The sequence below is a fragment of the Mizuhopecten yessoensis genome, unplaced genomic scaffold (assembly GCF_002113885.1).
Source record: "Mizuhopecten yessoensis strain PY_sf001 unplaced genomic scaffold, ASM211388v2 scaffold10115, whole genome shotgun sequence".
NCBI classification, from domain to species: domain Eukaryota; kingdom Metazoa; phylum Mollusca; class Bivalvia; order Pectinida; family Pectinidae; genus Mizuhopecten; species Mizuhopecten yessoensis.
Genome location: NW_018408386.1, coordinates 175559 through 304656, shown reverse-complemented (window position 1 = coordinate 304656; position 129098 = coordinate 175559). Strand labels below are relative to the sequence as shown.

The 129098-nt window shown below is 36.5% G+C and overlaps 5 protein-coding genes across 7 annotated transcripts; 2 read left to right on the top strand and 3 right to left on the bottom strand.

Moving 5' to 3' along the window:
- Positions 1 to 13062: 13062 nt before the first annotated feature.
- LOC110459571 lies at positions 13063 to 24533 on the bottom strand. The gene is made up of 4 exons (XM_021511898.1): positions 24465 to 24533; positions 20668 to 22018; positions 20038 to 20189; positions 13063 to 17435 (listed from the first exon to the last, which is right to left on the bottom strand). The coding sequence occupies exons 2-4, from the start codon at positions 21932 to 21934 to the stop codon at positions 17181 to 17183; spliced, it is 1674 nt and encodes a 557-aa protein (XP_021367573.1). The 5' UTR covers positions 21935 to 22018; positions 24465 to 24533; the 3' UTR covers positions 13063 to 17180.
- Positions 24534 to 24762: 229 nt separating this feature from the next.
- LOC110459573 (riboflavin biosynthesis protein PYRR, chloroplastic-like) lies at positions 24763 to 32712 on the top strand. Its single transcript, XM_021511903.1, has 4 exons — positions 24763 to 24935; positions 26954 to 27190; positions 29229 to 29380; positions 30051 to 32712. Exons 1-4 carry the CDS (start codon positions 24854 to 24856, stop codon positions 30327 to 30329), a joined length of 750 nt encoding a protein of 249 aa, XP_021367578.1. The 5' UTR covers positions 24763 to 24853; the 3' UTR covers positions 30330 to 32712.
- A 5914-nt stretch (positions 32713 to 38626) lies between these two features.
- Positions 38627 to 64361, top strand: LOC110459575 (mutS protein homolog 4-like). Its single transcript, XM_021511905.1, has 26 exons — positions 38627 to 38660; positions 39501 to 39560; positions 39947 to 40118; positions 40872 to 41029; positions 41986 to 42134; positions 42968 to 43091; positions 44340 to 44406; positions 44861 to 44982; positions 45608 to 45751; positions 46543 to 46814; positions 50157 to 50276; positions 50657 to 50669; positions 52531 to 52584; positions 53188 to 53372; positions 54059 to 54071; positions 54736 to 54781; positions 55625 to 55749; positions 57517 to 57611; positions 58230 to 58277; positions 58560 to 58727; positions 59425 to 59497; positions 59666 to 59730; positions 60810 to 60880; positions 61308 to 61411; positions 62791 to 62879; positions 63986 to 64361. Exons 2-26 carry the CDS (start codon positions 39536 to 39538, stop codon positions 64145 to 64147), a joined length of 2664 nt encoding a protein of 887 aa, XP_021367580.1. The 5' UTR covers positions 38627 to 38660; positions 39501 to 39535; the 3' UTR covers positions 64148 to 64361.
- Positions 64362 to 65416: 1055 nt separating this feature from the next.
- Positions 65417 to 76352, bottom strand: LOC110459574 (bone morphogenetic protein 10-like). Its single transcript, XM_021511904.1, has 3 exons — positions 75834 to 76352; positions 68691 to 68840; positions 65417 to 66292 (listed from the first exon to the last, which is right to left on the bottom strand). The coding sequence occupies exons 1-3, from the start codon at positions 76129 to 76131 to the stop codon at positions 65601 to 65603; spliced, it is 1140 nt and encodes a 379-aa protein (XP_021367579.1). The 5' UTR covers positions 76132 to 76352; the 3' UTR covers positions 65417 to 65600.
- Positions 76353 to 82238: 5886 nt separating this feature from the next.
- LOC110459572 (protein patched homolog 1-like) lies at positions 82239 to 120120 on the bottom strand. 3 transcript variants are annotated; one of them, XM_021511899.1, is made up of 20 exons: positions 119698 to 120120; positions 115826 to 116072; positions 114910 to 114983; positions 114217 to 114333; positions 113287 to 113410; positions 112030 to 112130; positions 111581 to 111701; positions 110949 to 111072; positions 110096 to 110268; positions 108573 to 108824; positions 107899 to 108073; positions 105203 to 105367; positions 104235 to 104362; positions 103636 to 103788; positions 103004 to 103129; positions 102076 to 102220; positions 101489 to 101610; positions 99097 to 99306; positions 85722 to 85836; positions 82239 to 83301 (listed from the first exon to the last, which is right to left on the bottom strand). In XM_021511899.1, the coding sequence occupies exons 1-20, from the start codon at positions 119832 to 119834 to the stop codon at positions 83090 to 83092; spliced, it is 3021 nt and encodes a 1006-aa protein (XP_021367574.1). In that variant the 5' UTR covers positions 119835 to 120120; the 3' UTR covers positions 82239 to 83089. The 3 variants fall into 3 exon arrangements, with proteins under 3 accessions (XP_021367574.1, XP_021367576.1, XP_021367577.1); XM_021511901.1 differs by lacking the exon at positions 82239 to 83301 and adding an exon at positions 97823 to 97868 and having other exon boundaries at positions 85756 to 85836; XM_021511902.1 differs by lacking the exons at positions 82239 to 83301; positions 85722 to 85836; positions 99097 to 99306 and adding an exon at positions 99582 to 99671.
- Between the last annotated feature and the right edge of the window lie 8978 nt (positions 120121 to 129098).

Here is a 129098-nt window from a genome sequence, read left to right as displayed (position 1 = left end):
ACATGTTGTAACAATGACTTGTTTACATGTTGTAACAATGATTTGACTGGTTGAAATACTATGCTGTGTGTCTTTGGTATGGTGTTTCAGTAAAGCATTACTCTCAAGTCGGCATTAGGTCCGTAATATCGCAAGGAGGCAAATATATCAATATATCGCACATAGACTACACACGAATGTATTGCACATACGGTTGCATGTCCGTTGATGTCATTAGCTGTTGATAGGACTTTAACGCAAACCAATTCTGCCCTTGTCTAGACATTGGGTTTAGATTTTGCCTTGTGTATTGACAATGTGGTACATTTTCGTATTGACTTTTGATATCACAGATCTTGTTTGTTGACTAGGTAGGTTGGCGGTGATACAGCAAAGTAATGAAGAGAGTGTGCTGATAATAGTCGGGCGTAGATAAGGGGTAGAAGTGTAGTGATGAAACAGTAACAGTTGTTTTACACAGTTTATATTGATATTATGCAGGAGTTACTTCCCTTGCGACATATTGTGTATCATAAGGTAGCGCCACGTGAAGACTTGACCCCGTCTCTAGAAAATTGAATTATTTAGAAAGAAAATCAACTCTGATAATTTTTGATCACTTGGATATCTGATTCTAGAGGGATCTCAAACTAGGTGGAGATAAGTAAGTAGCTATAAATGCAGCTGGAAAATTCTTCATAAAAACTCAGAGACTGGTAGCCAGTCTACGCCATGTGATAAAACAGTAACAATGGTTCAATGTCATCAAAACAAATAATTCGTCGGAAATTCAACTTAGTATATTCTGAAAAAATGTCGACTTAAATATATTCTGAAAAGCAAATGAACCGTTACCATGTGGTTACCTCGGCACATGTCTCGTGTTGTAATGTAGGCCATGTCGTGATACTTAGACCCGTCAGTGTGGCAGGAGACATTGTAATACAGACGGCAGAATAACTCGACATCATTGATCATGGATGAGACCATGTTTTATGTTATATAGCTGATGTCAAATCTATGTTTGCGACTGTAATAGACATTGTAAGGTAACAACATAGAATTACCCACCAGCGTATTCCGTCTTTGCGTATTGCAAAGTTATCTTCTCTTGGGAGCAGGTATTGATTGTTACGTCACTTGTTTGTGAGAGTAACGTCATCAATTTTTGAGAAAACGACGTAATTTTCTCACACAAACCAATGACGTAACAATCAATACCTCCTCCCAAGAGAAGATAACTCTGCAATACGCAAAGACGGAATATGCTGACTGTCATTTCTTATGAAAGATTATATGATTATTTTTATATAAATATACATTATATTTGCTGAACAATGACAAAAGACACCACAAGCCTGTGATTCATGTTTAAAAGCTATAAAGTACGAGCATAAGACCGGTTCGATTTCCTATTTCGTGAAGAGATAAATTGATTTTTTTTTTTATATATGAACAATAACTTCTTACCAAATAGATCTTGTTGGAGTGTGTCTGTATATGTAAACCTTTTATCTGGGTAATTTCCGTTGGAGGGTCACTTACATGAAATGATTACCTGCCTGTGATATTGATGGAAATATTATACATATCTCTTTTGATAACATCTAAACATCTCACCGCTTCATTTTGATCTTAAACAAAGACGTGATATGACCCGTTCTTTAAGAAATAGTTTGGAATATTTTGCTTGTACAGCAAACAGAAAATAGAAAACAAGTGTTATAATCCTTGGTAGTATAGACTCGCTCTATTAAAATCCAAAGTCGTTTTGTACATATATGTATATACTAAAATATACTTTTTTGTCTAGTTATCTATTCAATCAGGTGTTTATGTAATATATAGTCAACAGGTGTACATTTATAACGTCATGTACATGTATTAAACACAAAACATTACACGTCTGTTTACATTTTGAAAGGAAAAAGCAAAGGAATTTATTAAATGCAAATAGCAATAATGCTTCGAATGTCAAATGCTGGCAAATATATTAAAGCATTATTATGAAGAATTTATTCAATTTACGATCATACCATACCGGTTTTACTTTATTTGATTTTTGTTATTTTTGTGGGAACAATTTACACCCATCAGGACGCTTCAGAACATGTACTGTTTCTATAAACCTTCCATTGTTGACACCTCCTCCTCCTCCTCTTCCCTCCTCCTCCTCCTCCTCCTCCTCCTCTTCCTCCTCCTCCTCCCTCCTCTTCCTGCCTCCTCTTCCTCCTCCTCCTCCTCCTCCTCCTCCTTCCTCCTCATCCCTCCTCTTCTTCCTCCTCCCTCCTTTTCCTCCCTCCTCCTCCTTCCTCCTCCCTCCTCCTCCTCCTTCCTCTTCCTCCTCCTCCTCCCTCCTCCTCCTCCTCCTTCCTCCTCCTCCCTCCTCTTCTTCCTCCTCCCTCCTTTTCCTCCCTCCTCCTCCTTCCTCCTCCCTCCTCCTCCTCCTTCCTCCTCCTCCTCCTCCTCTCCTTCTACCTGCTCGATATGTATCATCACCTGCACTTTTTAATAAGAGATTATATCTGCTGAAACCATTTTGTCATCAGTTTCACATCAATAAGGAAAACCATTACTAAATTGCATCAAACATCTGCAGGAACCAAATTTATCATGAACTAAATATTTTTAATATTGAATCATATAACAATACTTTTACTTGTAACTATACATCAAGCGAAAAAATAACAATCACTCACACAAAGTACGATATTAATACACCATTGCTATCACTTGTATGTACACATCAGGAGAAACATTTTTTTCTATCACCGACACATCAATAGAGAGTGAATACAGCAGTGCTGTTACTTGTATACTGTATATATTTATTATCATGTGTCCGTTTTGGTCCGGATCATCCATCACAACATCACATAGCGATAACTAACATTGTATTGTCTTCATGTACAATGGTATCAGCTAGCAAGCCACTGACCTCTCCCAATTGCTTGGCTCTAAGCTCTTCCTGCCGGAGTATCTGAGGATAGAAGTTTTTTTCGACCACTGTTTGTGTAACTCTCTCGCCTTCTGAACTAAACTCTGAAGGACACTGAGCTTTTGGTAGCAGGTAATACAAGCCTATACAGTATATGTGTCACGTTGCTCCAATCACTGTGAAACTTGTATGAAACGTTCAAAAATAAGAATGTGGTGGGTTTTTTTGTTTTTTTTATAAAATTGAACATATTGTAGCATCATGGATGCCTTGTTCATTTTAAAGAATGCCCTAAAATCATAATTACATTTAAATCGCATAAAACATTTATTGATCGGCAATGGTGAACCTTACCGTTTTTTGTCTATCCTGTAGAATGAGCATGCTAAGATACCGCGTCAGTTTATTTCGTTAGCGCGTTGCTGACGCTAATATTTAAAATATTCATTTGGAAGTGATACAACTAGAAGTACTTGAACAGAACAGCTACCTAATCGATATTTAAATACTGTATACCAGGAATGTTCGGCCTGCCAAATATTCGCCCTCTATCGGTCGAATTCATATTCGCCCAATGTAAACAGGCCCCTCATATGTAACTCCTATATAGAGCAGGTTGTGTACTAATATCCACTGTCATGATAGAGTCGCTTTCAATGCGCAGGGCGAAAAAGGCGAAAACCAAACTGCGACGATTTGTTCCCCGTTATACAGTAACCAACGTGTATGGTAGGATAGGAAAAAAACACTATCGATGAATCTACGGAGTAGCTGGAACATTGGAAAATCCTGAATCGGAAAATAATTTGAAAGTGTCTATTTCTGGGAACAAATGTCTCCGAAAGTCTGCGAATTGTTCGATTTAAGGATTGTTGTCTTTACTGACGCAATGATCGTGTAATATAATCCATCATTTTAATAGAAAATAGAAATGCTCAATTGGATGATTAGAGATTAGGAGAAAGAATTGCCTGTCAGATTGATTGATTGGGAACAAAGAATGTGGGTGAGTTGGGCGAATGAGGACTTAAAGCAACATGTTAAGTTTCTTAAAAGATTTGGAAAGGTTGAAAAAGTCCGTGCATTTGTGTGTTACATTCCTGTGACCTTTCTCTCCGTCATAGTATTACACCAAACCACCTTCATAGTCGTATAACTATATTGGCATGTATCGATTACAAGCGAAACAGGGGAACAAAACAAAGAAAAAATGTCAACGTCCATAAACAAAAAGGGAAGACAACAACGGAAAAGTGTCCATGTTCAAGGCAGAGAAAAAATCTTAAATCAAGTGAAAAGATTCATGGAGGTTGGACCTATCCTTTCCTGAAAGAAGGGATTGAATATTAACTGTTTCCTCAACTGATTTATTTTCTTCTTACATATGCACTATACCATATTCCGTCTTTGCGTATTGCAGAGTTATCTTCTCTTGTGAGCAGGTATTGATTGTTACGTCATTGGTTTGTATGAGAAAATTACGTCGTTTACTCAAAAATTGATGACATACCTCTCACAAACAAATGTCGTAACAATCACGTGCTCACAAGACCAGATAACTCTGCAATACGAAAAGACGGAATAACAACGGTAAAGGTGACACATGTGCAGATGTTTTACTCACTGATTCTCACAGAAATAACGTTTGTTTATGTATACTATGTTTATGTATGACACCTGTATAGATAGATACGTTGTTTATTTATAAAATCTCAAAATTGAATTGTGTAACAGCTCTATCCCCATAAATTAACCTAGCTAACATATTTTGCATAACTTGGAGAGCGTGTGCTACTAAGGTATATCCGCCATGGCATCGAACAGTCAACCATACCACTTAACAGGGAGTCGACAATCAACATCTGCGTGACAACAAGAACGGCAAACTAAATTCAAAAGGATAACTTGAAGACGAGAACATTAACACACTTATTTAAAAATACGTATTTCGAAGTATTTCATAAATTTTGAGTGATTTAAAAAAAAATGGTAGTTAACAAGTATTTACTTTACACAAGTTTAAACAACTGAGCGCATAATCAAGGTGACTTAAGAATAAAATTATTTAACAAATCTACGTTATGCCATTGAACAGGTACTATCCATTGTGTATGTACCTTCCCTTTTGTTTCAAAAGTAGTCAAGACCAATTTGGATTTCCAGCCTTTTGACCCCTAACATCACCGATGGTTCCTGGAGGGACGAACCNGGGTAGGTGGGTGTGGGTGAGGGTGTGTGGGTGTGGGTGTATGTGTGTGTGTATGTGTGTGGGTGTGAGGGTGTGTGTGTTATGTTCATCTTCAAAGCACTGGGTCATCAATTAGCCAATCCGGTTGTCGGCCAGGTCCGTCAACTTTAATAGATTTGCTTATGAACCATACAAATAGAAAACCAAGAAGTCAACAAATTATGGATTCAAGTTGATGCTACGTCACACCAACTGCTGAAAACCAATTCACGTCAGCTGCTACTTTTTCGATCAGTACTCGGCTGTTTAGTGGAAAGTTATGGATACGGATTCCACGAATATGAAAATCGCCATGTTTTAGGATTTATGCGAGAAACGACGAGGCAGAGTAATGTATAATGTCTAGTACAGCGATATTAAATTTACTCTGTTGTACAATTAGAACTACCTTACCAAGGTCGTTTTCCGCCATATACAAATGTACATGTGTAATCCACTAAATCAACTGCAATTATGTCGTAAGAAAATGGTTTACCAGTAAATCACTAAAACGAATTTCGAATTGAAATGTCAGCTGTATTGGACTAATTTAAGTGTGACAGTTGCTAGTCTTGCTTATTCTATCTGCTGATGGAACAGGGACCACTAAACAAAACGGATAGCATTTTAAGACACGAGCTGATTGCACTAATTTCCCTGTAGTGGGTGCTTGCATTCTGTGTTCGGAATAAGTGCTTCAGTTGCAAATCGCTTTAATGTTCTTCCAAGTCGAGTTATGTTGGCTTTAAACAATACTGAGTATGTATACGTAAGTGTTTTCCTATTTCCGCCGTCAGATTAATAGGTTCATGAAACATGTCAATCTTCAAGAATTATAGCACAAACCAGAAAATGTCGACGTCCAAAACTCAAAACCTCCTACCAAAGTGGTAAAGTATTTCGAACAATGCACAATTTCTACCCAGAGTTGTCGTTCTTTACACTCACTTTAGTTGAAGGAACGACAACTCTGGATTTGTCGTTCTTTACACTCACTTTAGTTGAAGGAACGACAACTCTGGATAGATATTGAACAACCCATAGTCCTTTACCTCCGAACAAGCAATAACTATGAAAACACAGTAGGGCACATGACCTGATTTCATTACGCGACTATAGGTTTTCCCTAGAGGTACAGTTAAACGCATACAAAGGTTAGTAATTGTGACAAAGAATATGATATATGCCCTAGACAAATCGACACACAGATTGAAGGAGGGGGTTATAAACTTAATTAATGTTCCCTTCGGAAGTACCGGTCGGGGACTAATACAAATTTTGCCAAAAAAACGTAAGAATAATTACGCATCAAATAAAAAGTCATGTACAGGTTTTGGGAGAGAGTGGGCGAGATGAATGAATTTTTGGCTGGGTGATTTACTGGATGGGATATACTGAACAGTTTGTTAATAAGGTCATGAAAGGATGAGTTGCTATGGAGACACCGGAGCCAAAAAAAGCTTAGAAGTGAAAAAAGAAATTACATTAACTCCAACGGTTGCAATGGCCATAGAAGATTAGTTTCGCCAACGTTACCTAAACAAAAGACAAAAACCCGATAGCAAGCTAGCTATAGCGTTTCAAGTGATGCAGTATAACCTTAAGCCGTGCTTACTAGTTAAGCAACGCCGTGGATGGTCACAGTTAAAGCGATGACCTAAAACAATCTCTATACGCAGTGACCGTGACCTTGACCTCGGCACCCTAAAAAACACTTGTTCGAGGTTTTTTTCATTCTTGACCAATGTATGAACTTTGATCAAAATCCAGGCAGGAATGAGGTCATTAGACGATGACCAAAACAATTAGTTACAGTAACGTTGACCTTGAACTTGGCACCCTGAAACACAAAAAGGTTGAGATATTCTCTTGAAGCGCTAAAGCGATGACAAACTATCCAGGACCTCGTCGCGAGGGTATAATTAATTAAGGGTCGGTACTGCTGAATAAATTATGTAGAGATTGGGAGTCCCGTTGACTTAATTACGGATGATTAGCTCCGGTATTCAAATCACTTCTCGGTACATGCTTTTTTGCCAACAAGGACTGTTTCTGTTGCTCATATCGTGTTTTAAACAGTTGAAATAACAATAATGGATCCAGAACGTAATATCTAACGTTAATAGCGCAAATAAATAGTGAGTATACATAGGTATATATCAGTTAATACTAATATGTAGGTCTAAGTCAGGAAAACATGGGGCTCCTCGTAAGGATAAAGGAATGTCCGACTATCCGGTTATTGATTTTGGTAATCAGTTCTTCCGATCGAGTAACCGGTTAACCGGCTAACCGTTGACAACCCTATATATAAGCATTATTCGGTTTAAGATAAATCGAAATATTTGTGTTTCTTTGTATTGGTTTAATTTTCATTGTCACTTAAACTGTGCATTTAGAACAAAAAGATTAACGCTTTAACATTTATTTATGGCAGTCTTTAACTGAAGTGTATTGAATACTATTATATAGTTATATAACCTTTCCATCTTTCTTCCCAAAAGTACTACACATGTGTGATGATTTTGTTCATTGTTGTTTAACATTCGTTCATCAAAATCATCCACCAGGCAGTCATGTTAATCTACAAAGTGCCCATGTACCTTGTGTTATTTTGGTGTCAGTACTGATAAACAAGATAATGAATTAGTAGACTTCTTCTTCAATTATTAAATTATACAGGAAAGTTTTGATATATTTTTTTGGAGCGGAAACTGTGACGTAACACACACAACTGTAAAAGCATTAAACGTCACAGTGTGGCAGGGTCTAACTCGACAGTAGACATGTTTACATTATTTGAGAGGACTTTCCTCGGAACGAGAGTCCCCTGAGGTAACACTAAAATTGACCAGAGACCTAAATTTAGGTCTATGAATTGACTGACTGTCTACACTTTTTTTATTCAAATCTGAAATAATTGAAGCTTATGTTGAAACATAAACCTGCTCAATGAAAAAATCAGACCACTAAATGAAGGAGTATAGATGAGGAACCGCTTCACCTCATTGATTGCTTTATGAAAAGTAGAGGAGGGAAGAAAAACAAAACAAGATGCTCAGTCAAATAATACTATACAGAGGTTATCGCTAGTGGTTCCAAACGGTAACAGGTATGAACGAATTATCTTCAAAATGACATCAATAAAAGATATTCTGAATGTACATGCTGCGAAGATTCACAAATAGAATAAATCCGTGTTAACTGTACATGGTAGCCGTACTAGTTCGCATTAGTCCACCACACTCTTGCATTTGTGTGAGAAAACATGCTGAAGTTTTTAGTTTTATCCTATTTCCACACATTATGCAAAAAAATGTGATGCCACAAGCATCGTACCAACCACAAGAATCACTACGCTAAGGGACACATTCTTTAAAATTTAGCTTTTTTTTACCTATATTGCTACAGCCATTTTTTCTGGCATAGGGGAGGCGACTCCTAATTATTATTATGAAATACGTTTGATTCAACATCTGATCATAGTCTGATTAAATCATTTATATTTATTGATAACCTATCATGCATAACCTCCACGGGATACAGGCAATCAATAATATAACAACAGGGAAGGTAGTACCTGGTTACCGTGCTGGTTTATTCCCAAACTGATGAACAGTCATAGATCTTAAGTACTTATTAACAATCATAGACCGTTCTTCTAATTCACTTAAGTCTTATTTTTCCAAGCCAGGGAGTGTACATATGTATACGGCATGAAGTTGTATTCAATAGAAATGACTACAAGGGTCTCCATCAATGAAAACCAGTGCAAATTGAACACTAGATAATTATATAATATAGCCTACGTCACTGTTATGCATGGCTTCCTTGGCGAAGCAAGACAATAAACGTGCCAGACAAACGGCAAATGAGATAATTGTTTGTGGGATATTCGAAATGGACATTCGACATCAATAACCTGCGACAGATGTGAACTCAACTTCTGTTAAAAGTGTTCAAACCTTAATAATATACTATCTACACAATGGTGAAATGAGTGAATTCATTTTTATTTATAAAATGTGCAAAGCTACTATTCCCGCTTAACATATCAACGGTTAACTTTTTTCTTATTTTTCTTATTTCATTTTTTCTTTATTGATGAAAGTTGGTTACATGTTCAAAAATATGTCTATGTTTCATCATGCATTAAAAAAATCACAGAACAAATATCATTGAAGGGTTTACTGGCATGTGTAGTAACATTTAAAGGCAACGAAAAACTGATATCACCGATACTTAGCGCTGCCCGAACAGAGTGATGGAAAATTAAACCAACTACTGGAACATAATTATGACCCGAAATTTCATCATAAGAAAGATACATTCTTATCTTGGGAAATTTCAACTTGAAGGAAAAATAGATTAGGAATCCTATATAACTAGTATAACGACAAATTAACTATTGACAACACGTATTCTGAAAAAGTAAGACACATTGTTTCCAGGTATCTAATCGTTCGTCGGTGTAATAGACACGGGTATTGTGAAACCTCTTTTAATATGGGCCTTGCTTTTGTCAACGAGAAAGTAATGGTTTGTTCTTGGTAAAATAATGTGACTTTTAACAATTCATCTACCAAAATTAACCTTTAGATGCAACTAAAAGGAAATGACGGAGACTATTTATGAACGTTTGCTGCAAAAGTATTTATGTTATATAATACAAAATAGTGCAAAGTGTTAAGTGACGAAGCTTTTCATTGGAAACGAAGTATTGGCGTAGAGGTGACACAGGCTATCAGCAACAAAAACCGGAAGCGGATCAATCATCTCCGCTGTAAAACCAAAAGCCGATTACTTTTATGAATACAAGAAAGCTAGGAACAAAGCCACCACAAAAATTACAAGAAAGCTAGGAACAAAGCCACCACAAAAATTAGAAGTTTTCTTTACAACTACGGGAAGGATCTGACCATAATTATAAAAACAACATGAAGCGCTTTTTTGAAATGCGTCCGACTAAAACGAAGTACAAGTGTGAATAAAACTCTACTTTTTTTTGTCACTGAGGATTGACTCATTTTCTCAGGAAAAACTTCATGGATGAACTCACAAAAATATATATCAGTGAGGAAACAATCACACTGGGAACCATTTGGAAATTGAATCCGAGCAAATATCCAGGAACTGACACATTTCATCCAAAGCTACAAGCTGAAACGAAAAATATGATGTCCTGAACACTTAAACTTGATTTTTGAAAAGTAAATCTGAGAAGGCAAACAACCTGATGAATAGAGTCTGTTTTGTATCTCGACTTTTTAAGTGTAGAAAACAATACAATGCGGTAAATTACCGTCCTGTCAGTTTAACGTCAGTCTGAGGAAAAGAACTCCAAGGAATAATCCAGGACGCCAACATAATAGACATGGAAAACAACAGTCTATTTAGTAAGGAACAATGTTGTGGATTCATAATAACTTGTGTTGCCACTTCCATTGGGTACTAGCTATGTATAGAACACTGGTCAGAAGCTGTGGACAATGACGCATATGTTGACTTCATGTCCTTAGGTTTTGGTGAAGCTTTTGATCGAGTAAAACATAAACATTAGCCTCGTCTGTCTTTTATTATGACAGACGAGGCTATAGTACCCGAGCAAAAACGTTATCCATAAGCTGAAAAATTACAGCAAAAAAACATCATTGGGTATATTATGTAGATCATATTCAACAAAAGGTTGTCATTAATAGGAATAGGTTGACCAGGGTCAATTTTTTTTTAAAATGGGTCACTCATGATAGTGTCATAGCTATAGGGTCTTGCACCATTCCATGTAGCGGAAATAGACTCTGTTTAGAGTTAGGAGGGTACCGGGTTCGAAACCCGGTCTGGCCGTACAATTTTCTGCTCCTGTTTACATAAATGACTTACCTTACATAACAAATACCATCACCAATGAATTGTTTGCAGATGACTTGAGGCTTTTCAACAGTGGTGGAGACCTAAAGCATACGATACACCTTCTAACAGATCCTGACAATGTATAGTTTTGGTCTGTAATCAGCAACATCCTTTTTGGATATAACGTTAGTTGAACAATCGTCTGGTTAATGAAATTGAATACGAAAACATGTTAACACATGTCTAGCGGTACCGACCTAATTCCCTCCCTCCTCACCCTATCACGGAGGGTGACATACTTTGTACCAAGAATATGTTAAAGCAAATAGAATTTTAAGGTATATATTCAGGTCGTATTTCCGTCTCCAAAATGTGACTTCCAAGTTTGGTTACAGTACTCCAAAAAAGGTCTGCTAGCAAAAATAGAAAACATTTAACGTCTAGCTACGAAATGTGTTATTACCCAGAGGAACCTTGATATATATAGCTAACTTATTCTAGCAGACTCAAGAAACTAAGCCTTCAACGTTGTAATATAGAAAAACTATGGAATTCCATGGTCGAAAGCTTCAAATATTGAAAAGGCTCGATAAATTGGACAAAGATCTACTACAAGCGGCAACCTATTACAGAACTGCGGACTAGGGGTAAAGTAGAAAACTCTTCAACAAACAAAACGAAAAGAAACTAGAGCTCTTAAGGTCACCCGATTTAGAAGTATTGAAATCTCTGCTTGATTTGGTTATATGGTGAGTCGGCAGGTACACACCTAAAACTATCAAAAAGGTTTATTTATAGGGGGGAGGGAGAGATGTAATGTGGTTGTACATTGCGAACTTATGGTTATATATAGAGTTGGCTGGTATCAGTTGTCATAACTTATTGTCTGGTCCCTGCTACACAAATCAGTTGTCATAACTTGTTGTCTGGTCCCTGCTACACGTATCAGTTGTCACAACTTGTTGTCTGGTCCCTGCTACACATATCAGTAGTCATAACTTGTTGTCTGGTCCCTGCTACGTGTATCAGTTGTCATAACTTGTTGTCTGGACCCTGCTACATGTATCAGTTGTCATAACTCGTTGTCTGGTCCCTGCTACATGTATCAGTGTTGTCATAACTTATTGTCTGGTCCCTGCTACACAAAACAGTTGTCATAACTTGTTGTCTGGTCCCTTCTACATGTATCAGTTGTCATAACTTGTTGCCTGGTCCCTGCTACATGTATCAGTTGTCATAGCTTGTTGTCTGGTCCCTGTTACACATATCAGTTGTCATAACTTGTTGTCGGGTCCCTGCTACATGTATCAGTTGTCATAGCTTGTTGTCTGGTCCCTGCTACACATATCAGTTGTCATAACTTGTTGTCTGGTCCCTGTTACATGTAACAGTAGTCATAACTTGTTGTCTGGTCCCTGTTACACATATCAGTTGTCATAACTTGTTGTCTGGTCCCTGCTACATGTATCAGTAGTCATAACTTTTTGTCTGGTCCCTGCTACACGTATCATTTGTCATAACTTGTTGTCTGGTCCCTGCTACATGCATCAGTTGTCATAACTTTTAGTCTGGTCCCTGCTACATGTATCAGTTGTCATAACTTGTTGTCTGGTCCCTGCTACATGTATCAGTTGTCATAACTTGTTGTCTGGTCCCTGCTACATGTATCAGTTGTCATAACTTGTTGTCTGGTCCCTGCTACACAAATCAGTAGTCATAACTTGTTGTCGGGTCCCTGCTACACATATCAGTTGTCATAACTTGTTGTCTGGTCCCTGCTACATGTATCAGTAGTCATAACTTGTTGTCTGGTCCCTGCTACATGTATCAGTTGTCATAACTTGTTGTCTGGTCCCTGCTACACATATCAGTAGTCATAACTTGTTGTCTGGTCCTGCTACACATATCAGTTGTCATAACTTGTTGTCTGGTCCCTGCTACATGTATCAGTTGTCTGATCCCTGTTATCAGTTGTCTGATCCCTGTTATCAGTTGTCTGATCCCTGTTATCAGTTGTCTGATTTCTGTGAAGTTAGGAACGAGAGACAATGATGGTACAACACAGTTAGAAAATAAAACGCTTTATTTAAGATAAAATGTGTTGCGCAATAAAATGATCTAATTAATCAAATATATTTTTTGTAATAGAATCTTAATTAATATAACAATCATAAGATCAAATTAATTGTCACTTACACTGTATCACAATAAAGGTCTTATGACCATATGTTCACATTTTTTTTTATATTTTCATAATATATTAGCAAAAGAACACAAGTGCAGGCCCAGTAGAACGACCCAGGTAAATGGATAAGGGATAGATTAATATGAGTTGGAATCCAATTAAGCGTTTTAGTGGTGGACCTACAATAATGCAATCCAAAAAAATGGGAAATAGGAGCAAATTCAAAAAAGTGTAATTATGGGCAGAAGATAGTGTAATTAGGGGTGGGACCCAGATAGTGTAATTAGGCGTGGGACGGAGATAGTGTAATTAGGGGTGGGACCCAGATAGTGTAATTAGGGGTGGGACCCAGATCAGTATAATTAGGGGTGGGACCCAGATCAGTATAATTTGGGGCGGGACAGAGATCAGTATAATTTGGGGCGGGACAGAGATCAGTATAATTAGGGGTGGGACCCAGATCAGTATAATTAGGGGTGGGACCCAGATCAGTATAATTAAGGGTGGGACCTAGATCATTATAATTAGGGGAGGAACCAAGATCAGTATAAAATGAGTCTATCATCATACATTAAAGACAGTCCTCATGTGAGCTAACATCCAGGACAACAAGAGTTAATGGCATACTTCTATCATAATTGTTGTAAAGTAAATTAAGTTTATATTTTATATTATGTGGTATATAATATAACCTTCCTGCCAAATTCACCAAAGTAATACTTCTATCCCAGTCCCTTTCTGGATCCACATGATATCTTCATGTTCTTAAAATTAAGAGTCTATTGTAGCAGAACTGTTTTCATGATGTCCAAGTTGTTCTTACATTTAACAATTGGTTCTGAAAATACATTTGATAATTATACCTTGTTAACTTCACAGATGATGTATCGCTACTCCCTATAAAAATTCAAATTGATACATTATCACAATACAAAGTAAATATAAATAATTTGTATTTATCAATATATTGTCATTGACTGATCACAATTATAAAACTAAACAGTCATCAATTGATTGATTGATTGATTGATTGATAGGTTTTACGTCCGCTTCACTACCGCGTATTTCGGTTATCCAGCAGACCACACACACAGTCATCAATGCCATCAAAACAACTAAATATTTGTCATAAATATGTTTAAATCACACATATACACTTATATTATCTGTTACTATCAAACCTGCTACAATTGAATTTATAACTATTAAGGTAAAGGGTACCACTACATAAGTTATTACCACAAAGAAGATCCATCACTCAGAATTTCTTTTTACTTGGAGTACTCTCCCTTTTTTATAGAAGGTGAAGCAGCCAAATGAGTTTGTCTGGCTTAGAGATTATATATACTTCTCCCGTAAATTGAACAATGCCTGTATAGCAATATGGTAAAGTGTAGCTTTGCAATGTCAAGTTCACAAGTTTTACCCCGGCGTTTTATTTTATTTTTATTTATTTTTTATTTCTATTTCCAACCATTCAAATGTCAAACAAGTACAATGCTGTAAATTGCATGGCAACATGTGATTTTTATGGAATATTTCTTTTGAAAAGGAATTAAATATTTCACAGCAGTGACAATGGTAATAGCATAGTTAAAATTGTAGGTACCCTTTACCTCAAACGGGTTAAAAATGAAATAGTAACTTTTGAATATATATCACTTTTGAATACGTTACTATTGACATTGCATCTTATCAAAAATTCTTATTCAAAAATCTATATTTCAATCATAAACACAAACAGCGTGCTTATTTGTTTTTAAATCAAATTTAAATAACAAACACATGTAGCTAATTGGTAAGTTATGTCAACAAATGCATATATGCATGTGCATCTTTGTAAAACAAATCATGAAATTATATAAAACTGAATTTTGAAGACAGAAAAGGCATTGAAAACAAAGCAAAGCATTGCAAGGCAATCCATAGTCCCCCACTAGTTATGATATCTTTATTTACAGAGCTGTAAACACACCAATTTAAGGATATAAGCCCAGGCGACAAAATGTCACATACTCCAAACTCTGCCAGCCAAGATATAATACATACATAATCTGATTAATGCAGGTGAAATAGTAGAGAAGAAATGGCCTGGACAAATTTTTTCAAAGGATAATGTCAATTAAAGTTCAAAGCGTTGTACTTGAAACTTTGCCATCCCAAGATGTACTTGCATACCAAACCAGGTTACTCCAGGTGAAATAATACGAAGATACGTGTATATGCCCCATACAAACTTTTCAAAGGTTAGGTCAAAGGTCAGACCATAGGTCACAGTGACCTACTTTTGTACTTGACACTTTGCCACCCCAAGGTGGTTACTGCAGGTGAAAAAGTATAGAAGATATATCAGGGACAAACTCTTTTAACCGACAGAATTTGGACGGATAGAAGGATGACTGATGAGAACAGATTGGTGGGCGGTGTACAAACCCCCCAGAACACTAATATTGGATGATTTAGGTAAGCATTGCAAATAAAATTGTTTTCTTATATACATTTATCGTCAATATACAGTAACTTTTCTGGTTTTCTTCTTGTGTAAACTTACAGAAAATACACGACAATTTAAACTTGAAATCTACAGTACATATTGATTAAGAATCAAAAAGCATCATGAATCCTAATGAAATCAATTCCCTTGAAGACGAAACCCTACAAAACATTTACACACATCCTCGACCCGGTACAATTTTTGTTTAGGGCTTAAATCTCTCCAATATTGAAAAATATTTGATTTTCTTTTGAACAGGATAATTCATATAAAACACTTGCAACAGATTAGTGCATAATGAAAAACAAATTATGACATGCTTTTATTGGTCAATGTAAGTGACCTCTATGCAAATTTGTGACTTGGCAAAATATCCTGTCATACCTGGTCCAAGGTAGGCACTTATACATGTACATTGTAAATATATAGTAACCCAGGAGTCATGTTCAAGTTATGAAAATACTAAATAAGTGTTCACAATCATTACAATAACTTTCATTATTTCTCCTATAGGGAGCTATTCATTATTAGCTTTCTGATCGGAGAAGTTAAATATTTGCGTGTTTTGAACAGTAGAAAAGACATTTCTTTAAAAAAATTGTAATGGGGTAAATTTAATCCAACACCCAATTCATGAAATTTAACTATGATTATATATCTTATTCTAATGTATCAAATAAATCTACTCAAGTGAAACTTACAGATTGTACTTGTGATGACAAATAAAACACCCTACATGGATATACATCATAATTAATTTTAAGATATTTTCTGTATCTTTAGGTTAATGTGTACAGTATATCACTCAGCAAATTATCTGTTCGATGGTTTGTTTTTGATGACTTATAATAAGATATGTTCCATAAACTTTTCGTCCATACATGGCCATGAAAGACAGGAATTGACCCATGAAAAGATCGACCCGTCTTTCCCGAGGGAGAGACAACCTACACGCACTATGACGTCACTCTGACAGTAATTAACTGATGAATGTAAGTATTGCTGCCAGGCAAGTCCGCTAAATGACGTCGGCTTTTGAAATAGTTCCGTTGTTTTGACTGTTAAATTTTCATTAATTTCGTACTTATCATAAGATTTATTAACCGATATATTACAGTTGTTGGATTATTAAATGCAAACATTGTTAGCTTTGTGCTTTAAATGGATTTCTGGTTTCATGTTCAGGGTTCATCGAATCACGCCTATCCCTATAGAATTAACATAATTGTATTCATTGTCGTCATGGAACACAAACATATGAAGGTTGCAGAGTATTGACACTGACGCGTTTATTTTGAGTATGGGAGAACAAGAATCAAACATAGGTATATATGATTCCTGCACAATTACAAGCCTCGTTGGTCAATACACTTATATTATAGAGGTGTATTGACCGGCACGGCTAGTTTATGTGGTCTATGGACAGGAAAGCTTGACCCATCAGGTTTAGATTTCCCCGTCCACGGACTACACCCATGTCAGATTCTATTAATCCATGTCTGTCAAATCAACGCATCAACTCTTTTAACTGCCTGTCATGTTCTGCCTTGGTGATCAATTCTCCCTGCAGCATCAGTTTGATCCGGACTTTAGTCAGGACCTTTCCTAGTTTGTTTTCTCCAAGCCAGTAGGCTCTGTTCCAGGCTCGTGGATCATCTGAATAAAGACCTATCCCCCAGATCTTGTCCATCGGACTTGCCTCCACAAGGATTTTGGGATTACTTGCACAAATGATATTCAGCAAGTCGCTGTTCTGAGAAAACTGCAATAACAAGTGGGAATAAATACAGCATACATGTAATTGTTGAATATATCATATAACTGTGCATATATATATAGATAATTGATTAAATCATACCATATACATGTCATACATGTATGTATATAAATGTAATCATAAATTTAAATCTATATACATACATAAATACATGTCATCATAAAATATATGAAATTCAATAATTGAACAATCCAAAATCTAACTTAAACTATCATCATAATTTCAGGACTTTATGATAACCCCCTCAAAATTGCATAACTTGAGTAGCCCTGATCAATTATTCCTGAAATCCCAAGGGGAAAAAAAAAGGTAACAAATATTTTATAAAAATCTATGCATTTTGAGATCAAGCTGAAAGGGAGGTAATTCTGACTTTCTTATGCATAAAGATTTTTTTTTCAGAAAGGGAAAATCCACTCACTGATTTATTTCTATTTGCAATTCGGGCAGGAATAATACACTTCATAAATAACTTGTCAATAAAGGTATGTTTTTATCTGAAGGTGTCCTATAACTCTTCAATGTTTCCATTTCTGTTATTATATTTGCTGTGTTCAAGTGTTTATAGGTGAGTTACGTATACATCGCTATAAGGTATTCAGTATAGCGGTATATGATCTTACAAATGTGTTCTCCTGTACTGCCAGGTAAAACGACATAATACGCATACTGATGTGTTCCCAGTGAATTCTTGTGTAAACAAAAGGCTATAGATGATCGAACAGTCATTAAACCACACAACTATTGTAAGGGAATGGACTGATGGAGCAATAAATTACCATCGGATAAAGGTGGTTATCAAACTTGTTCGAGCTTTCATTGTAATTAACATTCTGATGAAGTTTGAAGCTAATTTGTTGAAAACACTGGCGATAATATACAGCGGACACTGTTTAGTCAATTTATAAAAAGCCATAGCTCCATGAGTTATGGTCAGATAATGGTGGTTATCGAATTTGACCAAGATTTTATGGTAACATACCTGTCTGTGAAGTTTGAAGTTAATCCGTCAAAAATACTCGTGGCATAAAGTGGACACTGTTTCAGCAATTAAAGAAAGGGCCATAACTCTGCAAAGTATTGTCAAACTCTGATGGTTATCTGATCTGTCAAAGTTTTTATGGTAATTAACCACCCTATGATATTTGAAGCTAAGATAACAAGCGGACAATGTGTGTGCCTAACTGCCCGACTGTCCACAATATACCTCAGTAGCCAGGGAGAAGATTTTTCAACTGTCCAAAATATCCCTCACTAGCCCGGACAGGAGATTGAATTGTCAACTGTTCAAAATATCCCCCACTAGTCCAGACAGGAGATTGAATTGTCAACTGTTCAAAATATCCCTCACTAGCCAGGGAAAAGATTTGTCAACTGTTCAAAATATCCCTCACTAGCCAGGGAAAAGATTTGTCACTGTCCAAAATATCCATCACTGGCCAGGGAGAAGATTTGTCAACTGTCAAAAATATCCCTCACTAGCTAGTAAGAGGATTTGTCAACTGCCCCTAATTAAACACACTATAGCCATTAACAGGATTTGTCAACTGTACACAATATCCCTCACTAGTCACTAACAAGATTTGTCAACTGTCCACAATATCCCTCACTAGCCACTAACAGGATTTGTCAACTGTCCACAACATCCCTCACTAGCCACCAACAGGATGTGTCAACTGTCCACAATATCCCACACTAGCTACTAACAGGGATTTGTCAACTGTCCACAATATCCCACACTAGCCCGGAAGAGGGTTTGTCAACTGTCCACAATATCCCACACCAGCCACGGACAGGATTTGTCAACTGTCCACACTACCCCACACCAGCCACTGACAGGATTTGTCAACTGTCCACAATACCCCCCCCCAGCCACTGACAGGATTTGTCAACTGTTCACACTATCCCACACCAGCCACTGACAGGATTTGTCAACTGTCCACACTATCCCACACTAGCCACTGACAGGATTTGTCAACTGTCCACAATACCCCACACTAGCCATTACCAGGATTTGTCAACTGTCCACAATATCCCTCACTAGCCCATTACAGGATTTGTCGACTGTCCACAATATCCCACACTAGCTACTAACAGGGATTTGTCAACTGTCCACAATATCCCTCACTAGCCATTAACAGGATTTGTCAACTGTCCACAACATCCCTCACTAGCCACCAACAGGATGTGTCAACTGTCCACAATATCCCACACTAGCCCGGAAGAGGGTTTGTCAACTGTCCACAATATCCCACACCAGCCACGGACAGGATTTGTCAACTGTCCACACTATCCCTCATTAGCCATTAACAGGATTTGTCAACTGTACACAATATCCCTCACTAGTCCCTAACAAGATTTGTCAACTGTCCACAATCCCCCTCCCTAGCCTCTAACAGGATTTGTCAACTGTCCACAAAATCCCTCACTAGCCACCAACAGGATTTGTCAACTGTCCACAATACCCCCCACTAGCCACTAACAGGATTTGTCAACTGTCCACACTATCCTTCACAAGCCACTAACAGGATTTGTCAACTGTCCACAACATCCCTCACTAGTTGCGGAGAAAATCCCTACCACCAACCTTAGCCATGTTGCCTTCCTCCACAATGGCTTCACAGCCCTCTTGCCATATCTCCTCTACAAAATTCTCCACCTGACGACCAAGCTTCTTCTGTTTCCTGGGATCCTTTGTCTCCATAATTTTCCTGGCAGTCTTGAAGTCCTCAAATAACGCTGCAAATAAATAAATAAATTATCAAGAATTCCTTAACACAGATATTTATCCTACAGTATATTCTTTTATATCTTACCTATTATGTTCTATTCTACGTAAGCAAATACCTCTCCAATTACCATAATTATAAGCCTCTCACCCTGAATTTCCTCAACCTTAGGATTGAAAATATAAATCAGCAATACATTATTGTTTAAATTCAGAAGTAGTAAAAGCTGCATATAATACCTTGTAGACTATTCAGTATTCATGGATTTGCATGTATGCTACCTTGTGCATAATGTACATATTAACTCATTCACCCCTGAAATTTCATTATGAACTATTCCTATTTTTGAATTTGAAGAGTTCAAATGTGTCTTCAGGGGTGAATGAGTTAATAATTTAAACAATATTTAAGATGAATTATGTTTTATTCTCCCTAATCTTCCATGTATAAGACCATGATGTGACCTGATTTTTATTTAACTGACTTACTTGCTTTCCTGTGCATCATGAACTGTTCTGCACACATGTAGGTTTTGCCATCCACTGTAAATTCTTTTTTATGCCACTGACTGTACACAGAATAACTCTGCCAGAAGTACTCAAACTTTGATTCGTCATCATCTTTGAACTTCTCTATAATTTCAGGATCAACTTCATAGACCTCCTCCCCACATGCCATCCCCTCTTCAAATCTACGCTCTCGAGGTCTGGCCCCTCCTTCAAAATTATGTCTTTTCTTTTCAGTGTGATGTGAAGGCCCACTCTTCTCTGTAGAAACCACTCTACACTCCTTGACCGTATTTCCTTCCTGGGCATTCTGATTTTGTTGGGAATTCCTTTGAGCATTTTCCTGATCTTCCCTGAAGCTCTGAGACCTGGTTTGGTTATGGAAGTTTTGTTTAGCAGGATTTTCTTGGGTTTGAGTGAGCTCTCCTCTGGAGCCTTTGGACCCGTTGCCGTGGTTTTTAGTATTACCTTGACCATGTGTATCATATCCTTTAGGGTCTTGGGATGGATTTCCTGCCTGGGGCGGTTCTCTGCCCTTCCAATCTATCTTAGATGTAGATTTACTGAGAGAATTATGTTGTTGAGTTTTGTCCTGAGCCTGAGGAGGCAAATTTCTGTCTTGTTGAATGGCCACATTGACAGATACAGAACTACCTTGCAAGTCAGCATTGTTATTTTCCACTGCATTATCGTGTTGGCTGGTAACATTTTGTTGACCAGCAGCAGCTTGTAAAGGGTGTGGATTGGGGCCTACATCTGTTTGTGTATCATGACCACTTGGTCCATAGTCAAAATCGTTCCTTCCTTGTCTTTTTTCACAGTCCTGTACTGGACCAGACTTCACCAGTGTGTCACCAATATTTTGTAAACCTGCAACTCTCTGTTCAGCACGATCTTGGATGTTATTTTGTTTCATCATGTTATGATTATCAAGTACTCTTTCTCCTGGTACTAGGTTTAAACCACTCCTCCTGTCACCCGTCTGGCCAGCATATCCACCATGCCCTATACCTGGTTCAGATGTATGATGTGAAGAAGCTGAGGCCTGATTAGTTGCTGGCCTATTTACTGCTACAGGTGTGGCATTGATGGGACCATGACTGTTGCTTGATAAAGGTGGGAAATCCTCTTCTGTAGGTGTTAATTTAGGATATATCCCAGTATGCCCTGTTCCTGGCACACTCCCATCCTTACTCTGCATTTTACTGTTTTTACTAATGCCCTTGGATACCGCATTTGAGTAACTCATGTTCAACCTGATTTTCGATATCTATCAGAAGTATAAAACACCTTTTTTTAACTTCTCTACATTATGTTGGATTCAACTGTCTCCCTGAAACCAAAAATTATGGTAAATTAATATTTCAACTTCAGGGAAAGGATACTATCAAGTTAACCCTTTCACCCCCTGTAGACCATCATGGACTAATCCATATGAATGTATGGTAGAGTCTACTCAAGTTACCTAGGGGTGAAAGGGTTAAACTGAATTATTGTGAAATAGGTTTAAATCTTTTGAAAGAAAGTATACCAAAACAATCCTTTAATTGTTACAATGCATTAAAAACAGTATGGTTGCTCGAAATTTTTATGTGTACATGCAGCAGTTTTCGTATAGTGGCAGGTGGGTTTTTTTCAAGATTCAAATCCCGGTCTGGCTGTACAATTTTCTGCTCATTATTTATAGCAAAATTTTGTGAACAGAATATAAAAAGAAAACAGCATATGAAAACTATTTTCCTTGTTGGGGTTGATGAATGGATAGGTTTAAACTCACTAGATATGCTTGAGTATCTGTGGTCTCCAGCAGTACTGAGGTTGGATAGCTATATAGTGTTGCATAATAGATAGATGTACTAATACCGTGCAGATCAAAAGCTACAGAGCTGTAGTTTGGCTGGTTGCAGATCAAGCAGTGCCAGCTAACCATATCATGCTGTCATTTAGTTCTTCATAGCTTGCAGTATGATTATTCTGGCATTCAGTATGAAACCATTGGTCACAGGTTTCACAAACAATCCCTCTGTGGTCCCAGGTAACTGTTTTATTACATGTACCACACAGGAGAACTTGCTACCATCATGACATATGGCCCTGGATTGGTTTCAATGCTGTTTGACACACTAATTATCAACAGTATAAGAGAGTACCAAGCTTGAGTATGCCTCAACTGTCTGAGATCCCCATCTTCAACAACAGAAGGACCAACTGGACAGAGTCCCGCGACAAGCTGCCAGATTCGCCACAGGGGACTACTTCAACAGGGAACCAGGATGTGTCACAAACATGCTGCGTCAACTAGCTTGGGAGCCACTAGAGCAACGAAGAGCCAGAAACAGGATGCTCATGTTCTACAAAATTATCAACAATCTGGTTGAGGTACCAATATATCAGGTCATTACCGTAACATCAGGAAGAACCAGAGGAGCTACTGCTAACAACATACGGCAAATTCCAACAAAGCTCGACACATACCGATACTCGTTTGTACCACGTACCATCATCACATGGAATGCAATCCCACCCGACATACGATCGTCTCCCACCCTGGACAGCTTCAGGCACGCCCTCGTACAGTACGAGGCAGTCGGCCACCAATACGCTATGTAGACCCCACTGTTTTTACCTCTTTTAAACTGTACATTCAGAAGTTTTAGCTGCGGTCGGCATAAGTCGCGCTGGAGAACTCAACACTCTAGATAGAGTATTCTCCATTAAAGGAAGAAGAAGAAAAAAGTCTTTCCTGGCTTCATTGTCTGATAAGAACTTTTAGACTTTTAAGGAATAAGCGGTACAAATTTTGAAACCCCATGAGGTGTTTTATGGGATTGGATGCGATAAAGACATGTACTTTACTAAACGGATGGTCATGTTCATGCAGTGCTAGGTACTGAGGATAGTGATGTTTCAACATAATTATAATTAGTTATGATGATGATTTTCGACACACATCATAACTAATTACCGGTATAATTATGTTGAAACATTACATCCTCATGGTAGACAACACTCTGGAGCCGTACAGAGTGACTGAAGCTACTTTGATAAGCAATATCAATATCATTGCGGCAACTGCACTCATATCTATGAGATCTGCTGCAGTAAATGGAAGAAGAAGAAGAAGAAGAAGAAGAAGAAATATCGCTTTTACAGTTTCCTGACACTGGTCACATACAATGTACATTAGCATAGCAATATTTACTGTGCGAATATGACGGTCCATGTTTCTCAAGTATGGGTACAACAGTATCTGTCAATTCTAGACAGGTGCTGACTAATCACGGATAATGGTTTAAAGACAAATGCAGAGTTATAGTATTCGTCCCCAGTGCGACCCTGGGACACATATGACAAACAAATGAGCAAATGTTAGTAAATGAGAGAGAGTAGGTTGTTTACATTGGGAACGGGTTTTCAAACCGGAAGTCACACATCGACATGTGAGGAACATGTGCTGGCGGTTGACTCGCTCAGTTTGTTCCCTGGTTATGGTAAATATTCCAAATTAAGAGTTAATATCGAAATAAATGCCACAGACACATTCAATAAGACACCAAAAGACCGAGGTCAAAGCAAATAACGAAGGCGTTCTCTGTTTTCTGGTCTTCTACTTTCGTTTTGACTGATTGAAACACCGAAATCTACCGCTGTCTGACCTCTAAACAAAACTATAACGTGTCCTAAACATGTCCGAGTTAGTGTTGAACATTGCTAATTAATTCAAAAATATTTATACTCAACATGTTAACAGCTATCTTAGTGTGCATAGACCTACTCACCCCAAAATCAAATACCAGGAATCAGAAGTTGCACAATTCAACGCAACGACAAGACTTCCGCTGCCAGGGATACGTTTGTAATTTGCTTTGGTTGGACGTAATTAGATCCGGATATATTTTTTGACCATAATTTGACATATTGTTTCCTGTATCAAATTAGGAATTACATTGTAAACTAATGTATCAATACAGTGATGATTTAAATATCGACAAAAACTTATAGTATATAAACTTATATGATATATATTTATTTAATCCGTACATTTATCTCCGTCATTTGCTTCATGTTTTAGTTTGATTTTGTGTGTGACTCGGAGGAAACAGGAGCTAGCATGATACTTATAATTGTAATATAAATATAGACGTCCAATAGAACATGCTTAAACTAAATGGTTATTAGACGAGTGCTGACCTGTATTGTTTTTAACGTGACACATCAAAGAAAAATAACCATGGCGTCAAGAAAAAGAGGTATGTTAAACAAAGAACACCCGCTTCCTGTTAAACGGTGCGTGTAATATTCTACTTTCGATTTGTGAAATGGTCTGTAGTGTCTACATGATCATCATGTAGCTCGTTAGTTTTGGCCTGTTTCTGAGCATTGATTCTGAAACATAAATTTTATAAATCTTGTTCGTCATAACATCATTTTTAGGAACACTTAACAAAACATACAAAATGTATTAATAGCAAAATTTTAGATGAATTTGATGGAGCATGTGTGTGCTATTTAAAAAATATATAAATACGTGTCAAAACTGCCACATCACATGTCTCATAGTTTTGAGTAACTTAGTCATCCCTTGGTATTTACAGCAGACTGTGCATTATTAATTCATTGATTTCGAAAAGTCTAAGTGTGACTCTAGGGGTATGGGTTAATCATCACTGGTTGACTATATGTTTAACCATCACCTTTGGGTGTTGATGGTTGGCCTGATAATTGATAAAAGGGGCAGTTATATTAGAGAAACATATCTTCAAGTATCTTGTGGAATATCAATTTTATTTCTTAATTTCATGTGGTATGTTTATGTTAAGATATATATCTTCAACAAGAAGTTGTTATAGAGAGCAACTATCTGGGACTCATAACACTGTCACACTCAGGACGTGTCCTGGGGCCCACATATAAACAGCACTACATCTAAGGCGCATAGAACTCTAAGATTCTTGCGCCGTAACATGTCTCGATGCACCAGGTGGGTCAAAGCTCTCTCTTACTCTGCCCTCGTCAGACCTCAACTGGAGTACTCGTGCTCTGCCTGGGATCCATACCGTGCAGAACACATCGACCAGCTTGAGGCTGTCCAGAGAACGGCGGTCAGATAGGTCCACAATGACTTCCACTCCAGAACACCAGGATGTGTGTCGTACATGGTCAACACCCTTCAGTGGGACTCCCTGCAGAACCATTGGAGGAAGGCCAGACTGGTCAACTTCTTTAAGATCACTCATGATCTTATAGCTATTCCAGCCGACCGATTTCTCATCATGGCCAACTCAAGGACACAAGGGGGCCACCGTTATTGCCCTAAACAGGCTTCCAAGGACTTTTTCAAGTTATCAGATATACATGCCAAGGACGATAATGGACTGGAACAACAACCTTCCCTCCTCACTGGCTATGGTAGACAGCCTTGAATCATTCAAGGCTGGTCTGTACTCCTCAGTACTCCTCACATTTACACTCCCCCTCTCATCATGGCATGACTCTCCACATACAGTACAGCCTACCCCAGGCTGGCCAATGTATGTATGAACACCAGCTGTTGCCCCTGAATTGCCCAGTGGACGAAGTTTAACATGTCTTTGTATGAAAATTGTGTGACTGTGATGCACTGCACTGTTTTACAAGTTCCATACTTACCAACTTTTTTAAATTTCGGAGGGGGAGATTCTACATGCTCAAAATTTAAACCCAAATAAAATGTGTGTATATACCCCTTAGAGACAAAATAATCCTTTAAATGACATATTTTGAGTTCTTTCATCAGATGAAATGATTAATTCTTAGAATATATATAGGAATGCTTTAGCAAATTCACTGGTTGAAAATGCTTAATTTAAGTGTCCAAAATCGGGAGTCTCCCTCCCAAATAGGGAGAGTTGGCAAGTTTGTACAACTAATTCCCACAGTCATGCTGTGAGACATGACACTACACACACACACACCTCCCCCATCCTCACCTATCTACCCTTTATATAAACATTTTGATTATAAGTAACAGTACCAAAACTAAAATTATCTTTATAGCACAGTGTCCAGAGACAGTAATCACTCCATCCTTTGAGATTTGTCTCTATCTGAAAGAAGAAGAAGATGTATAACTGAAATTGATCAATCATCTATCAGTAAAAAAACATGCGGGTTTTCCTATAAACATCTATAAGGTACAACGTAGCTACGAGGATTTTATTTGATTGACAGGCGACTTGTTCTTAATCATTTCAAACAAACCTATATATATCATTATTTTTTCTTAAAGCTGCCGAAAAGAAATCCAACAATGACCAAAAGCCATCTTCTACGAAGCAGTTGAAACTGGATACATTTGTAAAGGGGAGCTCGTCTACATTGAAGTTACCTGCAGGAACAAAGAAGGAGGACTTTGAGTTTTTCTGGAGGGAGGAGTCGCCATTTAGCCAGTTCCATCCTGCTGTGTTTACTGTTGATGGTACCAAGTATAACTGTGCTGAACAGTACATGATGCATCAGAAAGCGAGTAAGTATCTGATTGACAGGGAATTTGAAAAGGCTGTAAGAAAGTTTACACAATCTGTCAGTCTGCATCTGCAGTACATGTGTGGCATATGATGACTGTCCCCTTAAGCGTCTAGCTTCGCATTAGAGGGAATTTTCCTTTGGCTCAGTGGTAGTGCGTCTGACTAGGAACCAAGGGACTGCAGGTTTGATACCCTGGTGGAAGCACACTATTCTCTACCCTGTTACAAATGTAACACATTTTGCAAAGTGTCCATTAGATTCTTTATGAGCAATAATTAGAGCTTCTGGTCAGCAGAAGATTATAAATAGAAAGATATTTCATATTTATTATGGAAATACATAAATACTTATTTTGTTGTTTTCAAATATCTCAGTACACAGATAAACCTCTCATCTGTCAGTACTAAGAAAATCCTCTCATCTGTCAGTACACAGATANTAGATAATCCTCTCATCTGTCAGTACACAGATAATCCTCATATCTCTCAGTACACAGATAATCCTCATATCTCTCAGTACACATATAAACATCATATCTCCCAGTACACAGATTATCCTCATATCTCTCAGGACACAGATTCTCCTCATAGCTCTCAGTACACAGATTCTCCTCATATCTCTCAGGACACAGATTCTCCTCATAGCTCTCAGTACACAGATTCTCCTCATAGGTCTCAGTACACAGATAATCGTCATATCTCTCAGTACACAGATAATCCTCATAGCTCTCAGTTCACAGATAATCCTCATAGCTCTCAGTTCACAGATAATCCTCATAGCTCTCAGGACACAGATAATCCTCATAACTCTCAGTACACATATAATCATCATAGTTCTTAGTACACAGATAATCCTCATAGCTTTCAGTACACATATTCTCCTCATAACTCTCAGTACGCAGATAATCCTCATAGCTCTCAGTTCACAGATAATCCTCATAGCTCTCAGTACACATATAATCATCATATCTCCCAGTACACAGATTATCCTCATATCTCTTAGTACACAGATTCTTCTCATAGGTCTCAGTACACAGATAATCCTCATATCTCTCAGTACACAGCTAATCCTCATATCTCTCAGTACACAGCTAATCCTCACATCTCTCAGTACACAGATAATCCTCATAGCTCTCAGTTCACAGATAATCATCATATCTCCCAGTACACAGATAATCCTCATAACTCTCAGTACACAGATAATCCTCATATCCCTCAGTACACAGATAATCCTCATATCTCAGTTCACCGATCATCCTCACATCTCAGTTCACAGATAATCTTCATATCTCTCAGTACACTATTGTAATCCTGATATCTCTCAGTAAGCAGATAATCCTGATATCTCCCAGTACAAAGATAATCCTCATATCTCTCAGTATAAATATAATCCTGATATCTCTCAGTACACAGATAATCATGATATCTCCCAGTACACAGATAATCCTCATATCTCCCAGTACACAGATTATCCTCATATCTCCCAGTACACAGATAATCCTCATAGCTCTCAGTACACAGATAATCCTCATATCTCTCCATACACAGTTATAATCATGATATATCTCAGTGCACAGATAATCCTCATATCTCTCCGTACAAAAATGTACACAGTTATAATCATGATATCTCTCAGTACACAGATAATCCTCATATCTCTCAGGACACAGATAATCCTCATAGCTCTAAAAGATAGAGATAGCTGTTTATATATTTTTCTCTTTATTTATTTTTTTACAAATACTGGCTATAAGTTTAAGTCACCTAACGGCTGCTTTGGTTAAATAACCTAAGGAAATAGGCAGCATATACCACATTCAAGGTGAAGGTCACAATGTTATAATCTGATATGCTTAGAAACTGATGTTAGAAAAGATGACATACATAATCATAGAAAAAGAAAAAAGAATCCAAGACACTTTTGTGAGTTAGAGTCCTTAAATGTTAAAATTTATATCTGTTATTTTTAAAAATGACTTGTTAAAAATAATGAAATCTAAATGGACTACCCAACTCACACATATATTTTTTTTTTAGTAACATTCAAAGATGATGAAAATGCTAAGGCTATAATGAAAGCAGCGAAACCTTTTACACAAAAGAAATTGGGTCGTAAAGTCAAGAACTTTGCCCCGGATGTTTGGAGTGCCAAGTGTGTGGATGTGGTTAAAAAGGGAAATATAGCAAAGGTAAATATTCAATTTCTTTCATTATACATAATTACATTGAATAAATATTTTTCATACTAAGCCTTGTTACCTTGATTACTCTGTATGTAAATGGTTGTCTTGGTAACTTTGTATTAAAAAATATATTTTCCTTAGTAACTGAGCATTTGAAGGTTTTCTTGGTTACTATGGTTTTTACATGGTTTCCGTGGTTACTGTTGAACCTCATAGAAAAGCAGATACATTGTACTTGAAATGTACAAATCTTTGTGACTCGGTTATTTTTCAACAGATTTTTTGTTCTGCGCATGACTATATATCAACCTCATGTATCTAAATTTAAAAATCTGGATATTTCATTCCGAAAAACCACCCCTTAAATCTCATTTTTTGGATATCTAATACCTCTCATTATCTAAAAACATAGTATATGTAATAATAAAATAAAGGAATTTCGTCAAGGTCAGTACGTTGTTATAAAGACCCGATAGAGTAATATCAGTCTATCAGGTCCATATAACAATGTATCGACCTCAACGAAAGTCCATAATATAACAATATGCAATAGCTAAATATTTTGATCATACATCAGCTGTAATATGACTTTGATAAATTTTACAACTTTTCATGTTCAGAATTTGTTGCATGACATGTGGAAAGTTTCTATTTTTTTATACATTTTTTTTTTAAGTTTTCCCAAAACAGCCATCTACGAAAGAAGCTGTTGGACACGTATCCTAAGATAATGGTTGAGGCCAGTCCCAGGGATCGTATCTGGGGAATTGGACTGGCGTCAACCAATAAGCTTGCTTGGAACAAAAGCACATGGAGGGGTAAAAACCTCTTGGGTTATGCACTGACGGACGTTCGCAAAACCCTGATGAGCGACCAGCTTTCAGACAAATCCAGTGCTGATGACGAAAGCAACAGTGACACAATTGAAGACGATACAATTACAGCCAACAAATGAAGTCACTGCATACAAAGGTGTATGTTAAATCGCTTTTTAAGTATACAAGATTAAATCTTGTAATGACTCCTGTACAAAATAGATTTAATCTAGACAAAAATATACAGACAAAAATTCTTGACCTCAATTTGACCTGAAAAAATTCTAACCTACAATTGACATGACTTTGACATGAAAAAACACCATGATCAAAACTTGACCTGAAATATACCAGAAATTGACATCAAGAATTTTTCATGTCAAAATTGGATCAATTTCAGGTCAAATTGGCGTCAATTTGAAATTGATTTTTTTTTTGCTCCTTGCAGGTCAAATTGACATCAAGAAATTTTGCCTGTGTATTGTCACAATCTGTTTCAATATTTTCAAATTGAATCCTGTACAGATTTTTATCTCTCCTTTTCATTTTACCAAGTTCCAGTCATACTTTTATAACCTTGTTGGAAAAGGTAAACATTTCAGTTGGATTTAGAAAACAAGGCAGAAATGATTCTAGCTCTTCTAGATGGAAATCTTCTAACATTCTACGGTCAGATTCGAGGACATCTTACATGGTCAGCAATACATAAGCCATCCCTCCTTTGACCTCATCAAGCTGTGACCCAGTGCACAGTTATGACCAATTAGCAGTAAAAATTGGTGTCTGTTTTGATTCTTATTAAATTGTAAAGAATGTCTTTTATCAGAATTTGTTTAGAATTTCACCTTTTGCTGTCAGAATAACACTGAAAACATTGGACAAGTGCATCTAGTTTGAAAAAAGTTTGAGTCTGAACGTGATATGGATACGGTATTAATGACATGTACAATTTGTATCATGTTGAAGTTATCACTCCTGTAAACAAGGATGTGGTATTCAAGGGACGATGAATCAAAAGAAAAGTCATAAATATGTGTGTTCACAGTATAATTTAATCGTTAAAGTCTAATTAGTATCCGATACCACTCACCTGTCAAATGTAAATTACCTGTATTATATGTGCTTTTTATAAATGGCCCTAATTTGCGTAAACATCAACCTAATATACAATTTAACAATTATTTTTCCTAATCTGAGCCATTTATATTGGATGACATATAGATATAAAGATCTTTGCATAAAACTTAATGTGAATGGAGTAATTTGATCTTGTGTAAACAGACATTAGTTTTCTGTACGAGACAGTACATGTATTGTCATACATTTATATTTATTATCATATGATATTGCCACTGTATAGCCCTACATAATTCAGTTGGCATTCATATAGGCTATGAATGCCATGGACCGATTATTGACGTCATCATCATTATTATGACGTCATAATTGTTATGTTGGATACCACTAACCCTCCCAGGGCGATGGCTGTTCTATTCATTAAACACACACACAATACATACATTATTTGAAGTAAATGCTGAATAATAATAATAATAATTGTTACTGAATTTTCTATGAGATCAACTGATTCCATAATTGGTCAATGGAAGTATTGAACTACTTTAAGTTGGTATTCCTAGGCAATAAGAATGTAGCTCACTTCATTGAATTTGCCTTTGTCCGGTCGGCATTCATATTGTGTATGAATGCCAACTGAAAGCAGTTCTATGCTTAAGTATAACCACATACACTGCAGGTCTACACACAACATAAAATACTGGTAGTACGTGTATTGTCATGAATACATCTGTATCACCGGGACCTGAGAATTTGTTACCACTATATTTGGACCTAAGCTAAGGTGTTCAGAATAATTTAAATTTATACATTCTATGGGTTTATATCAACTTTTGGTAAAGTATCAGCATTTAAGGTGGCATTTTTACCGAAAGTTGATCCAAATCCCTAAAACGTGTAAAATTACTCTGAACACCTTTGACCTTAGTTAAGGTCCAAATATAGCTGTTACAAATTCTCAGGTCCCTGTGATCTGTACATGTATAACCATATGCACAAAAATAAACACGTCAGGTCTGCATACAACATAAAATACTGACAATGCCAGCTTTGTTCTCAGTAGTAACAATAACATAACAATAATGTTTACAGACAACAAATAGATATGCTTGTAAAGATAGTCTTCTCTTCCTTGACTGGGATAGATTTGAGAAATGTCAAGGAAATGCTGTTGATGTTTAGATGGGTTATTATGGGATGTTTTGTTTACTATACTGTTTAGTGTTACGTTGTGTTTGTGTTGAATCTCTGGCTCCATGTGTTCACTGTTAATGGGTGTGATTTTAAATGTGAAATTTTCAAACGTGATTTTTATATTTCAAGCTGACCATACTTACAACTTAATCTAAATATTGTTCTTTCTATTGCTTTTTAACTTGATGTAAATAGATGAGAAGACCTATGCTTCAGCTTGCATATTTTTAGCAAATAAAATGTCTCCATGGACCTTGTCATCTGTCATTTTTTCAAGACCTACATTTGTAACATTGGAAACATCTTCAATATCAGACGGATATAACAGGAAACCAGACACACACACAAGAATGTTGTTATTATATAGGTGTGTATACATAAACATCAGATACATGAAGTTTGTGTCTAAATATGTAACTTTGATCGGGAAGATTTAAATAGGGAACATGTAATATTATTGGGGTGAATTAACATGGGAAATGTGAGGAGATTCAAATCCAGTGCAAAAGTAACAGCAGCTATGTTTGGAGATAATATCACACGTTTTGGAGGTTAGAATAACTCTGCAGAAGGCAGATTCCATTCAAAGTAAACCCTCATTTTAACTATAAAACTTTGTTAAAATATCAAGGAAAAGAGAAAAATAAATGCACCTTGTGTTATCCCTGTTAACACCCAGAAGGGGTATATACATGTATTGTTAACATACTATGTCATATATTGTTCCTTCGTTCTAACAGAAGTGTATATGGGGGTGTTGTGTTGACTGAATACATCTCCTTTGGTCAGGTCATGTTACAATTGTCCTTTTCACTAGAGCTCTGACACAAGAAAAATGAAGTCCGTGTACTGTCATTTTGGAAAACTCTTTCCTCATTTTGCAAATCAGATGATTGGTCAAAGTTTGACTATAGCCAGCACCTACTCAGGAAGAAAGCATGTGAATAAAAAAATAGAAAAGTTTTAGAAATCTTAAAAAACATGAATTATATATATCAACAAAAGATAAAAAGAAAAAACGTAAGTGCTCTGAAACATCAATAAAAATATAATGAAAAGACTAGGCCTAGTTTACATTATAATCCGAATTACTGTCTCCTAGGTGTATGCACACAGAGGGTCTATTGTCCCTGATAATGTAGCTGCATTTTGTAATACTTTTATACTTTTTAACTACTAAGCACATCTTTGTATGTAATATTCTTGGAATATAAATCAAGTTTTGGATCATAAAATTAGAAATATTCAAGTAATTGAAACGTAAATATAGAGAGAAAAAATCAAGTTAATTGGAAAAAAGTCACTGTGATCTAACGTTTGTGCTACTAACCCACTTTTTCATTGACATTTCTTCAAGAAATCAACAACCTAATAATTGTTCAAAAAATGCATTTTATTTGTAAAAAAAAACCTGTATGTAGGCCTTAAATTGGGAATATGTCTTTTCCTACTCACATCCGCACAGTCCTGTCCAGCGACGACCCCAGATCTAGACCTCGCCAAGTCAGCGAATGCACACCCCGGGCCCTACGCTACCCTGGGGTCCGCAACAAACTCAGCCCAACGATAATGCATCGCCCAGCATGCGCAAACAAACCTTCAGCCACACAGGTGCACCTCCAAACCACAGGGGCATGGATCTCTTTACTTATCCCTTTGTATATATTAGTATAGGAGACCCCTAAATTTTAATATTATAAGTAAAGCGATACATGCCCCTGTGCTCCAAACAAACTGCAATACCCTCGCTCGTAGTCAAGAGCACAGGGACCTGAGACATTGACACAGCTATTTTTGGACTAAAACTGAGGTGTTCAGAGTAAATTTATATGTTTTAGGGGTTTAGATCAACTTTCGGTAAAAATGACACTCCCAATGATTATATATACGAGGTGGGATTTTTTACGAAAGTCTATCTCAACCCCTAAAACGTGTAAAATTACGCTGAACACCTTAGTTAAGGTCCAAATTCTCAGGTCCCTGTGGTCAAGAGCTCTAGATCTGTAATCCGCACATCTAATACTTTTCCCAACGAGTATCCCCGCCCCAATTCCCCATCCTTTATGATACTTCAAATTTTGGCAACCACTGCAGCTTTTTTTCTTACAAAGATAACCTAACTCACTGTATGCATTGTGTCCAAAACTCGGCCGCTGAATAAGCCTTTCTCACTGGAAATATTGATGCCAATTCTCAATATTTACTATCATATGGCATCGCCACTATATAACAATACCAAATTCAGTTGGCATTCATATAGGCTATGAATATTCTATTCATTGAACAAGCATACACGATACATACATTATATGAACTAAATGCTGAATAAAAATAAATGCACTTTTTTATGAGATGAACAGATTAAAAAAAACGGTAAATATAAGTATTGAACTGCTTTCAGTTGTTATTCATCGGCAATAGGAATTCCAACTGGACAAACGCAAATTCAATGAAGTGCTTATGAATGCCAACTGAAAGCAGTTCAATGCTAAAATGAGTTGCACTACTCCGTACTTACACGACAACTAGACTACTTTTATCGTGAAATTGGTTTGGGGATTTCTTTTTGTCTAAATCTTTGTCCGTTTAGTGACAAAAGCAAAATGGGAAATAAGAACTGATCTTTGTTGTTGAGGGAATTTTAGTTTTTAGACACTCACTGAAAAAAACCGAGTGACGTCCCCGAAGTGGAGGGAACCACGCTGTCGTGTGGAGGAACTCCACGCTTTCTTCACTGAACCAATGTCAAGGGAGGAATCTAGCTCAGCTAGAATTTTTGTTTGCTCTTCTTCCTTGCGCTGAACCTTACCTTCCAAGATTTTAACTTACAACGCGACTGAGACGCAAAAATAACGTAGTTGGTTTTTGGCAAACACTCATTTGTTCACTGTACAAAGCGTGTATTCAGTAATACCGCGGCCTGTGGTTATAACACATGACGTGTGGCTATACATAGCTACAGTTCAGTGTACAGATTTAACCCTATAGGCAGTGTAAGAAAAACATGACACAATACCGAAAAGTCAACACAAAGGAGATTCGAACACAACATATAGAACACTATGAAAAATACAAACAAAGAAAATATTCACTTCATGGAGACCTTTTAAAATATTTGAGGATTGAATCTTGCTATAGTCGATTTCATGGGGTGATGAATTGAGTTGGTCTTGAAACAAATGTTCATGTTGAATTGATGATAAGACCAGGTTCTCCGGAAGGGCAAGCGTGTTTTGCTTCACTGACGATATCCGCCGTATAAATCAAGGTCAAATCCAAATAACGTCACGTCCTCGAGAAACGGGGTTGTGATGACAAACACCAAAATATTCTACTGAGCAAAAGCAAAAACGGTGATTCTCGTTTCACACAAAGAAATAACATATTTTCTCATGAGACCCTGATCGCGACCCTAAAACTTTGAAAACTCGGTGTTGGAAGTTGCCGGCTGACGACAGACATCTATCAGCAGTCATGATCAGTCGACATACATCACGGGAAAATCATGATATTCGAAACGTTGGCATTCCCATTTGAACCATCTGTGTCCCTCTCTTGACCAACTTGTTTACGATTTCATGTGAGGCTGCGTATTAATTGAAGATATCATTAGTGCAGGTTAAAAAACATAAAGTCCTTCAATTTCACTTGAAGATCAACGATGTTCTGTCTAGAAAGAGAAACGGAGAGAGTGAGAGTCAACAAAACCATAATTCGATAAAACTAGAGCAAAATATGAGCAAAGGAAATATTAACATGGAGTCTCTTAAAGAAGCACAGGGAGAATAAGACCATGCGTACCGGCAGGATAAGCGTCTTCTGCTTCATCGATGACACCCGCCATGTAAATCTAAGTCCAAGTAATGTCACCTCCTCACATCGAGAACTAGGACAGTGACAGCAAAACCACAATGCACTCTAATAAGCATTGTAATAAAAAGCATCGAAATTCATATCAAACAAAGAAATAGCGTATTTCCCTGTGAGATCCTGATGGCGACCATAATGCATCTTTCGAAACCCTGTGTTGTAAGTTTGTCCGTCAGCAGTCGACATATCACTGAAGCAATGCTATTCAGAGCGATCTCTTTAAAGAAGCACGTGTACGGAGAATAGTTAAGTTTTATAATCGCCATCTCGACCTCATTCAGAAAGATGAACGTAACACACACAGGTGATTGCACCTCAAACATTTGGTTATAGATGCATTATACCAAAAAATAGTTACACCGCGTCACACTGCTGTCCCGTCCTTTTGCGAATCCTCGGTGATGCTAGGGGCCAAAAAGTTGGAAATCCAGATAGGTTTTCTCAAAAGAGATTACTGTGGCCATCAAGCTTACGTCAAATTTCGGGGACTAAACAAAATCCACCAGTAGAGTCCACCACCGTGTATCTTGAAAGATGAGCGTAACCCACACACATACACACACAGTTGATTGCACCTTTAAAATTTAGTCACCGATACAGTATGCCAATAATGAATTATACTGCCGCTTGTGCAGTGGAAAAGTCGATGTTTTTTAGGCTCATTAGTATGCCTTGTCAGTTGTCACTAGGCCTATCCCGGTTCTCATTTTGAAGATATGTCTTCTTGTATTCGCCCGCTGCATTTCTGTGAGACGGCTTAGCGTGTACCCTTCTGGAACACCTGGTCTTTTTCTCCTTGTTCATTCTTCAATGATATCCATGTAAATTTTGCATTTTATACTTTGCCCAACTTTTATCGATTTGAAGTTTGAGTTCGAATTACAGTTTTAATGTAAACACGTTGATTTTTACCCTTGAATTTTCCCCCCAACATGACTGACCCTTCAATACGATTATTGCTGGTGCAATATATAGTACCGTATTGTCCACGAACCTAGCTTCTCACTTTAACGTAATTCATAACGCTTTTTTTTTTAAAGCATTACAGTTAAAGCACAAAGCTGATGTTAAGGAAATTTGCCTTTAGTTAGAGAATGTTCAGTGCTTAATTCCCACAAAGGGCATTCGTTAACGTTCAGACCAAGTCACTATGGGGCGCCGTTTTGGTATTTATTCACAAAATTCAAAATCGATTTTATGATATCATTATATGAATTTATGATATCATAAAATCGATTTAATGATATCACAAATTCGAATTCATGATATCATAAAATAGCCTGATTTAATGATATCATGAATTCGAATTAATCATATCATAAAATAAGAAACTTTTAGCACGAAACAATGAGTTCTCCCCATATCAGTTTTTTTAAACGCTTGGTTTTGTTGCATTGTCTATCTTAAATGGTGTGCTGATCCGAGCTGCCGAGACGGGAATAACTGAATAATGTAGAACGAATATGTCGATAGATCATACCCGTTTTGGTATGAACATATCTACGTTTACTGATATAGATCGCTAATGTTATGCCTAAACTCATCTTCAATTTCATTGTCCAATGCTCTTAGAGCATTGGCCACCATTCCATCCATCTTCGTCAAATTGGCGCGAATGGCAATCCAAACAGAACTTTCTGAGGGAGCAGTCCTTAGAAAAATAGATTTTATGATTTCACAAATTCGAATTAACGATATCATTAAATCAAATTAATGATATCATAAATTCGAATGTGTGAAATCATAAAATCGATTTTATGATATCACATTTTGTAAATATTTTTTTTGGGGCTTCAGGAACAGTTCTCTGGATCCGGCCCTGAACTATACCATAATAATTCATGAATGTTAACGGCAGCTAATCACAGTGGGATGGTTGCATATTTATTATAGTTACTGTCGAGTGTGGAGTGTCACCGGGTAAACTTGGCCGGTTTGTGCACTGATCTTTACTTTGACAGTGATCTATTAAAGTATTGAAAGAATATCACTTTGCTATTCATGTTATTCAATTCACCGCTGGTAAGAAATCAAATTATTTGTAATCAACCTGACTGAAGTAACTCGGTTCAAGCGAGACCAAAACGCCAACTTTCAGTAAACGTGAGTTCCGAAGGAAATGCCCGAGAACATCCGAAAGAGCAAAAAGATGCAGAGGGATACTGTGTAGGCCTACTAGTAAGTTAATCGAGTTTATATCAGTGGATATTGTTACATGTTATTCAGGATATTTTCTGTCATATAAATCCGACAATGTTTGTCATTTCAGTACTGTACAGCAGAAACACGACTACAACTGACCTAAGAATGTGAACAGATGCAGACGACGCGTAAGATCTTTTTCTGTCCTTCCTTAAAGCTGAATGACAGGCAGTTTTATTATGTGATTGTCAGTGGGTATTAATAATAATGATAATAATGATAGTCTTTATTTCAACTTGATGACATATTGAGTCAAAGACTTGTCTTACATAATTATGGTCAAGCATACAGTTTTACGAAAGCCCTTTAACATTTTGATCAAAATAGGGATAACAGATTTTAAATGCAATTATGTATCATTTTTTTTAGAAAGAAATGTACTGTTATTTTATGAGATATATGACAAAGTGACACACAGTGAATAAAGGGCCACACAGTTCTGTATTACAGTGGGGTACAGGACTCAGTTTCTACAATATCTTACATTTTATATGTAAGTACCTTACTGTAAGTTACCTCTTGGAATGGTGAAATGTTGCATTACTGAAATTGTAAGTCTTGTGCTCTACTGTGAACAGGGTAATGGCCACATATTTATCTATAATACTACATCTGCTGGCAATATATTCTAAATAGGAAATTGTAGACCCTTGTCAGTGTACATGTCTCAGTGCAGGTCATGACAGTATTTTTCAGGGTGCCCTGGGCACAAATGCAGGTGACTAGTCAGGTGTGTTATTTTCAAGATAGATTTATCATATTGCATGTTGGGCTTCTTTGGAGATTTTTTGGTATTAAATAGTTCCATAATAATATCTATTATTGTAACATATGTATACATACATGTACGTTCCATGATTCTAATATTGGAACATTAATGCTCAGTAGTAAATTTATAAATGAACAGTGAACAGTGTATATTGCCTTTAGATAATAGTCAATGCATTAATTTATGTTCTTGATTTCAGATAAATATTTTGAGACATTTTACTGAAGATTCAATATGGCTACTGTACAACCAAAATATAGTAAGTTTTAATCATAAATGACATGCATAACACCTCAAATCTATTTTGCAAGTAAGCTCCATATGTACTAGATATTGAATATTTATTTTGACCTTCTTTTATCAAAATTATTGGCACAATGAGAAATCGTTTTTGAAATAAAAGATTGGTTGCTTGGAGTTTTTCTTCCTTGCAACACATGATGTCATCTGAAAATGGGAGATAAACAGGGTTATGAAAATATCCAAATTAAGATACAGAGAAATGATCTAGGCTTCTTATTGATTTTGTTAAGTTTACCTGTATTACAAACTGTTGTAAGGTAAAAAAATACTGGTCATTGTTATAAGTGATACGTATATGCATTTTTAAAACTTGTGTTGAAACATACAAAACTTGGTTTGCAGATTTTGGGCTTCTGCAGACTCCAATGTCAAATATCTCTGGATATGAATCAGAAACAAGCACTGATGTTTTTCAAAGGATTCCAAGACAGAATGTTGATCATCTGCTCAAGGGTGCAGGGCATGCATCAAGTAAATTCCCTGCAGCTTCTGGCTTGACTTCAAATACATCAAGGTATCTAGATGTCATTTGCTTACTCAGTGGTGAAAACAGGGAAATTAATTGTTTTCAAATTTATCTTATCCAGACAAGATGAATTGTTTTTCAAGTTTTTTCTGATTAATGAAACCAGCTTTATTACATATTACATAGAAGTACACTCCCTCGAATTTATTGAAAATGCCATAGTATGTATAGCATTTGATTAAATAATTGGAAAACTCATCTAATTCTTTCCAATTATCTTCAGGGCATATGTTTTTGATAATTTGATAATTTTGACAACAGTAATATGTACACAGGTAAAATTTCTTGATGTCAATTTTCCAGGTCAAATTCAGGTAATTTGTTGACCTGAAATAGACTGTTGTTGCTCTTTTCATACATTTACCTGGTACATATTCCTTTCTGCCTTCAAGTTACTGATTTTAATTGATATGGTTAATTAAGTTCAGTGCTCCTGGACTGAGTTGGTAATACATTAGTGACCATGCAGATAACCTAAATGATGGAGCTCTTAGTGTTCCGATTTGGAATCAAAGTTTGACCAGACGCAGATTATTTTTTATTTTATTTTTTTTACTTCAAATATCAAGATAAAGCATTGGGCACAAGATATATATAAACTTTTACAAGGTTTCGCCTCACCAATTATATTGGTAATAAAGTTATTTTGGGCAAAATAAGCTGCAAGAAATCAGCACCTGCTTATAGTTAAAGGATAAGAACTTTATGTTTGTACTATATAATATTCCACATTTATACTAGTACAAGTGTTGCTGGTGTGAGGAAGAGAGGAAAAGGTTTAGGGTATACCACTCCAGGCTCTACCAGTGCTCTGAGAACTCCAGCTTCCCGTCGGACACCAGGCAGCCTCAGCTACAGTACAACTACTCCCAGGGATTCCACAACTGCAGTGATTGTTGGTAAATGAATCTTGAACTCAAAAGTGTGTCTTTAACTGGAGGTAGATTCATATCAAAAATTTCATTGTCGTAGAACCTAATATTAAAGTTGTTGGGACCTGATGGTGAATGAAGGAGATAAATTAAGAGCTTAAGCTGAGAGGATATGTAAACTATACTTTTAATAGGAGTCCATGTTACTTGCATAAAAGCTGTCAACAAAGTTAGACTGTATAGCGGAACTGGACTGGGTCAATCACAGGCGACCAGGTAGCTCAATTGGTTAGAGTGTTCGTCTAGAGTTTGAAGTGTCCTGGGTTTGAACCCTGGTCTGGCCGTACATTTTTTCCGCTCCTGTTACAGACTGCAAAAAATATTTGGTCAAGCAATTTAATATCAGTGGTGCTACTATACTGGTGAACCTGGAATGTCAGTCACAGTGAGAGTTATCGCCCTTTGTACACACATTATTAACGACTTGTGCAACCTTAATATTTACTGCCTAGGATTGTGACTAGGAAATCAAACTATGTATATGAGTTATTAACCAATGGATTTCTTAGTTTTTCCTTCACTGAAGTTTATTTGGAGTGATTACAATTATCAGAGCTAGATGATATATAATAATGGAATTTAGTTGTATCAGTAACCTGACACAATATGTATCCCTTTCACTGTAATAACTATATTCTTAAGTAGAAGGAAATGGTGGAAGTAGTTCAAGAGGAGGAGGAAATATGAAAGATTTCAAAATTGAATTACGATATTTTACCATGATTGAGTTATTATTGGATGATCATATCTTGTGCTAGCAGTGGTGTAAAATTTCATATTGAGTACAGTAGCCTCCCAGAATAATTAAAAATAACTAGTCTGACAAAAAATCTACATTAAAGCCCTTAATTTCATACCCCTGTGCTACTGCTATCGACTGTGCTTCAAAATATGTGGTGATGTTACATTCGGTTTATTTATAGCTATTGTGGAAGGCCGTGGATTAGCCAAGGGAGAGATAGGACTGGCCAGTCTGGATCTCAAGTGCCCACACCTTACACTGTCTCAGTTCTCAGACACTCAGACTTATGTTAAAACTATCACTAAGCTTCAAATCCTACAACCAATAGAGGTAAATAAAACATTGAAAAAAATATATAAAATATATAAAAGTATATGCATTAACTTTACAGTATGTACATGTAGTACCATAAATGTAGCTAGTTGTTTCTTAGCTCACATTGCTTACAGTGCTGGTGTAGTATGGTAATATGAAGGCCATGGTGAAATGAACCGCCCCATGGTTAAATGAAGGGTTCCAACAATTTCTAATCTGACAACTTTTTTCCATTCATTTTCTTTAAGTTTACTTCAATTTGATGTATTCTATCTGAAATGACAAAAATTAAGTTAGGGGTAGAACAATTTAGGGTGGGGCAGGGGGGCTTCACTTTACAATGGGTTTTAGCATGTTTTCTTTCTATTGGACTTTTTTAAACCAAATCTGTTTTACTTTACATCAGTTTGATGTCATTGTGGGAGGAAATTGTCAAATTGAAGTACTCGGAGAAAACCCACATGGTAGGGCAGGAAACCCCATACCTTTTTGTGTCCAATTGGGGAGTCAAACTCTGGCCATCTTGGTGAAAGGCGAGCGTTCTATCCACTGCGCCATCCGACACCACATACCCATTGGATTGTATTTACTTGGTTATAACTATTAAAGATGGGTAGAACTTCAAACCAGCATTTTCTGTAAAGGAAAACCCAAATGTTGCTCATTAAAATGAGTGACTGTCTTTGTCTTACTGCCTGGTATGTTTGTTCAGTACCATGGTACATATATGTAACATATTATGTGTAGTATCCTAGAGCACTTTGACAAAATACTTAAAATATTTATTTATTGAAAATTTAGCACTCTTCATGTGTAGACTGGAACCAGTATGAATTTTACATTTTCAGATCATAGTTCCAAATACTGCTTGTGAAAATGGAACCATGACAAAGCTGCTCAAACTGATCAATGATCAATTCCAGAATACTAGCATATCAACAGTTCAGAGGAAGTATTTCAACGAAACAAGAGGTAAATCTGTTGTCAGAGAATTAGCCAAATATCTCTCATTTATGTGTTGTTTATTTCCCAAGTTTGCTTAAAAGTATTTATATGAAAATCTAAAATTGAAAAGTAGATAATAAATTACTTTCTATTTCTAAGTTTTGTGTCATGTTTATAATGTGCTACATTTGTGAAGCGACTGTAAGGATTTTTAGCTCACCTGGCACTTTGTGCCAGGTGAGCTTATGCCGTGGCATGTCGTCCGTCCTCGTCCGTCAACTTTTCCTTTCAACAACTTCTTCTGAAGAACGGACAGGCCTAGAGTCATGATATTTGGCTGAAAGCTTCGTTGGTAGGAGCCCTACAAAGTTTGAGAACGAAAATGACCTTGACCTGTTTTCAAGGTCACAGGGGTTAAATATGTCAAAAACTTCAAACAACTTCTTCTGAAGAACTGAAAGGTATATAATCTCTATATTTGGCCTGTAGCTTCCTAGGAAAGAGCCGAACAAAGTTTGAGAATGAAAATGACCTTGACCTTCTTTTAAGGTCACATGAGGCAGATATGTCAAACACTTTAAACGACTTCTTCTGAAGAACTGGTAGTTATAAAATCTTAATATTTGGCAGGTGGCTTCCTGGGAAAGGGCCAAATAAAATTTGCAAATGAAAATGACCTTGACCTACTTTCAAGGTCACAGCGTTCAAATATGTCAAACAGTTCAAACAGCTTCTTCTGAAGAAATAAATGGCATAAAATTATAATATTTGGTTGGTGACTTCCCGGTATAGAGCTCAGCAAAGTTTGCAAATGAAAATGACCTCAACCTACTTTAGAGGTCACAGAGGTCAACAACATTTTAATGGATTTGTTCTTGAGAACTGAAAGGAATGGATTCATAAGATTTGGCTGGTAGCTTTTTGGAATAGAGCTAACCAATTTGAGAAGGAAAATGACATTGACCTACTTACAAGATCACAGGGAAAAATATGTCAAGCAACTTCTGAAGAAGAATCAAAAAGCATAGAGTCTTATAATAATATTTTGCTGGTAGTTTCAACAGATGGAGCCAACAAAGTTTGCGAGGGAAATATTTTTAGTGCAATATAATATTTAATGAGAATATTTTGCTATGACTGCTTAAATATTCAGGTGAGCGATACAGGCCCTCTTGGGCCTCTTGTTTACTGTAACAGATAAGCAAACCAAAGGTGTATATGACACTGCAAATTTGCTGGAACTTGAACTTGACAGATTTTTATGTTCTTTTCTAGGACTTCAGTACGTCAAGCAGCTGTGTGTACCAGAGTTCAATACAGTGGAGATGGAAGTTCGGTTGAAGTAAGCTTTGCAAGGTTTTTCTTTGGTCCAGTTTGTATGTTGGAAATTTTATCTCTATTTTTATGGACGAAAGTTTTTCTGAATTCTTTCCTATTAAATATAAAGCATCTATAAGGAAAATTAGGAAATAAAATTGTTCTTCTAGAATCAAATTCTGAAGAAATAATGCATAAAATTTGATTTTTTTTGTCAAATTTGGATTAATCTTTATCAAACTGGGATTTCTTCTGGAAAATTAGGCTGAATTTCCAAACTAAAAATATATCAAAATTTCGACAAACACCTCCTGCAATGCTTTTTATATCTTTGAAATAAAAATAATATTAAATAAAAACAGGGGTGTACAATTTTACATGCATAAGGGTACAAGCAAACAGGCAGATTAAAAGGGGTGGGGGCTAGGGATTGAGCTGTTATCAATTCCTCTCCCAAAATTTAGTTCTACATATTGCAGGTACTATGCTTTGGCAGCAGTGGCGTCCCTCATGAAGTATGTAGAATTCATGCAGAATATGATGTACGCTCCAGGATCCCTCAAGGTTGTGTTCCAGGGCAGTGAAAACACAACTATGATTGGTATGAGAACACAATTTGATTATCGTTGTACATTATGGTCACCATTGTGAAAGGGTTAAGTTTTAAATCAAGTTTTACATACTACAGTGTGACCTGTCTGAACCGGATGTCACCGAACCAAACTGTTTGTCCGGTTTACACAGGTGTCCGGTTTATACAGGGTCAGCATGTCAATTTTTGAAAATACAAAAATGTAGTGTTTAGCATACGCTCTGTATACAGTGTGTCAACATAAACGACAGAGAAATTAATGAATCAATCGCAACGTTTAATAAATAACAAAATATACAGTATATAATATAAATGAAGGGCGACCCAACTTTGGATAGTGCTAATTTGTTTAGAATGTGTTTGCTTTAGATTGTAGCAGGTTGTTTTAACATGGGTTACTATGCCAACTTTTGTAAAACAATGCCGGTTTTCGAAATGGACAGGGTCCAGTTTATACAGGGTTTAACTACTGTACTATGATTATATAGGGAATATGTCGGGACCACAAAACACAGCCGGTTTAGACAGGGATCTGGATTAGACAAGGGCCAGTTTAGACAGGTTATACCGTGAATTAAAAAACATACTTTCAAAAGTTGCTGTATAAATATTACAAGATGTATTGATGTTTTAGATGCATCTTCAGCTAAGAATTTAGAGTTGCTTCAAAACCTGAGAGATCCAACCAGTGATATTACACTGTATGGTATTTTGAACTATACAAAAACTCCGGGAGGAGCACGACTACTGAGGGCAAACATCCTGCAGCCTCCCTCAGGTAACTCATCATCATTATCAGAACTTTCATCATGATGCTTGTTAATTATTAGCTAACATTTTTTGCAGCATTAATGATTATGCAAATGTAGAACTTTACTAGTGACTTCCATGACTCTGACCTCAATTTTATAGTCATACATTGAGGTGAAATTAGAGTTAACTTGTCAGAACTACAACTTCTCAATTTCTGAACATAGTTTTGATAGATTACTGATCAATTTTTCATGTCTAACTGCTAACTGCTTGTCTATGTTAAAGCTCCAAAATGTTTCAATTCAAAAGTTCATTTCACATCTTTTGTGCTTTCAAGTTTAATCTTTGATGAGACTCCAACATGGGCAGCAGTTTTGTCAGTAGCGTTAAGTATGTAATTGAACCTTATTGATATCATCCTAAGACCCATATTACATGCATGCAGTTAAATATAAATTAACCTTTTTTTTAAAAAAAATAGGAGTTCTTGAATGTTGTATTTGCTGTTGTGAGATTATTGTTATGTAACAGGAAAGAGAGTAGTGTAATTCCAACAGGGATCATACCCCCCAATCCCAGACTTCCTAGTCAGACGCTCTACCACTGAGCTAAAGGAAAATTCCCTCTAGCTCGAAGCTAGAAGGCGACCATAATTCCTATGTACAGTCAAAACCTGCCACAGTTTTATCATAACCTCACACTGAAATAAATGGGATTAGTGATGTCAACAAAATTGAGTACAAGTCATATATTGTCAAGGTATGAAACCATTGTTTAGAAAAGAGGTGACAGAAGGTTATAACATAAATGTTACAGATCTAGAGACTATAACCATGAGGCAGGATGCCATTGGGGAGTTGACAGAGAAGGAGGAGGTGTTTTACAACCTACAGACAGTGATTGGTCAGTTCCCAGACGTTGATCACTTACTGTCTCTACTGCTGCAGATCCCAAAGCAGGAAACCATTAAGATAGCAGAGAGCAAGATCACCAATATCATATATTTGAAGCACACGCTGGAGCTTATAGAACCGCTAAAGGAAGCTCTCAAGGACTGTGAGAATCCTCTCCTGAAAGCCTACTGCAAGGTTTATCTTTTATATGTCATATCTTACTTTAATAATGGAAGTATACTGCAAACTGTAAGTTTGATTTATTGTCTCCCAATCTCATATACCAAAGTTGAGCTTAAATGTAGGTTTGCTATCTGTTAATCAATTGTTATATCTTCTATCTCATCTATAGAAGTAAACCTATTGCATTGTAGGTTCATCTGATCTACTAAAAGCCTACTCCGAAGAAGGTGCTATCTTCCATAGGAATGTATGGTAGTTTTAATGTATCCCATCACCTCACCTGTGTGTGTTAAGTTCATCTTACCGGTATACAAGGTGGTTAACTAGATCTGAGGGTGGACTTTTTATTCTCTTACCCTGGACAGGTGTATCCGCACTTTCACCGGTGTGAGATTTCCTTGTCTCACCCTAGGGTTGAGACGGGGGGAATCCCCTATTCATAACAATGATATGATGTCACTTCAACAATACAATGACGTCATCTCAACAATCCATCAACATCACGTCAACCCTGAATTTAGCCTGTGACGTTAACATTACATTGTGTATATGATACACAATGGGTGAACAGGGTAAGAGAAAAAGAATCATTCACCTCCTTGGGGGTGAGATAGGGGAATCTCAACCCTCGGGGAAAGATTCTTAAGTTGCCAAACACTCGGCAGAGCCTCGTGTTTGGCAACTATTAAAGAATCTTCCCCCTCGGGTTGAGATTCCCCTATCTCACCCCCAAGGGGACGAGAGATTCTATTAGTCCCCAAGGTTTGCTGTAACCTTGATGGCCAAAGTTATCTCTTTTGTAGTGGCAAGGGCCATGAATAAAAAAACACTTCAAAGATTATTAATTTGAACTGTGCTCCTGTAAAAATTTTAAATTCATAAATGAAGGGGTCTTACCTGCAACTTGGATTTCCAACGTTTTGGTCCCTAACATCATCGATGTGTCCTAGAAGGACCAAACAGCTATATGATGCAGTCATTTATTTTTGGCTAACTGTATTTATTACTAGAATTTTAAAGGGGCATTCACCTGTGTGTGTGTGTTGCGCTCATCTGAAACCTATAATGCAGGGTAGTTTACTGTATGCCATCTCATTCGCTTATTATTCTTCATCTCATCCATTGAAAGGCTTCCGCAATATAGATTTAGTGTACTTATTTCATTTACTGAAAATATACTATAAGGTACATGTTGGTAATAAACTGTTTTCCGATCTCTTCAAAAACTTTTACTGCAAGATAGATTTAGCAAAGTAAGTTTCACATCTCTCATTTCAGCACGTGTGTTTACTGTCTCCTTATTTAATGCAGAAGGTTTCTATCTACTATTTGCCTTTACTAAAAGCCTTTTGCAAAAGATTTTGATTGACCATCCTCCTGAATATGATCTAGTTAAAGTCTACCAAAAGTTAGGATTAAAATTTAGTTTTAGTCACAAAGGAAAACTTTTAAGTGCCTAAAATGTGCTAAATTGGATTATTATCTTGCGAAAATCATACTTAACTTAAATTTCTCATAATTAAAAACCATGTATACTGATTAAAAGAAATGTGTTGCTGACAGCTTTTTGAATTTCTTTTATCATATTTGCAGAAGGTCAAACCAGTTCTTCTTTAGGGACTTTGTTTTGTTTAAGACGCTTTTCAAAAGCTACAAGCCACTGTATTGAAACAAATGAACAACTACTCTATAATTGCAGACCAAAGTTTTCTCTCCAACTTGCTTTCTAGTTGAAATAAAACCCTGAACACATTTTTCAGACAGTGATTTATCCAAATTCAAATGATTTTTTGAACAAAATGAGAAATTGATATCATCTTTCGAAACTAGTGGAAAAACAGGATTTAGACCCATCGATTGAAATTGGCAGTATACAATATGTACCTAAAATTTTACTGTGGACAATACGGTAGCCAGATGATATCTATATTACATAGATCCAACACTTTTTAGTACATCTCAGAATATTCTAACATACATTTCTATATACCAACCAAGTTGGAGAGGAAGTAAAAGCAATGTGCGTTGTTGGCAACATACTTTCTTCCTGCAGTTTGTGTTTCAAGATGAATGATAAAAAAGTAGTTCTGAAAGTTTAAACAAACTTTTTGGAACCCACGCCAGCCTATTTCATCCTGCAAGTTGATGCTGTTAGACGGCCTTTGCAGTAATGCTGTAAACCAATATATATAAATCATATTGTCTTGATCTGTTTTTATACTTGTTTCTTGTTTCTATATTTACCCTATACATTTGCAGTTTTAGCATGATGTTTACTGTTTGAAATAAACAATTTGGCATTCAAGTATTTTTTTTGTCATACGATGTTGCCTCGGGTCATCTTGACCTATTTACCTGTTTACAATTTGGAACTGACACTTTGGGCTAGGAATCTGACAACTTTGATTTTAATAAGCCATTCTCACCTGTTATTGAATGACATATCACCAACACAAGTCCTTTACCTCATTAACTATGAACTCAAAGCAAGATGAATATAGCGTATTTTAAAAATAAGACCGTAGTATTTCATAAAGTGTGTTGGAATTGGTACTGTCCGATGTTTTTTCTTGCAAATACTCGTTATTAGGACACGAAATTTGTTTTTGAATTCTCGACCTATCGGTCTTGTATTCAAATCAATTCCTCAGTATCGACGTTCAAAATGATGTTCTATCCCCTAAATAATAAATGTCAGAATTACTTTTCATATGTTCATGTAAACACAGCTTCACTTCTCGTCCAGTGTCTATCTCCCCCTGACCTTTGCCATGTTACTGATGATCTACTGACTATAAAACTTCTCCTGGTCTATGGACTCCCTTTCCTTTTCATTCCTACCAAATTCTACACAATCTGCAACTGACACTTTTAGCTTGAAGTCGGCCAACTTTGTCTCGTTTATGCTAAAATGTTATTGAAGCTTATAATTCCCTACTATTTACTACAATGAAAATTATTGACAGTTTACAAGGGCTCATTTTTTTTATACAAGCCTTAAACAGTTACACTGTACCCAAATCAGGACAGTACCCAAAACGGGACGCTTGTGGGAAAACGGTTTAAGAAACTGTCATTCAATGCAAAGAAATACTTTTATGTATACAGTTTTCATTTGATAATACATTTCAAGAAAATTTAACTGTATAAAGCTTTATTGGCTGCTGATTATCGTTACATGGACAATTTAAAGGTAAGAATAATTACCGAAACAAGTCTTTCCTGATTTACATGCCATGCGACGCTATTTATTTGGATATCATTTTCAAAAGTCTATTTCATCAATACTAATTCTACTTCGGTTTCTTTAATGAAGGTAATCGGGCATGATATTAATTTGTAGTTTGATTGTAGTCATTGGATGATCCTCGGTTTGACATCATCATAACAAAGATATCCAGTGTAATTCATGAGGACACGCGCTTCCAGAAGGGAACTCTTCACATGAGAACTCAGAAGTGCTTTGCTGTCAAGGTAAATGCACTGTACGCGGTTTCTGAAAAGATAAGGTTGAATGAAGGAATATTGAAATATCGTTTGCATTAGCTGTCAAGAATGAGTTTTTTTCTTATTATTGTCTTTATATAACGATTAATTTAATGAACAGGTCAATCCTATATACCATTCTTAACTTGAAATCACGGACACTAACAGCTGATCGGTCAGGTATATGTGAGCCTTCCGTACATTTTCAGTAATTGGCCGCATTGTTTAATTTGCTGTTGATAATTATCCCTATCGAGAATAAAGAATAACTCTGCCACGAAAATTACTACAGAAAATTAATAAAGTACATTGAAAACTTTTCTCCTTACATTAGCTTCATAAAATATTCTTTTTTTTCTCTCTTTCAGCCAAATATCAATGGTGAGTATTTCCTGATTGAAATATAATGAACTCTTTTGATTGCAGAGAATGTTATATGAAATAAGATGTTAATTACAGTTAATATTCAGTGTATGCTAGTGTATCGTTGTCAATTTTACGAAAGCTTTTGCACTTATATTTTGAAAAAACCCACTTGAACACCTGATCATTGCAGTCGCGATAATACTGAAATAAATATTTAATCAATCATCAATCGCCAAAATATTTGTATACGAAAGAGATAACAAAGGAAATATAACAGTCTTAGAAAGAAACTTGAAGTTGCACTAAGTGGTTCTCTATACAAATTTGCAAACTTTATACAGTTTCACCTGCTCATGAAACCACAGCCATTTTGAACCCACTTGTGTAAAAAGACCACTCTCAATGTTTTCCATCAAAGTAAAATTGTGAAGTGAAATTGTGAATTGAACTTGTATTAAGAGACTACCTTGATTAAGATTTACCATCTCATTACAATTTGACCGTGTAAATGAAATATACAAACAATTAATCATTAAGAAATATGATGAAAACCATCCATCAGTTTAATGAAACAAGCATACTGAGTATTGCTAAAGCAATACATGCCCCTACCGGCCCCGCTAGCTATTACACTGTAATGATTTATAATAATGGTGCCCTTCGGTGTTAATTTGGGTAAATGAAAAGTATACAATTAGCTTGTAACTGATTTACTATCAATCATATTGTTAAAAAAATCAGAATAAATAAATTACCATGTTTACTGTATATTACATACACATTTGACACTTTAAGTTCAGTAATGAACCGAATATATCGAATATGGAATTTGTTATCGATAATCGGAATCGAAAAGGACAAATCAATCGATGTTCGATTATAATATAACGACCATCAGTCCATCACTGCATGGCTTCAGCTTGTCCAGGATTTTGTATTAATTGTAACGGTGGCATTGACTTCAACTCTACAACCCTGAAACTCAAACTTGTCCGAGATATTGTGTTCCTTTGTAATTGTGTGAAGTTTGATCAAAATTCCTGAAGGAATGAAGCCGCATCGGGGAAGGATGGTTTAACTGCAGACAATTTACCTGGGATTTTCATTAAGGTTACAAAGGCTAAAAGCACGCTTAGCTTTACAACTACAGATTTGGTGAGTCTTAATTTCATTAACTTGTCCGAGATATTATGGTCCTTTGTAATTGTGTGAAGTTTGATCCGAATCCCTCGAGGAATGAAGCCACTAGAGCGCTGACAAGGATTTTCTAAAAAAAAAGGTAACGGTGACTTGACTTTTACCCGTCAACCCTGAAACTCGAACTTCTCCGAGATATTATGATCCTTTGTAATTGTATGAATTTAGATCAAAATCCCTCAAGGAATAAAGCCGCTAGAGCGCTGACAACGATTTTCTAAAAATGGTACTGTAACAGTTCCCTTAACATTGACCCGACAACCATGAAACTCAAATTTGTCCGAGAGAGTATGGTCCTTTGTAATTGTGTGAAGGTTAAACAAAATCCCTCAAGGAATAAAGCCGCTAGAACGCTGACAAGGATTTTCTAAAATAGTTACGGTGACCTTGACATTGACCCGACATCTCTGAAACTCGAACTTGTCCGAGATATTGTGGTCCTTTGTAATTGTATGAAGTGTGATCCAAATCCCTCAAGGAATAAAGTCGATAGAGCGTTGACAAACATTGTTGTGACGTACGCACGTATAGTCCCCACCCCCGGTTTCGTTTGTAGGGGACTTATAATTTTAAGGTGGACCAAACAAAACTTAAATAACCTTATTATTTTCTAATTTAGCTATGCTGAATTACAATATAATTCTTTACAAGCTGCATACTTTTTTTTATCTGTTTGAAGGTTTATTGGATGTGGCACGAAGAATGTACACAGAGATAGTGGATGACATATCAGGTACATTTGTAGATGTGTGTGTGTTTTTGTGTAGGTTGGTATGAATGAATGTTAGTAATTTATTAAAAATACGAGTATTAACATTGTTATCTCACAGATGTTGTTTATTCTATTTTACATCCTTTTCTTTATCATAGATAATTTTAGGTACCATAGTACCATAGAGATTCAAGGTCAGACCTGCAGGTCAGGGATTGAAAAATAATATAACTACTGTTACCCTTTTACATTATTCGTAAGAGGTTACAATTTTGAAAACCTTAGAACTAGGAATTTTCTTGATCGTCCTCAAATTGGGGACACGAAAGTGATCCCAATAATCCAAGCCGCGCTTTGGACTTACTGTAAGCTTTGTTCCTTGACCGAGACAAACAAAAATCCTCAAAAAAATGATGTTTTCTGCAATGCTTGGCGTTCAGTTTTAAATGGATGGGGTCACGACTGGTTACCTGTAATCGGTATAATGTGACCGAATACATGGGCGTTTTACCATGTCCAAGTTACTGCGTTTTAGTGAGATGACCTTTCTGTTGCCCCATCATCAGTAGATACCGTTTTAATATGATAAAAAATTGATTATGAAATAAAATCATCTATTTTAAGAGTTGGTAACACAGTTGGGTGGCCAGTATGGTTTACCTCTGAAGACCAGCTATAACTCAGCAAGAGGATTCTTCATCCAGACATCCGCATCGGGGAAGGATGGTTTAACTGCAGACAATTTACCTGGGATTTTCATTAAGGTTACAAAGGCTAAAAGCACGCTTAGCTTTACAACTACAGATTTGGTGAGTCTTAATTTCATTAACTTAGGTCTAATTAAGTATTTAGCTCACCAACGCCCTTCCTTCCCGTTAGTTATTTTGCATAACATATGACCATAATTATGTGGAATTTGAGGTTTTGAAAGGTTTTAAACGTACTTTTCAAAATAGTTTCGCTTTTTTAGTATTTCTAGTAATTATTTTACCCAACAACACGAGGAGGAGGTATTGACATACCATTGCACACATACAAAAAGTTAAATATTTACAATCAACAATTTATTTTCGAATCCTCAATACATTTCGGATTTTACGCCCCTCCTCTTCTATTTCAACCATACTTTAGACCAAATCGAATTTTACACCTTTCTGCTCTCCTGGAAGTACGAAACAGTTGTATGATGCAGTGTTTTTCATTTTTACATACAGTTTCTATTACCAACCTTTACAGGTGCAGTTACATGTGTGTGTCTTTGATACGCTTATCCTAGAACAGCTGCATTTTTCGATATACACAATATACTCTTTTCATGACAAGTGTGATATATATATATAATAATAAATTTGAATTAAAAACAAATTATCTCCAATTGATTTGTTGGGGTATCCGTGTTATCTGCGATACCTTGCTCAAAAACAGTTCACCACGCATTTATAATGTATCATTTTTGTATGGTTTGAAAGCCTTCAGGAAATGCTATTTTTTTCAGATCAAATTGAATGGTAAGTCAAGGAAGTTATTTTTACAAAGGAGCATTTACTTGCCTTTTTTTTCGATTGTTTGTTGTTACAATGATACGTGTATGGCATTTCTTATTCATTGTTGTTTTAACAGGTTTTTGTTTTATTTAGGATTTTAAATAACACCTTCCAATCTTTGTGAAAAATGTGACCTGTTTTTGATTTGTCAAATCAAAGAGACAGATAAATTTTAAAGTGAATTGTCACCATTTTGTTTGTTTTCAAAGTTACTGATAGATAATTTGACACTTGATCTATCAACCAATATACTTACTACATATCAAATATGTAACTATTTGCAGGAGGTCTCATGTTATACATGTATTTATCACACAATTTCCCTATTATAAGTCTTAAATCCACGTTTATTAACAATTGGCAGAATTGTTGTTGATTTAAAATTTCCAGTGTTTTAATTGTGACGTTATAAATTTGAATCAAGACATAGGTAAAAATCACTAGCTCAATTTATGACTGCTATTTTTCGTTATTTACATGCAGAGAACACTTATATATATTAGTATATCTATTCTTTGTTACTTTTTTATAATCAGTTGTATATGTATGATAGATGCATGTTCATAATGTTTTGTATAAATAGCTATATTCACTGATTTAATTCTTCCTGTTCAATATCCCTTTTCAGCCAGAATTCAACAATCTCTAGAGGAAATATACCTTATGGCAAACATGTAAGTTTCAGAAAACATTCCTATACATTTTCTTGTGAACTTGTAAGATGTTGTTATAAAAGTGGTGTATACGTTGTATTTTACAATCAATATAGTAATCGGGTTTTAAAACAAGACAATGCATATTTCCATTATTCAAATACAGTTAATGGCTAGGTAGCGTTGCTGAAAAGTACACACCAACAGACACTGTCGAGACTTCAGCTAGTTTGGTTCTATACGTCAGTCGAATCTTGAATTAAAAGCCCATTTTCACTTATATTAATCACTCTTGTTGGCACGGATAATAGTGCGGGTTGGGGTGGGGATCTTATTGTGAGAAGAAATTGGAGTACCTGGAGAAAACCCACGTGGTCGGTCAGGTGACCCCATATCTTTTCGCGTCCGATCGGGGTGAAAGGAAAGTACGCTATCCACTGCACCACCCGACCACTCTAGAATTGGTAATGTCCATGAATGATAAATATAACCTGTAGTTTCAGTCATTTGTCTTACCTTTCTTCTGTTAATATCTGTTGGTCATTGTAAATTTACGCGCCAAAAAAACTGATCAAACAAAGACACAATAGAAACACTTATCATAGGCTAGTGATAGATGTACCGACAGGACAACTTTAAAAAAAAAATGTCCGCCATGTCATGTCGCGTTGAGATTCATTATCATGACTCTAACGACTTTATTTCTTTACAGTTAATGGAAAGGCAATGTTATAAAAATATCTCTGATGATTCCGCTTTTCATGGTACCAGGGGTCATGCATGTCTTCCAAACGTTTTCTAGTTAAAACATGGAATATATGTTGCGTATTTGTCGCTACCATATACTTGTATGTATATTTGTAGAGTTGTGACTGCTTTGCTGAATGACATCAGGGGTTACTTGGGCTGTCTCTATAAACTGACAGAATCTGTGGCCATTATAGATGTCCTCCTCTCATTTGCCCATGTGTGTACTCTCTCAAACTACGGTGAGTTGAAAATGTATAAACAATCAAGTCTAGCAGGATAACGACGATCTATTTTATTATTTATTCCTTTATATACAAGTATTGCTCTTGATAACTAAGACATAAGACAAATCGTCTTAATACAAGCACTACAAATCTGCTCTCTGCTTATTTTTATGTCCTTTAATTCAAATCTTACTGAAACCTTCCTGGTTTCATTTAGGACACAGGGTATAGGTTTCAAAATTATTAAGTCTTAAGTAAAACAAATACGGGGACAAGTATGTAGATGTATCAATGTTTGAGTGTTGATTGCCCAAAGTATTTATTTTCATATTTAATTTGAATTTATTTTAACTTAGGCAGCCTGGCGTGTTTACCACAGCTATGGTATTTTTATTACCCCCGCAACGAAGGTAAGGGGGCAGGGGTAGCTAGAATCAGCTCCTGGAGATAAAATCTTGTCTGGGTAACTTCTACTAAGCTAATAAGCCGGTTTCAACTACACGTTATATGCACGGTCGTCATGATCGGTACATCATTTAGTTGCGCACCCCATACTTAATTTCGATTTCAACTTTTTTCTTTAGAGTTATACCGTTTTAGTACCTAATCATTTCAAGCCCCCCGGGAATTTTCCTAATATGATGTTACTAATGTCAAATTTTCTAGGAACGATACATATGATCAACATCAATGGCCAATACATTGTAATAAGGATCATAACTCCGATTGGCTAAGACAAGACATTGGGTAAAGCAGATAAAATGTTGATCCCTTCATTTCCCCCCGATAAAGTTTCTTAAATACCCACCAATATTCTGGAGGAGACATTCATCTCATGCATTCATTGGTACACCGCAGGTCTTTTTGTTTCCCAACGTACAGACATTTGTTTCTTTTTCATGACGTCAATATGACAACTTCTTCCATGTATGGACCGTAATTTGCGTTCGTGTATTTCGTGTATAGTTTGTTTGTGTTTCCTTTGTGTGGAAATTTCACACCTCTATCACGGTTGATACAAAAATGTACCCGTACCTGGTAATATACAAACAGATAACTGGTAACAGTTCAGGCTTTATAATTTTTCTGTGTGTAGAGTACGTACTTAGCTACACACTTGTTGGTTAAGGTCGTTAAAAACAATTTTGGTACCGGATGTGTCCATTACTGTTAGATAAATAGATAACCATACAAGTCTTGCTGAGAAGTGGCAACATACTTACCTCAGGAAAAATATGAGTTTAAATAAGATAACGTGTTTATTCACAGGCCATTCCTTAAATCGATACCTGTTGAACAACTGCGAAATAGATATCGCACAATTGTGCGCACACCCGCACTTCGGCAAACGTTGTGCGATCCCATAACTGTACGTTTTATGCACATTTTTTATGTGCGGATATGCTTTGTATACACGTCAATAAACTACAACCAATGGATTCTGTCCGGCTTTGAATTGCTTGTTATTCTATTGAAGTGTACCTATAATGCAGTTATCTAAACGACAATGCTTAAATGCCTTTTTTGAATCTCTAATAATATTTCGGTTGTAAAGTATCCCAGTCAACTTTCATTTAAACTGAACTCCTTAATTCAGAATCAAGTTGTGTCAGACATTGATTTAGTCCGTATGCAATTTTTTTTATGTATGTTGACGTTAGAATAAATATTACTTTTTAACTTCTCATTATGTCATTAGTTTTTCAATGAAATAAAACCTGAAACACTTCTGAATGTGGCGTCTGGATCACTCCTCTTAATTACGATAAATAATGTTTGCAGTGAGGCCAGAATTCACCGACACACTAGCCATCAAGCAAGGCAGACACCCTATACTGGAGAAGATTGCTATAGGCCAGACTGTACCAAACAATACTGTGAGGAAAACAAATAGAATCTTTTGCTTATTTTTGAAAGCTTAATAAGCAAATATATGTTTTGTACATTATTGATTTGCACTTGTGATTTGTAGAATTATAAACAAGGGTAAACCACTTTATCTAAATACACCATTAAAATCTGTTTCTGAGGAGGCACGGTAGTCTAGTGGTAGGACGCCGGGCTTGTGACCGAAGGGGTGGGGGTTCGAGTCACATCACTGCACTGTGTTGTATCTTTGAGCAAGATACTTTACTCCGCTTGTTCCAGTCTACTCAGCTGTAAATGAGTACGTTGTTTGGTAGTGCTAGACTTCTTGAATGAAAGATGTGAGCGCAGAAATAGCAGCACCGGTTGTTTGGTCCTAGGGAGTTGAGGAAGATATTGGCTGGTAGCAAAGGCCCTGTAACCACGAATAATAATTTGTGAACCGCTTTGAGACGACCTACGAACTATGTTGTGATAAAGCGGTATATAAGAACCTTGAATTTTTATTATTTTTATTATTCTAATAAAACTTTATATTTATGTAAAAACGCTATTGTTGAGGATCAAATATCATAAATACATTATCATCTCAATACCATATTGTAACATATCTTTTTATGCTTTGTCAGTATGCTTCAGATGAGAGCAATTTCCTTGTCATAACTGGACCAAACATGGTAAGAGTCTTGAATGTGTTTTCAAATTGCTTAATAATCTCTTGTCTACTTGCTTTACCTAATTAAAGATTTTAGAGATTTAGTTTTTGAAGTTTTTGGTAAATAATATTAGCAAGTTTAGAATTGTGCAATATAATATTTCAAACTATTTAAGGCTTTTAAACATTTCGGCTCGTACATGTACTTGATATAAAGATATATTTTCTAGTTTGAAGTTACGTTGAATATAATAGCCAACATACTTATAAGTATGCCCGGTATTGCACATATTATTTTTTTTAGAGTGGGAAATCAACGTATCTTCGCCAAATTCCTCTACTCCAAATTATGGCCCAGATTGGCTGTAGTGTTCCGGCCGAGTACGCTTCTTTCCGAATAGCCGATCAGATCTTCTCCAGAATAAGCACAGATGATGAGATGGAAACTAATTCCTCAACGTTTACTCTAGAGGTAAGAACAAAAATAGGTGTTTTGAACAGAAACTGAATCTCTTCATGGAACACGCGTCTTTTAGAACTGATGACACCCCCTATATATATATAAAAAAAAAAAAGATAAAAAAAAAGAGATAAAGCTGTTAAATGTTTTTTGTAACATTTTGATTTATGTGTCTATGTGATTGCATATAATCTACCAATGCGCCAATCTCGTGGTTAGATTATAAATTTATATATACTATTCTGATTTCTTGATTACTATGCAAGATTCATTTGTCTACTGTTTCTTAAATGTTAGTGGACTGACTTTATCAATATTATTATTATTATGGATTTTTTAACGTTAAGTATCAATACACCTTTCTAAAACAGTATGCTTCTTGTCAAGGTTATTTTTTTATGTTTTGTACACGAATAAGAAAAACCTGTACTTACATATTTATTGACTTAAATGTCTACCCTTTTACAGACCGTGGCTCCACATATGCGGCATTTACTGGCTTACCCTTCAGAACACGTGTTAGAGGTGGAGGATTGGGCAGGTCATGTTGTCATGCCATTCCTTTTGTTTTGGCGCCGCCTCAGTTCTTGGCGTTCCGTTTCGACTTTAGACTTTAGGGTTTATGCAATTCGTATGTGTTGAGTAGGTCGTATGTCATTGCTTTGATCTGATGCATGTGTTTTATTTTATAATCGTTCGTTATTGCCAGATGAAAGAAGTGAACTACATCATTCAGAATGCATCCAACCGATCACTGGTAATCATGGATGAACTTGGAAGAGGTATGCAATACGAAGTTCCTAGGTACATGTATTTATATATTATTATAAATTAATCTGAATGTATTATATTGTTCTTACAACTACGAATGTACATATTTTAGTAATTTAATACCTATTTTAATTTCCTTGTATCTGAATTCATTTAACTACTGTTTATATCTTCATTAGGTACCAGTCCAGAGGAGGGTGTAGGAATCTGTCATTCGATTTGTGAATATCTTATTCAGTTGAAGGTACAGTTGTGTTGAGTTCACCGATTAAGTGTGAGTATCCCTTTGGGAAATAATTCGTCAAATTTTGATGAACCCAACTGGCATTGCAATTCATCATCTTAAAACAAATTCTCAATTAAAGGTTACCCTTCAGCATACTTAGTTATTTTCAGCGTCACATAATCTTTCTATTATGTATAAGAACTCTGCGAAAGGTTACGTAAGTTAATACAATTAATGACTTTTTAGGTGCGTAAACAATTTAATGTTAGGTGTATGCAGATGTGGTCGATTATATTGCATGTAACATAACATTAGAATTACAATATGCCGTTGAATTCAGAAATAAACTTCTACACTTGTTTATTTTAAACTATAGCATGAGACAATCCTCGTTTTAAAAACAAAATTCAATATTTTTTTCCCCTCAGTATCTGATGATGGAGGGTTGTTAAAATCGCCCGTTGTCCGTTCGACCGTCCTTAAACAATCATTGTTGGCACTCTCAAAAAGTACATGAGGGGTCTTTCTCAAATGAAAATTCCAATGGTCAGTCATTGTGGATGTTTAATTTTAAGACTGATTGGAAAAAATCGGACGACTACCAGACAGCCATATTAATTTGGCAGTTTTTACACAATTTCGCAAATAGTGCTTGGCAGATCTTTCTAAAATGTCATATGTGTATTATTTTCATAAGTCTTTCGTCATGCATGTTTTATTTGGAGGCTGATCAGTGCGGCAAAATGATTGCCAGGCAGTCATCTTAGATTTTGACAGTTCCAGGTTGAAAGAGCAATGTCATACACAGTAGTATGAAGCTCTGATCAAAAGTTACCACAAGGTGTGTTAATATTTTACATGACTCCAACAAACAGAAAAGAGAAAAGAGAAATATTACATAAGGGCGCAAAGATTCCTCTGGGATTTCTTTTTTACTTTCTGGGGCATTCAGGTGAATGTAGTTGTTCATTCGTTTAAAAAATATATCTCGGGCGGTCTCGAAATTTAAGAATTGTTCTTAAGTGAAAGAAAGAAATTTAAATGTAAATGTAGTTTGGAAAAACATTTACTAACCACATTCGTTCTTATTCTTCCAGGCTTTCACCGTTTTTGTCACACATTTCCTTGAGCTGACCAATTTGGATGTCTTGTATCCTAACGTGGAGAAGTAAGATTTTGGTGATTTAGATATTTGTGTCTGATGTTCACAACCAGTGCGTTCTGTTTTATCCTCCCATTGTGATTATCAGTCTTAAACAATTGAGCCCAGTAGCATTTATTGATGCGTTTACTCATTTAAGATATATTTTTATCATTTTGATATCGCAGCTCCTTAAATTGTATTCAGCCTACAAATCTGCCATTTCGGCCCTAGCATCACCAGTGAGTCCAAGAAGGACGAAACATCTGTGTGGTGCTCGCATTAAGTGTAATTCATTTTCGGCATGCTGTATCTATTGCCAGATTTTAAAGGTTCGGTCCCATGTGTGTGTCTTAGATTCGTCTTTCAAATGGTTTCTTATGAAATATTTCCATGTATTGACTTCCACTCTTTTATTTCTGTGGTGTAAATCAAATTTTTTTTTAACTTGCAGCTATTGTTTTGATGTCCAGAGGTCGGTATGTACTCAGAGCGCTGAGGAGAAAATAATTTTCACACACACACTTCAAAAAGGAAAGACTGAGGAGAGGCATTATGGTAAGTTGTAGTGTAAAGTTTAAAAATATTCAAAGTTTGTGGAAAGACATATTTAATTATTTTCGTTCTGGTCGGGACGATTAAAGCAAATTATATTAAGTTAGTTATTGGGAAATATTGGAGTCCATAAAATGAGGGAGCTAGAGATCAATTAGGGAGCTAGAGATCAATTAGGGAGCTAGACATCAACATAACTTGCATTGTATAAGGTCCAATTCCTATTGGCCATAACCCCGGATCGAAAATTAGGGGGTTTAAAGGATCTATAATCCCTCTGATGTTTTGTATATATAAGCTAACCTCCCATAAATTTCGTTTCTGATGTAAATGTAGCACGGTTGGGCCATGACATTGGCCCGGTAGCTCAATTGGTAAGAGCGACAGTATAAAATTCTGAGTACCAGGGTTTAAAACACGGTCTAGCACCCCTGCATTTTTACAGTCAGAACACTGACGTTGATTTATATCACTTGTATTTCCTGCAGCGTACGGTTTTCTTTTCAGGAATGATTTATCGAAGCTATAGCCATGCTTGAAAAACAGTTTCTGATGCATAGTTACGAATTTTGCTAGTGGTACTAGCATCCTTAAACTCGTATATCATAATAGTGACATCAATTTCCTTTGTTTTGAAGTCGACATGAACACGGAAAAGAGTGCTCAAATGTGAATGTGTCTGTGTTACGATTTGTGTTTATAGGTGACTGTTAAAAAGCTGACTTATTTTATTAAAGCTATGTGTCCTAGCTGTGTATTCGTGTTTGTGTACACAATTAAAGATAATGATATTATGGTATGTGGTCATTTGGAAATAGTGGTCCGGAATCGTCCTTCTGATTATATGGGAAATCTAAAGCATTCCCTAATCTTCTTTCAAAGGTTTATGGTCGGATATGTTTTTAATATCTTTGTATAGACAGTAATATTTCATGTTTCCCAATTGAATATGTGTCAAATGAATGAAATAAAATGATAACGCCCATTATATTGAGAAGTGTAAACACCATGTTTAGTCTTCAGGATTGTTTGAACATATGAGGCCAATGGGAATTTACATTAGTTAATGATAGACTTTCAAATTGTATAGCCTCCACAAATTCTAAGGTCTCGCAAGTAAACATTCACACTATGCTCATTGCAAATAGTAGCCAAATGTAATTTCATTTTCAAAGAGCTTAAATGGTCAACAAATCTAGCTTAACGATTGAAACAAATTAGGACTCCTATTTTTGCAACCCGGAGATTTTGTTTCAAGGGAGAACCTTTTTAGGTGGCCTGTAGATGATATTAAACAACAGAAATCATCATGTAGAAATGCTTTTTGTACTGTTATTATTTTGGAAGTTTCAGAGTAAAACATATATAACATATATTTCTAGGAATGGAGTTGGCAAAAATGTCGAGCCTTCCAAGAGATATAATTGAAAAGGCAGCTACATGTGCTTTAAAGATATCGAGAGCAAAACATGTAAGTAATACCATTATAGCAATTAATAGGGAAATGTTTTTCCGTGTATTATGAAAAGTTCTTTTTACACAACCAATACAATTTTCTATGTAACGGTTCGATGACTAGTACGATATGTACACTGTCGCCTTCATCATACAAATGGCAAGTGAAGCGTATGCACACAAAGGTGTAAAATGTGTACGAGTTGTCCACAAAATCGATGTTGATTCGGCTACGCTTTAAGCGTATTTGTTATATATGTACCGAAATGACCCGATTCAGCTACGCTTTGTTTAATACTTGGCCAAAGATGTGCGAAAGTCTTTGAGCCCCCTAATCTCGATTTATAACTGGCCTACTTCGGCGTATCCAGATGGCTTCCTTTATCTGCCGCTTGAACAGATTGCTCTTTCTGTCCAAAATTTTGGAGTTATTCCAGTCAATCACATGATTTTTCTGTTTACCATGGTCTGTGATTGCCAACTTATTTATCTGGGACTCCGTCTGCTTCCTTTCTGATCTTGTTAATTTCCTACTTTCTAGGGTGTCCGCATCTTTCCGATATTCACCAAGGCGGACCCCAAATCGCTTCTAGTCTCTCCAATATACGATGCGTTGCAGTATTTCCATCCGATTTTGTATACGCATTCTGCGACGTTTTCTTTAGGTTTTGTATCCTAAGGTTGTACAGGGATATTGCGAAGCGTCTTGTGGGGCCTCGTGGATGTTTCTATGCCATGACCGCGATATATCCTCTAGATGGTTTCGAATATACCCTTTATATACGGGATGACCACTTGACCTTCGGTTTTGTTCTTATCTTTGTTCGTGTGAAAATAGTAAAGAGCCACGAACTTTTTTTATTTGTTTGTGTTTGTACCTGCTAGTATGTTGCGTTCATTTTTCATCAATCATGCCCTTATGAAGTTATTTTTCATTATACCAATCCCTTTCGCTATATTTCGTAAAAAGCTGCACGATGTTTTCAGATGTACTTTAAAAAATGAGTTACAATCCTGGTGATTGAGATGTTGTTCAGAAAATTGTTTTAAGTACTAGCGATAAAGAATAAGTTCCAGAAGTTTAAAACAAACTTGTATGTAATAGTTGATTACCTACTTTAGTTTGCAGACGGAAATACTTCTGAAAGCAGCAAACAACGGGCTGTGTTTAAACTTGCCACAAGGCTTGTGCAAACTGCCAGAAATTCGAGATTGGATTCTGACGGCCTTAAGATTTATCTTCATGGCATGAAAAGTCAATACGAAAAAGAAACAGGGCGATAACTCCGTTGAAGGGTTGTACCTGTCTGGCTGTTTCAGTGTGACGCTGTACCTACCTGTCTACTTCATTGTAAAGTTGTACCTGCCAAGTGCGATGTTGTAGCTGCAAGACAATTATTCCATCGCAGAAATCTATGTCACTAATTCTAATATATTACTGTAAATATTATATATGGTTTATGACCGTAAAGTTTGACAACAATGAGTTTTTTTCAAAATCACATTGCGACTTCATATAAATGCGACGTCAGTTGCTTAGTTTTAATATTGCAGCTAAATAAATTGTTGATGTCGGTTGTTTTGCTAATGTGCCTAGGATTACTCAGAACTTAAGGTGTAACACTTATTAGCAGTATCAAAGCGCGTTTCATTGTGACGTTGAAATCTTTTGCCATGTTACAAAAATACGCTAATATGAAATACGAGTTCTTTGTAAAAAAAAAAAAAAAAAAAAAAAAAAAAAAAAAAAAAAATTTAAGGTGTCTGGATGACATTATTCAATATTTTTAGACCGACTTCCCACTAAAATCAACTGCATTTATTGCAAAAGTCTTCCTCAATTAAGACATCCCTGCCATAATTATTATAAACTGTGTAACTTGACCGCAGATTAGTTTAAGCAAAATATCATGGATGCTGGTTTTACTGCATTTCAAATTGTGTTGAATGCCAAAAAAATGGATAAAACCATGTTAATTTCAAACGACTTACTGTTATCGATTGTTTGGTGATGTTTTTTGGGTTATAATGTCTTTGATTCTTTTGTGCAGGTGAGATGTATATTTAACGATGCAATTTTTTTCTTTAAATTGAAACAAAAACCCTTGAAAAGACCGGTATTTACTCTAATATTGGTGATTACGCCCCCCCCCCCCCCCCCCCCCTCTTAGAAAGAAGATGTACATATTGTATAAGTACTTGTTCTTTTCCTTCTGTCTTCATTTTCTTGTTCAAGTAATATTTTTGGCTTTGCCCTAATTATTGAGTCAGATGGGTGAGAACATTCTGTTTTGAAGCAAGTGTGCGAAAAATGTGTTTCTTAAAATGTACGAAAATGCCCGTAGAAAGGTGAAAATAGACTGTTTGCTCGAAGATCAATGCCTATATATACTGTATGCTTTGTCACCGATATGTATTACTACACAAAAAACAGACGTTAATTAACTTTTGATGGTTTAAAAAAAATGCCTTGTTAATTTTTTTAAATGTCCTTCTCCTTATTGTGGCACACACATTTTCATACGGTAATAAATGACCTTGTAATAACAGTTCAGTCTTAATTTTATTTGAACGGCATTCAACAACGCAAAAGTCTCTGATGATGTCTTTAGTGAAGTCGTTGCGTCTCTCGACCGATATATTAAACATGATTAAAGCCATTTGGTTTTTATCGACAACCACATGCTGTAACCCGTTTGATTTTTATCGACAACCACATGCTGTAACCCTTTGATTTTTATCGACAACCACATGATGTAACCCTTACGGCCTCTAGTCGCATGAGCGTGTGACTTCCATCATCTTCGGTATTATATACGGAGAGCGGAGCCATTGCCGTGGGTGTGCAGCACGGCTCTGGTGGCATGCCGGTTGCTGAGGAGTGGCCATAGTAAGTACGATACAAATCTACGATGACCGATTGAAATGTGAAATGTAAGCTCGGATGGCTGGATAATGGCGATGGACACCCACCAGAACAAAAGTTTGCCTGGACCGTTAAAGGAGCCAGCACGTGGTACCAGCCAATATCCGCGAACGCTACTGACCATGGGTGTACATGACATATGTTTGACTCGACAATTTCAACTGTCGATTCACCCGGAACTTGTGTGTCTTGAATGGGCGTTTCTGTTATCTCGTCATTTCCGGATCTTTTTATCCTGGTTTGATATTTTTCTCTTTCACTGAGCTTATCAAGAACATCCATATACGGAGTAGAAAACTCGTGCCAAACATTCAAATTCACATTCAATTGAATGACGAGGGCAATCGAGAATTTTCCAAAGCCTGTGCACTGTAAAAAGTTTTCTCTGTTTTTCACACAGACCTGAATTTTTATTGTGCTCTGACCTTTCCGAAGATGATGTCGTAAGTGGCGTGTCACATTTAATGCGTGGCCTTCGACACTCCACTTTGCAATTTTCCAATCTGAAATCGATTTAAATTTTATTTTAAGAATATTAAAAAGAATGTTAATATTGCTACTATTGTTATTAAACTGACTTTTTAGGACCAAGTGCGACTTCGCTAGCTCAATACCATAGTCATTAGCTGATTAAAGGACCAAATAATCGCTCTAAATTTAATACAGCCTGCGTTTTTCTTGATTTGTGACAAATTAATAAACCAACACTTATGTAAATAAATTGATGCCAAGCTATATACAATTGCAACACACACAAAAATTCTCCGTATGTACTGTATAACATGAAATGTTCGTGTGTACTTTCGTGGTTTAGAGCTTTCAAGTTTTTTCGTGGGTACAAACTTTCGTGGTTAGCCCGTGCGAAATGTATTAATTTTCGTTGTTAGCCACGTACAACGAAATCTATCCACCTTTCAGAGAAGCATTGGTCTAACACTGAAACACATTTGCGGTATGTTTTAAAATGCCAAAGAGTCGCACTCATCATACTTCTGTTCATGTCAAGCAATTAAAATAATTATCACAGAGATATAGTGAATATTACTACAGTGAGAGTACTAGTGTTGACATCATGCTAAGAAAACACTGACCTGATCTCGCGACGCCCTTTATAATAATAATAATAAAAGACTTTATTTCAAGTCGATAACACTTTGAGTCAAAGACTCTTATAACAGGTGGTCGCCAGTAAAATGTACAATATTTACAACAAAATAGGCCTACCGATTCACTTGATTGGTCAAATACGTAATTAATCAATAACAAATGATATTTATACAACAGATTTGTAACACATGTCAATTTAAGTAAAAACGTTCCTTCATTTTAAAATAAATTGTTCAAGTATCTTAAAATATTCGTCTGTGAATCGCTGTGTCAGTATATCACACGAAATGTGAGATCGGTATATAAACTAGAATAGGAACACGGTTTGATGGAATCCGGAAATGTAAAGCCGCGAAAATGCGTACATTTGAGAACTACAATTACTTCAAGTTCATATAATTTTCACATTTACGTTGTGTTCATTTTATCGAGTAGTAAAAATAATTGTTATAGTTATATTTGTGGTTCCATAGCAACCACAAAAACAACGAAAGTTTATACACAACGAACATTTCATGTAATACAATATACAGATATGACAAAACAGAGTTAGCACTACTTATAATTATTAACGAGTGAACGTATTGCAATTAAACTACATGCTTTATGAGCTTCCTAGCTAATTTTCCTTATTTTTGCTGTACAACTTTATAATATTCAATATAAGATGCAACAAAGTGGAAAATTATACAATATTGGTATTTTTCCTTATTAGTATAACTGAGAGTCTTTTGGTTTTTGACACTCCAAAACGTGAAAAAAAATGGAAGCAAGATCCCATTTTTTGTAGCTGTTTTAGGGAGAGTAGCGTATTTTCTTTTGGTCCATTAATGAGAAAAAAAAGCTGATTTCTTTATATCAAGCGTTAAATCTGGTAGCAAATACTCAGGGTAGGAGTAACCTAAATCGCTTTTCTTAGATAAATGAATATTTTTTAAGAAGGTTCTTTCCATAATTTAGAAGAAAACACTACTTTCATCAATTCTGCATACATGAATACATTTCTGATAACACACTTGGAAGATATTGTAGGAATTTGTTCTGCATACGGTCAAAACAAAATAACCAAAAACCACATGTTAAATTGGTATCTAGCACAAAAACGAACACACGGACATAAACTTCTTTTTGCATTTCTTACTATACCATTACTCCTCCTTGTTTCGAAAATTCATATTAGAAATAAACTGAAAACGGGAATTTTCTCACAGGAGTACACCCTTCATTGATTAGAATTTTCCAAAGATGCTGTGAAAAAAAACAGGTGGAGACAACTCCTATTATTGTATGAATCGTAATACATGTACTGTATACTTTCTTCACAATAGGAAAAATAGCATTTAAAAAGCTACATGCATAATATTAACACTGGGAGGAATTGAAATACTAAATAATGAATGTAACGTGGAAATATTAATTGCTGCTGTGCAAAGGTTTGTTTATAGCAAAAGGTTTTATTAAGGTAGTATTACGCTGTGTATGTTTACTTAAATTGACAGTTTTACACTACCACCATTTAGTCTTTTAGAGTGATCGGATGTGTGAAAGAGGGCGAGAGGCGATATGTGATGCTTTGATGTTCGTACTCCTATATCTGCAAAATATTGTTCACTAATCATCTTTAAAAAAAAAAAAGTCTGAAAATGTTACATATGTATGGACCTAGTAATTCTACTTGGAAAGGAGCGCAGTATAACCTTATGACTTGTTTCTCTTCCCTATGATAATTTCAAATTTCAAAAAGTATGATGAATTAACTGAATAGTTCAGACTAAATAGACATGTAACACTTACGGTGGTATCGACGAGTATGAGGTCCTGTCTGAAACGACACCCTTACTCGTTTTAAACTGTGATCATAATCCTTTATAACAATGTCAGCTCGCTGGATTTTAGAGATGTTGGCAATTCTTCTGGACACGTTGAAACTTTGTTCTCCTCTTACTGCAATGAAAAATATTAGTTAAACATCAACTAAACAAGAAGTATGGCGTAGTAATTTGTCATGATTTCCTTTGCCTTAGGTTTCATACTTTTTCATAGTTTTGACTGTCCAACATTGAGGTAACGCGTAATTCAATTTCGTATTGTTATTATAATCTTGATATCTCAAAGTGAGGTTATTTTGGGGAAAGGTCATTACTTTGATGTCTGCGTGTGCTGTACATTCTTTAGGTATCTCATCGCCTTCTGGCAAATTAATATCTTTTGTTCTTCATGTTCCTCCAAAGCAGCTATGAGATGTTAACTCTTTAACTAACAAACATGCAGCAAAGCTCTGTTTACAAAATCATAGCATTAAGACATGGGTTTTGGCGTAAATGGCTCACCCAAAAAACTGGGCCGCCGAATGTATCAAATTATTTGTTTTGTTTTCTTCTTTTGATTATTTTTTGAAAAGATTTCTCTTTCTTGTTTTCTTTTAAATTTTATATTCGAAATGAAATACCTTTTTGTAAAGGTGCGGCCAATTAAAACCGCCGCAAAATAAAAAATAAAACCGTCTAACGAAAGAAGCAGACTCGAAAATCACCAAAGATAGATCAGAATATGCTGGAGAGCAGGCTACCCAACCCTAACTTCCCTATATAGGAAGGGGGATGTAGGTTTTCCTAGGCTCTGACCAGCTGGCAGTGTTGTCTCGACTCTGATCGTGCCCCTAGTTCCATATATTATTTAACAAAATATATAAAAGCCCACAGCTTTTGCCATTAATAGGGAAATCTCCCTAATCACAATGCCTTAGATCATAAAAACAAACTCTTGGTGTATGGCGTCTGATTCTCGATACATAATATTTATCACAAATTGTTCAGTATATATTAAATAAACTTGATGAAGTTGAAATTTGAACATGAATATATACTGACTATTAAAATTACTGGAAAGTATGACATAGATAACATGAAAACTGACAAGTACATGTGATAATATGAACATTGACTGGTAAAACTTAGATAATGACTAAAACATGGAAAATTTCAACAATCCTTGGCCCCTTCTAACTTAATGCTGTATATAAGACACTCTTCTTGAGCCAGTGAAAAGATACATAATTATTAACTTCTCTTACTTATGATAAAACTTAAACATAATGCAATTTACAACCTACAGTAATGGTTAGCATTCAAAACTTGCTCCTGTGCTGAATAAGGGGAGGAGGGTGGGTTTTTATGAAGATTTTGAAGTCTTTTCAAAAATAGAGTTTCCTTTTCTTCGTTTTTGAGCCTTTGACCTTTCAACCAATGGGAATCCCCCTTTTTAGCTCACCTGGCACGTCGTGGCGCGGCGTCCGTCGTCCGTCGTCCGGTGTCAATATTTTACTTTAAATGACTTCTTCTTAATAACCGAAAGGCCTAGGGTGTCGATATTTGGTCAGAAGCAAACTGGGATAAAGGGCTACAAAGTCTGTTAAAATTAATGACCTTCACCCATTTTCAAGGTCACAGGGGTTAAATACGTTAAAAACTTTAAACATCTTCTTGATAACCAAGATATGTGAAAAACTTTAAACATCTTCTTCTTGATAACCAAACTGCCCAGGGAGATGATATTTGGCCAGTAGCATGCTTGGGTGAAGAGCTACTAAGCTTGTTCAAATGAATGACCTTCAGTTATATTCAAGGTCACAGGGGTCAAATATGTTAAAAACTTTAAACATCTTCTTGATAACCAAGATATGTGAAAAACTTTAAACATCTTCTTGATAACCAAGATATGTGAAAAACTTTAAACATCTTCTTGATAACCAAGATATGTGAAAAACTTTAAACATCTTCTTCTTGATAACGAAACTGCCCAGGGAGATGATATTTGGCCAGTAGCATGCTTGGGTGAAGATCTACTAAGCTTGTTCAAATGAATGACCTTCACCGATATTCAAGGTCAAAGGGGTCAAATATGTGAAAAACTTTAAACAACTTCCTCTGAATAACCAAAATGCCCAGGTTGATGATATTTGTCCAGTAGCATGCTTGGGTGAAGATCTACTAAGCTTGTTCAAATGAATGACCTTCACCCATATCCAAGGTCACAGGGGTCAAATAGGTTAAAAACTTTTAATCAACTTCTTCTGAATAACCAAAATGCCCAGGGTGATGATATTTGGCCAGTAGCATGCTTGGGTGAAGATCTACTAAGCTTGTTCAAATGAATGACCTTCACCGATATTCAAGGTCAAAGGGGTCAAATATGTGAAAAACTTTAAACAACTTCCTCTGAATAACCAAAATGCCCAGGTTGATGATATTTGTCCAGTAGCATGCTTGGGTGAAGATCTACTAAGCTTGTTCAAATGAATGACCTTCAGTTATAGTCAAGGTCACAGGGGTCAATTGTCTTAAAAAAACCTTTAAACAACTTCTTCTCAATAACCAAAATGCCCAGGGTGATAATATTTCGCCAGTAGCATGCTGCGATAAAGGGCTACAAAGTTTGTTAAAATTAATGACCTTCACCCATTTTCAAGGTCACAGGGGTTAAATACGTTAAAAACTTTAAACATCTTCTTGATAACCAAGATATGTGAAAAACTTTAAACATCTTCTTGATAACCAAGATATGTGAAAAACTTTAAACAACTTCCTCTGAATAACCAAAATGCCCAGGTTGATGATATTTGTCCAGTAGCACGCTGAGATAAAGGGCTACAAAGTTTGTTAAAATTAATGACCTTCACCCATTTTCAAGGTCACAGGGGTCAAATTTGTTTAAAATCTTTAAACGACCTCTTCTGAATAACCATGGGTCCCAGGATGTTGATACTTTGCAAGTTGCATCCTGAGAGGTGGCTATAAAATTTGTTCAACATAATGACTTTGTTCGACTTTCAATCACAGGGGTGAAATGTTTTAAAAAAAATAACAGGGTCTTTTGAATGAATTTTAATCATAAATACTGATATTTTGCCTGTAGCTTTATTTTAGGTCACTTTTAAGGTTACAAGTGTGTGATTTATACCAGGTGAGCGATGCAGGCCCATTGGGCCTCTTGTTCTCTGCAGCAGGGGCCCACAGGGGGAACCCAACTGTGGGGTCCCCAAAGGAATATTATTAAATGAAAACATTTTGTTGTCCAGAAAATTGTATATAACTATACTTTTAATTTTTGTCTTTGAATAAATATTTGAATATAGGATTTTACACTATACTTCGTCGTGTAACGTGCAAATGAGTCAGATTACAATTTCGGGTTTTGTAATAACTATTAGATGGGATTAAACGTATTGCCAAATTTGATCTTTTATATAAATTCAACTGATAACTTTGATATGATATATGATATAAAACATTTGATATGTCTGATATCTTGCCATAGCTTAAATTCTACAAATTTGTCCATAAGGAGTGGCATTTTTATGATATGGCATTTTCATTTTCATTTTAAAATGACACTTTTTTCATGGTAAACCAACCGACCAGAGGACAATATAGACTGTAAAAAGGGTCTTTTTTACAAGTTTCCTCGTGTAAATATTTTAACAATTTAACACTTTTTTGAAGCTGCAATATATAACCAGGCCCTTTGTCTTTTAAAACATTTAAACAAAATCGATATGTTCATGTGTAAAATCTTTTTAAAACTGAGCACTCGAAATAATTTACCTCCAGAACATAATAACCGTTGTCTCCATTTCACCCATTTCATACATACCCCTTTTTAGTAATGAAATTTTTTGCGTAACCAGATGTTGATACTGCGGGTGAAGTTCAGTCCCCCAGGTAAGCCATGAAATACTTGTTTAAGAATAAATTATCATGATCAGTTTAAACGAAAAATTGTCAATTTGCAACGTGATAATGGGTTTTAGAGTCAACTTTCTTATTTGCTGTATTTCCACACCTTAAGATAAAGGTTTCTATTATAATGCGAGATTTGATCACATGGTGCAGTAAAGAGATTTACTTTCGGTTGACTTTCTGCATCGATTTACTAATTATTTTAATTCTTGTTTTCTATGAAATTTGTTTGGTTATAGTTTAGATTCACATTTCCTTTTTCCAAAATTACACATGTACATGACTTACCGACTCACTAGAGCATTAAATTTTTCAGTTGTAGTAGTAAGTAGCACAGGGGCATGGATCGCTTTACTTGTAATATTAAAAAATAGGGGTCCCCTATTTTTTAATAGTACAAGTAAAGCGATCCATGCCCCTGTGGTAAGTAGTGGAATGCTCCGTATTTCGATACAGAGCAAACAGGCCTTTTGCGATTCAATCTACATGTTTTTTCTTAGCCCTCGAAAAACTGCCATTATAATAGAAGAGCATCCTGATTTAAGGAAGGAGTCCTGTCTTATCAGTGAATAAAGAGAGGGAAAAAGCGCTTTAGCCATTTTGAAAATATAAAGCAACTTTAATTTTTCGCAAGTCAAAATTCGCATTTCAATTTTGTCAATATGTTTTTTCAAACCTCTCTGTAACTTTCATTTGTCGAATTTAAATTGATATATTATTATCATATAAAAGCAGAATAATTTCTAAAAAAATAAATAAAAGATGAATACACTCGAAACAAATAACTTTTAAGACAAGTTTGATTATTGAAAGAGTGTGGTAGTGATATCCAAGTTCCTAAGGAAATGCGCAAACATTAGCGATAATAGGATGAAATTTCTTCTTGATTACCACGATACTGTACCAGAAGAAATCAGCAATATCTTGCCAATTTCTTGCACACATCAGCTCATCATGCTTAGTCGGTTGTTTTTTTTTATCGCATTTGCTAATTATTAACCCGTCATTTTACCGTTTACTATATCATTGAACGCCAACTCATCATGAACTTGAACCACTCCTAATATAAAAAAAGATCCTAGGTTTTTGAATTTCGATCTTTTACTTATTTAATTGTTTTATATATTTATGATTTTTGAAAAAACTTTTCGGATATGATTTTTGACATTTTCTGGTGGCTCCACACTTTCGCAATTAACCAGCAAAATTCGTTGAAACTTTCATATAATTGTTATGCAACTATGTCGAGTTATGAATTATGAAAATCTAAACATTCCGATAGTTTGGGGAATTTTTTGGAAAAAATACCAAAAAATTGAATTTTCGTCAATTCTAATATTTTCCGGGTTTTTTTGTGTGTGGCATTGTTCGGAACAATAACAACAATAATAAAATGAAAAGAAGCATTTCTAATTAACCCTACAAATATTTTATTTATCGCAAAATATGTAACACATGTTACACAAAGTGTTTTTTATTGAATTTGTACGGATAAAAGTGATTATCTACAAGCTAAAAGCACCCAGGACACAAAGTTCTATACATATAGAGTGGGAAATTGAACAAAATATACACAATGGCTTTATAATTAATTTATTTTACATTTTACAATCACTTTGATCCGGGTGAGAGTTATCTTCCTTGAAAAAAATCGGAACTTTTTGCAGAGGGGTGACATTTACACAATGACAGTTGTCTCTGTTTACATATAACAAAAATGATGGAAATAAATCAAAAATATGATATCAAAATTATCAATTTATTGTTCTTTAATGGAACCAAATTACCCTCAGTCATGTACACTTTGGACATCATTCCACAGTCCGCTAACTCACGGTATATTTATAATTACATGTCAGACCAGAGGCTATCGCATGGTATACCGTTCTCACGTGCACTCACACATGCATTTCATAGGTATCTTGATATTTTACAAAACATTATTTTCACAGAGTAAGCTAGTAGACTACATTTGTAAACACGATTTAATCGACAGAGCGAAACTCCCTCAACAGCGAAAATCGTAACGACCTCGAGCTTATGAACTCGTGTAAACACGCGATATGCACATGTGAGGTTGGTACGTCCGCATTCCATGTGTTTCCTATATGACCTTCTTGAGGTCGTCTGGTCTCATGTCACTGTCTTCCCGTGAGTCTGTTTATGTCTATGAATTGGAAAGCTTTATTCCTGAAGTACGTGTGAGTATACATTTCCCGGTAAAATCTTGATATCGGGTGTTGACATATCATCGGCACGCACGTGTACTATTGTTTACCATGGGCCTGTTCGTTTATGCGGAACAACCGGTTTGACCGTTTATAAATGTAACAATTTCGGGTGTAAATCCTGGCGGACCTGCAAATGTGTATGCAGGCCTTGCAAGGCTTTCTCAAGACTCGCCTGAAAGCAGCATCAGATTACTAGGTCCGACCTTATTTAATAAACGAACAACAGTGGTCCGATCGGTTTGACCGTTTAAACGAAAACGGCCCAGCAGGTGTTACTATAATTTGCACTACGATATTGAATGCCCGATACGCAATACGGAAATGACGACACGGTGTACATGCACATTTCGATTAAGATAATTGAGTCCTAGCTGTACTTTTTCCAGAAGTATGTCACGAAAATGGACGCTGATGACGATGTGTCGAGCCACCTTAAATGCCTCCTGCTAATACAACCGTTTTATAATATATAACATAATAAACAGTGTTCTGTCGTAGCATTCTGAGGAGAAAATATTTTCTCTTTTTTGGGGGGATTAAAAGATTTATGTTTCGGGTACCCCGACCGACCCCACCTTTCACTTCCAAACCTAGCAATTTTATTTCACTCGAATGCACTTAAACGTCCTATTTGAACATGCCAAAATTCGAAGGCGTCTTTATGCCACCGGGCAGGTATCAAAATCAAATTCAATCAAATATTGTTATTTAAAAGATATAATGAAAACTTAAACGATAAGTAATGTCAATAAGTAAAAATAAAAAATTAAAACCCTTCTTTTTCAGTCATGTATCCTGAAACACGCAGGTTGTATTTATTGGCATTTCTTGCATTAAAAACACATTAAGCTGCATTTCCGTAACTGGGATTGCATAAAATAATTCTGTTATTGTATTTTTCTTTATGCTTACTTGGATTTAAAATGTAAACAAAGTCATTTTTTCAATGTCAACAAAGGTGTACTTGCCTTGTTTTGAGTAGAATATTTTGACTTGTTCATAGTTGTCCGTGTTAGAGTCCAGTTTGTACACGGCCTGTCGGCGGTAAGAGGGATCATTGTCAGTATCCGTGAGCTGCAGAAACCTCCGTAACGTAATTGCAGGAATAAAGTCTTTATGCTCTGGCGTATACCGCATATTGCGGTATAGGGATTTCAACAGTTCATCCTGGCGAACGCGAGTAAAACAGACAAATAGAAGTGTGATGTAGAAGAGACTGTAGTAGCAAAACAGACGATACTTCACATTCACGCAACCTTCCTTCATTATTGATATGGTCTAACGTTGATGTAAAGATAGCATAGCGAACGAAAGCGGGCACATATTTGAACTACTTAACGCGGATGGCAGATATTTTTTCACCGGAAGATATTAACATACCAAGAAATTATAGGCACTGCACACAGGTAGGCGTTACTTTGCTCTGTTAGAGGAAATGAATGAAGACCAAATATTAATTTGATGGATTGCGCTCCCGCTGTAAGTGCCAGTGTTTCTCGGTCATTTTTCACTTTCATATTTACTTGTTTTTGTTGCACACTGACCGAAAAACACGTGTGAAGGGTAAACATCGAACTGCGCAAATATTACTTTGATTAATAACGCGCATCAACCGAGCTTGTCAGCTTGGTTATACGTAGCTTCTTTTTTGTTAGTTTAGATGGCAAGTGCCACTTATGGGAGAACTCCCACCAAACCTGCCTTTCTTCAAGAAAAAATATGTTTTTAACATTTATTTCTGGAATATCGTCCATGACATTCTCTGGATTCCCAACTATGGATATCATAATACGTAGAACTGTGTCAAGTGTCACTTCTTGGAACATTCCCACCAAACCTGCCTTTCTTCAAGAAAAATAAAGTTTTCACGTTTATTTCTGGAATATCTTCCGTGGGTATTATAATACGGAGTACTGATATTTCATAAACCCCAAAATCTTCCGTTTTTTGTCGGTGGTTTTCGACAGTGATTTCCCTTGTCTGTTTTCAGTGTAGTCTTACCGCCATTTTATTTGACCAGCTACTTAATCCTTGCACTTCTAATCTCCATATCAGGTACGCTTTTAAAAGTTCTATTGAAGGAAACTTAAAATCGATTAATCTTAGACAAAGGTGAACAATTTCAAAGTTAGTTTGTACACAAGTTTCGTACACGTGACCATGACCAATTCAAGTACGTATACACATGTAGAGTTGTGTTGGAACCGGAAATGTCACAAATCTTACTACCAAGTAAGGCAGTGGGTCTATTTTACATATAATGCAAGGTTTGCACTTGATGTTAACCATTGAGTTTATTTACGAGTCTAAAAATCCTTTGTCTGTATGTGAACATTTCTTTTGACTTTTCAGAGATTTCTGTACCAATAAAACGGTCCAGTAATTAAAAATGGTGTACACTATCGTTTCCTTAGCTGTGCCAGTGGGAAAAGGGAGTGTTGAGGAGAAGCTGTAGTAAAGGATGGGCTCCTGGGATATCATCAAAAATGTATCATAACGAGATGAGACAACGGTAGCAATACTTGCGGATACACTCGGAGCATGTCAAATAAACACTTATGTAGTGCCAGTTATCGGATAAAATCACTCAAACATATCCGAAATAAGATTCATCAGTTTGGTATGAATAATAAAGGCTAGTTATTAAGACTGCCATTGGACGAAATGTTTCTATCGAGACACCGGTGATTTACACTCTTTCGAAAGCTCGCAAAATAAGTTTTTGATTCCTGTCTGTCAAAACAAGTTAACAAACCTGTTTACCATCTCCAAGCAGGATTATCCAATGAGTCGGGAGTGATGAAACCTGAGGGGATTTATGGAGTAAGTGTTATTTCTGTAGAATATATTGGGCTGTATAGCCTTTATTTCTGAAGTAAGAGTAAGAAGACCCCAAGGACTCGTAAACTACGCTACAATTAATGGAAACTGTTAAATAATACACACAAACAAAATTGATTGATCGCGAGTAATCAGTGAAGCACATTCCAGCTAAGGATAAAAACTCCCTTAAATTAGTTTTTTTTTTGCGAATGACGTATTATTTAAAGTAAACAAGCTAACATAGTTAGGCATGTGTGCATTGAAGTATTATCATTATCACAGAGAGGCCACGTCTATAAGAATGTCTGCTACGTACGTAGAAACGCCTCCCATTAGTCACGGTGTTGGCACGACTCTTCTGTTACAACGGAGTTTGTATGTAAGCATTAATTATAAAAAAAAGTTAAGTAATTGTTACTGAGTAGGATAAATTGATACTATAGTGCAATTATAAGTAAAAGTACGTATTGGTGGGTAACTTATCAAAGCATACTCGTTTACTCGAAAAATGTTCTATAGAAGTAAAACGTCTTATACGATGCCATTTCAAATTATCTCTTTTTTGTGCGCATCCGGTTTGTTTCTTTCATATACTTTCTTCATGTGTGTGTTGTATATAAATGTTACTGGGTGTTTAGTATGTATCTATGTTAGTACGTGATATATATCTGCATATCCCCGAAACCTACGTACGGCTACATATTTACGTTCTCCGTCACAAAGTTATTGTATATAATGATTTACATGTGTGAATGTGATGTTACAAACTTAAGGTATGTCAAACGGTTGACCTTTTTAAACATCGATTAATTAAGTACAAAATGAAATATTACCTTGAGTGAATAGTACAGATGGAACATGACAGTCGTGACGTCATTGGCATCAGGTTTTTTGAAACATGAGCTTGTCCTAATTATCAGGGACCACGGCGGGGACCGTATTGATTCCCCAAATTTAAAACTAAGACATTTGATGGTACGTATATCCTATTTATCACATAATCGGCCTGTTATCCAGTGAATTCGCCCGTGTAATATTTTCACATATGTCACTAGTGTAATATACTCTGGAGCGTTTTTCATTGGCTGTGTCAGTCAAAAATCGATTGTGTCGTCATAATATGGACAATGACGTGACGTTATAAATTGTGAATGGCGCAACAAAATGTCCGTCTCCGTTTGATTAAACCCTCTACATTTTTTGCTTTAAAACCTGTCAAAATGTCAGTTTTCTGAGTTATGTGATAAACAGTATCTTAAATTTGTTTTCATTTCATATGAGCTTTTATGAAAATATTCTCGAAGTTTTAATTTTTGCTCGCAAAGGCTCGCAAAAAAAACACCTCCCAAGATTCGTTTCATAAATTCTCATATGAAATGAAAAAATCAGTTAAGATCCTATACATGAATCACTACCAGAAACGGCTATATCAATATCAGGTGCACAAGTACATTGTGTACAAATCAGGTAAATGAGGTTTTAAAGAACGTCACAGAAATTGTATCATTTTCTGCTTCCCATTGTTACATATCAATTCATAGTTTGTAGTTGAAACCTTAAGTGAAGTTCTAAAACATAGAAAACAACAAAGAGATATCTTCTTCTGAACACTAAATATTTTATTCATACAATATATGACATAAAATTCTCATAATGCATTTCTAATCTGTTGGAAACCTTGCAAATAAAAAATGGCTTATACCACACCAACCTCACAAAATAAAGAAATTTTGTACGGTTTTGAATGCATATACATTGTATATGATTTACTTTACAAAACTTATCCCAAACTCACACTTAACGGTAGAAAGCAGTAATGAGTGCCCTATAATAATCTCGTAAACTGAATTAAGTTATAAGGTATGAGGAACAAGTCATATATAGTTCTGTCAGCTTTATCTGATACTAATTAAAGTAAAATCTTGATGCGATTATTTTTATAATTATTAACACTGGAAACGCATATGGATATCTTCAGATTCAATATAAAAAATAAACCCTTAGATATCATCCACAATCATTATCATATTAGAAATATTTACATAATTTAGATTAAGAGAGTTGGTTTGGGTTTGGTTTTATTTTGTATAGTATCCTATCAATAACTTAGGTCCTTTCAGGACGCGCCTCCAAGTGAGGCTGACATAACTATAGATTTGGATGATTTGATTTACATTTCTAAATAACTACCGTTACACAATGGTCAAACTCCCTATCACCGGTTAGAGCACTAAACATGCCTACACAATTATTTGCACAAGAAATGTGTGCCGTCTTTGTGTGTCCTCTCCATTTTCAATAAGAACTATATGTGTCTGTTAATACAAACCTGAGATTACCTGGTGCTGAAAACTTTGTGATATCTAGCTTATGTCCTGTATTCAAATTGATCCACAGAAATGATTTAATTCTACCCTAAACTTTATAATTTTTAGGTTTTTAATTTAATCAGATATTGGCAAGCTAACGTTAAAATTTTGAAACAACATTCAGCAATATCATAAAATGAAAACAATTTTGAATCCTTTTTTATCATCTTAATTGTCAAGAATTTAGACACATATATAGCTCAATTGTACATATAACTGAGTTATGAATATATAATAATATTCCATATAAGCAAAAATGCACTGGAAGATATACACCATACGAAATTTATATGTAATGCATAAACATATTCAAATTAAGAATATTTTCTATAGAAAACATTACCTTTTCAGAATAAGGCGTCAATTAACATGAAATAAATAAACCATGAGCTTGCTCATTAGAATTCCATGCCCCACTTTGTGGCTCACAACCCCTATAAACATGGCATAACACTAAACAAAAGATATACAGTATAAGTATACTACTACAACAATTTTCAGAGATTCCATTTCATATAACATTTATAAAAATTAATTGTTCAACAAAATAACAATATGCATCTTCAAGCATTTTGATGTTCAGCGACATTTTAACACAAAATAAGGGATTGTTACTCACAAACGTATCACACACTGGCTTATCTTAGTCTGGATGTCATTGCATGACATTAACCCTGTCACCACTGTAGACCATAATGAACCCACCCAGATCTATTTATGGTAGAGTTTATTGAAGTTACATAGGGGTGAAAGGGTTAAGTGCTGGACTTACAGAGCACCAGAAATATTGGATATTTATATCAGAAAACCAACCTGAGGTTACCACCACCACTTATTGAACACGGTATTACAGTGCTAATAACATTGATTTTTCTGTTTTATAAAATTTAGCTCTTGACACTTTATCTATAAACAAAAGATCCCAGGAGGATCTTGGTGCTGTACACAATTTTTGAATACAATCTTCATTGGTCCTATATAAGTTTGATCTTCCTCAGATCTGTTGAAACGAGTCATGTCATCAGTCAATGCATCTTATGGTAACAAAACTGTGCTGTCATGATAAAACCACCCTCATTATATTACAGAGGGTGAAAAAGATGTCAGTTCAACTGCACTGAAAATTTCCCAGGGTACTCTATTGTTTGACAGAGGGTGAAAAAGATGACGAATAAACTACACAGAAAATTTTTCGGTGTACACTATTATTTGACAGAGGGTGAAAAAGATGACAAATAAACTGCACAGAAAATTTTTCGGTGTACACTATTATTTGACAGAGGGTACGTGAAAAAGATTTAAACTGCACTGAACATTTCCCAGTGTACACTATTATTTGAACCATGCTGTTAATACTGTTTTAATGAATGTGGCTTCATTACATAACAGCGAAGTGAGATTGTTATTATCTGTACTTCCTTATAATGCAACTTGAATGATGTAACGGGAAATTTTTGATGCAGTTTAATTTCAACCTTTTTCGTCTGCCATAAAGACGGAGAATTTCTCATTACAGCAAACTTTAATATGCAACAAAATATATATGATAATTAAATGTGAGTGGTGAATTTATACTGGACGAAAAATTTCCCAGTTTACAGTAATTATATATAATCGTGGCAAGTCACTTTTCTCTAAAGAAACATGATGTTTATGAACTTGAGTGGCAAGATATTTGAAATTACAGGAGGCACAATAAGAGAACAAAGGTCAGGGGTCATGCACAACTATTTATCCATTAATTTTATGAGCGCACAAACACCACCTTTTATAAACCTCGTCCCTTTCAAAAAAAAATCAATTAATTCCTTCTGTCAACATTTTGCTGGCAGAGTTGTGCATGCATCTCCCAAAACAAAAAATAGTTAATACTTCTAGATGGCCTAGTTTCATCTTAGAAAATATCTCGGTAGCTGTCTACGTATCATTAAAAATATGAAAACCCTCTTTTGGAGCTCGGCAAAAGTACATCTGGGTGTTATCTAACAGTCAGAAGTAAAATGAAATAAAACCAAGCACTTCTCTATTTAGTACAATATGTATATATTCTTTCCCTGATATCAAGTTGAGACAAAGAATTTGTCAGAAGTTAAATTTTCCCGACATGTCCTCAGCTTATAATGTTTTCGTCTATGGTGTAAAGATTAATATGATGCTTACCATGATTTTAAACAAGAATTTTGATACATTTAAAAAACTTCATGACAGGCATAACTAGAACATGAACTTGTCAGGAAAGGCCCTGCTAAGTACATGTCGTTAACCATGAGCACCACACGCATATATATATATATATACACACCTGTCATAAATAGGTTTACAGAGAAATGCCTATCGGGGATAACAATCAAAGAAGTGTATAAACTAGCTATTGTTATCTGTAGATGTTGCGTATGTTGTACATAGTAAAACATTCTGGACGCAATTAAAGCAATATAATTCATACATATTACATTGTACAACTAACTGACAAGAATGACATTTTCCACCTTTTTGATTGCAGAATTTTCCGAATCCCATCTATTTTCCTGATTAGGAAAATAGAACAAATATTAGTTTGATACAAAATACATTGTGCAGTTACTTGAAGGGTGGTGCATGCTAGGATGGGTTAGGTAGATTGTCATTGAAATGAAATCAAAAACCTTGAACAAATCATTATTCTAATAATTTGTGATGTAACAAGGTATTTCATTGGATAATGAAAAAAGGCAAACATAAAACAATAACTTATAATTACAATAGGGACATGATGTCACAATTGATGGATGCAAAACTGGTTATTTATAGATATTCTGGATTACAAATACTAAAATCAGATCAGTCAGAAATATTGATGTGCATGTACAAGCCAAGTATTTTGTAGAAAATGATAGTAATGAACTGAAAGTAATATAGACCTGGTTACATAGCACAGACATACCAGTTCACTGCTTTTTTTTTTATCAAATTTTAATTCTCAGCATATTAGATATTTTCTTGCTTCCCTAATCCATGTAAAAGTAGATAAAAACCCTATGGTACAATCAATGTTAATAATATTGGTTGTTATAATAATACTGGTTATAATAATCAGGAGAGTAAGGATAATTGGTATAATACCAATAGCTGTACTCGTCCTGGGGACGATACTGCCATTGCCGATTTAGAAATCTCTCGCGTCCACGATAGGGGTGCATTGGCGGAATGTCTGAAATATGATCGTGTCTGTGATAGTTCATTGGGATGGCGGTAACTGGCATGTCTGAAATATGATCATAACAAACGTGTCACATCAGTGTCAGGTAGGTGTTTGATTAGCTGCTAGTTGTTAGGTGAGAACAAGAGTCTGAGAGACAAATAAACTATATATTCAATATGTTGTTTATATATTTAATATAACACAATACGGTATAAGTATTGACATAAATTAGTAAGTGCTGCAAAGTATTGTCAAAAGACCTAATACTTAACTTTTCTACTTCATTTATCACTGTAGAATATATATATGCCAGCTAGAAATATTTTACTAGTAAAATTGGCATTCAAAAATGGACGGTAATATTAAATGGAGAAAAAAAAATTGAAAATGTATATAGACAGTATATTAATAAATGATGATGTGATGGATGGATTTTCAAGAACAAAATAAATAAAGGGGACGGACATTTCATAAACAAGAACCAAAGACGATTAATTTTGAGAATGTAAAATTTAAATGGATCGGCAAAGAATGGGCAAACTAAATTAATTAAACATCAAACAATAAAAATAACAAACAAGAGGCCCAATGGGCCTAAATCGCTCACCTGGTATTAATCTCACAAATAATCTTTAAAGTGGACTAAAATACAGCTACAGGCAGAATATCAGTGTTTGACTCATAAGAACCTATTAAATGATTTAAACATATGACGCCTGTGACCTTGAATGTCAAACAAGGACATAAGGTTGAACAGAGTTTATAGTCGTCCAACCAAGCATGCTTCTGGCAAAATATCATTACCCTGGACCTTTTGGTTATACAGAACAAGTCATTTATTTGAAAAAAAATGGTAGTCCTTAATCCCAGCATGTTAATGGCCAAATATCATCATCCTTAGCCTTTTGCTTATTGAGAAGAGGTCGTTTAAAGGTTTTAAACATATTTGACCCTGTGACCTTTAATATATAATGAGGTCATTCGTTTGAATAAACTTGGTAGTCCTTCATCCTAGCATGCTACTGGCCAAATAGCATCACCCTAGGACTTTTGGTCATGAAAAGATGTTGTTCAAAGGTTTTAAACATATTTGACCATTGTGACCTTGATTAATTGTCAAGGTCATTCATTTTAACAAACTAGGTAGCACTTCATCCCAGCATGCTACAGGCTAAATATTATAACCCTCAGCCTCTTGGTTATTGAGAAGAAGTAGTTTTGAAGGTTTTAAACATATCTGACCCCTGTGACCTGGAAAATGGGTGAAGGTCATTTGTTTGAACAAACTTGGTAGCCCTTCATCCCAGCATGCTAAAGGCCAAATATAATCAACCTAGGCCTCTTTGTTATTCAAAAGAAGTCGTTCAAAGATTTTAACATATTTGACCCCTGTAACCTTGGATATGAGAGAAGTTCATTCATTCGAACATATTTGGTAGCCCTTCATCCCAGCATATAACGGGCAAAATATCATAACCCTAGGCCTCTTGGTAGTTCAGAAAAAGTTGTTTAACGGTTTTAAACATATTTGACCCCTGCAACCTTGAAAATGGGCAAAGGTCATTTGTTTCAACAAACTTGGTAGCCCTTCATCCCTGCATGTTACTGGCCAAATAACATTATCCTTTCCCTCTTAGGTATTCAGAAGAAGTTGTTTAAAGGTTTTAAACATATTTGACCCCTGTGACCTTGAAAATGGGTGAAGGTCATTTGTTTGAAAAAATTTGGTAGCCATTCATTTCAGCATGTTACTGGCCAAATATCATCACCCTAGGTCTTTTTGTTATTCAGAAGAAGTCATTCAAAGATTTTAACATATTTGACCCATGTGACCTTGAAAATGGGTGAAGGTCATTCATTTGAACAAACTTGGTAGCCCTTAATTTCGGGATGCTACTGGCCAAATATCATCATCCAAGGCTGTTTGGTTATTGAGAAGAAATTGTTTCAAAGGTTTTAAACATATTTGACCCATGTGACCTTGGAAATGGGAGAAGGTCATTCATTTGAACAAACTTGGTAGCCCTTGATTCCAGGATGCTACTGGCCAAATATCATCAACCTAGGCCTTTTGGTTACTGAAAAGAAGTTGATTAAGTAAAAAGTTGACGCCGGACAGACGGACGACGAACGGACGACAGACGCCACACCATGGCATAAGCTCACTTGCCCTTCGGGCAGGTGAGCTAAAAATCAAACCAACTAACAGTAAGAAAATAATTTCACAGACAAAAAAAGTCCAATACATGTATGTGCAGTGTCATCGTTATCACAGCGGTATACAAAGAGATGTACTAATGACAACAGGCCATCTCCTCTTACATACAGAATCTAGTCCATTCCTACTACATGAATAAATATTCAAAAAACATGCTATCGTTTTTTCGATGTAATTATCACAGCTGTTTCATCACACCAGACCAGGTGTGTTGACTAGGAATCGACAGGTGTGACATGTCGCACTCCCTGACTGGAGTCCTTACTTGTGGGTCGTTGCACCACCTCTGGGTTGTAGTCAGGTGGTGGCTCCACACCCCTATCCTTGCCTCGTCCATTAACATGACTCTTCACAGGTGGTTTGGAAAATTGGAGATCATGCTGCAAGTAGATAAAAATATGTATCAGCCGGTGTACTCTCCTTTTCATGTTTTATTTCAGTGCGATCCCTACAAGTCAATAGTGTAATAAAGTGTTCCTTCCTAGTCCATAGTGCTAAATAGTGTTCCATTCTAGTCCATAATGATATATAGCCATCCCCACTAGTCAATAGTGTAATATAGTGTTCCCTCCTTGTCCAGTATTCCCTCTTAGTCCATAGTGTTATATAGTGTTCCCTCTTAGTCCATAGTGTTATATAGTGTTCCCTCTTAGTCCATAGTGTTATATAGTGTTCCCTCCTATTACATAGTGTTATATAATGTTCCCTCCCAGTCCATAGTGTTATAAAGTGTTCCCACCTAGTCAATAACATTATATAGTGTTCCCTCCTTGTCCAGTATTCCCTCCTAGTCCATTGTGTTATATATTGTTCCTTCTAAGTCTAAAGTGTTATAAAGTGTTCCCTACTAGTCAAAAGTGTTATATAGTCTCCCTGCTAGTCATTAGTGTTATATAGTGTTCCCTCCTAGTCTCTTGTGTTATATAGAGTTCCCTTCTAGTCCATAGTGTTATATAATGTTCCCTTCTAGTCCATAGTGTTATAAAGTGTTCCCTCCTAGTCAATAGCGTTATATAGTCTCCCTGCTAGTCATTAGTGTTATATAGTGTTCCCTCCTATTACATAATGTTATATATTGTTCCATCCTAGTCCTTAGTGTTATATAGTGTTCCCTCCTAGTTCATAGTGTTATATAGTGTTCCCTCCTAGTCCATAGCATTATATAATGTTCCCTCCTTGTCCAGTGTTCTCTCCTAGTCCATAGTGTTATATATTATTCCTTCTAAGTCTTCAGTGTTATATTGTGTTCCCTCCTATTACATAGTGTTATATGTTCCCTCCTAGTCCATAGTGTTAAAAAAAAATGTTCCCTCCTAGTCGATAGCCTTATATAGTCTTTCCTCCATGTCCAGTATTCCCTGCTAGTCTATAGTGTTATATAATGTTCCCTTCTAGCCCAGAGTGTTATAAAGTGTTCCCTCCTAGTCAATAGTGTTATATAGTCTCCCTCCTAGTCCATATTGTTATATAGTGTTCCCTCCTATTACATAGTGTTATATAGGGTTCCCTCCTATTACATAGTGTTATATAGTGTTCCCTTCTATTACATCGTGTTATATAGGGTTCCCTCCTATTACATAGTGTTATATAGTGTTCCCTTCTATTACATAGTGTTATATAGGGTTCCCTCCTATTACATAGTGTTATATAGTGCTCCCTCCTATAACATAGTGTTATAAAGTGTTCCCTCCTATTACATAGTGTTATATAGGGTTCCCTCCTATTACATGGTGTCATAGTGCTCCCTCCTATTACATAGTGTTATAGTGTTCCCTCCTATTACATAGTGTTATATAGGGTTCCCTCCTATTACATAGTGTTATATAGTGCTCCCACCTATTACATAGTGTTATAAAGTGTTCCCTCCCATTACATAGTGTTATAGTGTTCCCTCCTATTACATAGTGTTATATAGGGTTCCCTCCTATTACATAGTGTTATATAGGGTTCCCTCCTATTACATAGTGGTATTTAGTGTTCCCTCCTATTACATAGTGTTATATAGTGCTCCCTCCCATTACATAGTGTTATAGTGTTCCCTCCTATTACATAGTGTCATAGTGCTCCCTCCTATTACATAGTGTTATATAGGGTTCCCTCCTATTACATAGTGTTATTTAGTATTCACTTCTTCGTTAGTATTCCTTCTTAATTAACTCGTGTGCTACACATGTATTTCTTTCGTTTATTTTTATTACTACACAATAATCATAAAAAACCTGAAACATTATTTAATATTATTATGCATTAAGCATTAAGAATATACATTTTTAATGAAGAATCAAATTTGGTAGAAAAACGTTGATATGTCAACTTAGTATACATTAAACATCTTAGTCTAATAAACACTGAAATTTACGAAAATTAAAAACAACAAGAAAAAATTGAATAGCTTGGCAAGCTGAATCAGTCCAGCATGCCAGAAACTGATCGCAGACTGTTGATGGACAAAAGTACAGGAAGCATGCATCACGATTCTGATATAAACTAAACGATTCTGTATCACAGCTGTAACCGATATAAACAAGATCAATTAGTTCTGGATACAGCTGTAATCACTCTAATCACAACCAATGGTGTCCAACATGATAAATTACCGTATCCCCAAGTGCATGTATCACATGCTTCATCTTTCATGCATCCATAAATCAGAGTTACTAAATACGCTTTTTGAACATTTTAAATGTGGGAGAGAAGAATTTTCAAACAATCAATCTGACAGCAACAGCCTAAAAATAATGTTCGTTTAATTGTGTCTGATCATCTATCAACAGGTTGTAAAGCCGATTACCTGTTGAATATAAAATATACAAAATATCTACCCATAACACAATGGGCACCCTAGCTAACAATATCTCCAAAAGTTAAAATAGAATCACAGAAGTTGTCACAAAATATCTACCCATAATACAATGGGCATCCTAGCTTAACAATATCTCCAAAAGTTAAAATAGAATCATAGAAGTTGTCACAAAATATCTACCCATAACACAATGGGCATCCTAGCTTAACAATATCTCCAAAAGTTAAAATAGAATCAAAGAAGTTGTTGTTACACGACATGAACTGNGTCACAAAATATCTACCCATAACACAATGGGCACCCTAGCTAACAATGTCTCCAAAAGCTAAAATAGAATCATAGAAGTTGTCACAAAATATCTACCCATAACACAATGTGCACCCTTGCTTAACAATATCTCCAAAAGTTTAATAGAATCATAGAAGTTGTCCCATAACACAATGGGCACCCTAGCTAACAATATCTCCAAAAGTTAAAATAGAATCAAAGAAGTTGTTGTTACACGACATGAACTGTGATGTTGTTACGTGACATAAACTGGGATGTTGTTGTTATGTGACATGAACTGGGATGTTGTTGTTACATGACACTGGGATGTTGTTACGTGACACGAACTGGGATGTTGTTGTTACGTGACATGAACTGGGATGTTGTTATGTGACATGAACTGGGATGTTGTTGTTACGTGACACTGGGATATTGTTACGTGACACGAACTGGGATGTTGTTGTTACGTGACATGAACTGGGATGTTGTTGTTACATGACACTGGGATGTTGTAACGTGACACAAGCTGGGATGTTGTTGTTATGTGACATGAACTGGGATGGTGTTGTTATGTGACACAAACTGGGATGTTGTTGTTATGTGACACGAACTGGGATGTTGTTATTACGTGACAGGAACTGGGATGTTGTTGTTACGTGACAGGAACTGGGATGTTGTTGTTATGTGACAGGACCTGGGATGTTGTTGTTATGTGACAGGATCTGGGATGTTGTTGTTATGTGACATGAACTGGGATGTTGTTGTTACGTGACATAAACTGGGATGTTGTTACGTGACATGAACTGTGATGTTGTTATGTGACATGAACTGGGATGTTTTTGTTACGTGACACGAACTGGGATGTTGTTATTACGTGACACGAACTGGGATTATGTTGTTACGTGACATGAACTGGGTTGTTGTTGTTATGTGACATGAACTGGGATGTTGTTACGAGACATGAACTGGGATGATGTTGTTACTGACATGAACTGGGATGTTGTTACGCGACATGAACTGGGATGTTGTTACGCGACATGAACTGGGATGTTGTTACGCGACATGAACTGGGATGTTGTTTCGTGACACAAACTGGGATGTTGTTGTTACGTGCCATGAACTGGGATGTTGTTATGTGACACAAACTGGTATGATGTTGTTATGTGACACAAACCGGGATGTTGTTGTTATGTGACACAAACTGGGATGATGTTGTTACGTGACATGAACTGGGATCTGGGATGTTGTTGTTATGTGACATGAAATGGGATGTTGTTGTTATGTGACACAAACCGGGATCTTGTTGTTACGTGACAGGAACTGAGATGTTGTTGTTATGTGACACAAACCGGGATCTTGTTGTTACGTGACAGGAACTGAGATGTTGTTGTTATGTGACACAAACTGGTATGATGTTGTTATGTGACACAAACCGGGATGTTGTTGTTATGTGACACGAGCGGGGATGTTGTTACGTGACAGGAACTGGGCTGTTGTTGTTATGTGACAGGATCTGGGATGTTGGTGGTATGTGACATGAACTGGGATGTCGTTACGTGGCATGAACTGTGATGTTATTGTTACGTGACACGAACTGGGATGTTGTTGTTTTGTGACAGGAACTGGGATGTTGTTATTACGTGACAGGAGCTGGGATGTTGTTGTTATGTGACACGAACTGGGATGTTGTTACGTGACACGATCTGGGAGGTTGTTGTTACGTGACACGAACAGGGATGTTGTTGTTACGTGACATAAACTGGGATGTTGTTACGTGACAGGAACTGGGCTGTTGTTGTTATGTGACAGGACCTGGGATGTTGTTATTATGTGACAGGATCTGGGATGTTGGTGGTATGTGACATGAACTGGGATGTCGTTACGTGGCATGAACTGTGATGTTATTGTTACGTGACACGAACTGGGATGTTGTTGTGACGAGACAGGATCTGGGATGTTGTTGTTACATGACAGGAACTGGGATGTTGTTGTTATGTGACATGAAATGGGATGTTGTTGTTATGTGACAAGAACTGGGATGTTGTTGTTATGTGGCAGGACCTGGGATGTTGTTGTTATGTGACACGAACTGGGATGTTGTTGTTACGTGACACGAACTGTGTTTCATTGCCTGCCATTGGTTTTATAAACTTGACATGCTTGTATAATGAGAAGTTTAGGGTAAGCTACATGAATATAAGCATATTAATATCGTGACACTTTTGTGACAATTCATCAGTTACACACCTTATCCATTAACAAAACATATCTTTAATATTCAGTAAACCATGATTTTATAATCAAGCGTTTATCATAAGTACAAAAAGTGTTTAAATATTATTACGACTAAAATATTTACGTTCAACTAGGTACGCTTTTCAGTTTGGTAAACTTACAGAACTGTTTAAAACCAAATTTTGTGCATTTTCCTCTTAGGGTTTACATGTCATAGTAATGTAGTATTTGTTGGTTCCTCTCAAAATAGTTTTATGTTTAGTGAATTCATATGAGTGCACAATGACTTCAAAGTGAGCATGTCAGAACCCCAGAAATAACAATGCATATGGACAACACATTAGAAGGATTTTGTAAAGAGAAATTATAGACATGTGTATATTTTTGCTTCTGGTTGATATAATTCATGCAGTAATAAAAATATAATACATTTAGAAATAAAAATTGTTGTTCAGTATTATATCTATAATGTGTTTTATTGCTTCTGCACCCTAACGGATAGAAATAAACAACATTTGTATAACCAGTGTGATATGGTGTGCCATTCTCAGTACTCTACATCATCGCCAAAATCACGATAGGATGTCATCCAAATTTAGTTTTTTTTTTTTTTTTTAAATAACCACCATGTTAAGTCTTTGTCAAAAACCAAGACATTACCTGATTGTATATCTGTGATTTGGAACTTTAAATATCATGGAAAAATGTCAAAACTGTACCAACTGCGATAGCCTCATGTTACATTGTTTTATATTTGAATTAGGGACATAACTTATGTATGCTTAACCAGTTGAGTTCACAATAAAAAAAGTAATTAAATTAAAGTACAGAATGAAAAAAAAAAATTAATTCAAATTGTGGTCACTAAATTGTAACATCCGTTTATCTATAAGGGTGGTATGACAACAACATTTCATGTTTCTGTTGTGACATTGCTACTTACTGACTGTAGCATGTACATAACTTGGCAAAATTCTAATGTTGATAACAGATAAAGACCTGTCTTCACTCCGTCTCACACAGATAAGAGGTACTCACTTCCTACTACTAGGTACCCCAAATATTGTGGCTTGTATCATAAAACAGACACATGAAAAAAGCAGCCATTATTGTTTTAGATACCCTCTGTGGATTTTTCTTCGAAATGTAATGCCAAGCATTATATGCTGAAGTAAACATACATATTCTTGTTTACTTGGCCCGACGATAAATCCAATCCTCTCGCTGCGACACTCTAAAAGTTAATTACCACGCTAATAACCTTCAGGCGACCTCTGCCAGTGTCTTAATTTCCTGTCCATTTTGACCTAGATTTATATCTAAGGAACCACATTAACAGCAGGATATGTCTACAACTTTCGGTGACAAAGTACATTTGTAAACTAATTTCAAAATTATGCAAAACTCTTAAATTTATTAATTTCCTTAATATGCATTAACTATTCTAATTAAAACTATGCAGTCCACATTCAATCAATGAGAACATGTCTGCAAAGCACAGGCACATTCTGACAATCAATATGATCTATATTTTCGGAATGAAATGAATTTAACTTGCCAATAGTCTTTTTTTTTCAAAATCAATTAAAAAACTGATAAACTCGCAAATGCCTGTGTTCATCTCTTAATGCATATAATACGGTAGCTATAAGTTGGTGATCTCAACTGTTTCCAGGTCATGACTCAAGGACTAAGTTCCTTGGGGCAGACATGACCCCTGAGACGATCACTGTAGCATGAGTATTTTCATCTCTTTGTGCTGAGCAATGGTATACATGGTAATATGGTGGGGATATCTACCAATGGCTTGTTCTCAGTTCCCCCACTTTTTAAAATACCATGGGGAGAAGAATGTCGTTAGAATGGTTATAGTCTGTTTCTGAGTAGTATTGACAGTATTTACCTGTGTTTTCACCTGTGGTTAACCCTTCTATCTATCTAAGCTGAAAGCTGATCATATGATCAAATGTTTAAACTCAAATACTTCAATATTAATTATATATAAATTAACAAAATATATTGGATATATCCATTCTGTAGTTCTTGTATTGCTGATGTTTTATTTTGTAATAATTTTGTACTTTAAACATATTATTAAAATAATAATATGAATAGTTATAAAATGAAACTTTTCTTTATTATTGTAACATTTAATAAGATGCCTAAATACCTAGTAAGAATGGTTATGTGTGACTAAGAGTGTTGTGTTTAACAGTTGATAATTAAACTTTTTAAAAAAAAATATTAAAAAAATAAAAATTCCTAGATGATAGAAGTATAGCATAACTATCATAAGAATAATTTAATAACTTTAATTATCCAAGCTATTATTTCCATCCTGGTGAACTAGAAGTGATCACGGCCTATGATAATTAGTGAGATAACGATGAGTTTTACCAATATATCTAAACACACCTTGAGAACCAGACGATGGACTTTATGGAGTACGCGAACACATAGCCACACATCTCTTACATCTGGGATAATTTACAACAAAAATGTGTGACACTTGACTGTTGGACTGTAGTGTATAATTGCCATAATAACAGTTCTATTTTTTTTTGCTTGGCCTTTTTTTTATTATGATGCAACAATCCCACATATTTTGTATCTCGGCCTCATTTGTTTGTGTTTAAATAATAAATAAAATTATTAGTGCCAGTTTGAGGGTAAAACAATTCATAAATATCATTTTTAAAATGATGTCTTATCTACAAAGGGTAGCTGTACTGTACACATGTACAGGAATTTTATGACATGATTCCTTAGAAGATATATAATAATAATAATAATAATTGGAGGTTCTTTTATACCGCTTTATTACATCCTAGTTCCTCTCAAAGCGGTTCACAAATTATTATCCATGGTTAAACCTTTGCAACCAGCCAATACATTTCTCAACTCCATGGGGAGCATATATATATACAGCCGGAGCTGCCATTTCGGCGCTAACATCTAGCATTCAACAATTCTAGCACTGCCCAACCACATACTCATTTACAGCTGAGTAGACTGGAACAAGCGGAGTAAAGTATCTTGCTCAAGGATACAACACATTGCCGTGCCGTGGTGCGAACCCGCAACCCTTCACAGGGGTCAAATGTCTTAAAAGCTTCCAAAAGACTTCTCAATAACCAAAAGGCCAAGGGTACTGATATTGGGCCTGTAGCATGCTGGGATGAAGGGCTACCAAGTTTGTTCAAATAAATGACCTTCATCCATTTTCAAGGTCACAGGGGTAAAATATGTTAAAATCTTTAAACAACTTCTTCGGAATAACCAAGAGGCCTAGGGTGATGATATTTGGCCAGGAGGATGTTGGCATGAAGGGCTACCAAGTTTGTTCGAACAAATGGCCTTCACTCATATTCAAGGTCAAAGGAGTCAATTGTCTTCAAAACCTTTAAACGAATTCAAGTTTGTTCAAATAAATGACCTTCATCCATTTTCAAGGTCACAGGGGTCAAATATGTTAAAATCTTTAAACAACTTCTTCTGAATAACCAAGAGGCCTAGGGTGATGATATTTGGCCAGGAGGATGTTGGCATGAAGGGCTACCAAGTTTGTTCGAACAAATGACCTTCACTCATATTCAAGGTCAAAGGAGTCAATTGTCTTTAAAACCTTTAAACGACTTCTTCTGTATAACCAAAAGGTCCAGGGTGATGATATTTGGCCAGAAGGATGTTGGCATGAAGGGCTACCAAGTTTGTTCAAATATTCAAAAAACATATATATCCATAACCTAACATACCACATACACAGAAAAGCTACAAGTCAGACGGGTAACTTTCACACAGGTAAGTTACCTGTGGAGTAAGTATGAAACAGACTATAATTGGTTTGCCATTGTCTCCCTATATCAACACTTTTCTTTGTTCTATAAATTTACATGTTATGACTCAGGGACTACGTACTATGTCCCCAGGAATGGGGCCAGACCCGGGAAAACATTCCTAATGGGTCTTAACGCCCAGCAATTGTGCAAATGGCAATAGGGTAAGGCTCAATGTTGTGATTGATTTTATTTGTCTCAACACCTTTGCATTACAATGGTATACTGAGAGATAGATATATAAATATTTCATGTACAGTAATTAGCATGCGTGGTTATATAGAGGGATACAGTATAATAGAAACGGAGATGTACTGCAGTTACATATAATAAATACTTTCATGCAGGGGAACAGACAGAATTATTTTTTTTGATAAAAGTACATCATTTTTTCAGGAATGCTTTTCTTTTAGATGACATTATAACCTTAAGCGATAAAACACTATGACGTCTAATTAACATAGAGAATAGAGAAATTTTCCTTTCATTATCTAATGCCGGACATTCAAATATATAATGGAATTCATCTATGATATCTCTTACATCACACAATTGACAAATACGTTCATGTCTTGGTATATTACTCCTAATTCCGGCTCCTACAGGTAATATATATAAGTTAGTATTTCTGGTTCTAAACCTACAAAGAGTATAAGCATCATTTTTTGAGAGAATATTTAAGTAGTTTTCGAACACGACTTCTTCCTTAAAGACTCTGTATATGGTGGATTTTGGAGAATCTCTGCATATTTCTGCCCAGTTTTGTTTGAACTGATCAATCAAGTTAAGTTTTATTTTTGAAACAAGCCACTATAGACTAATTGGATTTTGGTTTAACCAGATGTTAGAGAGTCCGCAATTATTCAGAGTACTCATTATGCTTTCTATCCATGCGAAGGAACCATTTTTTTCTTCGTTGATAATAATTGATAATCTATACAAAATATTACTTATTTTACTTTCTTTACCTCGAATCAGTTTTGACCAATTTGATATCATTCAGGTCTTAATTTCTATACCAAGAGGATGCCTGCTGAGCTCTCCATAAACCATGTTGTCAGGGGTAGAAGATTTAAGGTAATAATTTGCAGAATTTTAAATGGACCCTTTCTATGACAGTATTATTAGAAAACCCCCATGCTTCACAACCATATAATAAAACTGGTGTAACAATTTTGTCAAATAAATCAAGTTGACACTGTATTGTTAGATTATGCAATCTACCCTTTTTCAGTACCTCGTACATGGCTCTAGTTCCTTTAAGCGCTAGTATATTTTTTGCTTTTGAAAAACTTCCAGATTTACAAAATAAAATACCCAAATAGTTAAATTCCTTGACTATTTCAAGCGGTTTGCCATCATAGTTAAATCTCAAATCATCAGGTATTCTCCCTCGACTGAAAATCATGATATTTGACTTGCTAATATTTACTTTCATGTTCCATTTATCGCAATATGTTTTGAAACCATCCAGCATGTTTTGAAGGTCGTTTGGGGTTTCTGCTAATAATACAGTGTCATCTGCATATAACAAACAAAATAGCTTTAAGTACATACCGAGCTTGTTTTCAAGTAATTCAGATACCGAATTAAGACCGTTGACATTCACTGATGATAAAAAACATTGTATATCGTTGTGAAAGATGGAGAAAAGGAAAGATGACATATTTTCACCTTGCCTGACTCCATTTTCACACCTGAAGAAATCTGACGTTTCTCCATTATTTACTATTCTTGACTTTATCTCACTGTACATATTGACTATAATTCTATGCATGTTTCCATTGATGTTATTAGTTAATAATTTGTGCCATAGTGCCTCTTGGATTAAATTCCTTGGTGTGGGGCCAGACTGGGACCTTGTAGTCAATCCCTATAGCATTACTTAAATAAGTGTCTCTTCATGCCAAGTGGACAGATAGTGTGCCTGGGTATATATAAGGTAGGGATCTTCTCTGTTTGAATCCAAGGACTCTTGTGACCATGAAGACATGAGGACACTTTACAACACTCTACCTCAGATACATACTGGCTTAACATCATGAGCCTGGGCCTTATGGAATTTAAGAAGAAGATTTTTAAAGTTTTTCTCACCACATTATAGAATGTTGATCTTTTACCTGGACAACACTAAAAGTTGAACTTTTTCCCAACATGTTATATTGGAAAAGATTCATACTGCTGGGGCCTGTTCGTTTATGTGGAACAACCGGTTTGTCCGTTTGTAAATGTAACAATTTCGGATATAAATGTTGGCGAACCTGCACATGTTTATGCAGGCCTTACAATGCTTTGTCAAAGTTCGCCTGAAAGCAGCTTCAGATTACTAGGTCCGACCTTATTTAATAAACGAAGAACTGTTGTCCGACCGGTTCAACCATTTAAACGAAAACGGCCCTGGTCTACATATAACATACCCAAGTATCATGATCCAGGTCCCTAAGGTGCTTAAAATAATGTTGTTTGAAGCTACATTTGTATTAGGATATTTTTCCCCTGTGACCTTGAAAAATGAATTAGTTACTGGGTACCCACTGCCAAAATAGCCTGACCCTGGGCCTTATGGCACTAAAGAGCTTTTTATACTTATTACAGCCCAGACTGACTTTTGACCACTGTAATCTGTTACAGAAAAAATCAAAACTGTTGGTCTCCATAGTATACTCCAGTATCATGGCTCTAGGCTGTTCAAAGTGATTGAAGTTTCTTAACATATTTGACCTCTGTGACACTGAAAATAGGTCAAGGTCATATATATGAAGAGGCTTTAAAGCACTCTATCCTTGGTAGTCAATGCCTAAATATCATTATCTTAGGTCTTTCAGTTCTTTAGAAGAAGTAATAGCATTATACCCTTGTCCTTTAAAGATTGTCAAAACTTGGAAGCTTAAATAAGTTTAGAGAAGAAATTGTGCGGGTGAGCTAGACCTGTTTCTACAGCAACTCAACAATGAGAAGGAAACAATGAAAATATCTGTAAATCAACAATCAGATGGATTCTACAACAACAGTGACTAAACAATGAAAAGAAAAGAAAGGAAATATTCCACAACAACTGGAAGTCAACAACTTAAAGGAAATAAAGAAAATGTTTTACAACAACTACACCTCAAAGAGAAGTAGGAAATACAGAAAATATTCAACAACTCAAATTTCAAATAAAAGGGAAAAAAAATAATACAAAAACAGGAACTCGACGATTAAATGATAAAGATGCAAGTTCACCCCTAATCTCTGTAATCCTGATCTACTGCAGCTGGGGGTCTTCAACCTAGACAGGACATCAACACAAAGAAACAGATGAAGAAAAGCATCTACAGGGGTAAGTCATCTAGAAGCTGCATTAATACTGTATACCTTGGAATTGTTGAGCTTAGTGTAACTTCCACACTTTCTGCATCCTGTTATGAGGGCAAATTTATCAAGACAGCCAATGTAATAACATGATATACCACATATAGTAATATTACAAAGGTTGAAATTAACACTGGGTAAATTGATATTTTACCAGTGAAGGGCCAATACTTCAGAACAAAAGTTTTCCGGAATACAGTACTAGAAGTCAGTTTATAGTAATTTAAAACAAATAACTAAAAATGATCAATTTTGTTGTAAAAAATTGACAAAATGGTAGATATTTATTGAAAAAACTATCAAAATGGTAGTATAACTTTATTATCAGAAAAAACATGTTTTAACGCAAACAATCAAGTATATATTATTATGTTTTCCACCACATGTTGCATCCCGCATGATACCTGCTAACAGGTATAAGAAATAAAACTACAAGGCTTCCAGTATCCTGTATACAGAGTAATTTCTGTAAGTGCTGTCCAGTATCCTGTATACAGAGTAATTTCTGTAAGTGCTGTTCAGTATCCTGTATACAGAGTAATTTCTGTAAGTGCTGTCCAGTATCCTGTATACAGAGTAATTTCTGTAAGTGCTGTTCAGTATCCTGTATACAGAGTAATTTCTGTAAGTGCTGTTCAGGCAGATATCTTGGTACAATAATAGTCCACAAACTCAACATGTTGCTGCATAACTCTGGTGAAGAAACACTGCATAGACAACATTCTATAGCAATTATGTATTATTCTGCACACTTTTTTATTTTCAACAAAGATGTAAAATACACTTCTGACTGTATCGTGTGTTCCAGTCAGTTGTAGTGTTAACTGGGTCGCACCAAGTTATTTTGATTACTAGCGAACATCAATCATATTTTTAACAGTAGCATTTTAATTTATCATCAACATATTTTGATATCAGGGAATGTTTAATGGCCGTCTGGACTGATAGCCCGTTCCACTGATATTATGGAATGTTAACCCTTTCAACCCTATGTAACTTTAGTAGACTCTACCTTGCATTGATCTGGATGAGTCCATTATGGTCTACAGTGGTGAAAGGGTTAAGGTGTTGTAAGGTTCTGACAACCTCATTTTAAATATTGCACATGAGATCAACATTTTCTCTACAACTTATCAGCTAAATACCTTATTTTCCATTGCTAGATTAGTTTCTCCTTGTAACGATGAGCGTGATTTATGGTTGAGGTCAGCTGATGTGATTCTCAGTTCCACCTCCCCTGCTCCACTCTCCCCGCGTTCGGCAGTCATGTATGGCAAGGGTCCTATCCAGCTGAGGAGCACGGGTAGGTACACTAATCCGTGGAACACCCCAAACACTGCTACCAGCAGAAACACCTGTAAATATTAATGTTCAGACAATGTACCCTAATCCGTGGAACACGCCAAACACTACTACCAGCAGACACACCTGTAAATATTAGAGTTCAGACAATGTACACTAATCAGTGGAACACCCCACACACTACTACCAGCAGACACACCTGTAAATATTAATGTTCAGACAATGTACCCTAATCCATGGAACACCCCAAACACCACTCCCAGCAGAAACCCCTGTAAATATTAAAATTCAGACAATGTACACTAATTCGTGGAACACCCCAAACACCACTAGCAGCAGAAACACCTGTACATATTAAAGTTCAGATAATGTGCACTAATCCGTGGAACCCCCCAAACACCACTACCAGCAGAAACACCTGTAAATATTAAAAGTTCACACAATCATGTTACATGTCACTGTAAAATACTGTCCTACCTTACACAACGTTGATTTAGGAAACGTGAGTTTAATTGTTAGAGATACACAATTACCTCTCCTCCTGAGGAATCATCGGGTGCTACCTGCACACACTCATTCAGTTGAACCTATAACTTTCATTCTGTTAAACCCTGCAGAAACACACTAAGATGAACCCTACTTTGACATTCAATGGAACCCTGCACACTTCACATGCTCTGTTGACCTTTGCAGACACATATACATTAAGTTGGCCTTTGCAGACACATGTACATTATGTAGACCTTTGCAGACACATGTACATTATGTTAACCTTTGCAGACACATGTACATTATGTTGACCTTTGCAGACACATGTACATTATGCTGACCTTTGCAGACATATGTACATTATGTTGACCTTTGCACACACATGTGATGTTGAACCCTACTTTGACATTCAATGGAACCATGCACACATCACATGCTCTGTTGACCTTTGCAGACACATATACATTATGTTGACCTTTGCAGACATATGTACATTATGTTGACCCTTGCACACACATGTAATGTTGAACCCTACTTTAACATTCAATGGAACCCTGCACACATCACATGCTCTGTTGACCTTTGCCGACACATGTACATTATGTTGACCTTTGCACACACATGTATTGTTGAACCCTACTTTGACATTCAATGGAACCATGCACACATCACATGCTCTGTTGACCTTTGCAGACACATGTACATTGTGTTGACCCTTGCAGACATATGTACATTATGTTGACCTTTGCACACACATGTAATGTTGAACCCTACTTTAACATTCAATGGAACCCTGCACACATCACATGCTCTGCTGACCTTTGCAGACACATGTACATTATGTAGACCTTTGCAGACACATGTACATTATGTTGACCTTTGCAGACATATGTACATTATGTTGACCTTTGCACACACATGTAATGTTGAACCCTACTTTGACATTCAATGGAACCCTGCACACATCACATGCTCTGTTGACCTTTGCAGACACATGTACATTATGTTGAACCCTTCAGACGTAGGTGGTGTTGGACCCTTCATCGACATTCAGTTGAACCCTGGTGGCATTCAGCTGAACTCCTCAAACAAATATTCATTTGACCCTTGCAGACTCATTCTCATAGGTGTCAACCTCTGAAATCACCAACGAGGAAGATCTCCCTCATTCCACATTTTCAGTGAGGGAGAAAGCGTGTGAAACGTGACTAAAACTCAATTTATCTGTCCCTTTTTATGTATCAAAATAACTCCAAACAGCATTCATTTGGTTTAGACAGACCTGTTATGATCATTACACACACCCTGCAATAACTAGGAGACCATTTGACCACAGGATGAAGATTTTGATTTGGTGCAAGTTTTGACTTGAAAGAGTGAGTTTCGAGGGAGATTGGTAAATTTTGGGCAAAATGAGGGAGTCTCCCTCCTAATGAGGGACGGTTAAGAGCTATGCATTCATTTGAACCCTACATTAACATTCAGTTGAATCCTACAGTGATATTCAGTCAAACTCCACAAACAAACTTTCTTTTGACCCTTGCAGACACATGACATTGAAACCAGCGCAGACACATTCAGTTGATCCCAGTGCAGACACGCATAGCTATTTCAGTTAACTAAGTTAATTCCTGCAGAAACACATTCAGTTTGTGCTTTGCAAACTCATATAGCTAAGCATAGCTAGCATAGCTGCTCAGGAATCATTAATATCGCTAGCAGTGACAGAGACCATCAATTTCTTACCTTGAAAAATGTGGTAAACACGTAGCTATTGCTGAAGGCTAGGAGGATGAATGCCAGGAACGTACTGAAAGCCCCGCTGAACACTGGGCTTCCCATCTCAACAAGGGTGGCACGAACGCGAGCTACAACACAACAGTCTCATTAAGTCTATATCATTCTAATTAAAAATATGATAATATCTTTGAGGGGATTCTTCCCTTATAATCAGTAATAAGAACAGAAAATTGTTCCAATTTTTTTTTAAAAAGATGTATAATTTCGCCCAAAAGTAAATCTGACTTTGTTAATGATAAATAAGATACTAACAAGGCAACTGTTTTCCGCACGATTTTGTTTTATTTTTTATTTTTAATGAAAACATTGGAAATTTATCAACATATTTTTCAGGTAATTTAACAATTTCAAAGTAATCAGCTAAAAGTTTGTTTTGAACACAAAGCTGGAATTAAAAATCTTAATTAATTTTTGAGCTTTCACAAATGTCCGTTTCCTTTGTCAAGCAAAGAGTGTTTACTATTCATACCAAACGGATGAATCTTATTCCGAAATTTTAAAATTAGCGGTATTATAACTGAATTAGTACAAACCATTTCTGTCCCCAGTAAATGTCATAAAACAATGGCCAATATGAGCGGAGTAATCTACTGCCAGACCAATGGCCAGGATTAGGATGATACTGGTCACTGTGTCAATGGTCAGTCCCCAGAAGTTCATCATCCCACCGACATCCAGCTGGAAATACAACATATCTATGATATAAAACCTTACAAGGGATCGACATATATAGACCTGTATAGAGATCTAAAATACACCCATAAATACAAGTATCACCAAACACTGAGAACTACCACAAGTTAAAGGGAAACAAAACCCAACAGAAACAAGGCTACTGCAAAGCGGTACTCATGAGCAGTTGTTCGTATCACGGAATGAAATATTTGTGAGTAATTGATGTTAAAGGAGAAACCATTCAACATATCTGGTAGATCAATGAGTATAATAAAACATCAGGGAATGCATGAAGTATTGCATTAGTGAAACCAAGGGGAATCAACAAGTCTATTAATTATGGTCAGATAAGTGTTACTGCACTCACTACACTGATTCAAGGGGCATAACTCCGTAAATTACAGTCAGATAAGTGTTATTGCACTCACAACAGTGATTCAAGGGGCATAACTCGTAAATTACAGTCAGATAAGTGTTATTGCACTCGCTACACTGATTCAGGGGACATAACTCAGTAAATTACAGTCGGATAATCGTGGTTATCCAACTTGTCAGAGCTGTCATAGTATCCTTTGGAGTTAATCCGTTGAAAATTACTTGAGACACAACGATGTTAATACAATAACATGGAAGTACCCCCTCTATCCAATCCATCCACTTTTGCCCCATGAACTCCCTCTATTTCCCCTACTGGACCCAAATCCTCTGTCTCACTGGTGTTACAGTTTTAAACATGCAGCTCATGCTTGTTTTCACAGAAGATCATCGTAATACGGTGCTACTTACCAGCGTGAAGATGACACAGGAAAGGACCATAAGGCTTGTGAAGAGGTTGGCTATGAGGATGAGGCAGACTACAAACACACAGAGGGCAGCTAGTCCCAGGTTCCTGTATAACTCGGTCTGGATAACCTAGAGTGAAACACAACGAATCATTTAACACCATTCTTATGCCATCGGTCTATGTGCAGCTCGATATGAGTGAAACATCCCATTGACTCGCACTGTAAAAATATACTGTGAAACTTTCACCCTACCTGGTAAAATCTGCATTTGCCCAGTGTTGGTTTCGCCCTTCACTGTTGATCGCTTATGTTTAATACGATGTTTACTAGTATTCACTCCTATGACAAATATCCCCTTATTACGAAGGCCAAAAAGGCGAAGGTTAAACTATAGCAAAAAATTTCCCCTATGGAGTAATTCGGTGATGATGTACAATTTTTGAAGTTATTGAGTGTTGTATAAATGTATATCAAAATATACATAATGCACAAAACTAAATTTGAGGCATATCAGAAAGTTATAAATATTTCGTAGCAATATTTCGCGACAAAAACTACTCCATATATCTGTATAACGGTTTTATTAGTTAACTGAAAGATGAATATGAATGAACATTAAACCTGAATCATTACCTTGTTTGTGTACCACTGTAAATACAGTCTGCCATAGGCGAAACAGTTGTCGTCGGAGAAGAGGTCGGACACAATACTCATGGTATTCTCCATAGCGTTGATCTTACTTGTGGAGTCGGTTAAAACTATGTGCGTGAATTTTATGTAGGATGCCTACAAAGCAAGTCTGAGCTTAAATATGGCTTGATATCTTTTCATGACGGGAGAAAAATCTAGTATGCTATGTTCCTGGTAGTGATAGTGATTGACAATTCTAATAATATGGACTGTCAAACAAATAAATCTCGAACTTGTATAGCTGTTTTATATACCTTTATGCATTTTAAAATCTTAATACAATATTACACTGGTATATTTCAACTGAAATTTAATTGAAATATCTTTCATTTTGAAACACTTGAAAATAAAATGGAAAACAAAAATGTATGAATTTTTAAAATTCCTTTGAAAGCAAGACAGACAATCTTGGCCGAGTCTCAGATTGGACATTAAGGTCTTATTCTTTGGGTTGAGATTTTCTGCCTTAACCCCAAAACTGGGAAAGGTCTGAATTAGTCATTATAAACTGATCGTGCCATCTTCCATAATGTTAAACTTACGGACACGCCAAGGACTCCGGAGTTGTTGGTGAACACTACCTCACTTCTGTGACGCAGCCCTGTCGCCTCCGTCGTCACAAACTCGTACAGCAGATCATAAAAGTTTGTCGAGGTAGTTGGGTATTTAGCTGCAACAATAAAATACAACTGTGTAATGCTTATTAATATCTAGATATACAGACAGCCAACTCAATACAGCAAGATGACAACCTACTGCCATTGTCCCCAACCATGTGTGTTGATATTGACAGCTGGAAAGGGTAAGGGGGGATTAAGGCTTGATTTAATGAAAAACTCCTTCCTGAATTAGGAATAATTTATCTATCAGTAAGCCCATTGTATGGTATTAACTATTAAGTTCATTTGTTTCACTTAAATGAGTCAGACATATTCCTGCATAGCAGTTCTGATGATCATGTTCGTTATAACTTTTAGTTTTATGAAGAGATATCCCAAATAAGATCTTACGAATGTATTAATATAGGTCAAAGATTAAAATGTAGGTCAAAGTGACCTGGTTTTGAAGTACAGAATACTATACCTTCCAAAGATGTAGAGTTTTGATGATACTGTATTATAATGACAAATATGTGTCCAAGATAAGATTTTGATGCAATTTAAGCCAAGTAGTAAAATATAGGAAGTGACCTGTTTTAGTGCATGCCACTGTCTCCAATACCCTCACTTGCATACAAGCGTCTAATGATTCTACACAGAATGGTAAGAGAGCTAGACTCTAGAACAACATCCATTAAAACTATTTGATGAAATAAAAAGGATTATAAATCAAGCAAAATTTAAATTACATTGTATTTCACTTTTTTTATAATGATGAAGCTTCTTCGTTAGTCCAGTTAACTCATTCACCCCTGAGGACACATTTGAACTCATCCAATTCAAAGGTTGGAATAGTTCATTATGACATTTCAGGGGTGAATGAGTTAAGGACATCTTTTGTACAAACTTACAGCCATCCAACCTGGAGGTGACGGAGGCAGTACTGGTGGTACTGAGCCAGTCAGTGAAGGACTTGAACCAGCTGTCTGTTGACCCAGTGGATATGTAGCTGCTACCTGTCAGCTGGGTGTACAGGGAATCGAACTGGGTCTTACTTGAGAAGTAATCAATGTTTTCTGTAATGTGAAAATAATAATTTGTTAGTTATAAAGATCCCATTTTGTTCCTCACTTGCTAGTAAACATACATATGCATAATACACAAGAAAGTAAACTGGGCACCAAATTAACACCAACGCTATAGATACTGTACCAATAAACATCAGAGTACCACATTAAATCACAAGTCAACATCTGTCAAACAAATGTAACTCACTTGAATTGATGTCTCTTAAGTGCCACATATAACTCACAAGAGTCAACATCTCTGAATAAGCACCATGTTTAACAGACTTTAGTCAGGACCTCTGAGCACCACATGAAGCTGACTAGATTCACGACCTCTGAGCACCACATGTAGTTGACTAGAGTCTGAACCTCTGAGCACCACATGTAGTTGACAAGAGTCAAGACCTCTGAGCACCACATGTAGCTGACTAGAGTCTGGACCTCTGAGCACCAGATGTAGCTGACTAGAGTCAGGACCTCTGAGCACCACATGAAGCTGACTATATTCACGACCTCTGAGCACCTCATGTAGTTGACTAGAGTCTGAACCTCTGAGCACCACATGTAGCTGACTAGAGTCAGGACCTCTGAACATCACATGTAGCTGACTAGAGTCAGGATCTCTGAACACCACTTGTAGCTGACTAGAGTCACGACCTCTGAACACCACATGTAGCTGACTAGAGTCAGGACCTCTGAACACCACATGTAGCTGACTAGAGTCAGGATCTCGGAACACCACATGTAGCTGACTAGAGTCTGAACCTCTGAGCACCACATGTAGCTGACTAGAGTCAGAACCTCTGAACACCACATCTAGCTGACTAGAGTCAGGATCTCTGAGCACCACTTGTAGCTGACTAGAGTCTGAACCTCTGAGCACGACATGTAGCGGACTAGAGTCAGGACCTCGGAACACCACATGTAGCTGAGTAGAGTCAGGATCTCGGAACACCACATGTAGCTGAGTAGAGTCAGGACCTCTGAACATCACAGGTAGCTGACTAGAGTCAGGATCTCTGAGCACCACATGTAGATGACTAGAGTCAGGACCTCTGAGCACCACATGCAACTGACTAGAGTCAGGACCTCTGAGCACCACATGTAGCTGACTAGAGTCAGGACCTCTGAGCACCACATGCAACTGACTAGAGTCTGGACCTCTGAGCACCACATGCAACTGACTAGAGTCTGGACCTCTGAGCACCACATGTAGCTGACTAGAGTCTGGACCTCTGAGCACCAGATGTAGCTGACTAGAGTCAGGACCTCTGAGCACCACATGTAGTGGACTAGAGTCTGGACCTCTAAACACCACATGTAGCTAACTAAAAGCACAACCTCTGAGCACCATGTTTAGCAGACTTAAGTCAGGACCTCGGGGGCACCACATGTAACAGATTCAAGTTAGGACCTCGGAGCATCACACGTAGCTAACTAAAATCAAGACCCCTTGGAGCACCACATTTAGTGGACTTAAGTCAGGACCACGGAGCACCACACGTAGCTAACTAAAATCATGACCTCTGAGCACACAATAATCATTAATTCAACAAAATGTATATAGAGTGTATTAATGCAGTAAATTTATGATACCTATTAGAACTGCATGGTATTTAATCACATTACAAATCTAAACTGCAGGAGAATNCACTTACTGTAGTAGGCTGAGGCCAGAAAATGCAACGAACTGTACATAACACTTACTGCAGTAGGCCGAGGCCAGAAAATGCAACGAACTGTACATAACACTTACTGTAGTAGGCTGAGGCCAGAAAATGCAACGAACTGTACATAACACTTACTGCAGTAGGCTGAGGCCACAAAATGTCACGAACTGTACATAACACTTACTGCAGTAGGCTGAGGCCAGAAAATGCCACGAACTGCACATAACACTTACTGCAGTAGGCCGAGGCCAGAAAATGCCACGAACTGCACATAACACTTGCTGCAGTAGGCCGAGGCCAGAAAATGCCACGAACTGCACATAACACTTACTGCAGTAGGCAGAGGCCAGAAAATGCAATGAACTGTACATAACACTTACTGCAGTAGGCGGAGGCCACAAAATGCCACGAACTGCACATAACACTTACTGCAGTAGGACGAGGCCAGAAAATGCAACGAACTGTACATAACACTTACTGCAGTAGGCGGAGGCCACAAAATGCCACGAACTGTACATAACACTTATTGCAGTAGGCTGAGGACACGAAATGCAACGAACTGTACATAACACTAACTTCTGTAGGCCGAGGCCAGAAAATGCAATGAACTGCACATAACACTTACTGCAGTAGGCCGAGGCCAGAAAATGCAACGAACTGTACATAACTCTTACTGCAGTAGGCCGAGGCCAGAAAATGCAATGAACTGTACATAACACTAACTTCAGTAGGCGGAGGACACAAAATGCCACGAACTGTACATAACACTAACTTCAGTAGGCCGAGGCCAGAAAATGCAACAAACTGTACATAACACAAACTTCAGTAGGCCGAGGCCAGAAAATGCCACGAACTGTACATAACACTTACTGCAGTAGGCGGAGGCCTGAGCACCCGTGTTGAAGTACTTGTTACTAGCACCGTCATACTTGTAGGGATAGGAGTCGGAGGGAATGAACCAGATGGGGTTGTAGTCTTGCTTCAGCACCACAAACCCCCAAATACCAAATCCAAGGAAGATAGCGGTCACAACCATAGCAGCTATCTGTATTCAGAGAAAAAAAAGTTTCAGTGTTATAAACTATATACTGAGTGATTTACTTCTCAGGGGTCAGAATTTCATGTTTATCCATCAACACCAATCTTACAAGGTATATACTTGACTAAAAATTGCTTAATTCAGTTTTTTTACCCTGAAAATAAATTGAGGTTGAGAAATCATTAATTCAGTTCTAATGGTGAATGAAGCTGAATATACTACCAACATGAAATGTAGCAGTTATACAACTCATAATATGCTGTGCAACAACATCTAAAACTTTAAAGCTTCCTTATTAAGCTTTCAAAATTTATCAATTGTATCAACTCACTACAGAAATGTCAATCGGTGCAGGAGAAGGAGCTTAGCACATAACAATATATATTTACTAGCATAATATGAAGAAATGAAAAAATCTGCAATACTTAAATGATGAATTATTGTAAAAAATGAAAAATATCCTACACACAAATTATTATAATCAGGAAACGAGAATAGGAATTACCTTCACAGGTAGACGCATCAAAGTTGGTGCGTAAAACTTCTTAATTGCTGCGACAAAGAGCTCTGTTTTACTGCATTCGTTCGGCCGATAGTCTGCATTGTGTCGGTAGCAGCATACCAACGAATTTCTGTCAGCGTCACGTCTCTTAGCTGTAAGAGCAATACAGCCGACGAAGAAGGTGGCCGCCATCAGAAACAGCGCCAGTATACCCAAGCAGCAGAACACACAGAACGATCGCAGTGCTGGCAGTACCTACAAAGGAAGTTATCAGATTTGTACAAGTCAATTATCAGGTTTTACACTCAATCCCTGAAACAGAGAGCAGTGCTGGCAGTACCTACAAAGGAAGTTATCAGATTTGTACGGGTTTTACACTCAATCCCTGAAACAGAGAGCAGGGTGTGGCAGTACCTACAAAGGAAGTTATCAGATTTGTAAGGGTCAATTATCAGGTTTTACACTCAATCCCAGAAACAGAGAGCAGTGCTGGCAGTACCTACAAAGGAAGTTATCAGATTTGTACGGGTTTTACACTCAATCCCTGAAACAGAGAGCAGGGTTTGGCAGTACCTACGAAAGAAGTCATCAGATTTGTACCGGTCAATTATAAGGTTTTACACTCAATCCCTGAAACAGACAGCAGGGTTTGGCAGTATCTACAAAGGAAGTTATCAGATTTGTAAGGGTCAATTATCAGGTTTTACACTCAATCCCTGAAACAGAGAGCAGGGCTTATGTGAAATAACAAACCATGGACATTGTCGATTATGATATTAATGTAGCTCTGATGTCTTTAAGTTGAAACAGCATTCCTTGTCTCAGTTTCTTTTGGTTGAAGACCAATTATCAATTTATATAAGCCAATGTCTTTAAAATGAGAAATGTAATTAACAGAATATTCTTGGTTGCTTTAATAATAAATAACACGTACTACTTCTATATTTCACACATGGGTTGAATATATTGTTTTAACTTTTCATTTGAGATGTGTCATATACTTGTGAAAAGTATCAATTATTCACCTAACTTGCGAAACATACATTGTAACTGCACTATTTATCACAAAACCAAGAACAACCTCAATTTATGCAGTCAGGCTACTTATATTTGACATATTGTAATTCTTGAAACTATAAAACCTATCAACCTTATTTCTAGAGGTTTCTTTCAGTTTGATTTCTATTTCTGTAATACTTATTGAAAAATAAGAAGTAATGGACAACAGGCTATGCCTATATTTGTCCTCTTCTAGAGTAGAGTAGAGTAGAGTAGAGGCTACTTGAATGCACAAATCACTTTTATAAACCTGGGACTTGACTTTGAGATGAGAGGTCTGTTGAGTTTATTCAAACATTCACTTTCCTGATAAATTGTGAACTGACGTTGGCACAAATAACATAAAATCATAAAAGGGTTCTACCAATAAAGAACCTTGTACATTTTGTACAACAAAATAATCAGATTTTTTTTTTATCTTTTATATTCCAGCAAATAACATAGTCGTTACTACATTTAAGACTTACTGTCGTGGCACCTATTCCGAAAGCACACATGTCAGTGAGGGATGTGACAGTGATGGACACTCCCGCATGCTTCAGGGTCATTGCCATTCGCTCATGAATGGGTCTGTCCAGATACCCAATCGGCAGACTTTTGTAGGCACCCATGATCACAAACAGATCATCCACACCTATACCTGTAGAATTGGTTGATTTAAATATTTTAGATCAAATTCAATAATTATACATCAAATTCCCATACTGCTGACAAATACATTTTTGTAAATCTCAAAAAAAGAATGTCTAAAATAAGTAAATATAACATTGTTACATAACTCTGAACCAATCAGGTTGTCTGGAGCCCCTTCATTGAGAAATTATCAAACAGATGTTGTAATGTCACACCTCAACAGTCGGACCAAAAGTCAGTCAAGCTCTGCAATGCATATTCTGTCTTTGCGTATTGCAGAGTTATCTTCTCTTGTGAGCAGGTATTGATTGTTGCGTCATTGGTTTGTGCGAGAAAGTTACGTTGTTTTCTCAAAAATTGATGACGTTAGTACTCTCACAAACAAATGACGTAACAATCAATACCTGCTCGCAAGAGCAGACAACTCTGCAATACACAAAGACGGAATAGCCATGGAATAGTGTGTTCAACTGTTCAAAACTAAATCAAATATGGCTACCGTAACAGCCTTATTAACTGCCGATCATCAGGCTTCTGTTTGTAAGTGCTACTAATGATGCAAAACCAATTCAGCTTAAATTCAAATTTCTACAGCAAACTTTTGGCTATTAACAAATAAAGGAATATAATGCTCAGTCAACCAAATGATCAAGGATGTGTGTGGGACAACTAAGTGGTATTATTTACCCAGTAGGAGGAAAGGAAGAATGGAATGCAGTGGAGTGTACTTCCAGCCAGCAGCAGATGCAAGTCCGTATGAAAATCCCAACGACAACCCTATCACCAGAATTCCACACACTGCAATACCCAGCTGGGATCAACAGACAAATTTTATCATTTGGTTTTGCTGCTTCCAAAGCTCAGGAAAAATTGGTGATAATATTTTATACAAAATGAAATGTACAATACAGATTATTATATATATCCCACATCATGGACCAAGGCATATCGTAAATTTATTCCCTAAACTTAATAAGCTACCAAACAGAAAACATTGATTTAGATTTACATGTTCATTGTGCTATCTTGTTTAAAAACAAATAATACATTTTCCTATGTCTAGTGTCTTTAAATATGAAAGACATAAGATTCTAAAATATTTGAAATCCTTTACATAGAAATTTGTACAAATTAATATTTTAATCACATACTCACCTACTCTGCACTAACAAGAGGCTACACACAGTAACAAATACAGACTTATTTCAGTGAGCTAGGACTGATTTCTATTTGTGCTAGCATTGACTAGTTTCAAAGAGCTTCAGTTTACTTTTGTTTGTATGCTTAAACATTGAGAGGATACAGAAGTATACACATACCCCGAAATCAAGACAGTTGAATCTGCCAAGGATGATGATGATGTAAATTATTACTATCATGTAGCCAGCGCTGAGTAAAGATATGTCCCCACCTATTGCATCACTGGCTACATCTGAAAAACTGAATGAAAAATCCATTATTATACAATTGTTGTGTATAATGTCATACTCAAGCTGACATAAATTCTTGTTCACAATAAATTCATAGATAATTGGATAATGGTGGAGATCTCTCCAAGTCTCTCTTCTGTATGTATTTACCATTTTTGACCCTTATACTTGTACCTAAGTATGTACAAATTCAACACAGTATTTTTTTTAATTTACTAGCACAAATACCACAATCAGATGTGAAATGAAATAGTTTGTTATCACAGCAGGAATTTTGCTTTTAAGTTTTCAACATTGTAAACAATCGATATCCTCAAAAGGCAAGTAAAGTGGAATACCTCCTAGTGGCCAGGACATAGTAATCGGAGATAGCACTGTTCTGTGTATTCTGCACCAGGTCTACCATCTTGGTTTCCCAGGCCATAGATTCATCTTTGTTCTAAAATAAATAAATATTCAAACAATAAGTTTATAACTTTGAAATTGTTTCAGTACAATTGTTGAACATTACATTGTACATGTAGAATTATTTAATGCAGCTCTTTGTAACCAAAAGATAATATGATAATGGTCCAGCTTATATCAAATGATATAACCAATATGATGTAATATTTTTTTAAATATTGGCAATACATGGAACTAATCATTTTGTCTTTATATCCTTTATATATTTGTGAAATGAAAGTCAACAAATGTCTTTTAACTCTAAATGTTTTCGATGACCTGCAGCTTCAAATGATAACTAACTAAACAACTATCAGGTAAAGACAAAACAACTATCAGGTAAAGACAAAACAACTATCAGGTAAAGACAAAACAACTATCAGGTAAAGATAAAACAACTATCAGGTAAAGACAACTTTCAGGTAAAGACAAGACAACTATCAGGTAAAGACAAGTGTTAATGTTCTAACTTCAGCGTTACTACACACATGTACTCGCGTAGCTGAATGACCTCATGAAGGTATTTAATTTAAAGTAAGTAGTTACTGTTGATACATCCAACAGGTTATTAATTAATGTGTTGAAATTTGCAAGTAATTTATACTTTATCACTCAAGAAAAGAAAACATTGTCATTTCTAGAATGAACTGAAATGGGAAAGGCATATTCATAAAACTGTTCTCATGCTCAACGATGGATTTTGTGCTCAAGTCTTATTTCTTATTCGGCTTATATTTATTTTTTTAAATCGATGTTTTGGGGAAAATATTTAAGAGACTTCAAGCCGAACAATGTATACAATTGACTTTTTGATTGCTGGACATGATTTATGAGAGATACAAGAAAAGTGGTTTTAGCACAGAATCCATGCTTGAGCATTAGAAAGGTTTCATGAATACGGGCCCAGATTATTCCACCATTGGAACCCTCCAATGTTTGAAGAGCCCTGTCAAGGGTGGTGAAAGCTGCTAGGTTTGAAGTCGGTCATTTAACACATCTTATTTTTTCAATTCTTACCCTCTTCACATGAACATTTAATCTTTTCCATTATGTAATATATATATCTTAAAATCACATGATTTATTCTCTTTTTTTTTTTTTTTCAATTTATTTGGAAAAGTTTACTGGGAAAATATATAGGAAAGACTCACTGTACTATCTCCATTTAGAAAGAAGGTTATTTTGGCCGCTTCAGCAGCGCTGACCGTGGTGCCACTACTGTAGGATATACTCCCCAACACGGTTGTCACATCAAACGGCCGACCATACAGAGGACTGCAAAACAAAACACACGACATTGCATAAGTTTATTTCATTGTGGAAAAGATTTTTTCAAAATCATCTAAATATGAAATATATACACCAGTTCTGATGAGTGTTTTTTATCAGGTTTTTTCTCTTTGTCTAGAAAAGCGTTTAATATATTAATAAATTTACACCACTGTACATAATTGATCCGTTGTAGTGACATCGGTGGTGTGTCGGATCAGTAATGTAGTGGTACTGAGTTCGCTCCACACAGGGAATTTATTTTCTCATAAATAATAGTAACAATAGTAATTATAAATCCTAAACAAATAGTACTCTTTACCTTAAGACCATTATTATGTATTTTTATTGCTGTGACATTGCTATGGTGGGTCTGCATATAGCGGACATCGCTATAGCGAACTAGTATGTGATGTCATACGTTATGACATCATAATTTCTATTTCAATGAACAGTCTGAAGAATCTCCTTGATGAGATGAAAGTATACTAAAGACTCGTTGTCGAGATTTTTTCTTTTTATATTATTTCTTCGTCCGTAAGGAACATTTTTCTGCTTTTATAACATAAAATATATACTATAGAGAGGATCTTACATTCATTTCCAATTCATCAGAGATTTATGAAACAATTCTAATTTTGTTTTTAACAAATTAAACCTCTAGTAAGTTTAAAATAAAAAAATGTTAAAGGTTTCACAAGTCAAATAGCAAATGTTAATCACATGACCAAGATTTGTTGCCAATATTGATGAAACCAACATTTTCTCAGATTTAACTTAAAACGTAAAATATCTCGGAGATTAAAGCATACCTAACAGTGGCGGTGTTTATCGTATTGAGGATGTCAGTTGCGCTAGCCGCAACTATATTGGCATCATTGTAGCTCCAAAGTTCAAGGACGCTGTTCACCAAACAGTTGGAGCCAGACCTACAAATAATTACAATCAAAGTTACAGCAGTATACACACAAAAACCTGATAACCAAATATCACTATCTTTTCCAACAATAAAATCTTCTAAAAATCATTAAGAAAGAATGATCATGTATGCGCTGAGAGACCATGCCTGCCATATATATAGAGTACAGTATCAGATTTTTAAAAAATGTGTTTGCTCTCAAAATTTATAAAAATTAAGAAGTGGCATCAAGAATAACGTGACTGAATTCTCATTGATATATTTCATTAGATTGGTTTTCAATTTGTCTCTCTGCTAACAGAATGATACAGAATCAAAAACACTAAAGCGTCAAGGTTATGAAGATCAGCAGTAGTAGATCACTTCTGTGAATTAACTTTTACCATCAATCATGAACTCAAGCATCAAGTGAACAATTCGTGACATCAAGCATCAGATATATATATACATGTTCAATGATACAGGAATTAAAGTCCTCACAAATATACATACAAAAAAGGTCAGTTTGTGAAATCAAAAGCATGCAAAGTGTCACTTATGACAGAATTTAACCTTTTGAGCAAAGAATTCCCGAAATTTTGCTTACTTGAAACAAACATCTGTGTAGTTTTTTCCTGAAGATGTTGTCAATCCAAGACTGCTTTTGTAGAGGGTGTTCATCTGGAAGAGCAAGGCAACCATGGCTGAATAAATAGTAACATGTACCATGTAATATACTAAATCCAATACTTAACGTTAAATCATGATTTTATACATTTTCCATCTACCGTAAAAACCCATGTAATTTGCGCACCTGTGTAATTTGCGCAGGTATTTTTTGAGGCTGAAAATCGATCTCTAAATAACATTTTCTTTAAATATATTTCTTATGAATTTTTTTTTATTGATGTACAGATATTAAAAACCAAGAAGAAACTACGTAAAATGTGTATTTTGTTGCTCGTTTTCTTTGAATTATCTGATCACACACATGACACACACGTGTGCGCATATCGGCATACATCAATTCATTTTAGCAATATTTTACATAAAACATTTACTTGCTTACAAAAACATATCAATTAATAAGTAATTCGATGTTTAGTAAACGCTGGTGCATATCTCCTGGTGAAAGACATAATTAGATACCTTTCATTGACCATAATTACGATCAGTGAGAAGGGCTCATCATGGCGGCTTGGGTATCGTCACTTCAAACCAGGTCATGTCACAGTTCAGTTTGGCCACGGAATTAGATTACCTAAGTCCGTGGTTTGGCGATATTTTTTGGCCACACAATTTTTACCTACTGTAAAATTATTAAAATCGGTCATCTGTCATCTGTGGTCATCTGTGGTCATGACTGCTGGTTTTGCGACATTTACAGGTAAGTTAACCCCAAGTCCATGACGGCCATAATTTCATAAGTCCACAGGAAAGTTCTAAAAGGTAGTGATCATCATGAATTCATGAATTGAGGTAGATTAGATTCACAAAAGTTACTCGGAGTGAAGAAAACTTACTGCTTGAACTGCTGATGTACTTAAGACGTTACTCGAAACAAATATCACACTGACGGTGCGAAGAGTACTGGGAAAGTTGGCCGAGACCCACGTTTTGTCCTGGAATACTTCTGCATCAGATGGAACCCAGAGAGTGTCGGAGTCTGTGTCTTCTGTGAAGTTTAACACACCGAGTGCAAATATTCCCACCACGAAACCACTCAGTAGTACACTTTTCAACGGATGATTTCCAATCAGCATTCCAAGCCTGAGGATAAAAAAAAAAAAAGATTATGGTAATTATATTTGATATTTTGTTCTTTGATATTCAGACACTGACAACTTAACCCTTTCACCACTAAGGACCACAATGGAATCATCCAGATCAATGTATGGGAGAGTCTACTTAAGTTACATATGGGTGAAAGGGTAAAGTATGACAACTGCACCTGGGAAGTTCTACCTATATTTTACAACACCCTGTTCCTGAATTAATTGGGAAAATATAACATTATTTTGATTTAAATCAGGAAGATATTCCCCTTTTTATCTTCATTTTGGGAAAATAATGCACTTTTTGCTAGGAGAAACAGCCTGAATTCAGCTGTAAAACCCAGTGATTTTTTTACCCCAGTTTTAGTGCAGACTTTAGGTACTTTCCCGTGGTGAAGTTATCCCAATTCTGACCCATTATTTTCCCAATCGCTGTTAAAAAAAAAATAAGTATGCCTTCTTATAAACTGTTGTACAACGTTGTTAAAGTTTTTGATAAATAAAAGTTTATCTTGGGGCATTGAATTCAAGCTTCAAGTTTTGTTTACACATGACGTTGTTTGAGCGCGATCAAACAAAATTTCCCTTATATCATACATCCGTTACATGTCGTAAAATTCCCAATACATGGTGTCCGTGCAGCAAAATTCCCAATAAAAAATGGCACCGGCCCTTTGGAAAAAATAGTAAAAAAATCACTGAAACCAGACCAAAAGAATCACCGACCACAGGGATGAATGATAAAATGTGTTGTGTTCCCTCAAATCACACATTAGATGTTTTGGCCAAACCAAGTATGTGCTTTCACATTTCATTTCTATCTACCCTGAATTAAGTATCTACCCTGGCTTTATTTTCCAGTAAATAATTATATAAACAAGTTAGGCTTAAGTCTAAAACCATGTACATATATATAATCCTAAACATATAATTTGCAAACAATTAAGTTTTACCTACACATCTGACTTTGTGATAAGCTGGCGTTTAACCATTGTTTTGTTTTCGACATCCATGATTTATTCACCTTCCCTAACTAGCCTGAGTTTCCCCTGGACCTGACACCAGACTTGGACACCTTCCCTAACTAGCCCGAGTTTCCCCTGGACCTGACACCAGACTTAGACATTTTCTCACCAGACATCTATATATGTCAAAATGTCTAAGTCTGGTGTCAGGTCCAGGGGAAACTCGGGCTAGTTGGGGAAGGTGTTTACTTCTCTAACCTGCTATAAGGAATATGTCCCATAGAATGATGCTGAATTTGTTTTCTATCTTAATAAATTACAATTAATAGTGATTATCATATTGATATCAACTCTTAATATACAGTGTAATACAAGGAATTTTTCACAGAAATCACATGAAATGTTATATCTATGATTTCTTTGAAAAAGAAGCAAGGAGATCTATCTTATATCATGCTATGTACTACCTGTCCTGAATTCAGGACAGTCTCAACTGTCAATGTACTTCAGTTAGTGAAAACGTCGACAAAATAGTTGTGTAATAGAAAAATGGCACAGTCTTAAGTTTCCACAGCACAAGTTAAAACTTTGCTTAAAAACCATATCGACTATGTTTTATGATCACACCTAGACGTTGTGTACATACACACAGCTCTTTAATTATATGTGAGTCAACAAAGACTGGTACACCTGTCCTCGGTCGCCTTGATATCGTCCTCAAACAACCTTTAACATCACTCACCCCTGAAATTTTATAATGAACTATTCCAACCTTTATATTGGAGGAGTACAAATGTGTCTTCAGTGGTGAATGAGTTAAATGTCCCAAGCTTGGCCTGTTAGGGTGACATTCGAATTTACTCTAGCAAGCAGCATGAATTGGATATCCTACGTTTATACATAAAACCATATTCTAAACACTTAAATTCTGAAATTGCAGCCCTATTGGTGTTTTATAAGTATATTCAGTTTATATACAAGTATAATCTACAAGGGAAGAATTTATCAACTTGAAATGATATCGTTGCTGTTTCAATGCATTTCAATTATTTACTTACAAGTTCTAGTAATATGCCATTGGCAAATTTTCGAAATTTGTTTAATATCAGATATATATATGAAAAGAATCAAGACTTTGGTTATTTTGTTTGCTTGATACGCTATGTTGGGAAACTTTACTGATGAAATGATATGTCCTCAACCTTAAACTGAACGATTACTGGTCAATTGTATGTTTCCAGTACATGTCTTTATAACAGTGTAGTTCATAAGTATATCTTCTGTTAAGTCGTATGATGACAGTATGCATAGATTTGCCCACATACTCATGTGTTCAGGTCAAATGTATACTAAGTCACAAGACTGAATATCAAGCATTCACAATGCAAACGATGGGGCACCCCAACAATTAAATTTAAATAATGACAGTGTCGAATTGACAGCTACAGGATGGGGATTCACTATTTATACATGTGTCATCTTATAATCACGATGCAGTTACAGAATGTAATTAATTGTATGATTGAGAGTTTGTAAGGCATATTTCAATGTTTCCTGGCCCCAATACCTTACCGAGATTCATGAATTTAAGGTTTAAAAGAAGATTTTTTTTTATTAACTTCAGCATTGCTTCCCAATGGAAACACCTAAGAAATGTTTGTTGAATCAGTATATAGTGAGTACTAATGCCTGCAGGCTATTTAAATTCAACAACCAAAGTGAAGATCCTCTAGTAGATGTGAGTTATATATCAGGAATGTCTGTAACAAACCCATCCAACCTTAAAGATAACCTACATATGACAGCTGATTTCACATCTAGTAGCTATAGGTTAAACACATTGACTTGTATCGCTGTACTTCTTCAAAATTAACTATGCATAGGTACATATATGTATAGCTATCAAATCGAAGTCAAAGCAATAAAGGAAGGTTTCCCCCCCCCCCCCCCCCCCCCCCCCCAAGCTTACAAAAGTGTTCCTTCAGAAATTTCTTTTTAGTGTAAGCAATTGTCTTCTAGGGTGGAATTATGTTCAGACTTTTTTTTATCTAAAATATATGTTGAATAGAATTTATATTTTTCTTATTACATAAATAAAGTCATTTGCCATTTGGCATGAAGAGAATGATTCCCAGCACTATGTTGTACCTATGTTGTGTTATATGTTGTAACTAAGAAAGATTTTTAATACTTTTCTGACCTAGGAGTTGCTTGTCTGTAAATTACTAAAGTAAACAGACAAGAGAAATATATGTATTGTAATTTCCTGTTTCCACAAATAAATAGCCATGGGTAATCCTCATTACAGAGAATTATAGAGCAGGGAGTTTGAGCTTATCCATTGTACATGTGCTACCATGGTCAACGACATATATACGAAGGATTTGAAAATGTTCTAACTTCATAAGAGGCCCAGGAAACCATGTAATTGCATCATTATGAATAATTTAAAAACAATACTACATTTTTGTACTTTAACTTGAAAACAACTGATAAATGCTGGATGTAAGGTAGAAAAGTGGTAATACGCTAATGTTTAAATACCTGCTTCCCAACTTCCTCATAAAAAAAAGTAAAAACAGTGTACACAAATTTAATCTGACTGACATAACGTTTGTCAGCACTGTTTACAATAATATGATTAAACCTACTTACATATAAAATCCATTTTCCATTGAAGATGTGATCTTGTTTAACATCCTTGTAATGATGAAGGGTTTCTTTTCCACTTTATCATAATGATTACTTGATTTCTCTCCAGTCATATTTCTGCTGGTTCCATTCATGGCCATATTTAATTTGTTAATCCAGCTGTGTAAGATACAATATCGAAAATTGTGTGTGTTCACTTGTTTATAGCTGATATTTCATGTTCTTCCGTGATGTACCCTTCACTTTGAAGCCTCCCTGATCACACAATACACATATCGTCCGAACTGTGCTGTGCCTAACCAACACATGTACACAAACGTGTTCAGTGTAAATACCCGTTTATAAACGCTTCAATAACCCCTCTATAGTCATGCTTATGTAAGCTTGGTTTACAGTACACGTATACAATACACATGTGAACAGACCGGCGCACGCAGCTGTCTGTTGTTCGCTACCCGACTGAATGCCAGAATGGTTGCTTCGACCAATCAAAACGAAGCTTTGGGTGGTGTTCGTAGTAAACCTTATGAAATGGGTTTATTATGGGCAATAAAGGTATCTGGTGGTCGCTCACGTGTATTACCTATACGTACCGAATATCCTACGATAGTATTCAGGTGTACTGTACAGTATTGATCCGGATCGAAACTTGCAACAGCAGTCGCTAACCTCAGTTCCGACAAATAGCGATAGATACTAGTATCGATTTTGTATCATTCTATTCAGTAGCAAACCAAAATACAGACACTAATATATAGGTCTCTGACAGTAGGCACCTGATATGCCTACTGTATATATATATATATATATATATGGTATTGTCTCCAGCTCGAATGTACAGTAGACACTTGTTTTACTCCTCAACTTCAAGTTCCTCATACATTAGATATAGAGTTGGTACTTTCTTTCATCGTACTGACGCTCGAGAGAGAGAGAGAGAGAGAGAGAGAGAGAGAGAGAGAGAGAGAGAGAGAGAGAGAGAGAGAGAGAGGAATAGGGATACTCTACCTATGAATTGAATGAATTATTTAATGTACTCTTAGCATTTGGTCAAGTGCAAAGTATAACTGGAGGAGGCGGTGATTCCGTGTTTCTTTACTCTCCTTCAAACGACAACCGCCTTTAACACTTGAAGAGTAACAAAGGGGAGATTACCCTACTATGTTTTGAGTCTTTACGAAACGCACCCGAGTCCGTTAGAGAGTGGTGGGGTTTTTTTATTGTTTTTTTTTCAAGTTTTTTGTTACATCTACATCTGATGTAGAGTCCGTTAGAGAGTTGTTCCTGCTGCCGTGATCATCAAATTTATTCTTGTCGAGTAGATTTATATCTGAATGTCTGATCATAAATGTTATTTGTTCCATATGTGTTAATTAATGCCTTTGATTGGTAACTTAACTAATATTATACTTTGTAATGTTTTTATTGTAACGACGAGTTTGCCATACAACTGTTAAATGCAAAAATAGGCATCAAAATGCAATTCTGAGGGTAAAACCATGAAAACGCAGGTTTTGAAACATCTGTTTTATACACGACACATCTGTGTGTATAACGCTAACCTGTCAAGTTATAGGTACCACAATATTGGTACACGGTCAGAAAATGGATTAGACTTTAAAATTAAATCTAAGCATTTTCTAACGGCAAGTTAACAAAAGAGATCTAATTATCAGCATTTCCACCGAATAGTTTTGTTTTCATGAACATTTTAAGAATACAAACTAAACATATCAGAAAACCAATTAAAAACGACGAACGTCGACGACATTTTTGATGATTTTGAAAGGTGTTATTATAAGTATGTTTAAATATTGATAACCGGATATTATAAAAGTGTGTGTGTTTATATATATAAAGGCAATATATTTGGTTGCAATCGGCACACCAACTAGTAGAAATAAAAACAACTTTCATAGCCTATGATTTGGTGTACCAATTTGGCCACTAAGCATGGCCGAAAACCGGACCAAATCTCACGAAAAAACCCACAATAAAGTTAATTCACAAACAGTGCCAATGTACTTTTTCGGGAAAAAACTATAGAATTGCTGTCCACATGTCAAAACCAGACAAACAATTATCGACACATATCGCGTGTATATGTGAACAAAAAAACAATGGTTCCAGTATTTTACGACAGCTAAAATACTGTCAGATCAAACTGAACCTGAAGCATAAGAGTTCCGAAGTGAAACTTGATATACGGATATATTCTATTGCATACACAGGCCAGTATTCGAACCCGGAACCTTTTCGACACTAGCTCGACGTACTCACACAATGCGGTCTTTTGGTTGACATATGGGGTAAATAAGGTCATTAAAGGACGTGGCGCTCTTTGGGCTAACACCAAAATGTCTATTGTCATTACACTCTTACATCCACCTTTATAAAGAGTTTTCTTAAGGAATTACACAAGTAAGCAGACGTGATATCTATCTTGCCATATTTCTGTTATCCTACTCGTAAGTTTAGGACTCGTTACGGTAATAAATACGTCTTCAACAGAAAATTATTGGAGCAGGTCGTGTTAATTGGATTTCATCAATGATATTTAACCAAATTATTATCATGTCCAGTCAAATATTTGTAATTTAACTCTTTCAAATTGTGATAATTTTAAAAATGTCGCATTAATTTATCAAATTGTCGCAATATCAATACCAAAAGTTGTGTTACCGAAGCGCGACCGAAAAAAGACTGAATAAATGGGGTGGTCGGGTGGCGCAGTGGATAGCGCACTTGCCTTACCAAGGCGGCCGGGGTTCGATCCCAAAAATCATATCCAATCAGTGCTATTGGTGAACACACACACACATATTGTTATGTCTAGTTCACTTTTAACTTCGGTGAATCTCTGATGTACCGAGTACGGATTTTGGAGTCAATCTTTTTCAATGTCAGTAACATGAGGATGCTTTCGAACAAACTACTTATGTATGTAGTGTAGGATCACTGCAAGAGAGAAAATTAGCATGCCAACAAAACGTGAAATAACACTGAAAGAATTCACCATACAAGACATGCAAGCCATAAACCGTTGCCAGAAGCCAATTTAACCGTACAACGCACTGTGCACCAGTTTCTGTATAGCGTAATGGTAGGGGATAGAGGTGATGCTAATTTCCAATTAACATACCAAGTTAATTCACAATTCATAGGAAAAAAACGAAACTGAACCCAGAGATAAGAGTTCCGGCGAGAAAGGTATTGTGTATCTACCCGAAGACCGGGATTCGAACACGGAACCTCCTCAACACTAGCGGACCGTCATCACATTGTGTGCCTTAAGTGAATCTCCTTGAAAAAGGTATAGTTGCATGTCGTGGTATATATTGTGTCATCTGTCACTCCGTTAAGCGCATAACGGTAAGACGACTTGTTTAGACAACTATCGTCGTGTTTATTTGATTTTATTAATGAGACTTTTTTTAAACAAAATTAATGCTGATCATTATCATAACTAGTCATTTTTTTGTAATTTAATTTTTCCCAGTTGTGATAAATACCGCGACAGTTTCACATCAATTTTGTAAAAGACGCATGAATATATGAAACAAAATAATACAAACTGTCGCAATAATGGTCATAACAAGTCGTGTTAAAGTAACGCGTCCAAATATCCGGACGAAACCGGTATCGAATGCATCTCTCCGGTGTTATATTAAGCATGCAACAATCAGTGTACGCTTCATGTGTTTTTCAGACATGTTCATTGCTAAATAAAAGTTTTGCTAACGGAACAAGAGTCCTATTTATGGACACGACAGATCTACAAAATCCAATGTCACATCACCACTATATCAGCAGCAGCAGCCTGCTGAATCAAGGGCTACTCCAATCGTCGCGGCATGCATCATGGCCCAGAGCGATTGGTTGCTAAGATTATTTTCCAACAGGATCATCGGACTATGCAAGCGCCACTACTTAACGTAACTGGCCAGGACAAATTGGTTCACCTACTGGAGTGTTACAATGGGCCGTGAAGTCTAACATTGTCAATAGGTGACGGCTTCGTCGAAAAGACAATTGAAGATTTTCCAGTCGTTCACAGTCCGTGGCAGAAAACAAAAAATGTAGCGTGAATGGCATTTAAACGACTAGACAGGACTGCGATGAAATCGACATGGCAGAATATGCAAATTCGTGATTACGTGTGCCCTGAATGAGATGGCGACGTAAATCAAACAGTCCCTACCCTACCCCGAGGAACGTGTCAGTTCGTTGAAGCAAACGGAAGTGGTACGCGCTTAGCAACTATAGGTAGCCGCGCGCACTGCCGCACAGATACCGAACGCAACCTCATGAACCTCAGCACTCCTACCACCCCTTTAACAAACCCGGATTACCCATTTTTATCATGCAGAGACCTTTTGCAACCACAACTTACTAACAGTCGACCGTTACTATAAATGGCCAACTGTTGAAAAAGCCCGTGGTGGTGCCAGTGGACAGTGGACAGTGACTCTTATATAGACGGACTTCCGTTACATTTTTAATGTTTTGAAGTTCGCATAAGTTGCGATGCGTCAGTTCTTCAAAGACTGGAATGTATGCATATAGTCTCCCGTCTCTCGTCTGTTGCCTTTCCATGTAGTTCTTAACTGCCGTGTTGAACTCAAGAGTCCCAACGATGACACGTCTAACTACCGGTGACACCAGCTCTAATGGTGACACCAAGACTGACGCTCTAATGGTGACATCAACACTGACGCTTTAATGGTGACATCGACACTGACGCTCTAATGGTGACATCAACACTGACTCTCTAATGGTGACATCAACACTGACTCTCTAATGGTGACATCAACACTGACACTCTAATGGTGACATTGACACTGACGCTCTAATGGTTACATCGACACTGATGCTCTAATGGTGACACTGACACTGACGCTCTAATGGTGACATAGACACTGACGCTTTAATGGTGACACCAACGCTGACGATCTAATGGTGACATCAACACTGACGCTCTAAAGGGGACATCAACACTGACGCTCTAATGGTCACATCAACACTGACGCTCTAATGGTCACATCAACACTGACGCTCTAATGGTGACACAAACACTGACGCTCTAATGGTGACATCGACACTGATGCTCTAATGGTGACACCACCACTGACGCTCTAATGGTGACACCGACACTGACGCTTTAATGGTGACACCAACGCTGACGATCTAATGGTGACATCAACACTGACGCCCTTTTGGTGACACCAACACTGACGCTCTAATGGTGACAGCAACACTGACGCTCTAATGGTGACAGCAACACTGACGCTCTAATGGTGACAGCGACACTGACGCTCTAATGGTGACATAGACACTGACGCTTTAATGGTGACACCAACGCTGACGATCTAATGGTGACATCAACACTGACGCTTTAATGGTGACATCGACACTGACGATCGAATGGTGATATCAACACTGACGCTCTAATGGAGACATCGACACTGACGCTCTAATGGTTACATCGACACTGATGCTCTAATGGTGACATCGACACTGATGCTCTAATGGTGACATCAACACTGACGCTCTAACGGTGACATCAACACTGACGCTCTAACGGTGACATCGACACTGACGCTCTAATGGTTACATCGACACTGATGCTCTAATGGTGACATCGACACTGATGCTCTAATGGTGACATTGACACTGACTCTCTAATGGTGACATCAACACTGACGCTTTAATGGTGACATCGACACTGACGCTTTAATGGTGACACCAACGCTGACGATCTAATGGTGACATCAACACTGACGCTCTAACGGTGACATCGACACTGACGCTCTAATAGTGACATCAACACTGACGCTCTAATGGTGATATCAACACTGACGCTCTAATGGAGACATCGACACTGACGCTCTAATGGTTACATCGACACTGATGCTCTAATGGTGACATCAACACTGACACTCTAATGGTGACATTGACACTGACTCTCTAATGGTGACATCAACACTGACTCTCTAATGGTGACATCAACACTGACGCTTTAATGGTGACATCGACACTGACGATCGAATGGTGATATCAACACTGACGCTCTAATGGAGACATCGACACTGACGCTCTAATGGTGATATCAACACTGACGCTCTAATGGTGCCATTGACACTGACGCTCTAATGGTGACATAGACACTGACGCTTTAATGGTGACACCAACGCTGACGATCTAATGGTGACATCAACACTGACGCTTTAATGGTGACATCGACACTGACGATCGAATGGTGATATCAACACTGACGCTCTAATGGTGCCATTGACACTGACGCTCTAATGGTGACATCGACACTGACGATCTAATGGTGATATCAACACTGACGCTCTAATGGTGACATCGACACTGACGCTCTAATGGTGATACCAACACTGACGCTCTACGGGTGACATCGACACTGAGGCTCTTATGGTGACATCGACACTTGACGCTCTAATGGTGATATCGACACTGACGCTCTAATGGAGACACCAACACTGACGCTGTAATGGTGACATTGACACTGACGATCTAATGGTTACATCAACACTGACGCTCTAATGGTGACACCAACACTGACGCTCTACTGGTGACATCGACACTGACGCTCTTATGGTGACATCGACACTGACGCTCTAATGGTGACACCAACACTGACGCTCTAATGGTGACACCAACCCTGACGCTCTAATGGTGACATCACCACTGACGATCTAATGGTGACATCAACTCTGACGCTCTAATGGTGACACCAACTCTGACGCTCTACTGGTGACATCGACACTGAGGCTCTTATGGTGACATCGACACTGACGATGGTGACATCGACACTGACGCTTTAATGGTGACACCAACACTGACGCTCTACGGGTGACATCGACACTGACGCTCTAATGGTGACACCAACCCTGACGCTCTAATGGTGACATCGACACTGACGCTTTAATGGTGACACCAACACTGATGCTCTAATGGTGACACCAACACTAAAGCTCTAATGGTGACATCAACACTGACACTCTAATGGTGACATCAACACTGACACTCTAATGGTGACATCAACACTGACACTCTAATGGTGACATCAACACTGCCGCTCTAATGGAGACACCAACACTGACGCTCTACTGGTGACATCGACACTGAGGCTCTTATGGTGACATCGACACTGACGCTCTAATGATGACATCGACACTGACGCTCTAAGGGTGACATCGACACTGACGCTTTAATGGTGACACCAACACTGACGATCTAATTGACGCTCTAACGGTGACATCAACACTGACGCTCTAATGGTGACATCAACACTGACGCAGTCCAACATGTCATGCTCCAATAAAGGAACACTCCTGAAATGAAGACAACAATTTTACCAACTACATGATGTGAAAGTTTGGCCGTCCTACTAAGTATACAAGACTTATTCAAAATACCACCTGGCCAGTATATGCAACAACACGTTTGGCTGGATAATATGGCTGCCCGCGAAAGATCACTTTTGCGAAATCGTAACATCTGAGATGCTGAATGCTAATCAGAAGACGGAAAATGGCTCCTGCCCCTAGAAGGTCATGTGCGTATCATTTCAAATGGATATAGCGTAATAAGACTAGTGTAGTCATAGAAGTTCGTCGGTTTGGACAGTATGTGGTCCGGGTTGATCGGTATGACAATACTTTACAAAACCGAAAATTCCTTAGACAGTTTATACACCTGTCTACGCATGACCAGCGCATTTAAAGATTGACAGTGACAACGAGCCCTGGGAACATGTAATACCACCATTTAGCAACATACCAACCACTGATGTACGCCCATCCACATGAGTTCTACATTGTCTACACCACTTACTACAGGTATATGTACCAAGGCATATTCCATGTACTGCCATGTACTCCACCTTAAGTTGGTTGTTCCTCCTATTCGTCTGTTACATTGAACACGACTGGTCGTCGCCACCTGGTCTGATGTCCGGCCACCTTGGTGAAAGGCAGGTGCGCTGTCCACTGCGCCACCAGACCACCATGGCATTTGAAAATGAATCCATTTATGAAGGGTCAGGTAACGCGTTACAAAAAATAAACAGTTTAGAAAAAGTTATAATTGAGTCATAGGTGTCTTGCCATTTTCGGTGATACTGCGATTGTCTTGATGAATCTGTTTGAAGTGATTAAGGGTCAATCGTACTTGATTTGGGTAGCGATTCAGTGTTAAATGTTAGATGCAACAATAATTTCGTAATTATTGTGCATGTCTTGCATTTGTCTTTCCAGACTGTGTTCATTTCTGAATGAGGAGATTTGCTAACGGAAAAAGATTCTATTTAGACAGCTCCTGTGGCACTATGGCTGATATATACAAAAGGAAGACCAGGAGAAGTAGGACCTAATGAGACTCTACCGGTATAAAGAATGTGCGGTGTCAAAATCTCCTTACTGGCATTGGCAGGACAGGATGTCCAGTTCGGTCAGAAGTGGAGTGGCTGACTAGGAAGTCACGAAGCGTCCGACTAGAAAGTCTAACGTCGGCGCTTCATGTTGAATTTGGCAATTATTCAATATTGATCTGCATTCATTTGTCATTAAGGCTCTCACCAATAAAAAGTCTGAATACTTCGGTTGTGAAAGCAATGATAAAACTCCATATAACAAGGCTGTCTGATGTAACAATATTCGGCGACATCTATTAAGAAGTTGGCCCGCCAATATATTATCTACTCAACTCATTTTCTCTAGATGCTCAGAATGATCAAGACATCCGATTACATTTAGTGAAGTGTAACTTTATTTGTTGTGTGATGGGAAACTTAAAAAGAGCAGACTTTTATCGTGACAAATATGTACAGTGCAACACCGGGACAAAACTCAATAATAACACTGAGGGAGGTACACCGTACCTGCAACATTTATGAACAACTGGTAAATCACATTATGTACATAGAAATGACGTTGACTGGGAATTGCCTTCGAGATGTCCACCAAGTATCAGAACGGACAGAAAATGTAATTACCAAAGTTATTAAGCAAAACAACACTCATCCAAATACTCAACATCTTGGAAGCAGGCCCTGGGGAAGGGTAAGGACATCAGACATCTGTTGTAAAGCGCTTTAGAGTAATTTTACAAATTAAATAGGGCGCTATATAAATGTTGTATATTATTATTATTATTATTATATTATTATCAGACCAGGTGACAGAATTATTGAACATGAACTTTGCTTCTCTTATGAACTGTGATTGGATTTTTCGGCTGATCTTTCTGTGCGTGGGTACAGCATCTGATTTCTCTCCATACTTTTACTTTTAAATGGTACTGACCAACTTCAACAATTTGAAGAAAAAATGTCAGACGAAGAGTGAAACATGGAAAGAGATTGTTTTTAAAAGATA

Excerpts from the sequence above, each read along its gene's own strand:
- LOC110459571 (XM_021511898.1), bottom strand. The coding sequence starts at position 21,934 with ATGAGTTACTCAAATGCGGTATCCAAGGGCATTAGTAAAAACAGTAAA. Across the intron at positions 20,190-20,667 it reads CATGATGCACAGGAAAGCAA|CGTTATTTGAGGACTTCAAG; the intron begins GTAAGTCAGTTA and ends ATTTATTTGCAG. Across the intron at positions 17,436-20,037 it reads AGGAAGGCAACATGGCTAAG|TTTTCTCAGAACAGCGACTT; the intron begins GTTGGTGGTAGG and ends TTGTTATTGCAG.
- LOC110459574 (XM_021511904.1), bottom strand. The coding sequence starts at position 76,131 with ATGAAGGAAGGTTGCGTGAATGTGAAGTATCGTCTGTTTTGCTACTAC. Across the intron at positions 68,841-75,833 it reads AATATTCTACTCAAAACAAG|TAAGAGGAGAACAAAGTTTC; the intron begins GCAAGTACACCT and ends TTTTCATTGCAG. Across the intron at positions 66,293-68,690 it reads TCATACTCGTCGATACCACC|ATTGGAAAATTGCAAAGTGG; the intron begins GTAAGTGTTACA and ends AATCGATTTCAG.
- LOC110459572 (XM_021511899.1), bottom strand. The coding sequence starts at position 119,834 with ATGGCCATGAATGGAACCAGCAGAAATATGACTGGAGAGAAATCAAGT. Across the intron at positions 111,073-111,580 it reads TCAACTGTCTTGATTTCGGG|CTGGGTATTGCAGTGTGTGG; the intron begins GTATGTGTATAC and ends TGTTGATCCCAG. Across the intron at positions 103,789-104,234 it reads CCGGAGTCCTTGGCGTGTCC|GCATCCTACATAAAATTCAC; the intron begins GTAAGTTTAACA and ends CTTGCTTTGTAG.
- LOC110459575 (XM_021511905.1), top strand. The coding sequence starts at position 39,536 with ATGGCTACTGTACAACCAAAATATA. Across the intron at positions 45,752-46,542 it reads CATCCTGCAGCCTCCCTCAG|ATCTAGAGACTATAACCATG; the intron begins GTAACTCATCAT and ends TAAATGTTACAG. Across the intron at positions 60,881-61,307 it reads TTGTATCCTAACGTGGAGAA|CTATTGTTTTGATGTCCAGA; the intron begins GTAAGATTTTGG and ends TTTAACTTGCAG.
- LOC110459573 (XM_021511903.1), top strand. The coding sequence starts at position 24,854 with ATGGTTATTAGACGAGTGCTGACCTGTATTGTTTTTAACGTGACACAT. Across the intron at positions 24,936-26,953 it reads CATGGCGTCAAGAAAAAGAG|CTGCCGAAAAGAAATCCAAC; the intron begins GTATGTTAAACA and ends TTTTTCTTAAAG. Across the intron at positions 27,191-29,228 it reads CATGATGCATCAGAAAGCGA|TAACATTCAAAGATGATGAA; the intron begins GTAAGTATCTGA and ends TTTTTTTTTTAG.